The 114,111-nt window shown below is 40.4% G+C and overlaps 1 protein-coding gene across 2 annotated transcripts; it reads left to right on the forward strand.

The window, feature by feature from the left end:
- The first annotated feature begins 16,598 nt into the window (after positions 1-16,598).
- On the forward strand, positions 16,599-105,194 carry sema3b (sema domain, immunoglobulin domain (Ig), short basic domain, secreted, (semaphorin) 3B). 2 transcript variants are annotated; one of them, XM_078254571.1, is made up of 18 exons: positions 16,599-17,110; positions 72,674-73,287; positions 75,414-75,571; positions 77,768-77,830; positions 87,607-87,726; positions 88,389-88,482; positions 88,668-88,787; positions 88,936-89,078; positions 89,804-89,918; positions 92,930-92,999; positions 93,168-93,312; positions 95,004-95,223; positions 95,333-95,424; positions 95,605-95,646; positions 100,681-100,838; positions 100,988-101,043; positions 102,268-102,407; positions 102,924-105,194. In XM_078254571.1, exons 2-18 carry the CDS (start codon positions 73,077-73,079, stop codon positions 103,434-103,436), a joined length of 2,460 nt encoding a protein of 819 aa, XP_078110697.1. In that variant the 5' UTR covers positions 16,599-17,110; positions 72,674-73,076; the 3' UTR covers positions 103,437-105,194. The 2 variants fall into 2 exon arrangements, with proteins under 2 accessions (XP_078110697.1, XP_078110698.1); XM_078254572.1 differs by lacking the exon at positions 16,599-17,110 and adding an exon at positions 64,649-65,362.
- Positions 105,195-114,111: the final 8,917 nt, after the last annotated feature.

Below are 114,111 nucleotides of genomic sequence, written 5' to 3' on the forward strand. Positions count from 1 at the left end.
TACAAAAACAAGAGGAAAATGGTGATAGAATGGAGGAAAGAACTGGAATTTCTGGTGAGCTGTGATATTCGCACTCAGTTGGGGAGTATGTTGCCAGCTACAGCGAACATCTGTACAGGTGGTACATAGGTTGCTTGAGGCAAACTACCACAGACTGGACTCTTGTTCTTAAATATGCAGCTTGACCTACAGCAGCATGGCTAATCCCCTATTACTGAAAAACATTTTTTTTTTAATATTTTTTGGCCTGTTGTTGAATTGCCTATAATTGTGTAGGCATAGCCACACAGCGTGGATAGTTTTTTTTGTGTGTGTGTGTGTGTGTATTAGAGAGAAACACAATTCTATCTCTATACGTCATTACACTGAGAGAACAAGGTCATTTCCCATTAAACAGGTCATAGTGGAAATGCTGGTAGTTATGTTATCTAGAAGGTTACTGTGGTAGACTTCATGTCTCTGGGCAGTGCTACGTAGTAACAAGAAGACTTGTTACTGCTAGTCATTATAGCCTATTACTTAAAAAAACAATGTGTCCTTCAGATAAAAAACAAAGCTTGTAGATCACAAGAGCATTTAGATTGTGGCTGTGATAGTAAACTAATAAAAATGCACAGGGGGGCTTTATACAAAATAAAAACAAACTTCTAGCACATTTTTGTTTACTTCGTACTTTTGTTCCTTGAATGTGACTGAGTAATCCCAAAGTATCAAACTAATATTTGGACGATCCCTTGCTTTACATGGTTAAATTACCAAGGAACTATAAGCTGTTATGGAATATATTTTGTTGTTTCTAGGTCAAGGTGATTGCAGCTGCTGCTGTTGACTGACTGATGGGAGAACTGAGAGCAGTCAGGAGCTGACCTAAGGCTAAAAAGAGGCTTTCCTTTCTTTTACTACTCTCTACCTTTCACCTGTACAACTTTCTTGTTTGTCATCTCACTAAGTGTCTGTTAGAAATGCAGTTTACAATCAGTTAAAGATCAAAAGAAGAGGAGTAAGTCAAGATTACATGAAGAGAGTTGAAAAGGAGTTGTGTCAGATTAGTGTAAACATATGAAGTGACATAATAAGATGATGCAGGTGAAGGAGTGAGATGGACGGAAAATAAAGCTCCTAGGAAAGAGCAGTGGCAGTAAGAGTCCTCCGGATCATGTTGCACCATCAGGTCGATGTCCTACTTCGCACTGATGCCGATTATACTATAATGCAATTTCCTTTGGTCCTCTTATAGTTTAGTAAAGTGCCAAAAAACACAATAATACGTATTTTTTTCTTCATTGAATCTGCTTTGATGAACACAGACATTGTGTGCCTTACAGTAACTGCTCATTACCTGCATGTTTTGTTCATTTATAGTTTCAAAACAAAAGCAGTGTTCAAATGGAAATACTGAGCGTGAAAAGAATGTATTGCCTAACAAATCAAATAAAGATTTCAAAGGAAGGGATTGTAAGGAAGGACTTTTAAAAAAAATTGAAGATAGAACTACACATGCATGCATTTCGATCCACCTGTTTTGATGCACATTCGTAATTTGCATTAAAAAAAAATCGGAAAAAAATGAAAATATTGCGAAGAAGATTTTGCGCTCAGCTGAGGTAAAACAGTTGTAAAAGTGTAAAAGGAACATGCAACAAAGTGCAATGAAAACAGAATTAATGAATGAATCAAGCATGTGAATTAAACGTCCACTGAAGTGGCTGAAATGGAAAAGAAAACAGCAGATGTGTTTGTACTGATAAGGAGGCTGTAACATTCCTGTAACATAATTAATACATGATACAAATACAACAGAAGTGGATGGAAACTGTCATTAATTAGCAATTTCTTTTGCCAATTTTCTGGACAATCTGTTGAACTTTGCAGTACATTTGGATACAAATTTGGCTTCTGACTTAAGGAAATAAGATCATTAACAATTTTTTAAATGGAACTAGGCATTTTCATTGTCTGCCTCCTTGTAATTAGTGTTCTCAAGACTTAAACCGCTTCGACAAGTATATTGTATATTTCTTGTCAAATATACAACCTCCATTTGAAGGCAGCATAAACTTAAAAGGAGAAAGAGACAAATACAGAGAGAGATGGACTGAGGAAGGCAAAGACTGGAGTGGGAGTGGAGGAGATAAAGAGGTGAACAGCGCCGAGCCATCCAGTCTACCAGCTCTGGAAGAACAACAGATAACCAATGTTGTGGAAATCATAAAGGGAGGGGAGACACATGTTGGTCTTGGACTGCTGAGTCAATCTGACACAGTTTTTAAAAATGCATAATCTTAAAAAAAGTTTGTTAGGGACTGTTTGTTATTTATTTAAGGGGCTACCGGAGGAGTTTTGGGACCTTTAGGCTAAAAAGACATGACCCTCCCTTCGCCAATAATACCTTTTCTATGACCCTCCAAAATGATTTGAAAAAGAGGCATGACACTCCCCTTATGTGCTAGTTTGCAATTAGCAAAGCTGTACAGATGCCATTTTTTTTTTTTTTTTTACAGCCATGACATTTATGTGTTAACCTCTGCATTCTCATCTGATGCATCACACTCCTCTGTTATGGTGTGGTGGCCATTTCAGTAGATTTACTCACTAATATTGTTGTGGAAACACAATAAGCATGGAAACTAAATGTACACTTCCTGCATTACTGCATTACTTCAAATACTAAGTTACTCCTCTAGTAAACTAGTATTCACATGAAATAAAACAATAAAACATTGAGGCCATTCAGCAAAGCACACTGGGAAATAACAAATTCAACACTGGTTGCTATGGGCTCGTCACTAGGCTTCCTCAGTCATTGTATATTTTAGCACATAGGTAAAGCTGCTGAACATTATATTCCAAAACATATATGTTTATTTTTAAAGCAGATTTTAAATTACATTGTAACAATTTAACAATTCACCCTTATGAAATCCAATCGTGGCACGGCTGTCTTGGAACGCAATAGACAGACGGTGGCGGAAGGCCCCGACACTTAAATTCAACTAAAATGTAACAGTGAACAATCAATGTTCGACCTACAGTCTGTTGAGATGCCTATCCAAACGCAGAAACGAAGCGTAGTCACACCATAAAACGTTGAGACACATTGAGAAAAAATATTCGTATTTTGCCGTAATCCAATGATTAATGTAATGTAATGTAATCCAATAAAAGTAATCCACAGCGATCAGTAAAGCCACAAAAAGGGTCACAGTGTATCCAGCAAGGCCTATACGAGCATCACATTCACCAGCCAGCTCCGAACAGCTGAACGAGGACTCTCCACTTCGCCGTTTAAACAAAGTGGAATAAACGTACAAAAGTGCAAATCTACATAAAACCCGCAATCAATTAGTAAGCTGACATCACTATTATATACATGGCATTTAGGAAACCTTTATTGCAAGGTTGGCACGGTAAGATGTCCAGACTAGTGCAACAGTAATTTTTGTTTTTTGCGTCCTGCTGCTCCCATCGTCAGCCAGGTAATATTTTACTAATATTATATACTAATATATAATATACAACTTTTTTACTAAAGCAGTTTATGAAATCTGATGTATTACCTACCACCATTTAGTTGTTTTGTGTTATTTAAGATATTTATAAAATATCTGGTCATGTCAGATGTAATTATTCCACTCATTTTTTAAACAATGCTATTACCCGTTTCAGAGGGGCCCCCCAGCAAACCCATGGGTCAGACCCATCTAGTAGCGAAGGAGGGCCGAGACTAAGAGCTACATGAAAAAATATGCACCAAGCCACTTTGAAATCTTGCTGTTTTTATGAATACAAAAGTTGGGTGCCCCCCCCCCACCCTAGACTAAAAATTTTTAGGTGACCCTCCCCTCAACAAAGACAAAAATACATGACCCTCCCCTATTTTCCTCCGGTGGTCCATTCCATAAATACCGAACGGTCACTTATTGAGGTACATTCAAATTTTCACACTGTGATTATGGAAACATTTGTAATGTGGTTTTGTATGTGGTGACACCCAAGCTTTTTTGAAACTACAGTGGATTTGAATTGTATTCATCACTCTTGGGGTTGTTATGGGCTCAACTAAATTTTTTTATCAGTTCGCCGCAGACATACAGTACGAGGATTAGGACATATGATATACACATTGGAGCTAGTGCGTAGTTTCTGTCGCCCCCATGAGGAATTCTAAGTAATGACAACAAAACTGTCAGTGCGTCCACATGTTACAAGCCTTCCGTGATCACGCACGCCACCTTAATTTCGTTGCTTCTTAATATGGCTGTTAGGGGGCTTTGTAATTTGAACCAAAACAGATTGCTCTTTTTCTTCTTCTTGTTGAAATGACTAATGCTGTTCTTGGAAAGACAGTCTTGATGAGAAGGGCATTTTATGGGAGATAAGGGGTTAGAGGACGAGTAGATGATGAATGCGGAGAGAGGAGTTGAGGACAAGGGAAAGGTGAAGTTTAGATTCAGTAGCTGCTGATTTCAGTGTTTGGACAGGAAGTTTATCTACCGTAATTAAAGGGGCCCTGTGCAGTAAACGATGGAGGGAGTGAAGGATGATCAGCCGAGTGTGTTTTCTTTACGCTTCTGGATTCCTGTCCTCCCTTCGAAATGGGAGGTTCGGACACAGATTGAGATTTGGTCAGAAAGAGCCAAACAATACCAAAGCCATTCACCTCTAAACAGTCTCTAAGGTCTGGCTCTTTGGGCCTAATGTGCTCTGCCAGTGTGTGTTTTCCCTTAAGTTTCATTGTCTTTCAGTCCTGTGCTATGGATCACTGGCTCTTGGTTCTGGTTCTGGTTCTGGTTCTTGGTTGACCCCCAATCCTGGGACAATCGCCCAGAACTATGAGATTCATAACAAGGAACACTTTGTCCTTTTCTCTCTCTCGCTCTCTTTCTCTCTCTCTCTTTTTCCTTCTTTTATTCTCATTTCTCTCAGTCTATCAGAGAGATTGCTGTGGGCCGAAATGTCAGAAAGTCAAGGGTTTCCCAGCCAGACAATTATACAGACTGCAGGACAACACACACACACACACACACACACACACACACACACACACACACACACACACACACACACACACACACACACACACACACACACACACACATAAGCACACAAGCACATAATCTAACCAAAAGACCCACACTTTCAAATAAGTCACATTTTCGAGTCTACGCACATGCATATACTTTCCGGTGGCCACCTGTCACTAACACTGAGGGCTACGCACACACACACACACACACACACACACACACACACACACACACACACACACACACACACACACACACACACACACACACACACACACTCACTCACTCACTCACTCACTCAGTTAGGTCAGGTGGTTTTCCAATCAACGCAGCTGTGTGCTCTCCAAAGCAGTAAAATGGTTTTAGGTCCAGTGTTGGCAGGCTTTGATGAGTCTAACACACCACAGAGTTCTGGTTCATTCTATCTGCCTACAAAGGCTCTGACAGATGGCTGCTTGACTGTTATTAGGCACTGCAACTGCACCTGCTTGAAGTGTGTGAGCACACAAACACATACCATACACACGTTCAAATCCATTTTTACAGGCCATGGGAGGGAAGAGTACAAAGAAAAATGGACTGGGTTCCCACTGGCCTTAAACAAATTCCTTTACTGGCCAGAGAAGATATAAAGTAAGGCCTTTAAAGTTTTTAAAAATGCATTGATTGCTTATAAGAAGAAGATAGCAGAGCTGTTTTACATCTATGAGACAGTTCTTGATAATAAAGATGGCCAGCCTCACAGAGTTGCTTTCATGGCTGTAGACTTTCAGTCTTGTTGCCTTTTAATGCATGGTGATCTGTGTCTTTCCTTAAGGCTCTTAAAGATAGCATCTAAATCTATAGTCTGTGTCTCTTACAGTACATCTAAATTTTCACCAATAACCTAAAATAAACCAGCTTTATTTTGGCCCTTAAGTCCCTGAAATAATATATCATGGTCAATCAGAGACTTTTTTTTGTCCACTGTCTGCTGATGTGATGAGTGTTTTTTCAGTGTTGAATCGTTTGGTATAATTATAGGAAAGGCACAGAAGAAAATGATTTTTTCCGGACTGTTGCAACGTGACACTCATTTCCCAGAGTTCTAAATATAATCTGTTTGTTGGGTTCTCTTACTAAGGCCGTAGTCAAATATGAAACAGGTCATTTTAAACAGCTTCCCCAAATCTCTTTTATGCTTTCATTTGGTCAAAACTGGTAGCATTGTTGTTTTTCTATTTCCAATTAAATTTACAAATGCAGTAGAGAGTTCTGTTAAAGGATACTTGCTGGTTAAAGTTTAGGTGATACACTGGCCTGTTTTGATATTTACATAAATATACATAAGACCCTCCGCAGTATCTGTTTTGGTCAAGCAATAAGCTGTAGGAGTATTTTGGAGAGCAGAATCTATCAGCTCCTCTCTTCTCATCCTCATGACATAAATCATTAATGAGGTGTGTGTATCTGCCTGCACCTCTCCCTGGTCAGTCCCGGGCCTGCAGTGCACAGAAGTGTGTGTGTGCAAATGTGTTTTATTTCTTTTATACTGTAAAACTGCTAATGCTTATTTGGTGTGTGTGTGTGTGTGTGTGTGTGTGTGTGTGTGTGTGTGTGTGTGTGTGTGTGCACGCATGTGTGTTTGAGGGAGTGATGCATACACTGGGGTCTTTGAAGTGTAAAGTAACAAGCCTTTTTAAGTTATGGATGTGAAATATTTATATGAACAGGAGTGCTGCTTTGGGAGGGTAAGTCGAGGGAAAGACAGGACAAAGGGATGAACTTGTGTTTGAACAACAAATAAGCAAAGGTCCACGGTGCCTTTTGGAGCCAGTCTATTATTAAATTGCCCTGAAAAGATTGGGTCAGGTCTGATCACATATTGCTATGTCTTTTGTCAGAGTCATTATTATTTTTTTAAGCTTCTGCAGGCTTAAAGGCTTGGCAATTTGAGATGAGATATTTTTTCTTTTATTTGTTCAAATGATGAATTGGTATTTTGTCAGACTTTTTGTTACCAATAAGTACAGCTTTCGGGTTGCATTTTAGCTGTTCTATATCCTCCTACACTAAACTTGCTTTACTTAATTTTTGCATCTTACCTGGGTAAACGTCAACCATTACCCTCTAGAACAAATCGATTCATCCATTCAATTTACTAACATGTATAACTGCACATCTGATGGATTTTTGAATGTGATTGAAAGTCAGTGATGAAGGGTCAATAATTAAGCTATTAATATCGATTCATAATTATGAGAATGACTAAAAAGAATGCAATGTTATCAAGAAATTCAAAGTTGTATCTATTACATGTCTACACTACTGATGACATACTTCCACTTTAAAGACAGTGTTTAAAATAATCACATGTTAAATATGTAAATGGATGAGAATTTAATATTGAAAGGCACAATAACCTAATCTGGTCAAAATTCATGGAGCCGTGTGGCATTTCAAGTGTCACCACCAATGTCATACGCCCTCTAGCACTGCATCCTTGCTGCTACACCACTACCTGCTTTTGCCAAATTTAATTCCCTCCACCTCTCCAGCTACCTCATTTATTGGCATTTATATAAATTTTAATTTTTTGTTGGGCATTTTTAAGCCTTTTCACAGGACAGATGAAGACATGAAAGGGGGGAGAGAGTGGGAATGACATGCAGCAAAGGGCCGCAAGTCGTAGTCGAACCCACGGCCGCTGCGTCGAGGAGCAAACCTCTATATATGTGCGCCTGCTCTACCAACTAAGCTAACCTGGCCACGCATTTATATGAATTTTAAATTGAATGGCTGTGTCAAGCCTTCCCAGATTTGTTACGGAGCATCACATGAACACAGCAACACTGCCAAACTCAAATGAGTATTATGGTTGTGACAAACGTTTAAAACTTTCTCATGATTCACAGTTCATTTTAAGGTGCTTATTTAAATGTACATTTCTTTAGCAGATGTTGGTCATTTTGGGCCAAGTTTCCATTTTTTGCACAGTTGGAATCTTCCACCACTGCAACTTGCAAACCACGTGTTGTTAATGTTGGTCTTTTCTCTGCATTACAATGTGCTGTCAATCTAAATCAATGAATACAAGCCTGAAAAGAGTTCCGTGGTGGAGAGTTAGTGAACTTGGCACTTGTTCTGTACGTGTGTATTGAGGGAGTGAGAAAGGCTAAGCTGAGCGATTAGAGGACAGGACAAATGACAGAAGAGGAGACCTTTACAGAGAGCCATGTGTACTTTCATGTGCACGTTTATGAGTCTGTGGGTTTGTGTGTTCATGCTTACGCATGAGTCTCAGTGTGTGCGTGCGTGCGTGTGTGCATGCATGCATGTGTCTGTGTTTGTGAGGCCAGACGTCAGTATTGACAATAGCCTGTTGAGACTTGGGAGGAGACTGGCTTCGTTAAAAGAGGCCTTGAACAAACAGAGAATAGAGACGGAAGGATAGAGGGAGGGAGGGAGAGAGGGGTGCAGGGGCAATGTTTGGTGGGGAGTAGAAGAAAGAAAGGGAGAACAAATGGAGAGAAAATGAGGGAAAATGGTACTAATGATGAAAATGTGGACAAGACTGGCATGGAGGGGTGCATGAACAGAAAAATGGAGGGAAATAGGGATAGATGGAAGAGAGGATAAAAGAACCGAAGACTAATTGGAAGCAAGGAGGAACAGAGACAGGGATTAGGGAGGTAGTGAATGATTACTGTAAAGATGGAGGGATCAACGGAGAAGAGAGGGAGGAAGGGAGGGGATGAAATAACGGTTGGGTGAAAAAGAAAAGAAGAGTTGGATGAGAATAAATTGGGATGATGGATGGAAGGATTAAAATGGGAGGAGGACATTTTAGATAAAGGTAGAAGGAATAGAAAGGAAAACCACAGGATTCTCTGAGTAAAGGTTAGCTGTGATGGAAGAAAGGGGCAACAGGGGTGTGTGTGTGTGTGTGTGTGTGTGTGTGTGTGAGAACGAGAGAAACAAGAATTTGCATTACACATGCCTCCCTGTTTCTGTGTGAATGAAAATGGGAGCGAAAGGGGTTGTAGATGGCGTTTGTGTGTGTGTGTGTGCTGGTGTAGTAGGCATACCAAATCAATAACTGATAAATAAATTATAAACCACAAAAATTCACAAGGCACCAGCACAAAAAAAGGTTCAAGTACTCACAAGCTACAAGAGGGAAACGATGGACAGCAGATGCGTGTGCGTGTGCACGTGCGCGTGTGCGCGTGTGCGTGTGTGTGTGTTTCTGTTGTTGCAATGGAAATTATGGGCCGGCTCAGTGGTGGAGATGTTGATGTTATCAGCACAGCGTGACATTTGTTCACGCTTATGTCCGGTTTGTGACATTGTGAGAGTGTTTTGCAGGCTTATCAGCCTTTGTGTCTGGTGTCAGGTATCATTTTATGTGAAAAGAAACCTCATTCACACACGCTTGAAGTGCACATGTGCTAAGGAAAGAAAGAGAAGGACGGAAGGAAGGAATTAAACAAACAACAAACCCACCAAGAAGATGGAAACCATGGTGGAGGAGAGGTGGGCAGGTCCTTTGAGGATTCTTCTTATAGGCCAATATTTTATAATTATTTGCATACTTTTTTGTTAAAACATAGTTAATTGTAAGAGATTTATAATTTCCACCTACAAATGAAACCACTGATAAAGAAAGGCTAATTGTTCCATGGAAAATAGAAAAAAATATTTAAATCAAAATGGTAAATGGCCAACAGAAATCCTACATGATTTTATATAAGGTTCACCAAAGCAAATTAGATTTTTAAAATCCAATTTTCACCAGGATCTTGTATCATTAATTTTTTATATCAATTTTTTTAAATAAAAGTGAAAAAGAGCCCTATGAATAAAACATGAATAGCAATGGTGCAGTCTCTTGAATAAAATGATGATGGGAAGGGGTTGATAGAAAAACTAGCAGTTTAATTTGTAGAAAACAATGTAGAAATGAACTGGTCTCCAGGTCACTGCTTGGTGGTCTGAGTGCTACATAATGACCATAATAACTGTTAGACTATAATGCCGCTTAAGTCAGCACAGTTGGATTAAAATTGTTTACAGCAGAAACTGACAACAGCAGCTATCTGTTGATACCACTTTATTACTGTAGTGTTTATTTTCTTTCTGTTTCCTGTAATTTTATTTTATGTCAATGTTTTCTGCTCTATTTCACTGTAAAACCAACACACAACACACACACACACACACACACACACACACACACTCCCAGGGACCTAGCGTGTATGTGTATATGTGTGTAATAATGAAAGCTGCTGACTGGCAGTTGTGATTGGCTTCTGCAGCCTCTAGAGATGGCCGTCTGAATGGTGCCAGCTAGACGCCAGACAGACGGCACACAGTGTGTGTTTGTGTGTGCGTGTGTGTGTGTGTGTGTGTGTGTGTGTGTGTGTGTGTGTGTGTGTGTGTGTTTGCATACATGACAATCCATCAGCAGGTGTTTGTGTGTGTATGTGTGTACCTGCATGAGTGTGGATCTGTGTCTGTCTCTTTTGATTTCAGTCTCTCCCTCTGTCTGTCTCTCTCATTGATTTACTTTCATATACATATTACAGTACTTTGCTCTAGAGTGTCGATGTCTTATAAGTAAATCATTAACAGGTGTGTAAGTAATATACTGTTGACTAAGACACTGCCTCATAAGTGGGCAACTTCCAACTTTGGTGAACTGGGAGACATGCAAATTAACATTGTTGACCAACAGCACATCATCCACAAACTTATTGTCCTGTTAGCGGTCAAGCTAAGGTAACAAGTTTTCCAACTGATCATTAGCGAGATCGTTAACTCTGAGAACGTTATTTTCCTTCTTCAATAACTCTGTTGAACACAAAGGTGTGCTATGGTGAACAAAAGGTTGAAGTTAGCTGTTGTGATTGACTAGCTACTACTCACATTACCGGCGGGCTATATAGATTTAAATTTAATATCACAAGAGGTAACATTAATCTTTTTTTTAAGCTAACATGAAGTTAATTGACTGTCCTAATACTGAATTAAGTTAGTGCTTGCTTGTGTCAGGTGAAGTATATTTTATTTAGGTAATTAGTAATATCTCACTAAGATGCTGAAAATTATGTTTGTAATAAGTGTTATTGAAGCAGCAGCTCTGGGGCTGAACTGCAGTTCCTCGAGTGACCACTTGAGGCAAATCAATCCCCATGGATCCCCATGTTAAAAAATCCATACTTTCCCGCTTTATGACAACTGTACCGGGGGTGAATATTTCTACAACCCACCTATTTAAATTATATTAAGCTGCATACTGTTATTATCTACACAAGATTAGCTATTTTGTCTTGAAAACCCGCATTTTTAATTTTACCAAGTAGCCTGTATCATACATACATACAATCATTTGTAACAAAGCAAACCACTTGAAAATCAGTTGGAAATTCAGCGAGAAATTATGATTTTAATTGTGGATAGACTTCCTGCCTCGCTAGACATACATGCATCAGGAGGCGTGGCATGTCCGTCCCAATGTCCAATGAACAGCAGCAGCCAAAGCAGTATCTATGTCATGATTGTGAGTTTCTGTTATGTTCTGTTTCCTGTTTTATTTTGAAATCTGTTTTCTCCCTTGTCTTGTCTAGTTTACTTCCTGTCTTTAGTTTCCCGCCCTTGTGATTGTCTTATTTGTTTCACCTGTTTGCCCAGCCTAGTGTCACCTGTCCCTTGTTAGTCCTCGTTACCTGGTTTATTTAGTCTCTGTTCTGTCTTTGTCTCTTGTCGGTTCATTGTATTCTGTGAGTTTGTTTGTGTCTGGAGTCTACCTTTCGTCTCTGAGTTCCAGTTTTTGAGATCCTGTTCTGTTGTTCTGGAATTAGTTTTTTGCCTGTTGCTTTCTGGACTTTTTTGGTATGTACTTCATTTTTGTTTAATAAATCACCCTCTAAAACTGCATTTGGGTGCAAGCCTTTCCTGACAAACTGTAACAGAATGAACCGACCATGAGCGGACCCAGCGGAATATTTAGAGGATGAACTTTATGATTTGGCCTACACTCGTGTGTTTTTGGAGAGTGGAAGAGAGCACCTAGTTGGGAGGTTAAACAGGCAGTTCTAAGGTATCCACTCGGCCCTGGCTCAGGAGCTCTTTGCCTGAGTGGATTCAAGACTTCCTAGAGACCCCTGGCTGTGAGCTTTCATCTCAACAGGCTAACAGGTTATCTTCTCTCCAGCCCTCTAGCAGTCAGCTATCTCCTTTACTGAGTTTGCAACAAGCCTGCAACGTGGTCAGTGAGTACCCCCGACCAACATCAGTCCTATGAAGGTACCCACCTGGCTATCTTTTCTGGGAGCCGTGGAGGCCGTAAGAGGGGACGTGGTCGACATGGTCCCCGACGCCGTGTACAACCTCTTACCCCGGATCGCTTCGCTGGTAGGCTGTCCAGAGCCCGTGCTGTGCAGCAAGCCAGCGTTTTTGCTGTCCAGCGGACCGAGCACGTGTCGCTCAGCGGACCGAGCACGTGGTCGTCCAGCTGGACCGAGCACGTGTCGTCCAGCGGACCGAGACACGTGTCGTCCCAGCGGACCGGAGCACGTGCCGTCCAGCGAGCCAGAGCTGATCAGTGTTCCAGAGCTGACCAGTTTAAACCGCGGAGACCGCAAGAGAGGACGTGGTCGTAATGGGTCCCGATACCATTCTCCGCTTCAACCGCTCTTCAGTCCAGAGTCCTCACTGTCCAGCGTGCCAGAGCGGACCAGCGTGCCTGAGCGGACCACTCTCCCAGAGTCTTTGATGACCGTTCTCCCAGAGTCTTGCCTAACCAGCGTCCCAGTGACTTTGTCGGTCTCCGGCGACCCAGTGACTTTGCCGGGTTGCGGCGTCCCTGAGACTGTCCCAGTGACTATGCCCTTCCCCGGTACCCCTGAGACGTCTCCGGCGTCCCAGAGACTTTGCCTTTGTTGTCGGTCCGACCGACTCCTGCCCCCTGTATTTTGCTGGTAGTCTGGCCGACTTCTGCTCCAGTTACCCTGTCGGTGCATTTGCCGACTTCTGATCCTGTTGCCTGTTCCTGATCCTGTTTCCTTGATTCCTGTGACTGTTTCAGTTACCTTGTCGGCGGACCCACCAACTCCTGTTCCTGTTACCTTGTTGGCAGACACTGGCGCAGCTGACCCGTCGCCTGTCTCCAGCGCAGCTGACCCGTCGCCTGTCTCCAGCCCACAGAGGGGTTTAGCCTTCGCTGGCCCGCCAGGTCTCCCGAGGGATTCAGACTGAGCCGTCCTGCTTGTCCGCCTGAGGGATGCTGCCTTCGCCGCTGGCCTCCAGAGGGGGATCTCGCCTGTCGCTGGCCTCCTGAGAGTCCTCGACGACCTGCTCGACCTCCTGAGGGGCTTCACCTTCACCATCCTGCTCAGCCACCTGATGGACTCTGCCTTCGCCCGTCCTGCTCGACTGCCTGAGGATCTGCGATGGCCTGTTTGGCCGCCAGTGGGGATCCGTCTTCGCTGCTGTCAGCAGCCCTGCTCTCCACGGCCTTTGTCCCCAGTTCCTAGCCCAGTTAAACTTTTTTGTTCCTCTGTTCGTCCCTCCTCCGGTCCCCCTCCGCCCTCCTTGGGTTGACTTTTGTTCGGTTTGTTTTTAGGACGTCTGGAATCTGTCCCTTGTGGGGGGGAGGGTTGAGTTTCGGTTCCCGGTTTTATTTTGAAATCTGTTTTCTGTCTTGTCTAGTTTACTTCCTGTCTTTAGTTTCCCGCCCTTGTGCTTGTCTTATTTGTTTCACCTGTTTGCCCAGCCTAGTGTCACCTGTCCCTTGTTAGTCCTCTTTACCTGGTTTATTTAGTCTCTGTTCTGTCTTTGTCTCTTGTCGGTTCATTGTATTCTGTTGCTGTGTTCTGTGAGTTTGTTTGTGTCTGGAGTCTACCTTTCGTCTCTGAGTTCCAGTTTTTGAGATTCTGTTCTGGAATTAGTTTTTTGCCTGTTGCTTTCTGGACTCTTTTGGTATGTACTTCATTTTTGTTTAATAAATCACCTCTAAAATTACATTTTGGTGCAAGACTTTCCTGATAAACCGTGACAATCTACGTATGTGCATCTTTGGGCGGGCTAGAGAACAGTTGGCCTCCCTGGCTATGGCAGTTCACCAACAAGCCCTACGAGGAGTCACGGTCACTTGGTGGTGTGATCGCCACCCCATTTCTTATTTTGAACCTGTCCTCAGTTTAGAGTGATCCCCAAACATTTTTTAATAACTCCACTATGGAATTAGGGGAAACCATTTCTGTCGGGTATAACTAGGATTTACGTCCAGTGCCTCTGAGTGCAAATGCAAGAAGCAGTATGCTCTATATGGAGCATGGCAGAAAGTAAGGGTGAAGAGGTGGTGGATGGGAATGTTGTGGGCCATGGCTTTCATGCTGGAAATCACATGTGTCCCATTACAGACCCACAATTAATGTTTGCCTTCTTAATAACCGTAATCACAATCTTTCCCTTACCCCTTAGCTGCCTAACCTCAACCATACCCTAATCTGATCTAATTTATATTTGCACAAACCTCACCATGCCATAATTTATTTGCTATAACACAATCTTTCCCTGACCTTAACCAATTGCAGAGATTTTAGAAAGGGAGAATTTAAAAGTCAGTATTTGACTTTGAAAAACCTTTTCACTGAGCACATTCCAGTGTGTTGCAGAGTCCTCCAATATCAGCGTTGTTGGCTGGCAATGAGGTTTACCATTTGTGGATTGACCACCGCATCAGGAGTGTTAGCCCCCAATACATTTAACCCCCACTCTCTAGAGTAAACTTTTGAATTGGGAGACCTTTTATGGCTGAAGGGAAGAAAATAGGTTGTACCATCAAACTCACCCAGGTTTTCCCAGACAGTGCAGGATTTAGAGAAGCTATTGAAGTTTCATGCTCAAAGCTCATTATTGTTCCTCTTCATTGAGACAAGAGAAACGCATGCTACAAAAGCGTCCCTGCTCCTTTTTTTCCAATAAGTTGCAAAGCAGAAGTGAAAAGGGCAAATATAATCAAGGTTGAGGGCTTGATTATTAAGGCCCGAGCCTTGAATCAGGCGCGCCGTATAGGGGGAAAAGTTAGGACAACTCCAAGGGCCCATGACTGACAGGGGCTCCAAAAAATAGGTAAAAACTAATATAAAATTATTAAAACAGCATCATTCAGTATATATTTCAAATATAATAAAAATGATCTTTGTTTTTACTTGTTTTTGGCAGTAAAAGTTAAATATCCCCATTGACCAAAAAGTAAACATCCATATTGACCAACCAACCCCCTGTATCTGCATGAAATGGTTTGGTCCTGCCTTAGCGCACTCAGTGACGGTGTTTAGTTAGTAGATGCGCCAGAACTACAGTGACCACAATGTTGCCAAGTAACGTTACATCAAAATATGGTTTTCAAAAAAGGAAAGAGAAAAGAGAGAGGAAAGACAAAGGAAAGGGTGTCAAACTGTAACCCAGTTTTTAACCAAGAAAGGTGGGTAGCCTATAGTCTGAGTGGTATTAACCTGTTGGCTTAATGTCCATAGTGAAATAAGCTAGCTAGCTACAGACTAGTGTTAGCCTACATTTAATCACCATTTAATCAGTGCAGGGAAATGCAAGATATTCATATTAAATCATTGTCCCTGCTCCTTTAGCAGACTTAACAGATGAGTCAGCAGCACCCCAGTCTCCCCCTAACTGTGCCCCTCCCTGTCCCAGTGAAGAAGGTGAGCAACATTGTGTTCAATGACATGCCAGTTAGCATCATTGCAGGGAGTCTATGGGGATTTCTCTCTCTCTTGCTCTTTTTACCGTTGCATAAAATATTTATTAATGACAGAAATTCAAACACATTAATAACAATTATTTTCTCACATAATGATCATTATGAAATAAAAAAATAAATAACCTACTGTCTGTACTGGATGCTGGACAGTTGGAAACAGTGAGTAGCTTACCTGAGCCTGCATGTAAGATACAGACAATATTAACTGTATTGAACTACAAGAAGCAAGACAGTTGCAAGCCTTTAATTAGTTATGTCAAGCTTTTGATGGGACAGTTAGGTTCTAGAGATGTGACAACAGCTGCGCAGAGGGGGCCCAATTTTATTTTGTCATGGGGCCCAAAATTCCTGGCGGCGCCCCTGCCTTGAACTCAACCATTTGTATCAATTTATGTTTTTTCAACTCATGGGAACAGAATAGACGTTTCTTAAAACACCTTCTGTGTTGAACAATAAACTCATGGATGAGTTGACATTTAATAAAATGTGTGAACTTTGTGAAGGAACTTCAAACTGAAACTAAATCCAAGTGTTAAGTACATCCTTATCCCAGTCTCACCCTGATCTTTATCAGGGTTTGCTGGATCCCTAAAAAAACACAGACACATAGACCCACGCAGTACTGAATCTTTGGTGATGAAGCATGTTGAATCATAATAGCAGGAGAAAGACACTGGGGCTGGGTGACACAGCGAGGGAATGACTTTACCTCTGGACTGTGGAAGAGGGCGTGCCGTTGAAAGAAAGAGGAGGGGGTGTGTGTGTGTGTGTGATAGAGAGAGCTTTGCTTTCACGCCTTGCTGAGCAGTGAAACAGTATCTGTCACAGAGAACAAGCCAAAAGAGAACCACTAAAAAGTTAAGAAAAAAGACAGAGAAGCAGAGAGAAGGACAGAGAGGGAGAAAGAAGAGATAGAGAAAGAGTTGGCTGAAAGCAGCTTCTGTCTTCCGTCCCACCCTCTGACTGTCTTCCCCTCCTCTTTGCCTGGCCGGGAGCGAGAGGAAAAAGAAAAGGAGTGCAGAGAGAGAGACACACACAGAGATAGAGCTTAACCACGCTCGCTCTTTAGCGCAGGACTCAGGAATTCCAGGACCTTTGGAGTTGTGCACACACACACACTGACACACACGCATGCTGCTTTTCTCATGGTGATCCAAATCTCAACAGGACACAGAGAGGGAGTATAAGAAAGAGACGTAGGACATTAGAGCCCTTTCCTGTGGACTATTTGACCATGATGGCACCTGCCAAAGGGGGAAGTGACTAGGAGGGGCTGAGGACTGAACCGGGACACAGGCAGAGGAAACTGCTGATGAAGGTGAGGTTTCAATTTTTTGACAGTAGCTCCAATATCTGTCTTTGTCTTTTCTGCCAAGAGGATCTATGGCCAGATTAGTACACATTTATTAGAGGTTTTCATTTAACAGGCAGCAGATGTAGGAAGTAGTTTGTGCGCTGGGGTACAAGTTTAAATGTGAGAGTGATGATCTGTTATATTTATCTATTCAATGGTTCTTGATAACTGAGCCAAAAAAGTGGTATGGTTTCAGTTTCTTGAATTAATACTGAAGCTGGGGAATACCTTGTGTATGTGCTTGTGTTGGACTTACTCTGTATGTGTGTCAACTCTGCTGTATTTGTGGTATCATATCTATGTTGATAATTAGGGTCATTTCCTTAACTAACATAATAGTATGGCTGGACAGAAGGAGTGTAGATTTTGGGAGCACGTGAGAACATTTTGTGGGTTTGTTACCTTTGATTGGATTTGATCAGTGGGTGATTCATCTGAGCATAAATCAGGAAAAGGGAAGGGATGTTGAAAGAGTTTGTGTGCATATGGGGGAATGTGTGTCTTGGATGTTTTATTTCCTGATGGTCCACAGTGGAAGTGGGGGATTTAGAGGGAATTATTATTGCTTTTGCAGAGAATCTGTCTTTTTTAGTTGCCATTGGTTAGTCACACTGAAGTTATGTTTTCAACTTGGGAACATAATGAGGTCTGCGTACATACTATAGCTTTGAAATGTGACCAGTTTTTGCTTTTAAAAGCTGTTGTGCAAGGTTCAGAAGCACAAAGCATTATATGGATTTTACCAGACTATAAATCAGTGGTGAATAAAAAAAACAAAAAAACAAAAACAGTGGACTGAAGAAGATTAGAAGTCTTTGGTCCTTTTACACCTGCGGTTATTGTGTGGCTCATCCCTCCACTCCTCCCTTTACTCTCCATCCTACCACACTCTGCTACTTTTGTTCCCTAATCTCATTTACTGCTGCCTTTTCTGCAGGTTTTTGCTGAAATCCCACAACTAATGACAGAGGCTTATCCCATGCCACTCTGCCTTGCTCTCATCCTTTCTCCCACCCCTCTTTTTTCTCTTCTTCATCCTCTTTATGACAATCCATCTGCCTTTTATAAAGCTTTAAATATCTGTACTCTTTTATGCTATTTGTAGTATCAGCATATTCTTTTTTTAGCTATCACCAGCATGTTTTGTGTGTGAGTGGGTGAATATGTATTTTCAAACTCACAGGTGTGCATTTTGTCTGTCATTTCACCTATTCAGGCTTGTAATCCCAGGTCGTTCTGATCTTTATAACCCCTCCACCCCAGACCCACCCTAACCTACACTAACCCTTCCATTACCATACCATTGAACCACACATTAACCCTTAATTTACCTTTGCAGTAAGGTGTGTTCAGTGTGCAGTGAATGGTCCAACAAGGTGTTACATGATCGTTTTCTTGTGTTGTGTTAATATGTGGTCATACACTGAGGTCTTTCATCTTGGTCGCTACTGAGATGGTGTTTAGTTACAGCTTACTTACATGTCTTGATGGTTATAATGGAAACCTCCACTTGACAGCGATTGTAAGCATCAATTAATGCATTTTCGTGAACAGGTTTTCTTACTGAATGGCTTATTACAGTGAAGATTTGAGAATTTGTTTTGACATAGAGCAATCTTTTTTTACACATCAAAGTCTTACAGGTCAAAGAAAGTTGTATAAAGCCTTTAATGGCTCCAGAGGGAGCTGTGTAGATTCTGATAAATGTCCTCAAGTGATATAATTTAAGTCAGCGTTGGTTGGGTCTAAAGACTACAAGTTCCAAAATGAAAATCTTCTTTGTGGAGTTAGGGAGAAGTGAGTTTACCAGACGTCTGTAGCTGCTCCTCATCTCTGCTTGGGTATCTTTTAAGACTGTTTGTGACATTATCTTTTGATGGCTACTTGTGATGTAGGATAAAAAAGCTAAATGTGCTCACATCCAACAAAATCTGAGAAGTGTTGGACATAGAAGGAGCAACTCAAATCAAGATTAAGATCCTCAACTTGTCATCCATTGATGACATGACAGATTGTACATTGCAGTTAACAATTAGGCTAAATATGTTTAAAATATAAAGTGCAAATTAGTGAAGTAGCAAACTTCAATGAACACAAAATATAAATTTTATGACAAGTATGGCAATGGCATCATGATTTTGAAGAGGTTGCTTACTAACCAAAGCTAACTAGCTTCGATAAATAGCTGCAACATTGAACATGAAATGTGACTCTTATACTTTGTCACCTTATTTCCTGCTTTGCTCCCGTCATAATTACTACATCCAAGAAAAAGCACTGCCACCTTAAATGTAAATGTGCATCGTACCTAATTGCTGCTTGGACAAACAACTTATGTGGGTGTTTTTTAGGGAGAGGACATTCTCCTTTCATCCGGCATGTTCTTGATGTCTGTAGATGTATTGCTGATCATGCTAATTTCCTAGCTCTTATTCCATACACACTACGGCTGATGCAAATTTAAAACACATCACTTCCGGTTCGTCAGAAGATTTTCCCAGGACAGACAGGCAGAGTGTTTAGAACAGCATACGTTTAATAGCTTTCACCACGTGGTCAAAGGTTGCATTCATTCTTCAAGTGTGTTCAATCATTTGACATCAGAGACCAGCAAAGTGAACATTTATTTAACCTAACAACTCCTGTGGGTTCAAGGTGGGTCTGCTGATTGCCTGGTGATGAATTGACCACAAAGGTAACTTTATGGTTACAGTGCTATACACTGATCCACTGCCACACCTTAAAACCCATTAACCCCCATCTCAACCCTTCCTCTGTGGGAAAACCTATTAACCTTCCTGTTAACCCTTTTTGCAGCCTGAAATATCTACCAGTTCAGCAGAAAGTAGAAAACAAATGATTTAGGAGAGTATGGTACATAATAAGTGCATATACATACTGTATAGACAACAGGATAAATATATTCTCTTGGACTGTCAGTGCTGGTCTATTAGCTAGTTGGCTTCTTATTTGTCCTTTTTCTCTTTATTGGTGTATGAAGTCTTGAGTGAAGATAAGCCACATAGAAATGATGAGAGAGAGAGAGAGAGAGAGAGAGAGAGACTGGGCAGCAATGTCAGTTTTCCTTTGTTTGAAATATTTAATGAGTGTCTCTGCTATCTTTAAATATTGACTTTTCCCATATATCCAGAGGGAACAGACGCTAGTGGAGGTTGTTCCCTCATTTAAATAAAAAGCATAATGTTGTTAGCATCAAACTTTGATTAGTTTATTTTAGTTTTTAATTATTGTTTTCTTTTTCAATTCTTCTGATTAAAAAAACAAACATGATACTTGCCCTTTATTTGAAAGTTGCTGTTAAAATATATATACAGTCAGGTCCATAAATATTGGGACATCGACACAATTCTAATCTTTTTGGCTCTATACACCACCACAATGGAGTTGAAATTAAACAAATCCCTGATGGGACAGATGCAGACTTTCAGCTTTAATTTGAGGGTATTTACATCCAAATCAGGTGAACGGTGTAGGAATTACAAAAGTTTGTATATGTGCCTCCCACTTTCTAAGGGACCAAAAGTAATGGGACAATTGGCTGCTCAGCTGTTCCATGGCCAACTGTGGTGGATGACCGAAGAATACTTTCCCTGGTGAAGAAAACACCCTTCACAACAGTTGGCCAGATCAAGAACACTCTCCAGGAGGTAGGTGTATGTGTCAAAGTCAACAATCAAGAGAAGACTTCACCAGAGTGAATATAGAGGGTTCACTACAAGATGTAAACCATTGGTGAGCCTCAAAAACAGGAAGGCCAGATTAGAGTTTGCCAAACAACATATAAAAAAGCCTTCACATTTCTGGAACAACATCCTATGGACAGATGAGACAAAGATCAACTTGTACCAGAGCGATGGGAAGAGAAGAGTATGGAGAAGGAAAGGAACTGCTCATGATCCAAAGCATACCACCTCATCAGTGAAGTGTGGTGGTGGTAGTGTCATGGCGTGGGCATGTATGGCTGCCAATGGAACTGGTTCTCTTGTATTTATTGATGATGTGACTGCTGACAAAAGCAGCAGGATGAATTCTGAAGTGTTTCGGGCAATATTATCTGCTCATATTCAGCCAAATGCTTCAGAACTCATTGGACGGCGCTTCACAGTGCAGATGGACAATGACCAAGCATACTGCGAAAGCAACAAAGAGTTTTTTAAGGGAAAGAAGTGGAATGTTATGCAATGGCCAAGTCAATCACCTGACCTGAATCCGATTGAGCATGCATTTCACTTGCTGAAGACAAAACTGAAGGAAAATGCCCCAAGAACAAGCAGGAACTGAAGACAGTTGCAGTAGAGGCCTGGCAGAGCATCACCAGGGATGAAACCCAGCGTCTGGTGATGTCTATGCGTTCCAGACTTCAGGCTGTAATTGAATGCAAAGGATTTGCAACCAAGTATTAAAAAGTGAAAGTTTGATTTATGATTGTTAATCTGTCTCATTACTTTTGGTCCCTTAAAAAGTGGGAGGCACATATACAAACTGTTGTAATTCCTACACCGTTCACCTGATTTGGATGTAAATACCCTCAAATTAAAGCTGAAAGTCTGCAGTTAAAGCACATCTTGTTCGTTTCATTTCAACTCCATTGTGGTGGTGTATAGAGCCAAAAAGATTAGAATTGTGTTGATGTCCCAATATTTATGGACCTGACTGTATGTCTGCGCTTCTCTCTGATGCTCTGAAACAGACGTTACAGGAAACACAAACCCCGCTGCATGTGACGCTAGTTAACACTATACTCGACAGCAGCTAACATTAGCCTACTGCTAGCTAGTAGCTGGATTAAACACGGTTAAAATGCTGACAGCTAATGCTAAACAGTGTAAATTTTGTTTACACTGTTTACTGTAGAGGATTCAACACCGGGATCTAACAATCTGCAGCTGCCGTCGGAGAAACAACACAGCCGGTGAAAAAACAAACAAAAAACCCCCCAAAAAAAACTCAGCCAGTGCGTTCAATGAAACTGGTAAACTACACCCTCGTGGTGCATTTGTAGTTATTGTAAATGTCCTTTTCCTATCTGGTTGTTGTTTTTGTCGTTCAACAGCAATTTACTAGTGAAATAAGTTATTGTTATACATTATTATTAAATCATTTAATTTTGACCATATGGCCAATAAACAAGCTGTTCTTTAATGTCACCAACTGTTGTTTAGTACCCTTTTTTTTTCTTTTTTTACTTTCTGAAAAAGTATCGGTTCAGGCACCGTTAATTATGGATGCGATTAATTTCGATTAATTAATCACAGAGTATGTAATTAATTAGATTACATTTTTTAATCGATTGACAGCCCATATATATATATATACGGAAAGCAAAATAAACTCAAGCCCATCAAGCAACAACAGATGAGCATTTTTACCTGAATGTAACATTACTTGGTAATACTAACATAATGTAGTGTTCCTCTTTACACTTATAAATAGGGATGTAATGATGCATTGTGAATCAGTTAAAATTGATTTAAATGTGTAAAGATTACAACCGGTTGAGATAAAAAAAAAAGTATCACAATGCAATTTTTAAACAGCCCAGGGTATGACGCTATCTAATATTACTCAGCAGGTAACGTTAGCCTGCAGTTAGCTAGTAACGTTAGCTGACTTAAACACAGTTAAAATGCTGACAGCTAAACGGTGTAAAGTGTAACTGTATTTCACTGAAAAGGATTCCATCTACGGTACATACAACAGTCTGCAGCTAAAGACACAGAAGAGACTCGCTGCACTTGAGACAGCATGGACACAGACAGGACTTAGTGTTGCGTTTGAGTATGGCTCTGTAAGCTTGTGTTAAGTTCAAGGTTTTTGTAAAATACCCTCTGCCATCTAGTGTTGCTTTTTTTGTCGTTCAACAGCAAATGACTGGTAATAAAAGTTGTTGTTAAAAGTTATTGTTATTACATTTTAAATAAATCATTTAATTTAATTTATTTCAGTTAGCCTAATAGCTGGTTTGATTTGCATTGAGAGATGATTTTATGGAAAGTACCCCATGCCAATCTCTACGTATGGTGAAGGGTATGTGATGATGTGGGGCTATTTTAATTCCAAAGGCCAAGGGAACTTTATTAGGATGCATAGTATCCTGGATCCATGAAATAACTGGCCTTTAAAAATAAAAATCTGCCTGCCTCTATGGGAATTTAACATAGGGGTGTACTTACTTATGCCCACTGTATTTTAAGGAAAAACATTTATTTATTTACGATACATTATTCATTCACAAAGAAAATTGGTGTCGTTAAAGATTGTATTTTTCCTCATTTTTTTAATTAAGGCATTAAGATCAATTTCCAAAAGATGATTTTTTATTCCTCTTTTTAGTCAACTTTAGCATGGGTGTCCTAATTTTTTCACATGACTGTAGGTTACCGTATGCAACACTTGAAATGCAACAATGTATCTGTAACGTATTCTCTTATTGTAAATGAATGATTTTCTGTCTGAGGAAAACATTCATTGCAACTATATGACCTCCCGGTAACGCTAACTCAGTACTATACAGTGGGCGAAAAGACCTTTACGACAGCAGATGTGGTAAAATCCCGTTTGCGTTTTACCGCTGAGGATGTCCCCCAGTGATCGCCCGCTGCAGCTGCTGCAGCTGCTCGCTCCGGCCACCGCAGCTGCTGCTGCTCGCTCCGGCCACCGCTGCTGCCCGCTCCGGCTACCGCTGCTGCCCGCTGGTCAAACTAACCTGTACTGCGGGCCACAGCAACCTCTTATTTCCGAACATTCGTCTCTCCCCCGCCCCCCGAGGGCCGGTGGTCTAGCATCACGTTAACTGTACTACTATACTTAGCTCTGTAGGTGGTAGCTCAAGCTTGACATGCTTCAGTGATATTTTAATTCGGCTTTACACAATGTGCATATGGCTTTCGACTTGTCTATGAGCCGTCCGGGAGTTTTGGAAAATAAAAAGCGCCATTCAGGATTTCATTGCTGCTGTCTTTCTCCATCAGTCCTGCAGCCTGCAGCAGCAGGATGTGTTACGAGGAAGTGGCAGCTTGATAAGTAACGGTGCTGCAAAGGGTCAAAATAGTAGCCTGTTAGGCACGACGCAAAGCTGAGTGAAGTGTAAAATAAAAAATAAAAAAATTAATCGCATCGAGTCGGCCCTTAATCACATCGCGATTAACGCGTTAACGCTGACAGCCCTAATATATTAAAAATATATATATATATATATTTATTAACATTGGCGAGATAGGATAATTGGAACATAATAATTGGAAAAATTAGTTCCTGATTCACACTGCAATTGTGAGATTTAGTGCATGCCTTGGCAGAGGTCTGCGCTCTCCGAGTGCCCTTCTAGTTTTATCGGTGATCTATTATCTTCAGTGGAAGATAATAGATCTCAGGTTTTAAAAGTGTCATGTGATATGTGCAGATAACCTTAACACACATGGATGGATGGATGGATAACAAAAGAGTTGAACCTTAGGTCAGTGAAGATCATTTCCCTAATTCATTGTTATGTCGATAACCCCTTAATTGATATTCAAGCTCAACCTTTAAGGGTGAAGAGGTCTTAAAAATAATGGAAAAGAGGAAGCTGCATAAAAAATGTATCATGATGGCAGATTTCAATGAACAATGGAGCCAAAATTGGGTGAGGACACGTGAAAGAATGTTATAGGTCGAATTTTTCTTTACAAGGTTTTGGTAAAGTTTTCTGTAACTTAGACAATGGAATCATTTTCATTGAATCAGGCAAGAAAAGAAATGAAAATAGTACACATGTAGGTAATAGTCATAGTTTATTAACTTACAGGCAGACTAAATAAGTGTGGAGAAATAATATCATATTATAATAGTATTTCTTTTTTCTTCGACACGTGGTAAAAAAAGACAATCAGTCCTGATGTGCTAGAGATAGGGAAACACTGATTTTCTATTGTCACGATAAAAGCAGTAGGAGAGTAGAAAATATTTATAGATGCTAAATGTTAAGGAGCAACACCAAGAATATCCAGTGTATCTTCTTAATGCTGATTTCTAACTCAACTAAGTCTAAAAACACATTAGTAGTGAAACTTACATGATGTTGTACATCATTTAAATATACTACGAGGTAAATATACAGTATGGAATTTTTTTGCAGACAAGGTAGCTAAAAGCAGCTCTGTTCCGCTCCAAAGATTTCTCAAACACTGTCTCTGTGCTTCCCCCTTTCACCTGTCCTTTCCTTCTATCTTACCCTACACTCCCTTCTTACACAAACACACACACACAAACGCACGCACACACACACACACACACACACACACACACACACACACACACACACACACTGCCAGTCCTTCCTAATTTCTTCTTTCTTCCTCGAATGCTCAGGTTTGCCCTGCAGTGTTGCAGAACAGCCTCTCCTTTGGCAGACTGACCTGTAATTGCACTCTTGATTTGTGTGGATCTGTGTGTGTGTGTGTGTGTGTGGACTCTGGGCCTGTCCTGTCCCATCACCTTGAGCGATCATGCAGTGTTGAAGGTGAGGTGGAATTAGGAGGCTTTACACAGGAAGATATGAAAATAACGAGATTCTCACCATCCCTGTCTCACACACACACACACACACACACACACACACACACACACACACACACACACACACACACACACACACACACACACACACATACTCTATGTCCCAGAGGAGTGCTCGAGGGGCTTATGTTCTATGCATTTTGCTGTTCTGCAGTGTGCCTGTCAGATAAGGAAGGAGACGCAGGCATGCCTGGTGACACGCTACTGAGTGCATGCAGTACAGCCTCCTCTCCTTCCCTTTTCCTCTTAAACCTGTCACTCAAGTCACCTGCCACCCGCTGCTGCCATGCGCACACACACACACACACACACACACACACACACACACACACCCTCGTACACACAGTCATTCATTTGTTACTGTTTTCTCCTTTTTTACCTTCTTTTTTTTTACTTTTTTATTTCCTTCACCTCGTTCCTCCACCTTCCTTAACAACCCCCAACTCTGCATTCGCTTTCCCTTTCCTCACCTCCTAACTTCCCCTCGCTGCCTGTACCTCCTCCTTTCCTTCTTCCTACTTCATATACCCCATTATTTCTCCCTCCTGTTCTCCTTCCTCCTGATCTTAATCTTTTCCCACCACCTGTACTCCTGCTTACAGCTGTTCTGCAGCTGCTCTGGATCATAGATATAGAAAAAAAAAGAAATATATAGAAAGCGCACACACAGAGAGCGAGAGAGAGATAATTTTGAGTGAGCATTGATTGAAAGAGTCCGTTTTCCAGCAATGCTGCTGTTTCTTCAAAATTATTTTAATAATTAAAAATTTAGTTTGATGCCAATGGCTGAGGCTAGCATGTATTGCCAGTATTGATCTGGTCCATGGGTAAGCTGCTTGGTGAGTGAATGGCATTTTGCCAGCACTTTCAGCCTTTCTCCATCCAGCAGTACAGCTGCTGTCAGCTGCCCCTACACTAACAGCCCAACAGTGTTCTTGTATCTTTCAGTTCGTCCCAGACTGTACCCAATTTTCATGATGTCCCGGGCTAGAAATCAGAGCCAGGTTATGATGTTTTTAGGAGGACAGTCGTGGTAAAAGTAAGAAAAACATTAAGTTAATATTTTGGTATAATATATATAAAACCAAAATATATACAAGTAATTTACAATGATATACAACTTAGAAAAACAGCAACTTCTCAACATTTGAGAAGCTTGCAGCAAATGTTAAATGGACTGCATTTATATAGCACTTTTATGCAAAATGCTCACACTCACAAACCCATGGTTTTTGAGCTTCCACGCAAGCTGCTGGCCTGACCATCAAGAGCAATTTGGGTTTCAGTAACTTTCCCAAGGACACTTTGACATGTGGAACCGCCAACCCTGTGATGAGTGGACAACTCTACTTGCTGAGCTGCAGACACAAATATTTGACATTTTTGTTTGATGATTAACTGAAAAGATTAATTGATTCAGGATTTCTGGCTAATGCTGGTCTAATAAAAAATAGTCTAATCTCTGCAGCAATAGTCCTTGCATTTTTGATGATGGCCAGGACACAATGCTGCATCTGACTTATGATGGACTGAGAGACCTGGTCAAAGGTTCAAGTTCCCTCTGTCCATGTGGGGTAAAGTGTCCAGCCTGTGATTAAAACAATGAATGAACAAATTGTGTCCAGGAAGAAGATGTGAAGATGTTGAAGAGATGGTTGCTCTTACATCTCCTATCTGCAGGTATTTACCACCTATGGAAATGCTTCAACCGTCACTTTTTCTTCTATTGTATTGTTGCGTATGTAATCTTTTGCACCATGCCCAGCAAGCCCTCATGTTGCAGAGTGTTCAGTCCTTTCTCCCTCCACATCCACCTACCCTTCCATGAAAACCTTCTTGCCTACGCCCTAGGCCTCTCCTGTCCCAACCAGCTACCCCCCACCACCCACTTTACTGACACCATCCCCCAGCCCTTGCCTCTTGGCAGCTCCTCCAGGCAGGCTAATTGACTCAGTCCCAGGAGGGGGGGGGATCATGCCACATTTCTAATTTGGCTTCCCCTCCTGCAGATAAAAGCTACATCCCTCCATCCTTCAACCCCTCCTCCTTCGCTTCAACACCTCAGTCTCTATACTATTCATCCCCTTTTTCCCTTCCATTTACAGTTCAGATTGAGCAACTTACATTTTCAAGTGTTTAAAAAAAAACGTGACTTTTTTGTCTGTTTTTTATGTATCTTTCGTACATCTTTCTTTCTGCATTTCTTTTTCTTTCTTTAGCTGGCTGTCTACATGACTGAAATCTCCAAATACAGACATAATAGACAACTGAATACATGAAAGGACAGATACACACTCACAGAGCACAGCACCTCGCCTTTGCTCACCATGGGGTTCACCTTCAGAGAGCCTCCATCTCCACAAGCTGCACCTGGGGACTACGATGGGCGTGTCAATGCATGTGTGTGTGTGTCTATAAACCAAGCCTCATCCCACTAACAAGCAGACAGACAGAGAACAAAGACATTTTGATTGTCTCACACATCAGAATCAGAAGAAATAATAATAATCTAAAAAGTCTCCAACGTGCCCAATTGGGAATTTCAAATTTTGCACTTGTGTACACGACATGTAAAACAAAAAACAACTATGTATAAAGGGCTGAATAGTGCTTACTGTGTGTGTGTGTGTGTGTGTGTGTGTGTGTGTGTGTGTGTGTGTGTGTGTGTGTGTGTGTGTGTGTGTGTTTTAATATCTCTACAAAAGAGAGGTGGAGGAAACCTCAAGAGCATTCACTCAATAAGGCCTGTTAAGATACAGTGGCTGAAATGAAACAACAAATACCCGCACGCACACACTCACTGTGAGCATACAGACAGTAACACAGCACAAGTCAGGCTTCCTGACAGATTCTGCGTAGGAAGCATGTTTGGTATGTAGCAGTAGCTGCGGCCATTAGTAAAATGGTATTTTCAGATGGACAGATAAGGTATTTTAGCTGGAGGCACGGGGTCGGCTGGTCTTGTGGAAAAGACATTTGACACGTAGAGAGTTGTTACCTACAGTACAGTATGTGGAAAGATTTCAGGTCTGTTCTTTGTATTTGTAGATGAGTGGATAACGCATCCCTATTTTCAAATATCAAGTGAGACCTGGTTGGACTGATAGTTTGTAAGTTAGTATGCAGATTTTATTTCCTACACTCAAACAGATGTACAGGAGATGCCCGTTTTTGCATTAATCTTTTCACAGACGTACATAACAGAAATATAATAGGCCCCAGATGCCTTTACCTTTTGATCCACCATAATGGTAGTAGTTTTGGGATGTTTAAAAAACAAAAAAATCATACCAGTTCAGATTGAGTGGATTCTAAATTCGCCATCAGGTGGTGCAGGGAAATTTACACCCACAGAGACCCAGGGTCAATTCCAGAAGCGATACTTTTAACATAACTAATTGGTGCTGTTCATGTTCACTGGTGAAATGGATGTTCACCAGACTGATGTCCTTGTTTTAACACAACCACTTCTACTGGTTGGTATAGATGGTCCAAGAGGGTGAGTTAGCAGCCACAGCAAATTGAGGCAAAAAAGGAAATATCCGACAAAAAAAGCTGGTTACTGTTTAAAAAAAACTGCCTATGACAAATGATTGCATTTTAGAAGATATAAATGGTATCAGTGTGTCACCCCTCTCATTGAAAGGAGACCATTGAGGTGGTTAGCATCTGATTAGGATTAGGGCTGCACAATGTATTGTTTTTCTATCGTATCAGCTGCCGCATTACACATCCCGAAGGGCTGCGACATATCGTGATAGAAACTTATAGGTTATTTTGTGTTAGTTAAAAGAAAATATCAGCAGAAAACTGCACATTAAAATGTAACATTCATTTTTAGTGGTGCTTTTTATATTCAACGTTCAATCTGTTCAATAAAAGAATGTTAGAAATGATTTCCTTTTATTTGTTTTAAATTCAACGTTCAACAATGTTTGTATTTTATTAGAACTCTAAAAGCAGCAGAAATGCAAAACTGAGTACATTGTAATATGTTCATTTATCGCAAGTAATATTGTTATCGCATATCGTGTGTGTGTGTGTGTGTGTGTGTGTGTGTGTGCGCACATATGTGGGTGGTGATGGTGCAGTGGATATGACACATGCCGTTGGTGTGGGAGACCCAGGTTCGATACAGCAACCAATGTGTACCAGAGAAAGACACTTAACCCCTAGTTGCTCCAGAGTTGTGTTTGATGTATAGCAATTGTAAGTTGCTTTGGATGAAAGTGTCAGATAAATGACATGTAATGTAACATCACACATTTTCCTCATATCGTGCAGCCCTAATTAGGATACATCCTGGATCAAATAGAAGTGGCGGATCCAGAGCATGCTGGAGAGATTGTATGTCTTATTAGTAGCCTTGCGATCCCCAGGGAAGAACTGGAAGTAGTTTAGGGAGTCAACTTTGCTATGCCATCAGTCACTCAGACAGACACAGGTGGTTTGTAATTGATTAAGGATAGATTGATAAAATATACAAATGGATTATACCATAATGCACCTAGGGCACTGCCCCAGTGACAACACCATAATAATTTCAATGTTGTTTCAGAAAGGATTAAGTAACCCTTTTATTGACACTATTGTCCTTTAATTTACAGCTAAACTGAGTTGATGTAAGTTTACGACAACATGATGAGCATTATAGTGTTATAGTGTTATTATAGAACAAAAGCTTATTCAGGACGTGGCTGGTTACTGTCCCATCTGAGACATTTGTCACAAGCCTTCCCTCCCTCTCACACCTTATGAAAAAAAAAAACAAACATTGAAGTTAAATAGAAATTCAAACCTGTTTTTATTGGCAGGAATGAAAAGTTACCATCAAATATAGAGGCGACAATCTTTGATGTGTCCACTGATTATGAACTGGAACTATGAAGAGAATTGGCTGGTGTCTTATGTGTGGGTGAGGGGGCTTCAAACAGCAAAGTCTTTCATGCTTCAGACCCCATATGCTTATATACTGCTCACTGCATCCCTCATTAGCCATGGTTGTGTGTGTGTGTGTGTGTGTGTGTGTGTCTTTTGATGACCACCAAGAATGTGAATTATCATGTTAATTAAAGAGGGATAGTCAGTTCCTGCATACTGCATACATACATTTGATTGTGCACATTTAAACTGCATACATTTTAATGCATGTGTTTGTGGTGTTGGACAAAACATTTGATTGATTACTTACATGTCGCCTGTGACTGCTGACAGCTGTGCAAAGAGCAGGAGGATAGAGGACAGAGAGAAATCTGTAGAAGAGAATGAGGGAGAATAGCGAAATGTCCTGCAGCAGGTTGTTATACTTTTGTAGTCGTTTCTATAAGGTAATGAAGATAGACGTAAGCCTAATCAGAGCTACTGATCTAAGAAAGAGGGAGGCAACAGGTCACTTTACTCCCTGTGTACGACCTTTATCTCTGTCTCTATTTCTTCTCTTCTCTTCTCTCCAATAACTATCTCCCATCCTCTATTTCTTCTCTTTCTTCTTCTTGTCTCTCACTTTCACTCTTCTTCCACTTATCATTCCATTTGCAACCTTTTTCTCATAATGAAAGATGGATGGAAAGATTTACAGGAATGCTTGGGGCAACAGAAGATATGAGGCCAGTACAAACAGTCTGCATTTGTACCTATTTTTTGAGAAAGGTCAGAGTCAGAAGTCAGTAGCTGATCAAGGCACTACCTGAGGTCAACAGAAACACACCCATGCCCCTTATTTTCTCTCCTTCATTTGCTGCTTTATCTAGCTTTTTTGCCCTGATCGTCCTGATCAAATTCTCACAATTATACACATTCACACCTGGAAGCTGCTCAGTACAACAATCAGCTGGCCACTGAGCAGTTGGGGTTGCTCCACTGGAGCAGTTGGGGTTAAGGGTTTTGCTTAAGGGTACCTCAATGGTGGTAATGAGGGAGGAGCAAGCGCTGCATTTCACTTTGCCCACCCAGATTTGAGATTCCGGAGATTGAACCAATGACCTCTCGGTCACAAGTTTGCTTCGCTAACCTTTAGGCCACCACTGCTTTGTGTGCACAATTGCTCTGTCTGTCTTTTGACAGTAATGGTGATAGATGAAAGGCAGAGACAATGAGTGACCAGTATTCTGTAGGGTGTTTAGTTGGAAATATAAGTGGAGGGAAAAAAGAGCATGCTGTAACATGCTGAACAACAGTTGTTTTCACCTACATATTTGGACACACATTCACTCAACACACACACATAATGTATATGTATACCTGGCAGTGCTTATACATTCAGTAAACTCTTATGAATCCATGTCTTTAAATGGGAAAAGGGGGGGGGGGTCACCCAACTTTTGTATTCATGAAACTGCAACATTTCAAAGTTTGGTGCATATTTTTCCATGTAGCTCTTAGTCTCGGCCCTCCTTCGCTGCCAGATGGGTCTGACCCATGAGTTTGCTGGGGGCAGAGGGAGCTGCCCCCTGGTGGCTGAAACAGATAATTGCATTGTTTAAAAAATGAGTGGAATAATTACGTCTGACATGATCAGATATTTTATAAATATCTTAAATAACACAAAACAACTAAATGGTGGTGGGTAATACATCTGATTTCATATACTGCTTTAGTAAAAAAATATTACCTGGCTGACGATGGGAGCAGCAGGTGGGAGATGGGAGCAGCAGGCAGCAAAGTTACTGTTGTACTATGTCTGGACATCTTACCGTGCCAAGGTTGCAATAAAGGTTTCCTAAATGCCACATTTGATGTCAGCTTACTAATTAATTGCGGGTTTTGTGTAGATTTGGACTTTTATACGTTTATTCCACTTTGTTTAAACGGCGAAGTGGATGAAGCCTAGTGACGAGTCCATAGCAACCAGTTTGTGTGTTGAATGTTACCCAGAGTGCCTTGCTGAATGGTCTCAATATTTTATTGTTTTATTTCAAGTGAATACTAGTTTACTAGAGGAGTAACTTAGTATTTGCAGTAATGCAGTAATGCAGGAAGTGTGCATTTAGTTTATATGCTTATTGTGTATCCACAACAATGTTAGTGAGTAAATCTACTGAAATGGCCACCACACCATAACAGAGGAGTGTGATGCGTCAGATGAGAATGCAGAGGTTTAGTCACATATGTCATGGCTGTTAAGAAACAATGTGAATCTGTCTATTTGCCAAGTGCAAACCAGTACAGAAGGTATTGATAAATTGCTGGGGGAGGGTCATGCCTTTTTCCAAATCGTTTTGGAGGGTCATAGAAATTTTTTCACTGGCGAGGGGAGGGTCATGTCTTTTTATGCTAAAGGTCCCAAAACTCCTCCGGTGGCGCCTTAAATAAATAATGAACAGTCCCTAAGATTATTTTTATGGGCATTTTAGGTCTTTATTTACATAGGACAGTTCAGACTTGAAAGGGGAGAGAGAGGGGGAATGACATGCAGTAAAGGGCTGCAGGTCGGAGTCAAACCCACGGCCAGTGTGTTGAGGAGTAAACCTTTATATATTGGCAGCCGCTCTACCAGGTGAGCTAACCAGGCGCCAGTAATGTAATAATAGTTTAAAGCTTTAGTGCGTAGTTTCTGTCTCAACCATGAGGAATTATAAGTAATGATAAACAACAACACTGTCGGCGCGTCCACATGATACAGCCTTCCATTATTGCGCATGCGCCCCCTGTGTGTGCTATGATCCCAAAATCCAAGTATTGAAACCATTGACATTACAGTTTAACTAGTGTGTTAATGTTGACAGTGGAGTTTTAATGCATCCTGTGAATGTACGTGTGTAAATGTGTGAGTATGTTTGTGTATGTCAGGTATGGTTAGAAGTCGCTTTTTAGAGGACCTCTTCACACGCACACACAAAACAGACATTTTATTAACTTAAAATGAATTAGAAGAACGTTCCCCAACACTAACCTTCCAACCTTAAAGCCTCCGAACATCTGCACAGATTATTTCAGTTGTTATGGCTGAGTGGACTCTGCTCAGGTTGAAGCTAGGCGGGAGCTTAGATGGGAATTTATTAGGTCACAAATCTTTTCTACCAATAAGAATGATAAAGCTGTCAATTGTCCTGCCCTAACAGGTCCAACAAAGCTACAAGGAGACTCAGGAAGATGTCAATCAATCAGTCTAAACACACCCACACAGTCCTGGGAGGAGGTCCAATCAGCCAGATCAAATAAAAAAAAACACCTGTGTGTGTGTTCAGAGCCTTTAACACTAAAACCAACAAAAACATAAATGTTTTACCTTGTGGGGACCAAGTTTTGTATCCCAACATGGGAAGTGAGTTCCTTCAGTTGCCACACACACACACACACACACACACACACACACACACACACACACACACACACACACACACACACACACACACACACACACACACACTCTGTTTTCAAACCCTGTCATCAGTGCAGGAGAGGTTTAACAGCAGCAGGGTATAGCTACACACTGACAGGCTGATGCTTCCTGAACAGAGAAAAAAAAAAGTAAGCCAAGAAAAGTAGGTGAGACCTCTCTGAAAGCCAATGAACCGTGGGGTGTAAAAGTAAAACCACTACCATCCCATGCTGTGTGTTATGATCTCACAGTGTGCTTTATGTGAGGTCCTGTCATCCCTCCTCGATATGAACTCTGTAAAGACTGTAAAGTTGTCAGGTCATCTATGCAACACTGTCACTAAGAAACATTGGCCTAGGAATAACACAGCAGTGCTTTATAAAAAAAATTGTTCCCATACTCTTTGGTACAAAACTTTTTTGAAGGCAAACTAAATGTATGTGATTAATGACTTCTACTGACCAACTACAATCAGCAAAATGATCAGTGTGTTTCTGTGATTTGACGGTTAGCAAAATGCCCCAAACATCTGCATGATTATCTTCAAGCACCATATTAATATCCTTTTTTTCACTCTGTTTGGTAACACAAATTATTATTATTAACACCTGGCTTGACTCCAGTACAACGACCTGCAAAGAGTTGATTAATGAGGCAATTTATATTATTAAGTTGGAAAAAAAGTATTTTCCCCTGCATTGCAATTGCAAGATTTTATAGGGAGATGGGGTCCTGTAGATTAACATATCATGTATGTATATATATAATACTCAGTGTAATGCTGTGTATTTAATATTGTTGTTGTCACCTCCCTCCAAAAAAAACCCAATATGGTTTGGAAATAGAATGGTCATGATAATTGAAAACAGCAGTGTTATTGTTGGAGTTGTAAATGCAATATCATGTAAATGTAAAAACTCAGCACATTGACCTCAGGACAATTGATAACTGTCATAGTTTGTGTGAAAATGTTTGATGATGAGTAGAGCCCGACCGATATATCGACGGGCCGATATTATTGGCCGATATTAGGCATTTTCCAAACTATCGTTATCGACATTAATAATGGCCGATAATTTTTTTTGTTTTTATATTCATTAATCAGAATAATTTATAATGACAAATGACAAATTATTCTGATAATTGAATATTAATAAAATAAAATAAAAACGGACGAAACACCCTTCAACCATGTTATGAGTGTTGGCGTTGCATAGTTTGTCCACCACAGGGCCCTCAACAACATCCCTGTTGGCAACACTCTTTTATTTTTTTGTTGTTATTGTCTTTTTGTTCAAAGGACTTTAAGTTTCATATCTTAAGTTTGTATTTTTATTTATCAGAACTTTAATTATGTTGATATTCCTCTGTTCTGTTGAAACAATAAAACAAACTATTATTTTTAAACTGCATTATCATATTATTTTAGTGAGGACTCATAAATAACTACAAATAACTAATGTCAAGGAAATCCGTTTGTTTTGTTACGCATTTCTGGATTTAAAAAAATATATATATCGCCCGATATATCGGAATATCAGATTTTTAAATCATCAAATATTTGTATCGGTATCGGCCTTAAAATCCTTTATCGGTTGGGCTCTAATGATGAGTAAGGTTGAAATTAGATTAGTGTAGATTATATTAGGTAGTGTTGAAATTTAAAAACAAATTAAAAAAAAACAATTCTAGAAGACGGGAGTTCTAAAATATATTGTTGTTATTGAGTTTTAGAACGTTTTAGAAGACAAGAGTTCTAGAAAGTCAATTCCAGTGATTCAATCAGAATCATTCTTAATACACTCTTCAGCCTGAACACATACTGTTCATTTGTGCCTGTTGAATCAACTGTGCTTGAGTACTCTCTACTCTCCAGTCTATTGTTACAAATTGTTGGAACATTTTCATTGTCACTTTGACACTTCAGCCTGTTCTGCATGTTGCTATACAGCAACAACATATCAATGGAGTTCATTGAAGGAAGCAGAGGCATCTACAGAACAGATCAGGGTGTTGTTCGACACACCCATATATGAGCGGGCTTTGCAGCTCTGCAGCTCTGCTGGCATATGAAGTCTTACGTCCAATGATTGCATTGGTGATTCAACTTTTGAGGCTTCAGCAGGAAAATAGGATCCCATTTAAGGTGACTGTTGAAGATATGACAGACCTGCTGGTAGAGCAAAGCGAAGATACAATGAGAGTGCAGCTCTGGGAGTTTGAATTGGAGGACTTTGATGATGAAGACGCTAAGCCTCTTCTCATGAGAGATGAGAAAATGAGAGACATTGAGTTTGAAGCCAGAAGGCTACTCAAGTCACCAGAAGACATCCCTCCTTGTTTTCTTTCTGGAGTTACTGAGAAACTTTCTAATTAAAAATGTATATTTTAATGATGGAGGGTAAGGTACTTAAGGTATTTTCTTTACCGGGGACATTAGTCCTATTAAATGTGCAAAGTTGACTAAACTTGAGATAAATCTGCACTTCAATTATTGGCTAATAATAAAAAGGTGAAAGGGGACAGGATAATTAATGGTCAATTTGACACCACTGAATGATAGACATTTACATTTCACTAATGTGATGTGTCCTCCAAACTTTACTCACTCTAAACAATAAATTGATTTTAGATAATAGGCTACAATGTATTACTATGAGAATTGTAATACGCTATGATCCATGCAAAAAATAATGTCAGTGAGTGACCAGCAATTATTAAGTATTATGATACTTGACCTTATAAGGCATTATAAAATGCTTTTTAATGTGTCATGATTATTGTTATAAAACATTATGGATATTTCTGAGTGCTTATAACTATAATTACACAGTACTACAAGCACATCATGCATTATAAGTATGTTTTTATAATACATTATAGACATGGGCGTCGTAGAAATTGTTACCGATACGGTATATATTTTGTAAAATCTGGGTACACCAAGTATTTCTCATTGTTCTAAATCATGCTCTAAAGCAATTTTGACAGTTTAAAAAAAAACAATATATGTTGCGGTTATAAGGACTAATACTTATAATCTGATTGAATCCAAACAGGAGCTTAAACAACAGCAATATAAACTTAGATTGAAACCAATTTTAGACTTGATTTGGTTTAATCCAGTTCGATATTCTGATTTGGTTAATCCCTGTTAGTTTGTATTTGGCTAAAGCAATTCAAGAATGTCAGTAATAAATGTAACTCCATCCATAGACTGTAAGATCAATTTATTATGACAAGAAACAAAGAAATAAGTAAGATGATTACGACAAGACGTAGGGAGAGTCAGACCTGCTGAATCCAACCCTGTTTAGTTTCTGGCCTCCTGTCCTCTCTGCTCTTCCTCTCATCCTGACATAAAATAGTCATTAGGTGTAGTGGTAATTCAGCCGAGCTGTCTTTCCACATTAGCTAATGTGCATCAGAAATGTCAGGAGTGTCTATGTGTGCATGGTGTCTTCATGAATACAGTATCTGGAACCCCGTGTATGCGGGTCTGTGTGTGTCAGCATTCTGAAGTGTGTGGTTCTGTCAGGACTATCGTTTGTGTGCGTGTGTGTGTGTGTGTGTGTTTGTGTGTGTGTGTGTATGTGTGTGGTTCGCATGACAAGGTTTTCTGTTCTATGGTCGACAGGTGCTAAATAATAAAAGCACCAAGAACAAGTGAGAGAGAGAAAATACAAGACAGAAAGTACACGAATAAGAGAGGAGAGGCAAGAATAGAAGAGGGAGGCGAGTGGTGGAGGAGAATCAAAAACGTGGGAGAAGGACACACAGGAAGAAAGAGGACAAGACTTATGAAGAGAAAAGTGCAGCTTGTTCAACTCTGAAACTAAACATCACTTTCTCCTCTGAAAGTCCTTCCTTTGTTTAGGTTATCTCTCCTTCACTCTTCATACTTCCTCCCTGCTACTGTTGGAGATCAGTGCCAAGCAACAGAGCTCTCCTGATTATGGAAGGGAGCAGAGGTTTGGAGACAGGGAGGGAAAGCAACGTTGTAGGGCATGACTGATGGTTTGTTGGTATTGTGTGTCTTGTGTATGAATAAGGTAATTTCCACCTTTGAAACACGAACTCCTGCAACAAAGGGAGACAGGTAGAGGAGGGGGGTATGGCAGAAAATGGAAAAGAGACAGACACAAAGGAGAGAAAGACATTACAAGGTGACATCTGATGTCAGGTTTTCTGTGACTGTCGCCTCTGTGTCTGTATTTGTGTGTGTGTGTGTGTGTGTGTTTGTATTTGTATATATCAGACCGGTATCTTGACGTGCAGGCAATTGAATATGTTTCCTTTCACTAAATTCCATTTTTTAAATTTATATTTAAACTGTATCTTAAAAACAGTAAATGTTATGTTACACTCAGCATTAAACTGAGCGTATGACAGTGTGTCGACAGAAAGTGTCAGCTATCTGCCAGTGTTTCATTGATTCGAAACATTCATTGATCCAGATCGGAGACAGCTGTACTCAGTGGCCCCTCGGTAACTCTATACATATCACACACACACACACACGCACGCACGCACGCACGCACGCACGCACGCACGCACACACACACGTAGTGCGTTTCACTATCTTTGTGGGGACCCGTCATTGACATAATGCATTCCCTAGCCCCTTACCCTAACCCTAACCATAACCTAATTCTAACCCTAATCCTAAAACCAAGTCTTAACCTTCAAACAGCCCTTTAAAGTTGTGGGGTCCAGCAATTTGGCCCCCACAAAGCTGTCCAAGTATACTGGACTCCCGGTTTTTGGACCCCACGAATATAGTTAAACAAGAACACACACACACACACACACACACACACACACACACACACACTGCCAGTCCTTCCTAATTTCTTCTTTCTTCCTCGAATGCTCAGGTTTGCCCTGCAGTGTTGCAGAACAGCCTCTCCTTTGGCAGACTGACCTGTAATTGCACTCTTGATTTGTGTGTTTGTGTGTGTGTGTGTGTGTGTGTGTGTGTGTGTGTGTGTGTGTGAGTTTGGACTCTGGGCCTGTCCTGTCCCATCACCTTGAGCGGTCATGCAGTGTTGAAGGTGAGGTGGAATTAGGAGGCTTTACACAGGAAGATATGAAAATAACGAGATTCTCACCATCCTTTTCACACACACACACACAAACACACAAACACACTCATTATCACACACATACAAGCATCACTATAGTTTAAAAAACTATCTCTGTCTCAACACACACGCACGCACGCACACACACACACACACACACGCACAGCAAGCTTGCTGTGTAAGGAGAGTTACATAAATCCATTTGACTAGACTTGGACGTGGACATGGAAAAAATATTCCCTGAAGTCATTTTTGTTAATAGTGTCCTGAGCTGAGAGTGCAGGTTGGCCAGGAAAAGCAGCGAGAAGTGGAGTCTTATGGAGGTTGGCAATGGAGCACTGAATGCACAGAATGACTGGTATGTGTCTACACTGTTTGCGTGCGTGTGTGTGTGTGTGTGTGTGTGTGTGTGTGTGGGTCGAGTAGGCTGAGCATCAAGGCAGAGTTTTTACAATTAAAAGAATTCCTGACTGCATTTTTTCTCCCATGAAAAACTCCCATACACACCAAGGTTATTGTCATCCCCCCTCTCTCCGTGGTTTTCCCACTCTCGCAAGTTCACACTCTTCTCTTCTCTTGGCCAATTAAATCAGTCTGTCTCATGATCTGTCTCCCTGTCTCACACTCTCTCTATTTAGTTTGTTTGAGTGTAGAGTAAGAATTTGGACTACCTCTACTCTCTTTGTCAGAGAGAGAGAGAGAAAGATAGTAGACGTGACACCCAATATCCACTAATCCTTTCCTGTGTGTGTGTTTGTGTGTGTGTGTGTGTGTGTGTGTGTGTGTGTGTGTGTGTGAATCCTTTTACTATGACAGCACCACACACAGTGAAGCTCATTACCTTCTTGCTGCGTGTGTAATATTCCTCAGTAAATGTTAGCTCATATGCATCTTTCTTTAGTGTGTGTGTGTGTGTGTGTGTATGTGCGTGCTTGTGCACTGCAGGTATGCAAGAACCAGCAGGGGATTTCAGAGCCCTTCAAAGTAAATGACTAAGGTGACTTTATCTTTAAAACACACGCTCTACACCTCTCAAACGGCTGCATTGCAATATTCACTGCAGTATGAATGAATGAACACTAGCTGATCATCTTTGAGGCATGCAGAGTTCTGTGTATTTGTCTATTTCACAAAACTCCTGCATTAAATTTCCCTTGGCTGTAACGTCTTGTGTCACTACAAGACTTAAAGCGTGTTGACACTTATGGAAATGAATTGAGCTGAGGATAAGGGGATTTGTTACCAATCCCATCTGTCATCTTCCTAAGTGGTCTCAAATCCTGGTTTGCACCGTTGGATTAAATGCTAGTTCCTGTGAGAGGATGATGAACTGCTTTAGGACTGAAGTCGTTTACAGGTACAGGTTTCACTTCAAGGATTTTTTTGGAGAAACCTAAACAGCCATTTCAGAGTTTTGTTGCAATGTATTCCTGTAGATTTGCTGCTCATGGGGAAACTGCAGGGTATATGCATAATAAATGCATGCAGACCATTTCCCTTGGCTAGCATTGTTAGCACCACCATTTATCTAACACAAAATATGCTCAAGTTTTAATCAAATAAATACTCAGAAGAACACAAGCGGAATGTTGCACATTTGCAAAACAGTTGCATCGTTCCTTTACTCCCTGGGAAATTAATTTAGTTTGAGCACAGACAGTTGTGTAATTTCTCCTGATTCATTTCACTCTTGGGTCAGATCTCACATGGTTTAACTTCTCTGAATATGACAATACGTCGAACATGTTGTCACTTAAGGAAATTAAGTGAGCCAAAGCTGCCTTGGGTTTGTAATCAATCCCAGCTGTCATCTTTTAACGCATCTTCAAATCCAAATCTGTTGATCCCCTGTTAAAGCACTTACATTTTTATGCTGTAGTGAATGTAGGACCACGATTTTGTTGTTGATGTCGTTTTGGCAGTTTAGCAGTGGACTTACAGTATGTAGCCACTGTAAATGATGTTTTAAAGGAGAATTCCGGCCAATTTTTTACGTTAATCTTGATCGCTATAGCTACGCGAGTACTTTCAATAGAAAAAACCCCGACCCGAGTCAATGCAGGTAACACGGAGAAGCTAAAGCTACATGTACAAGCGTCCCCTGAGCTAAAACGGCAGTTGTCGGGGCAAGTTTTAGAGTGCCTTGCAACTAATATGTCTGTGCCACATAAACAGGGCCCTTACGACACTGTTTAAATTCACCTACCCTGGTCCCTGTCTCGATCCTGCCGGTAGCTAGCTAGCTCGCCCTCCGGTGAGTGTATTCAGACAGACTTCTGTGATAATCATCCCAATAACAATCCACGGAGCAGCGGTGGTGTGGTTATGTCCTCCAGAGGACAGGTCATATCACGTCTTGAAGTTTATTCCCTCTAAAACAGTAGTGCGGTAGTAGCTGTTAGCTGCTAGCTGCCCTCCGGTGAGTGTGTGCAGTCAGATAGCCGTTAGCCATTAGCTGCTAGCTGCATTCCGGTGAGTGTGTACAGCCAGATAGCTGTTAGCTGCTAGCTGCCGTCTGGTGAGTGTATTCAGCCAGGCTTCTGTGATAATCATCCCAATAACAATCCACAGAGCGGCGATAGTGTTGCTATGTCCTCCAGTTACTGAAGGCTAGCTTTAGCTTGCGCTTGGAGCAGCAAGTTCATCTGCCTGTTGCCCCTCTGTCTGTCTCGTTCTTTCCAACTCTTGTGAGGCTAGATCTTCATCTGTATACTTGGGTTTGAATAAATAAGGACGACCATCAAACTCAAAAGGCTCTTCCGTGTGTTGTATATCTGCTATGTTCTCCATAGTTACGTTACTCCAAGCTTCCTCCCTTGTGAACAATCCACTCTTCACACACTACTCTTTACCTTTTCCTGCTACAACTGAATTCCCAGGAGACAGCGCGATGCTACAGCTAAGCTTCAGTAACGCTATTACTGTGCAAGCCACAGACATCGTTTATCCCGTTTCCATGTAGTTACATAGTCACTGATATGGTCATAACCACTACAGTGCTCAATTACCTATTTTGAGGGGGAAATAATCTAAACTTTTCACTGCGAAGGCATGATCTGTCCTATGCAGGACATCCACCAGACCACCGCCGCTCCGTGGATTATTATTGGGATGATTATCACAGAAGACTGGCCAAATACACTCACCGGACGGCAGCTAGCAGCTAACGGCTATCTGGCTGTACACACTCACCGGAGGGCAGCGAGCAGCTAACGACTAACGGCTATCTGGCTATACACACTCACCGGAGGGCAGCTAGCAGCTAACAGCTACTACTGCACTACTGTTTTTTTTAGGGGGAATAAACTTCAAGACGTGATATAACCTGTTCTCTGTAGGACATAGTCACACCACCGCCGCTCTGTGGATTGTTATTGGGATGATTATCACAGAAGCCTGTCTGAATACACTCACCGGATGGCAGCTAGCAGCTAATGGCTATCAGCTAGCATGGCAAGCTAGCTACCGGCAGGATCGAGACAGGGACCAGGGTAGGTGAATTTAAACACTGTCTGAGGTGAAAATGCATCTTGTTGACACGTAAGGGCCCTGTTCATGTGGCACAGACATATTAATTGTATTTTGTGTCTGGTAAGAGGCACAAAGCCACTCTAAAACTTGCCCTGACCACTGCCGTTTTAGCTCAGGGGACGCTTGTAGTACGTAGCTGCAGCTTCTCCGTGTTACCTGCACTGATTCGGGTCGGGTTTTTTTCTATCGAAAGTACTCGCGTAGCTATAGCGATCAAGATTAACGTAAAAATTGGCCGGAATTCTCCTTTAGTACATGCTTGCTGAGTACCACTGCACTTGCTTGGCTCCATCCCCAAAAGGAATTATTTATTAACAAAAAAAACATTTCTTGAAAGGTGCACAGACACTGAAATATTGATTGACTGCTGAAAATGCAGACAGTGCAGAGACTGCCTTCTTTCATTATGACAGGATTATGATAAAGACTATTTCACAGTACAATGACGAGGCACAATTGTCCACATTTAGTGAAAAGCTTAATTACCATTATGAAAGTGAAATTGTTGTAGTGAGAGTTGGTTTGGGAGAGAGAAACTCTTGAAAATGTCATACTGTGTTTCATGCTCCCCAAAATACCAACTGGTATGTGCTATTTGATTTTGCTATACATGTTGTTCATATAATCATTTTATACTGTATGTTGCACAGATTTGACATTTTAATTCATTTTGTGATATTGTGCTAAAAAATGGACCACAGAAATATGAAGGGCATGGAGTGGAAATATCAGGAGAATTGTCACGAGGGGTGTGTTCAGTGGGAGAGGGATCGCATACATTTCATAATATGTTTCTACATTGTGGCACTTGTAGCCACAACTATCTCCAGTTGACCTTCGGTTTGCCTACAAAGGCTTGCTCTCATTGTTCGCATTCCTCATGGGGACCAAAGGGACAGTTGGGCTACGTTAGCCTCTAGCTGTCCCATTTGGTTTCAGTAAGGAATCTTGATAATGTTGACAGGAAACGTGAGAACAAATGGGAACATTTTGTTGCCCTCACAGAAGTTTGCTGCTGGTGTGAGGATTTAAACTGCTGACCGTAAACTGCTTCTCTAAACTTTTGACTCATTCCTTTTCCTTCATATTACTCTCTCTTTCTCCTATACATTATTAAGACAACTCTGTCATTTAATACAGCATGCTATATAGAAAGTGAATGAAAGGAAAGAAAATTAAGCTGTTTCTCTGTTCCTGGTGTTCCTCTAATCTAGTGACATGAGGGCAACGCATATCAGTCTTTTTTGTCTTTTCTTTTCAGCTTCACTTTGGCAGACAGACAGTGTTGTATTTTCTAATCTTTCCTCACCAATGTCTGATCCACCCAAAATCATTGACATGAGCAGAGCAGAGCGACCGAACTGGCAGACTGAAGTGCTTAATTGGCTAATTAACTCTATGAAGCCCCAATCAAAGAGCCAATTAGCATGGGACACATGCATTTGACGTGGCCAATTAGTGGCAGTGTTCAGGCTGAACTCATTAAGTATGAACTCGTTAAGTGTGTTAATTAATTATGCAGGGTGAATGGTGTACCACTCCCACTGCTCTGTGTGATTATCTGCCTGAGAATCTGAGGCCTCTGTGTTCTTGTATTTCTATACTTATGATAGCCAATTTCAGGGTTAAGTGTCATGTACACACAAGTACATACAGTATACATGGTGGATTAAAAAATATATATAGTTTTTTTGCAGTGAATGTTACTTTTCAAGAGCTTCTGATGCTATTGAACACAAAGTAGGACATGTCATGTGATCGCCATCTTCTGTAATCTGAGCTGAAAGCTAGTTGAATGACAGTAGTGGCATAAAATAAATACTTTCTTCATATTCAGTAAAGGAAATACGTTTTAATACAATTGTATCATTATCTATCAGACAGACAGACAGACAGACAGGTAGGTGCAGGTTTTCAGTTCTCTTTGTGAACTATTCATGTGGAGACCGGAGAGAAATATGTGTGTGATCGCTCTCGGCTGTCGTGTGTGTGTTGTTAGTTCAATAGTTTAAAAATGAGGTGGTCACCAGAGCAGTTCAGCCATACCAGGTCATGTTGGGGTTTCTCCTCTCTGTGCTTGGCACTGCGTGTTTGGGATAAATACTGTACTGGTGTTACTGTCATTCAGGAACAAAAAAGAAAATGGAACATAACACTGGTTAGATTGAAGGCACACATGCACAAGAAATATGTGTGAATCTATGTGCGCCTTTGAGAAACCCTAGTGCTGACATCATTTTTTTAAATGATAAACTGTGGTATGTTGGCAATGTCTTTTATAGGCGCTCAGTGTTGTGATGTTGTGACACTTTCCACGACTCATTTGTCAGGCACCTGTGTAGACAATACTGTCACACCACCAGACCTACTAGACACCAGTGAACAACTGTTGCTGGTATCATTAGGCTATACTACAATAACACGTTTTGTTTTCATTGATAGCATGACAATGTGTGAGATTTTCACTCTCCAGTAAAGACAATAAACTATGAGTCTCACAGGTAAAATGTGAGACTTGAAGGGTAAAAACTGTCATGAACTAGGTATAGATTCAATCACTGTTATATCGTTTATACCAGTTGGTGAAAGAAAGTAGGAATCCAGACATTTACAATATACAGTAAAATGTCACAGATCGTTACTGTAACTGGTGTGATTATGTGACGTTCCAAGTGGGACTGTGGCGTTTGGCAGCCTGAGAGCAGCAGGATGGCAGAGGAGTGAGAAGCAGTGTAGGGAGTAACGGCGTTACTAACGGCGTTATTTTTTTGGTAACGGAGTAATCTAATTAATTACTTTTCCCATCGTTGCAACGCCGTTATCGTTACTGAGAATGTAAAGTGGCGCGTTACTACAATTTGGTTGAATGAAGCGCGAGGTGTCAGGCTTTGGCTACACATCAGAGCAGGGGTGGGGATGATGACACCGTTGCAAATGCGATGATGATTGGCTGGGTGGGCGGATGCCCTGCTCACGCTGTCTCACTGCACGCTCTGACTACCACTAAACACAAGACGGCGACAATGGCGACGAGCCAGGGAAATTCAAAGGTAGCGTTCTTGAACTGGAAGTACCGGCACTACTTCTCGCTCATTGAAATTAAAGGCAAGAATGTTTATGTAACATGCACGCTATGCCCAGGAAAAAATACTTTATCTACGTTTGCCTCAAGCAACTCGAATCTTATGAAGCGCCTCACATCAACACATGCTAACACGACACTTGTTGCTGCTGCTAACCCAACCCCAAGCCCAAATGCAGTTAGCATGAGCTCCAGCGAAGGAGACGGAGCCACTCCGTTAAAACCAACAAGCAACGCTTGATTTTCTGTATATAGTGTTTTTATTCTTCAATCAGTTAATATAAACATCTTTGACGTTAAAGATGTTATAGAACGTAATAGCGTTAGAGAACATAAAAAATAACATCACAGTTACTTTGCTGAGTAACTAATTACTTTTACAATGTAGTAACTGAGTTACTAACTCAATTACTTTTTGGGAGAAGTAATTTGTAACTGTAACTAATTACTTTTTTAAAGTAAGATGACCAACACTGGTGAGAAGGGTTGTGAGGAGGGAAGAAAAAGAAAAAAATGAAATGATTTATGAGCAGGCAGTATTATTCTTGCCTCAGTTATTCTTCTGGGTCTTGCCTTTCTCTTCTCTCTCTTCACTTCTCCTGGTTTTATTATCCATCCCTCTTCTCTTTGTCTCCCTCTCTGTCTACAGTGCGTGTGTTGTTTAACTAACCTCATTAACTGCGTCTGGCCTACAGCTCAGATTCTCATTGAAACACACTCTCTAGTGAGTATTCATAGTAGTTCCATTATATCACCCGTCAGCCACTACAAAACAGGCACGAGTAATCAAATTACAGAGAATACAGAGATTTTCATTACCATAACAAGATTTTGACACATAAATGAAGACCAGATAAATCTTAAATAGATACAATACAATTTTTTTTGAAAACTGTCAACATCAACCAACAACAGAGGTCATCAAACTCACAGAGGTGAAAACCTGTACGGTCAAACATTTTTCCACTTAAGCAAGAGATTGTTTATTCAAAAACAGTGTTCATCGAAAGGCGGCTAGAGGATTTGTTAAATCCCCATTGTTTTGACTAATGTTCTCCATCCTATTGATATGACAGACGCCTGGCTGTGTGAGATTAGACACCAAAAGCAGTAAAGTCAGCTAGCTGTTCTCATAAACAATTTGTTCTTATAGCTATGAAAAGTAATGCACTGTAATTCGTATGTATTCCACGTATTTATTACTGCATGCCCCACATGCTACAGACTGTGTAGATCTGCGTAGGGAGGCGCATGGGGTGGAAACTTTACTTTAACAATCGTAACATAGGTTCTCATACGATATATACAAACCTGTTGTTGAGAATTAGTTGACCGTAGCTACTGGCTGGGCTACAGAAGCTAGATATGGTAGTGGAAAGAACAAACGATACTAGCAGGGAGAGCCTCTGATCTCTGCTACCTCAAATGCTCAAACGATAGTTCCCTTTAGCAGCAGTAAAAACACGGGCACATACTGCATCAGGACAGCCACCTGTATGAATCTCCATCTACTAAACCTACTTGCAGTGACCAGGTGCACATCAGTGTGGGTGAATGCGTTGGGGGGCAACACAATACACACTGTCCTGATTTCCAGTGTCAACATATGCTGAGCACAAACAGCTCAGCATATGTTCCATTCTCCAAATGACTTATTGTCTTAATATGATCTTATTTGTTGCCTTAAAAACACATTGCAGTCTAAGTAAAACCAGTAAGGAAGTCACAAAATTACGGACTTGTTTTAGCTGACTTGCTGTGAGATCTTTTCATCTTGTGTTGATTTTCCAGACAGATCTCTGTTACAGGTGTGGTGTGTTTATCCAGCTTTAGACAGAGTTCAGAATCAACCAGATGTCAGTGTTGAGCAGATCTTGTGGTGTCTGATGAGTTTTCCATCTGAGGGATCGACTGGATGTGCTGGCAGAAGGCTGCAGTAGGGGAAATCCGTGACAATGAGAAAGACAGAAATAATTGACCGCAAAGGGTATGGGCTGCCTTCGCAGTTAGTTTAATTTAGCCATATTTTATTTGGTATTATTTTATTATCTGTTTTAGTGGGAAATAAATGAGGAGGAGATAAAGGTCATGAAGGTTGGAAAGTTGATTAGTCAGGGCAGAGGAGAATTATGGAGGAAGGAAGATGAAGAGGAAAGTGAGAGGAAGGAAAAAATTAGAAAGACATGGAGGAAAGGAATGGGCTAATTCATGAAGAACAGGAAGATGAAATTAATGAGGAGCTTTAATAGGAAAGCAACAGAAAGGAGCAGAAAGAAGAAGGGAGGCAATCCCTTTCAGAGCTCGTCTAAATGGCATCATGCTCTTATGGTTGTGGACTGCTGCCAAACTCTGCATATGTGTGTGTATGGCTTCCCTGACTAGTGAAGTTATTCACAACGTTGCTCCCTCATTGTTTCCTCTAACCAGTGCTCGGTGAAGTCCTGACCACAAATTTACAATGTTGAAAGGCACCACCTATTTTACAATCCTTCCTCAAACACACGGCAAGAGAAGTGGCTGTGTGGCTCCGCTGATCGACATGCTGTCGGGTTAACTATGGTAGCCTTGACAAACATCATCTGTCTTGCATTACGAATCAACACATTGTGTGTTGTTTTTGCTACAGATACACTCATGAGATGGAAGAAGGAATGGGAAAAAAATGTTAACATGCTAACATACTTTTTTCACTGTTTATAGGGTACTCTACCAGCCAAACCACTTGTTTCTGCTGGCATACCAAATGTAAACCATAGATAAAAGTGGAAATAAATATTCAAATCAACTTGATGACAAAAATTTTAATACATTCTGTGTGTGTGTGTATATATATATATATACATATATTTATACTTATATTGTTTGTTCTGTTTAACCTGTTTGTTTAACTTATTTTAGAGAATGTGTGACATGCACCTACAACACTAAAACAAATTCCTTGTATGTGTAAAAAACGTACTTGGCAATAAAGCTTTTCTGATTCTGATTCTGAAAAAAAAGAAGAGAAAAACAAAGACCTGAGCAGGCACAATAAGCACGTAGCACAATGTTGGATTACATGAAACATTTGCTGTGAAAGGAAGAACATCTACACCATGTTGGCACGTTATTTATGTATTCAACATTCACAATTTTTTCTAAAAGTGCTTGCCAAGCTTTGGTAAACCACAGGCAATGTTCTTTCAATATCCTAATACACTCGTATTCCAGCCCATGCTCGGGTTATATGAGGTTGCATGCAACACACACATGCTTACAAGCACACAAATATAGTATGCACACACACCGCTGGTCACTGGAAAATACAGATTGGTCGTGTATGTGATAATAGGAGCTGCTGACACACACACACTCATTTTACGGTAGAATAAGATTTGTGAGAGCAGAGCTGCGACTTGTATGTCATAATATCCTCGGAAAGCCTGCATGGAAATTTTAAAATGACCACCTCCAGGTTTCGCCAATTATTTATCAAGTGAAAAAGCCTGAAACGTGAAATTGAAAAATCATCTTGTGCATCACATTTCCCTCTCTGTGTGCTTACCTACGTCAGGCAGCTTTGAGATGGTATCCCGCCAAAAATTCTTAGAAGCCTGTATTACATGCTTTCTTTGGTGCTGTTTATCCTAATGACCTAAAAATGAATTTATCACAACATATTGAGGTTTGGGACAGAGTAGAGGGAAAGAGATAAATTAAGAAGTAAGAGCAAATGGAGAAAAAAAGAGAAGAGAACATGTTTACAGCCTTGGTAGCTGAGTGGTTACAGCACATGCCAAATAACGGCAACAAATCCGGCCTTGGGACCTTTCTTGCTCCTCTCTCTATCTCTCTCTCTCTCGTGCAAAAATGCCCTCAACAAAAAGTGATTTATATATGATTATTGACAAAGTATAGATGCCAAAAGGGGAACTGAGGATAAAGAGCGAAAAAGCAAACAGCAAGCAGTGAGAGAGAAAGCAGGACAGACAGAAAGTATCAGGGAGAATCCTACTAATGATCAACAGATGTATGATTGTCACACAGGCCTCAGTTCAGTGTTATACTGAACACACACACATACACACACACACACACACACACACACACACACACATACACACACACACACACACACACACACACACACACACACACACACACACACACACACACACACAGGAAACTTAGTTGACAAGTATTACTTCCCTTTGCTACTGACTTGACCTAAAGGGTACTATAGCCTTCCAAGATGTAAACACAGAGAATTATCATTCTTCTCTACAGAGGGTTATGCCTCTTTCAGCTTATTGTTTTGGTTTTCTGGCCCACAACTTTAATGTTTTTGTTCAGTATCACTGCCTTTATCAGCATTGTTTTCAGGCATAGCAGGAAGCTTTTTTCAGCTAAAAAGTTCTAAAAACTGACCATAGGCTATCTGTCTTGCACCAAATGGCAGACAGACTAAGTAAGCAACTAGCTTGTGAACATAGTGGAGCATTTAGCAGCTAAAGAGCCAGATATTTACCCCAGGAGTGGGTAGAGACCAAAAACAGAGCTAAAAGAGAGTGAATATTGAACTTGCATTAATCAGGTGACCAGAAAAGCATGTGCTGGATGTAACAATTGTTTGCCAACAAGTTCAGCATATCATCTTGAAAGTTAACGGCATCTCAGTGTCGTAATTACTCGGCCCCTTATTGGACAAATATATCCATTTTTGCCAGTTTAACGACTCCAGAGAAGGGACTTGAGTACGCTGTTTGGTTTCAAAGCAGTGCAAGTTTCCCAACATTACTCTTTATTCAGTTATTAATAAAAATAAAATAATCCCAAAAGCAAGCATAAACCTAAAAACAAAAACAACAAAAAGCTGGTGTCCACAAGGTTAACCATAACCTAAAATAATAGTTAACCTTGTGGACACCAGCTTTTTGTCCTCTGATGGAGGATCGGTTCCCACAACGTGGTTTATCAAGCACACACACACACACACACACACACACACACACACACACACACACACACACACACACACACACACACACACACACACACACACACACACACACACACACACACACACACACACTTTTGTACTTGCAAGGTCCTTCTTTGAAAAAATCCACTATGTTACCATAACCATAACTTTATCTAACCTTAGAGCTGGGCGATATGGAGAAAATATAGCACGATCATTTTGACCAAATACCTCAATGTCGATATTGCAACGATATTGTAGGGTTGACTATTGGTGCTTCACAAAATATTTACACAATGAGAGTTTTGATAAATAATCATCAGCAATGTGGATACAATGACTAAGTGGGTAAAGGCAAATAAAAGCTAGTAACTCTGGTACCTTCAGGAAATTACATCACTTTAGTGTAATGCAGCCTTTAAAACCACAAAGGAGAACAAGTGCTTCTATATTGCTCATGTTAGTTCAGTGAAATTCTTTTTCTCATTTTTGAGAAGATATAATGTAATTCAGCCAACATGGAAATTCATATTTAAGTAATAACATGTGGAGAAGCACTATACTGTTGTCTTTTTTTATTGAATGTGTTTGGGAGTAGTTACGTTAGCCAACCTGGCTGCAGACTTTTGGCGTAAATGGCCTTGTGGTTTCATTTACCCAGAGAGAGTGTGCCTATTCATCTGCCGTATAAGGCATATCAGCGCTGTTGGAGGGCCTTTTGATTAATCAGTCTGTGGTTGAAACCAGGTGGCCATCCGAGGGAGTGATGGCTGATGCATCCCTGTATTACTGCACAAATAAGGGTTGATTTGGATGAAAGGAAATTAGATTTAAAGGGAAACAAATGTTTAAAGGGTCTTTCAGAACTTCTTTCTACAGAAGAAATAGTTGCTATGAAAACTGTTGACAAGCAGTTCAGTGGATTATTGAGTCAACAAAGGGACACTGGTTCTGGGAAGAGATGTTGCTGCTTTTTGTCTTTTTGCAAAGATTTGTATTTTCAAAAAGCTGAATTTGATTTTTTTCCCCCAATGGTCACAAATTCAGATCCAAATATTTAAGTTTTAGAATAAAAAAAAAAAAAGAAAATAGATTCATTATTCAATGCTGCAGCAAAACTCACTTTATTAAAGAACATAATTTCACTCAAGTTTGGTATTTGATCCTTGATTTTTTCTTCTGACCCCAACATACTCAAAGGGTAGCCTTAATTAGATATATTTCTAATACTTCCCTGGTAACAGTTTGACAGCAGCTGCTGGAAGAAGAAAAATAAAGTTCAGAGAGATGGTATAATACAAAACAGTTGGCTACGAGTTCCAAACTGTAGAGAGAAAACCGAGGCACAACCTTTAAGTCGTAAGGACTAGTCTTATTAATCTTTTTTTAAGAGCTAAAAGCAAAGAGAGAACAGTGTGTGACTTGGCTGATGTTTATAGAGTATTAGCTTAATCTATCCTGTCAATGACAGTGAGTGTGTGTGTGTGTGTGTGTGTGTGTGTGTGTGTGTGTGTGTCTCTCAGGTTCAATATGTCCTGTCCCAGTATGGATGTATTGTACTTGTTGATTATACAGGCTTCTGATCAGTGTCTTAAAGTACTTCTATGTCTCTGTTTGTCTTTCTCTCACCATTTTTTCATTTCCATTTGTTTTTCCTTTGTCATATACATTAATTTTAAGGTCCAAGATGTCACTTTGTGATTTGGATTACTGCTCATATGGTACGATGCAATGGGAGATGCTCTCATGTGGCATGCATCATGTCTAATAATGATCTAACCCACTTACTGAGAGACTCAAGAGAGAAGTGTAAATATTCAAAACAAGATAATTCAGTGGATTTGGCAGGATTTGTTGTTGTCGTCATGTCATGTTTGCGGAAAGTTATGAAGCAATAAGTTCTTTTAAATCATATGATTGACTAACATTTTCTATATAATTGTCTACCAGAATAGACTATAATGATGATAAAAGTTTTTATTATTGTGTCGTAGCACCAGTGACTCTTCATATTTGTCAGGCTGACAACTCCTAGTCGTGTCATTTCAAATCCACTTCTCACATTTGTGAAAAGTAGAGTATGTTCTCTTAAAGGTCCTGTTGTTTGGTGTCATTATGTTCTTAATGTGATATATTTCCTGTGGAAACAGAACGTTAGTTATGGGCTGACAATAAGGGATTTAACTTAAGCAATGCTATTATGAAGAGAAAGGCAGTTTGATTTGATGAACAGGCATAATGACTTGATTGGTTAGATTTTTTTGGTTTCCTACTTTTGCAACATGTTGTCACCAGTAAAGATGCACAGTTTAACAGTTTCTCACAAATTAAACATGTCTGTTTCATGGGATCTCACCAAACACCAATCCTGACAGTACTGGGCTTTCTTTTCATTATGCTTGGACTGTTTTCTACAGTGACAATAATACTGTTGATCACTCAAACTAAGATTTGAGCATTCAAATACAAGTGGCATGTAGGATGTCTCTGTATGTGATTTTGTAGCTCACATGAATGTGGTCTAGAACGTTGATGTTCTTTATTGTTCCTGTATAGATAGACAGCTGCAATTTAAATGTCTCTCTCTCTCATTTTTCCTCTAACTTTTCTTCTCCTTCATCCTTCGTTCTGTACCTTTCACCCTTCCTCCCTCTCTGCAGCTTTTCATGCTGCTCAGAGTTTGAACAGCTTTGTTTTTTCCCCTTGACACGTTGGCTCCAAGAAGAGGGGAGGAGTGGAAGGAGGAAAAGAAAGTAGGGGTGGAAGGAGAATAAGAGCTGAGCCAAAACAGAGGGAAATGACAGTTTGTTTTGGTCAGGACAGCCTATTACTTTGAACACTCTAATCTTCCTCCACTTGGCCGACTACCTGTAACCTCAAACAGGATGGATGGAGGGAGCATGGAGACAGAGGCTGTGGTGTAGAAAGATTTCATTATATTTGTGGACTAACTTGTATATTTGACCTAATTTAGCACCATAAATAGAATAAACTACCAGGTTCTGCTTGAAATAGGTACAGCACAATATTTCCATACATTTTAGTCTTAAAATAGATGGCACAAAGCTAACAATAAAACAGCATTTACAGCCTAAAACACAGCAAATGTTTGACTTTTATATAATCAGGGGAAGACAAAGATTACAGACTAACGCAGAAGCACCACTGCATATTTCAACTTATTAGAGAATCTCCAGATTGCTGTGTAATTCTTTAATAATGTGTCCTGTCTGCCAGATGTGACTGGAAATCTTGAGTTAATGTGCTTGTCTAAAGTAGAACAGGTTTTTCTATCTTCAACTAAGGCTGGCATCAGATTAAAAAAAATGTCTTTGCATATCATGTCAAAAAAATATAGATTCCAGATTTAGTTTTAATGCGCTTGGATGACATTTTATAGTGCGCCTCTGTGTGCTTCTTCTCTGTGATTTTGGGGCTATGTTAATGACAGCTATTGCCTCTATGATAAAGAGGTGATTCCCCAAGTTTCCCTAGCAACCCTAAATCACACCCTGTGTCATCCACTGTTTGTGTGTGCGTGTGCGTGTGTGGTTACTTGTACATGTACGTGTGTGAGACTGGCTGACAGACTTCTTTTTGCCCTGCTTTGTGTTTGGAATGAATGTGGACTTAAATGTCAGGTTGGTTGGAGCACCTACATAGTTGTACTGTAGATGGATCTGAGCTGGATAAAGCCAGGGACAGTCCATGTGTCATGGAGGTAGCACATGTCTCTCTGCAGCATTCCCCAGGACAATGGCAAAGTTAGCAGTGACAAGAGCTGCAGTCCAGAAGGAAGCACAGATTTTAAATTGGAACAAGCAGGGACAAAGGTCTGCAAAAAGGTTAAAGAAAAATTAAAAAGACGGTAAAGGGAGTGTGTGTGGGCTCTTTTTTTTCTCCTGTTTTATCCTGCCCTCTCCTCATCATCTAATCACGTTTTTATGTTTATGAGATTTCCTGTTGCACTCATTTATCATCCTTCCTGTTCTTTGCCTACAGTTTTGGCTATAAAACAACAACAGGTGCCTTATAGGTGGCCTCAGTGGGAAATCAAACTTTTTACCTGGCAGTGTCTTTAACTTATTTTTGCCAGAGATGCATAAGGAGATGAACCCCCAAATGTAGTGGTCTTACAACAACTCTTACATATCCATAAAAGCATCTCACTTTCCACTTACCCATCTCCTTTTTATGCTCCCCTCTAACGGTCTTCAATTACTAGTTGATGGTGGGGATTTCTGGCACGCCAGACACAGACGGCGCTTAGTACACCTGAGAGATATGTTCGCGTGTGTGAGAGAGAGTTAAGTGTTTGTGTGCGAGCAGCTGTTTTGACAGCCTAAATTTAAAAGTGAAATTGCAATAATGGCAAAGCTGAAAATACTTTAACTACTTGTGTAATCTGCTGTAACACTTATGATCACAGGCTGTGTGTTTGATTGATGTGTGTATGAGTGAGTGAGTGTGTGTGTGTGTGTGTGTGTGTGTGTGTGTGTGTGTGTGTGTGTGTGTGTGTTGTTGCTCTGCTTGTCTGGCAGAGAGACGTGAGCGGCTGCATTATTTGCATTCCTCACTTTGGGAAAGTGATTAGTAAAGGTTGACATGGTCTGTGAATGTTTACTTATAAGTTTTTGCTGATAGCGTGTTGTGTTTAAGGAATACACAATAGGTAGTAACTTCTCTTCTTACCATTGTGATACATCTCTGATGCTTTGTTTTGACACATTTTGAAACTGAAAGAACTTCAAATTGAAAAATGTCATTGTGAAACCCAAAGACATCTGTTTTTCAAGCCTGTTCCCAATTTTTTTATGTCTAAACGAAACATTTAAGAACAATGTACAATATACCAGCTGTAGACGTGGTGATTAAAATTATAGAGGAATTTATTAAATGCAGATCAGCTCTAGTTAAAAGAAAAAGAGGGCATAATCTTATTAGTTGAAGAATGTCTACTTTAAACTTGACTTAATAGCTAACTATCTTTGCAATTTTCATCCAAAGCATGGATCCAGAAAACATCTCACCCACTGTTTGACAGGTTTAAACTGAAGTTATCTGAGCAATCTCTGCTCCCAACTTGGTTTTAAGGTCTGACACTGATTGGCTTTAATGTCAAAGACTTCACAAACGTGTGTAAAGCAGAATAATGAACACGTATTCAAAATGTATGGCTAGATATGGATTTGCATTTTTATAGTTGGAAAAAGCACAGAGCTTCATTAAATTAGCTCCTGTACCTCCACGTTGTCACATTGCTATTGCCAGAAAGCTTCACTGCTGACCTCGACCTGCAGTCGGAGCTCCAGCGGGACACGGAGAGCCCCACACCCGGTAGCAGCGGCCCATCCCCCGGCCAGGATCAGAGCTTGCTTTGCTGATGTTGGGCCCACATTGACTGTTAAAAAGTATTTAGATAATAAAAAGGTATTTATTTAGAAGCGGGCTGGCTGGTTAGTTGGCAAATGCTAGTGCAAATTTTAACATACAAGTTCAGATTTTTAGTTTGCACCATATTTACCTTCATACAGACCATGTGTTAAGGAGCGACATTTGGCCTGTGTAGTTACTTAGATCCACGGGGTCTCACTATGCTCCTCACGTGAACAGAAAGATAGACAACGCTCCACGAGTCAACGCCAGGCCATCAAAACGGTAAACCATGGGAATCTGTGCACTGCTGTATCCCTGCCGTAGGTGTAGTCTATCATATATCCCTAATTATATGTCGACTTATAACAAATAGTGGCAACCCTAGTCTTTGCTAACCACAGACTGTTATTGTTGATAGCTAAATGTAGCTAAATTAGCATAGTCGTAATTCTGTAGCCTAATTTAAGTTAGAAATATAGGCCTACGTGACGTTACACGATTAATCCAGTCTTGTGTCGTCTGACAAGCAGGAGCCCCACTTTTAATGTCCTGATAACTGTTTAGAAAACAGTTTTATATTTTAGTGAACTCACAAACAGCAAGAATCAGTCTCTTGTTCATTGATTTGTCATTTGCTCAGGGAAACACAATTCAACTCTTGCAGCGGGCGGGCGTGTGACGAGCACAAACGCCCCCCTACTTGCCCGCTCGCCTCTCATTGAAAATGAATTACGAGGCCGATAATCGCTCCCCTTGTGATAAGAACTTTAGTGTGCGTGTTTCATATGGCGACAAAGTGGAATCACCTGTGTGTGTCAGAACCACTAATGTTCTCTTGAAATCGTCTCATTGCTGAGCTTGTCTCAGATTTCCCGTGGGGTGTATATGTGCAAGCTCACACTAATAACTGCACAATCTAATGTCTCAACAACTCCTTGGGAAGTGTGTGCATGTGTGTGTGTTAATAATCCCCGACGGTGCTGAGAGCAGCCTGTCTGGTTGGATCAGTGCCCATCAGGATCAGGAATCATTTTGTTGGTTCTGCTCGCTTGTGTGTGTGTGTGTGTGTGTGTGTGTGTGTGCGCGTGCGCCATTACATACACCCTGTGCCTTATCTGCCTGCTTTTCAGCAAAAAATGACTTCCAAATCCAAGTGTTTCCAAATCCAAATGACTGTTTGGATTTTTAGATTTAGTCTTTAAAAAGATAAGAATAAGAAAATGTCTGTCAATTGATTTACCCACTTGAGATTTTGTACTCCACTGCACCCACTCTCTCTGTTGTATCCAGTGCATCATTACTCTCATTCGAGAAAATGTGGAGTCATGTGGGGGAACATAGACATTTGTCCGCCATAGCATGTATGGATCAAAAGAAGAGGTGATCCAGGTCATATGGTCTTTTTTTAAGGTGATATATTGGCCTGACATAGCTAGCCTTAGCGGCATAGCTAGCTGCTAAGTAGCCACAATAATAGCCAATGTACATGCAAACGTCAAGCAGTCGTAGTTGTTTCAGAGATTGGCTTGTTATGCTTGATAGTTTGAAATGTTTTTAGGTGATGCTACATGTGCAACATGAGTTCAAAATGTTAATACACGTTCAAACCTTCTGCATAAATAAAAACAAGAACTTGATTTAGTGGCATGCAGCAACTAATGCGTGTGTGGGCTTTTAAAAACAAATTTTTTTGTGTGTGCTGTGCTGTCTGTGTGCGGGCTGAAGTTAAAAGCTTCTGTCTTTTAGTAGGTGATTTCCCCGGATTTTGTCTTTCATCTGTCTTCACTGTGATCTGTCCTGAATTCCCTCAGAAATAGCAGCAGTGTGACAGCCCAGGTTTGATTAAAGTGAAGCAGAATTACAGGGGGCTCAAAACTCTAAATCTTATATTCCATTACAGTATATATAATCCATATTTCATAAAAGTAATATGAAAAGAGAGTGATTGTTTAGTCATACTTTACCAGTCAACTTATTTAGTAAAACTGTATACAAACAAAACAAAAAAGGTAAGAAAAAAGTAAAACATTGTATTCTTAATACATTTGTGATGGGGAATGTAGGTTACTATAATTCATACAGTCAAACCTGATTTATAGACCTTTTATTTGGCCCGCATCTGGTAGATTCAGGCCTTCATTATCTAGTGATCAGCCAGCTAGATATAATGATGGTGGGAACGAGTGGAGCAATGTGCATTCCACCGAGAAATACTGCTTATTGTGTATGTGTGTGTGTGTGTGTGTGTGTGTGTGTGTGTGTGTGTGTGTGTGTGTGTGTGTGAAAGAAACAAAGCCGTGGTAATGCAAGGTGCTGTAATCCACTCAGTGACCTTCAGAACCTGCTCGGAGGTGTGTATGTGTGTGTGAAAATGTGTCACTAAAGCCTATGCCTGAAGGTGGTCTTATCCACCCGGTGACCCTCAGAGCCAGATGGTGTGTGACTGCGTGCCTGTGAGAGTGTGTGTCCCACCTCTGAGCCTCCTGGCACCACAGTCAGTCACCCCACCCATCCACCCACACATACTGCCCTCCTGACACGCCAAACCACCACCCCCCTTAATGCTCCATCCTTTCAGTTGAGTGTGATCACATCAAAGTGAAACAGGGGGGATTACAGGTTTCTGTGCCTCTAGGGTTCCCAAGCAAGACCCCTCTCCCTCGCTCTCTCTCTCTCTCTCCCTTTCTCTCTCTAACTGTAACACTCTCTTTTTCGTTCCTGCCACTCTCCACTGGGGCCCCTATAATCCCTGTTGTGTCAGGAGGTCAGGGCATCATGTCATGGACGACCCCATCAGGACACATAGTACAGCTGGATATGGATAGCTATCTGAGCTTGAATCTAGACTAGACTTTGCCCTTTCCCTTTCTGTCTTTTTAATTTTTCCTTCTTTAATTTATTTCTTTGTTTGGTGCTGCGCTTTTCTTTCTTTTTTCACTTTCTCTCTTTTGTTTGATTTCTGGCCGTGCAGACACAGCATCCGTTAATTGACGACACCCAAACGCTACTTTACCGTGAAGCCCCAAATAACACCAAAATGTCTTTTTGTTCTGCCCCATTTAAACTCAACTCCTGACCCACTACTGTGGATGCTATTAATACACAAATTCACTTCACACGTGTACACACACACACACACACACACACACACACACACACACACACACACACACACACACACACACACACACACACACACACACACACACACACACAGATGAGATTAGCATGTGGTTACAGCTGGCAGCATAGGCTCCATAGTTGCAATAATGCTAATGATCCACTTAGCACTGGTATTTGTTTCATGTTAGGTCAGTGTGTAACACCCACAGACCCCTTAAATCACTCATAGAAAGAAAAAAGTTCTTGGCTGTCTCAGTTTTATTTCATGCTGCTCATTTTACAGGCCTGGAATATAGGCCAGGATATTTCTGCATCTGTTAAGCAAATGTTTGTAATGCAACACTTGTAATGTTGGCAGGTGTCACGCTATCCTAACGTCACACTGATTACACTGCTATTGTTGGCCTGCTGTAAATGCATGCCATTTGAATCCATTGTTCCTCCCTTGCGTTTGACTTCTGCCTGACTCTGCATCTGTCCTGCAGGATTCCTTATCGAGGTGGAGCAACAATGCAATATGTCCCTTTATAGACTTATCTCAGTTATCCAGCTAAATCGAAAAAAGATGTGAGATGAGAGGAGCGCATACGTATACAGCATGTCTAACTGAAGTAATCATTACTTAATAGGAGGGAAGCATGGAAGCATGTATCTAACAAAGCCAGTTTGGCCTTGAAAGAGGGGCATGACCAAAAGAACGCAGTGAATGGCAAAAAGTGCACTATGTTGCCTCCTGAATGGGTTCCTCTACAACGTCCTCATCCATAAGAAGCATATTCAAAGTCTTCAAAAGCCATGTTCAAACACCTATCCCAAAAGTCATTGCATGCTGGCATCTTGACTGTAATAAGCTAAGGGCGGAACATGGGATGACGAACCGCTGAACTCTCTGTAGCCCATCTTCAGCCTACTCGTCTTCCATCTAATGCCAGCCACACATCCCCTGGCCATGTCCTGCCGAAGGAGGCAGCCCCCAAAATTGAACGCAGTAACGATGTGCACTCCTACGCAAGAGAGAGTAAAGAACACAATATGGAGGCTGTTGAACTCCACAGCCACATACCAGAACACATCTTGAGATGTTGGAATGACCATTTCAAGCTAATATTTTGCTCAGAGATTCTCTTCCAACAATAACACTCTGCTTTCACAGCACTGTTAATAGGTGCAGTTTTTAAAGTCAATATGGTTTCATTAACTTCATTGAAGCATGACCTCCTACTTATTTTTTTTAAGGTTGACTTTGAAAAAGATGTATTGCTACATTAATATTAGTATGATATGCCCTCACAGTAGGAATACCTATTTCTAAATACCTGATGAACCTATTCTGGCCCTTTGTGTAAAAATAAAGCTTCTAGTCTGAAAGCACCAGAAGTAGAAGGGAGCAGAGTTTCCCGGCAGCTGCATTGTGCAGCTACACTCAGGTTAGTGTTACTGTAGCTGCTGAGCACATTATAATGTATATCCTCTGGAATATGTAAGCATGTTTATCTAATGAAATAGTGGAAGTGAAGTAGTGTTTTGCAGGACTGATGTAATCCAGCATGAGAATGTGCGTCTTACGTCTTAATGACATTGTACACTATACATTGTGAGCGTTAACACATGTGGTTAAGTTAATCATCTTACAAGACTAACAGTCAGAAAAACAGAAAAAAATATGCACTGAGTTTGGCTGTTATCTAGATTTATTTTTTTAAGAGATTATTTGATTTTCTCTATTCATTAAATTAACATTTAGTCAATTCTAGGTTGAGAAGTCTAGAGTAATTAGCATTTTGGGATTTGTTCTGTAGCTCTCTAGAAATAATAGAATAGATGCCCTTTATGGACCAGTTCAGGTATATAAAAAACAATCTACTCAAGAGAAACTTAATAACTTCATCATTCTGGAAATACTCACATAAATATTATTGGTTAAATAAGTACAGTAATTAGTGTGAGCATTCCTGCTCGTCTGATTACACAGTAAAACGTGTCGAAAAACAATCACAGCAGTGAGCTCTGAGCATAGGAAATCAATCCAACCCAATGTTATTTAACATTGAGAGTTAGGTATTCTGTATAGGTATTATTATACATTACTATTATTCATATGTAATTACACAGTTACAGACTGACACTCCCCCTCTTCATTGATATTACTAAACACACTGCAGAACACCATACAAAATATAGTTATTATTTTGACAATATAAAAATACAATACAATAATACAAAATATTGTTGATGTGGAATCACCTGTTCGACATTACTTTAGTCATAATATAGACCTGCTGTAGGAAACAATGTGAAGATGACTGGAAAATATAATAAGATAAATATCCTTTTTTATTTTCTGTTCTATATATTTTTTGGAATACCTTAATTGAATAATAAACAGACCATAAGACCACATATTTAGATAGGATTAGATAGACTTTATTGATCCTAAATTGGGGAATTTCATTGCAATAGCAGGAACATGTCAGTCATACAGCACACATGCAGAATATACAAGAAATAATAAATCGGATAGAATACAAGAACAAATATTCAAAAAATAAAGATTAAAAAATACAAAGGAAAGAATGTACAAACCTATATACAAGTTGGAAATAAAAATGTACAACTACTTAAATAGTATTTATAAAGATGTAAGTAAAACCTATATTTGTGCAAGTTGCACTTAGTGCAGTATTGTTATGTAAATGAGTCTTATCTAACACTCAGTGATGAAGTGTTAATAAGTTTTATTATCTGTGTAAGGAATGATTTCTTCGGTCAGTGTGACACCGAAGCTGTCGGAGCCTCTTGAAGAAGGTGCTCCGCTGTTGGACCAGTGTGGGATCCTATCCATGATAGATAACAGTGACCTCCTCTCCACCACAGCTTCAAATGTCTCCTGTTTGCAGCCAATAACGGAGCCAGCCTTCCTGATCAGTTTGTTCAGTCTGTTTGCGTCGCTGGCTCCGACGCTGCTTCCCCAGCAGACGACAGAGGAGAACAGAAAGCTGGCCACAACAGACTGATAAGAACAATCCACCAGAATGCAGGAAATTAAGTGTTTAATATGCTCAAAATTTCAATTTTGCTCAAAAGTGGAGGTCCCCCCCAATGTTGAAACAAAACCTACGCCCTTGACAGGGGGAGACCCCAACTTATGAGACACCAGCCTAATTGTGGTCCCACCGCAATCTAAAGATCATTTCGGTTCATTGACTTGCAATAAAAAACAAACAAAGATTAATTTAGACACTATTGGGAAACTGAGTCCTCATCTGCTGCAAAAGAACAAAAGCTTTAGCTGAGACAAAAGCCTTTGTCAGGATCACAGCACTCACTCTGCAGTCTGTAGAGACATCAGACTGGTTTATGACAGACAGGTCAGCAGGGGGCGGGCAGTGGGCTGAAAAAAATACTGCACAAGCACACACACACCAATAGCTTCAATTGTACACATGCCCATGTGCATTAAAGTGTTTAAAGCACTGAAGGCAAGTGTGCATTGTGTGAAGAAATGCACACAATCGTGGAGACAACACACACACATACACACACACACACACACACACATACACACACACACACACACACACACACACACACACACACACACTGCAGTGAACCCCCTAATGTGAGACCCATGACCTCTGTATGGGGACCCTACCCTGATGAGAATGGTTTGTGTGCGTGCGTGCGTGCGTGCGTGTGTGTGTGTGTTGTCTCCAGGGTTGCCAGGCACAGCACCGCACCTGCCATTGGAATGAAGTGGGCAAGTTGGGAAAAAATGGACACACACACACACACACACACACACACACACACACACACACACACACACACACACACACAAAATTTTAATTTGGTGACGCGTGATCATGTGAGTGTAAAGTTGGGCTACAGTACAACTATATAGGTAATTTTGTCTATCCACTGATGTTATACTCCACCCCATCCCAGTGTTAGAACATATTGATCATATCAGTGGACAGTGGATTGTGCTGCATGAGTTGAATGGATGCTTTGATACTTTTTGTCCCTCGTGAAAACTCTTCATCAAAGGAATACATTCTAGCTGACTGTATTGAAGCTAACCACAGCAAAGTTTCTCTGTAAAAACAGAAAACACAAACTTTTATAGCTACCTATCAAGTCTACAGGGGTAAGTGTTTGATATAATCAAAATCATTTGGCTAAAATATCACTTTAAGTCCAACCATATGTGAAATCCTAGAGGTAAAAAGTTCAGCTACACTTTAAGATCTTAAGCACTTATGGCTCAAACTCTGGTATTACATGTAAGAAGTGCTTGTCATACATTCATGTGTTTAGAGGCTGGCTGTCATGAATAGCTGACCTATACCTCAACTTTGATATGTGCAGAGGATGATGTAAACCCTCATATGTTATAAATGTGTGCCAATTACCCTCTTACTGTATTTACAGTAGCTTATATCAGCCACACCAGCATAATGTCATTCTCTTGTGTCTGAATATCTTTCTCTTTGTTTGTGTTTGCAGTGATCTTTATCCAAACTGTTGTTATGGAAACACATCAATATACAGTAGGCTATGTCAACGCTATTTGGAAGTCTTTTGAGGCAACTTGTGTCAGAGTAAGGTTCGAGTCGAGCCTCAAGTCAAGTCACAGCCCAATCTCAAGCCTAATTTTGTGCCTCTACACACTGTGCAAGCATAATGCCTGGTGAATCATAGCATGATGATGTAAATCTAAAAAATGCAAACTGATACTACACTACATAGTATACACTACATTCAGTCAAGTGTCCATCAAAAAGTACAGCCCAAATTCTAATTAAATTTCTAGAAAACTGGCCAAAAAAAACCCATGAGGGCGCAGAAGAAGAAGACACAACAAGAGATGCAAATATGTCTTTTATTTATTTTGAAACTTTTTTGTGCAAATCGCATTATGAGAAATTGGTTCTAAATTTCGTACACATAATTTGGGTCTTTGGTTGATAACACTCTAAATCGTCCAACAGTATCTCAAAGTGTGATCTAGAATGAGTGTTTTGGATTGATAATGAAAGATTACTCCACGTTTCTCTCACGAATATCTTTCAGTCCACAATCACACAGCGAATGGAGGCCTTTAAGACTGACCAGAGTCCAAGTCACAAGTCTGTATAGTGGAGTGAGTCTCTGCTGCTGTAGTTACTATTACTAGACGTTAATCAAAGTCACTGATCTCCCACTGATGGACTGTAAAGAAGAAAATGTTTTATGCAAATATACAGTAGCACACACACATTGAGAACAACACAGTGCATGTCCCTGCCCCTTTCCACTCCCCTCCACTCACCTCCCACCGTCCCCTTCCTCCCTCTCTCCCTCCCTCCCTCCCTTTCTCTCTCTCTTCCCTCTTGAATTAAGTCCATTATTCCTGCCTGCTCTCCCTCAGAGCACTGCTACTCCGCTGAGCTCCTGCGAAAACTGTGTGTGTGTGTGTGTGTGTGAACTCCTCGCGTGTGTGTGTTAAGAGTTTTATGTGTGTGCATAGGGGTTGTGTGTTTTTCTAAGTGGAGCTGGAGTGCAGCCGTTCATCAGTAGAGCTGACTGCAGACAGGGGAATACTCAGATCTCACTGCGCCGCTTTTTAACTCACACCGGCTGCTTTTTGGACTTTTTTTCCAAGACTCACTGGATTTTTCGCACCAAAGCGGGACTCTGCCATTGCTCTCTTTCTGCCCTCCAGACACCATTCCCGTCATGGACTGTTACTGAAGTTTTTTTCCCCCCATTGCTTTCTGAAAATCATTTTCTACCTGCCTCACTTATTATATATCCTCCAAATTTCTGGACTCTCAGATTTTAAGACTCACCGCCACTTTTCTGTGCATCCTCATTAAATTCAGACAAGCTCAAGCCTTAGCTTTGCAAACACATAACAAGAGCTGAGTGAGTGCGTGTAGGTGTGTATACAGCACTTTCTATGTGAGTATATAATCAAGCGGGTTTGTCTCATATGGGAATATTTGTTTTCTTTTTTATTGGAATGGAAAGACTTTGAGAGGCTAAATGGGAATAAGCTGTACAGTAACTATGGAAACGGTCAGTGCTATCAGAGGCATATTGGGCTCAGGTGGACGCTGATCCCGACTCGGAATGTTCTGAACTCTTCTGGAATTTGGTTCCCCTGGAAACGGATGGACAGGTGAGTTCATTTTGACTGTGGTCCAGTAAGGAGCATTTGGGCTCACTGCTTTCATCCCTGACATATTTTCATCATCATTTAAAGTTATAATTAAGATAATGATGTGGCACAAAAATAATTTTAGGGTTTTCTACAATACTATACTACACTTAAAATGACATACTGTATCTGTGTCAATGTGTACTCTAAAAGCATTTAATGACAAAATAACTTCAATACTGAACTGAGAGGAGATCATGATGAAATAGCTACTGTTCAGCATGCTGTTCTTGTGACCTAATCTTGTGCAGCAGTGCCTGATCCTGAGCCATTACAAACTAAAATATCTTTTTAAAAGTCACGCTGATGACACGTGGGCTTCTTCTTCAGAGAATCAGGTTAAAATCTGCTCTGTTTCATTTAGGAGAGCAGAGTGAGTTGTCTTCCTTCATAGAGCTGTTTGGAGCAGCTCCAGGCAGGAGACCAGAGGCAGCTCTGTAAGGTCCTCACTCACTGCTGCTTCTGGGTTTAACATGGCCAAATGGCCGGCTACCAGCTACCAGCAGGCTGCCCTCGCCTTAGCGGCTCCTTCATTGTCTCTTCTTTTTTCTTGAGCTTGTTACACCAGACGAGAGGTTTACAGTTTTTTTTGGGGGGGGTTTTCTCGATTGCTTAAGCACTATTTTTGAAAGCAGGGATCGGTTTTTCAAAACACTACACACAATTAGCACAGCCACACACCCAATTACCAGAACACCTCAGACCCTTTGCAAAATGAAACACTGCAAAAACTGTACACTAATTTATAAAAAACACATTTTGTTACCATATGAAACACACGTTTCATATGATTTAAGTCTGTTTGTTACACACTGCTGTTGCTAACCTAAAACACTTTTAGCAATTCTACTTCTCAGTGATTAGAGTACTGTAAATTAAGTACACAGAGAAAGTAGAAAATAATCAATAAGTTCACCAAACACTACACAAGACCAATGCTGCAAAAATATAATTTATTTCTCTCCATATACCCAAACCAGGGCCAATGTTTTGCTCCTTGAGTGTAAGGTTTTGACACTTGTGTAATTCTTTTGATTTCAGTGTGTAAGCAATTGGCAACTGTAAGCATTCCTGTGACCATAGTGAGGCAGTTCTCCAACAGCATTTTTTGTATATCTCTTCCTTGTTATGTATCAGGCTGTGCAGGCTGAACTGATAACATATTGAAAATATATCAATAATCATGAGTAACACCACTCAGGTTTGGCAGGGTGAACAACTTTTTAATTTTGGACACCAGCCACAGGTTTAGTTGACTCCACTTTGTTTCAATTCAAACTCTGACTAGTAAGTATAATTTAGCCAAACTGAACAAATACTAGCCATGGGTTCGCAGGCTGGGAAACTTTCCATTAATGATGCTGGGCCAGATGGCTCGATACCAGCAACCAGCAGAGCGCTGTAGCCTCCCCGGCTCCTTCATTCTCTCTGTGTCTTTCAGAACAAGTAAGCTCTCGAGCCCCGGATCGACTCGCTTTCTCTCTCTCACTTTGTTTTTTCCATTTAAATCCCATAAAGACTAGTAGTCACTTTTGGTGTGTGTGTGTGTGTGTGTGTGTGTGTGTGTGTGTGTGTGTGTGTGTGTGTGTGTGTAATTTACAGCTTTGTCCCAAGACCCTCCACTGAAAACAAGACTGTACATCTAAGCCACACTACACTTTTCGGAAATGTATTTGTGTAACTGTAATCACTGTAAAGACTTGCATCAACCTAACTTTCACCTTCACTCTTAGCTCTGACTTTCAACATGAATAACATTTATGGATCACTTATATCACAGTTACAACACAGAACAGTATTATCCTGTACTTTTAAGTTTGCAAGTGGTCTGTCTTTATCAACCTTTCTTTTACTAGTTTCAAGAGAAATGAGGCACTGCTCAGCTCTCCATTCCGCAAAAGCAAAATGATCTCATTGCTCAAACCAATAACGTCACAGCTGTAGTCATTGTAAAAGTCCTCGCAACCCTGCATCACCTGCTCTTCCTCTCTTGCTTCTCTCTGCACATTTAAGGCTTTCGGCTTTTCATGTTTTTTTTTTTCTTTTCTGGGAATAAAGCAATCAGACCTGCAAGCCAAGCAGATTTGTATCTGAGCAGAATCAAAACACAACAATGCTTTAAATGGTACAACTGCAGAGGTGGGAAAGAGTTTGGAGGTCCAACTTTTACATTCCTGCTGCACTTGTACTTCGCTTGATGGTGTTTTAAGTCCCCACCGTCGACTTCAAGGCAGCGCTGCGACCCGACTTCAAGGCACCTAACCCTAACCATAACCCTAACCCTTGCCTAACCCTAGTGCCTTCCATGCAGCGCTGCCTGGAAGACGACGTTGGGGGCTTAAAACACCAAACACCTTGTACTTCTCTACAGTATTTGTGAAGACTCACATTCAGTCCCTTAATGCTTTCCCCAACCTTAACCATCACAATTACATGCTGAACACCAACCCTTTCTTTAATTATTTCCAAAGTTAAATCATGTCCCCAGATGGGAGTCTTGACAATGTGATGAATACATAGAATGAATGCACACACCATTACTTCTCTGCATTCTGATATGCTGTATATAAGCAGTTTTTAATGATACACATATCAGACTTATGGCAAATGGATGAACTTGATTCAAATAGCAGTAAAACGCCAGAATAGTAAAAACGTCAGTTAGTAAAACATGTGCATGCAATTCCAATGCATTTCAGATGTGTTTTATTAGCACTGAAATGACTCGCTTCGATAAAATTCTCTTTGTTATATGGAGACTGGTACAAAAAAACAAACACTTTTCACCATTTACTGTACAGGAAATGTTATCGCTTTCAGTGTAGTAGTTCAATGAACCCACCCCGACCAGCTCCCCTCTGACTCACCCATTGACTGACTCACCTTGCATCCATCCTGCCTCTTCAATTCTCTCCCCTCGGCTCCTCTTCATCACTTTCCCTTCCTCTGTTCTCCTTTTCTCCCATCGTACCTCAACTCACTTCTGTTTTAAAAGCTCCGTTATTAGCATGTCAAACACTACATTTCATCTTTTCACATGGATTGTTCTTTGTAAATGTTTTTTTCTCTTTGTTTTACACACATACTGTGTCAGGTGAACTAGATGTGAATTTTGTGTCCTTGTATTCCAAATCCTCTATAATATGCTTAATCTTCAACCTTCTCTACCCCCTATCAGACAGTGTAAAAGCCACCAGTAACCTGCTGTTTTAGTCATTTTGCTGTGAAAAGCTGAGAGCCCTCCCTCCTTCCTCACCCTCTCCACCTCATTCTTCCTCTTCTACACTCGATCCATTCCTCCTTCCTTTCATTTCTACGTCGCAGGGAGGCTTAGACATGTTGGTCACAGGCCAGGGAAACTCTTTTCTCCCTGCAGGCGAAACAATTGGCTCCTTTCTCTTCATCACCTCTCGCCTCCCTCATTTTCTCCTCCATCCCTCCCTCCTTCCAGCCATCGTATTCTTTTTTTCCATGGGACAGGGCTAAAGTGGTGCAAAGTTTGTATATGGTCTGTCCCTTGTCCTTACTGCCTTAACCTCTTGCTTTCCCCTTCTCTTACTGTCCCTCTATCATCTCTCTTTCCCTGCTTTACATTTCTCTCTCTCCTCTTCCTTCCCCTACAGAATGTCCTTTTCAGATTCCTAATAATCCTCCTTTCCTTACTGCTCCATCCACAGTTTGTCATCCAAGTTTTTCCCCATCTCACACTTTTCTGTCTCCATCTCTGTCTCTTCCTTTCCACCTTTTTCTCCCCTCTGCCTCGTTATTTCTTTGCCTTCTCCTCTTCTCCTTTTGTGTTTGTTTTCCTGCTGTCTCCCATCGCAACCTTTATACCTACTCCCTCTTTTTCTCTCTCTCACTATCTCTTTTTACCTTCTTTGCTTCCTTTGCTCCCTAGTGCCCTTCATAGTGCACCCTTTCTATCATACTTTCTTCCTAATAGCTTTACTCTTTATGGTTTTCTCATCCCCATCTTTTCTTTCCTTGTCTACTTTTGCATCTCCCTCTGTCAGTTCCTCTCGATTAGACCCTAAGTGTCTCTTACTCTCTCCAGCTCCTCTTCTCTAACCTGTGGTAGTGGAGGGCTACAGGTTAAACTGCTGATATCTATTTATTCATTATTGTACTGTAGGGTTGCACTCTAACCTCACTCGGAAAAGCCTGTCTCACCCTGGAGGCTGGCTGCTTTGTCTGCGTGTGTCTATTTAGCCCCCCCCCACCCCTCTAAAGAATCTGTCTCTGTCTTTCTCTTTATTTTTAATCCACTCCCTCTTGGCTTGCTGCTGCTCCATGTCTATTGAAGCTGAACTGAATGCAAGTGTCAGCGGCCCCAATGTTTTTTGTTTTTTTATTAAGATGCATTATGGAGCATGCAAGGAGTTTGTGTATTTGTGAGTGTGTGTTTGCAGATTTAAGTGCTAAGAAGAAGAAGTTTATAAATGAGTATAAATGCTCCTGCACGTGTATATACACGTGTGTGTGTATGTGTATGTGTGTGTGTGTGTGTGTGTGTGTGTGTGTGTGTGTGTGCGTGTGTGTGTGCGCGCGCGTGCGTGTGTTTGTGCACGCTCTGGGATGGGACGAGGATGTGCGAGGAACAATAATGCTCTCTTCAACTCATGATGGCAGATTTGGAAGACACACACACATGCTGAGGGGAGACTCAGAGGAACAATGGGACCGGCCGTTCCTTTTATAGCAGCCTGCAGGAGTGTAAGGGCTTCATCGCTGCCCCTGTCACTCCCAGGGACTGTGATGTGAATTGTATATGTGTTTCTGTTTGTGTGTCACGGAGCTGCAGCTGAGGAGGGCGCTGACGTCCTTCTCTTTGAAATACTGCAGCGTCTTTGTAGCTCAGCGTAGAACCTTCAGCACACACACAAACAGTTTCACCGTCTTTCATTCTGCCACACGCACACACACACACACACACACACACACACACACACACAAATTAGATGTTTTCTGCTTCACACCTGAATTTAGCAGATCAAAACTATAAAAGTATTCCAGACGATTCACACATCATTGTGCACTTGTGGACTGCGAGTTTGGCAGAAGATAGCAGGTTGTGTGCGGTTCAAAGCTTGTATGTGCTCTTTTGTCCATTCATGTGTGTGTGTCTGTGTGTGTGTGTGTTTACATACTGCAAGATATGTGGGAGTTTATGTTCCTGCTCAGCTCTGTCCTGTTGTGTTGTGGCCTGAGAGCCCGTGAGCTTATGAGAGTTCTCCTGTCTCCACGCCTCAATAGCTCCATTATTCATCAAACTCTGTGCCAACAGCCTGGACGGGTCTGTCTGTCTGTGTGTGTGTGTGTGTGTGTGTGTGTGTGTGTGTGTGTGTGTGTGTGTGTGTGTGTGTGTGTGTGTGTGTGTGTGTGTGTAGTTTGTGTGTATATTCTCATCTTTCCGTATGCACATGTGTGCTTAAAAGTGACCACCGCAGCTTTCAGCAATATAGTTGTGCCAGAAATTTAGAAATTAATGTAAGGATGTTCCATCTTAAAAACAAATTAGGTGAATTTGGGGGGTTTATTTGAAAATTCAGCATGCTTTACAGATGGTTGAGATGATGATAGTGAGTCAGGCTCAAAACCTCACTTCACCCAGTCATCCTCACTGACAGCAGCACTGGAGGAGTCCATCAAACTTCAATTCTGGTTAAGTCAAGAAATCCTCCATTAATATAGATGAACCACCACTACACATACACCAAATATATATTTTTATTGTGATAAACAAAGCAAATCTGTGGCATCTTAAGGACCCACATTGTAGTTATTCTCGCAAGACAGGTGTTACCTTACATTGCAGTCTTCTAGAGGCCCACCACATCGCCAGCTGAGTTGGGATAAAAGCAGCTGGGTGTTGGCACACTCGCCTGTGTTCTATCACTAGAAGCTGAAATGCTCCTTGGGTCTAGGCCATATATGGCTGCATGATTTGGATAAGTTTGAGGGGTTGGGCCGATTTTGTCCACATGGGCTTCCTTAAGTATTTTAAAGCTTCTTATTGAATAGAAACTGCCACAAAAAGTAAGATAAAATATATGACTCCAGTCTGAAGAACAGAGATAAAGGTAACTGCATGGAGAGGGAAAAGAAGCAAAGATTGAAAGTGAAGAGGGAGAAAAGCAGACTGTCTGCCTGTTACTGACTGAGTGCCAACTGTGAGGTGTAATATAATAAAGGAGACTGTTCCTACTGAAAGGCTTTATTGTTACGGCCGACCACAGGGTCCAAAGTACTGAAAGAGAGGTGTGTGTGAGTGTGTGTCTGTCCCGTGCACACTTTTTACCACACAATATTCATATACATGTAGGCTTACAAACCGGTGACCTCATGCCTGTTCCTGCTGTGGTAGAGTTGTGGTTTACAACAACACACTCACAACTGAGGCACAAAGTTATTGGGGATTTTTCCGAAAACAAAAGCAAATCTGCCACTATATATTTGACTCCAGCTCTCAAATGACTTTATAATTCTTTTTTCTATACTCCCTGACCATGCTCAATTGACAGCAAGTCCCCGTGCACTCCGAAAAACCGAGATGAGATTAAAGAAGCCTTGTGTAAACAAGATTATAAAAAACAACATTTTAAAGCTTTGTATAACTTTTAATGTCATGTATCCACTACAGTATAATTCAATGTTGATTGCAAATCTAATTACAAAAGCAAACAGTTTTTTTGCTTTCTCTTTCTTGACTCACTCACAAGTAACTTTCTGTTGAGCACCAATGCTCTCACCCATTGATACATCCATCCATGTCACTGCCGGCTCATTAGTCCTGAGCATTGAAGAGATCTCATCTGGTGACACCGTCTGCCAGTGTGGAGGCAGCGAGAGAGAAGGGGGGGGGGGCTTGGCTTGGCAGTGGACATGGCATATCTGTATCACACTCATACACAGTCTTCATCATCATGGTCAGTGTGTGTGTGTGTGTGTGTGTGTGTGTGTGTGTTTTGGATACTGTCCCTGTGAAGAGATTATAGTGTTGTTGCCATAATGGAGGCTGGCATTAACACATCCTGGCAGGGGCATCAATTCGACTCTGACTAAATATACCTCAGACGCCAGTGTGTGTGTGTGTGTGTGTGTGTGTGTGTGTGTGTGTGTGTGTGTGTGTGTGTGTGTGTGTGTGTGTGTGTGTGTGTGTGTGTGTGTGTGTGTGTGTGTGTGTGTGCTTGTGCAGGGGCATCCCTGGCACAACGTACTGTGTGTTAGTAGTGTCCATTTCTAAATCCTCTCCCTTTCTGTCTCTATTCTTAGGTCTCCATGTGTGACGTTTTTGTCCCATCTTGGATGTGAGAGGTGAACTTGGTTGACCTTCATGAGAGTAGCTGTGAATCTGCCAACAGAGACTCTTCAGAACCAAGCAGGGCGTTATACAGATTACACCCTATATGAAGAATTGGAAAGGAAGCCTGTAAGAGAGTGAGGTTCTGCCAAAGCAAACAGCAAGAGGGAGAATCTGTTTTGGGGTTGCAAAGCTGAGGTGATTCTGAATCCTTGGCAAACAGGTCCAAGCTCAAACCAGTCCAAAGGCGGGTGGACTGCATCTAATATACAGACAAAAATTGGGCATTCACGCTAAGTGGAATCTAGGCCGAAATCCAGCTGAAAACCACAATAAATTCACTTAACAGTTTGAGTTTGTTCTAAGCGTGCCAAGATGATGACCATGATGATGATGATGGTGGCCATGATGGTCACCTGTAGCTCTCTGTTCCTGCTGGGACTGGCCGCCTCCGCACATGCTTCCTCCGGCACCATGACGCGTACTTCCTCCACATCTTCATCCTCCTCCTCCTCCTCCTCTTCTTCTTCTTCCTCCTCCTCCTCCTCTTCTTCCTCCTCACCACGCATGAAGCTCTCATACAAAGGTAAGAACCAAAGCTGTGTTAAGAATGCAAATTTGGTTTGTGTGCGGTGGAGTCTTTGCCTCTATCACTGCACATAATATATACTTTGTACACACACATACACACACACACACACACACACACACACACACACACACACACACACACACAATTTCTGTTTCATGTGAGATTCTGCCATATCCTTTTCAAAGTAAACAGTACTGAACAGCAGCCAGCTGTAATTTGTGGTTGCTGTGATTTGCACACACGCACGCACGCACGCATGCACACACACACACACACACACACACACACACACACACACACACACACACACAGACACACACCATATCAAGCATTGTAAGTTAGAAGAAGACCGCTCAATGCCCAACAAAACCACATAAACCAGGGACGTGTTCCATCATTGAAAGCAATTACAGCCTGAACTAACTCACCAAGGACCTGAGGTTTGCTGAAGGCCGTCTGCCCAGCTGAGATATGTCCTCCCTTTAATTTAGGCTGAAGGTAGTAACATGTAACACACAGGATGGAAAGACAGCAGAATATTCTAGTTTTAGTTGACACATGAAGGACTAAAATAGATCCTAATGACCTTGTGTTTCACTGAAATGACTTTTGATTTCATTTAGCCTGCAAGTAAGCCAGACATAGCCATCAGCAGTCTGTTTATTAATCTAGATTTCAGTGTCTGGCTGATTAACAGGTTTGCTGTAATGCCTTTTGTAATAGGATATGTAATAAGCAGGAAATAACTCTTTAATGTGGTAATTCAAGTCCCAAAGGGACTCTTTTTAACTACCCTAGCAGTGCAGCTAAAGGGATGACAATGTAAATTGGTCAATTGTCTGTCTGTCTGGGTTGTTAACATAATTACATGCAGATTTTGGCATTTAATATATATATATATATATATTGTCTGTTACTGAATGTTATAGCCTGTTAATATAATAATAAGAATTATTTTAACATGTATTAGAGAACAGGTGTCATCAACAGGTGTCATTTTCAGTATGTGTCTTCTTTGGGCCCAGTGTTATTATCATCACAGCATTGTGGAACAGATTAATAACAAATTTGCTGAAAATGGCACGTTAAAATAAAACGAGCAGTAGACCTACAGTTCCCTGATGTCATGCAGGCGGCTGTTGGGTGGCGTCAGAGTCTTAATAAAAGTCATAAATTCTCATTACAACAATGGCAGACTAATAAAGCCATTTTAAAGTCTAAGTAGGGAGGGCCTTGGTCTTGTTTTGTTTTTTTTAGCTCCGGGTTTAAGTGCAGGCAAGCAGGGGAGGATGCAGTCCCCTTATTTCTTCAGCTTCTCTGGCCAAGATCACAGTTTTTTCCACTGGTTTGGGGTAACTATTATAGCTTAAATTTACAAATACAAGCTGAATTTTCCTGGGCACTGTTCCCCTAGAATTTGTTCTTGCCAGTTTGGAAACAGCATGGCCACTCAATATTTCCATTAAAACCAATACTGTCAGAGGAGTTTGTCCTGCTTGTTCACATCTCACTGGGCTTAGGACACATCCCAGAAATGTTATTGAAATAAAATAAATAATAAAAGTAAGTCTTCTTTATCAACCAGATGACTTGTTGCAGCCCTTTGGCCAACTAACCGATTCGGATCTTAAGACTCTGATGACTTGAGGTTGTTTAAACTTTGAAGACAACTTTATTCAAGACACGAATGGCCATGGAAAATGTATTTATTTCTATTTTGCCTAACTGTTGACAGCACAATGTGAGTTAGCTTGTGAGAGTTTGCACGTGACATACAACAAGATTCACAATGAAAGGTCAAACAGCCCGATCATTACATATTATATCATAAATTATATCATATATTATTATTTATATTATCATTATATCATAAATTGTACAACCCTGTCTGGACTCATCAACGGGGGGTTTCTGGTCTATTCCTGTACATATGGAAGAAGCAGAGGACCATTAACAGTACACATTAACTGGAAGGGGTTGTTTGTAAAGTATGGGATGCCATCAGTATATCACATGTAACAGAAGACAGCTTAGGGGGTGCTGCCCTCTATAATCCTGTAATAATATCTATATTATTATATCTATCTGATATATCTATCATAATATCTGTGCAATTTCAGAGTTGCAGCAGTTTCATGGAGTGCGGCGGTTCGAGCTGGAGCGTTCATGCTGCTTTAGTGCTCTGCTATTGGATGAAGAAAGAGGCCGCCTCTTCGTTGGGGCCAAGAACTTCCTGCTGTCGCTATCATTAGACAACATCGCCAAGCAGGAACACAAGGTTGGTCAGAACCAAAATCTGTAAAACAAAACAAACAAACAAACAAAAACACAAAAAGTCAGGAACTATTTTTGTTGGACAGACAACATGTAAAAATCTTAATTCTAGGGCTGTCAAACAATACATGATTACATACATGGCATTGACTGCCATTCATTTTGGCGTCACTTTGACAGCGAATAACTTTACATCTGAAGCGTTAAAAGACTCTATTTGTCCAATGTTTATTTCTAAAGAAACACGACAATGTATAAAAGGCTGCATTACCTTGTATCTCACGTTATGGCTCTGTAGTATACGTTTTTGTAAAAATAGGCTAACGATTGTGTCATAACCACGCGACTTACTGTCGCATAGTAGACAAATTACTGTATAGTCAGGAGAAGCTCGCAGGCAGTTTTGACTTACAATAGCTGTTTAAGTTTAATTACTAATGTTAACTAGCATTTTAGTTAGCAATAATTAGCCTGTGCCTATTTATATCCTTACATATACCTACGCTCTCCATCTCTACAAGATTCAGAATGATTCAGATTTCTTTTGGCACAGCTACCAGAAGACTTACAACTTTCAGACAGGATGCTCACGTCACATCTACGTCGTCAAGCTCAGTTTGTGGCTGCGCAGTAACGCTCAGCCATCACTGGAACAGTGCTTCTAATAGACTTCACTGGTCTCCGTGGAAGTCTACGGCGTCACCTTGTCCATTAATGTTACTGTCTATGGGTATCTTGACAACAAGTAAAGGTACCTAAAAGGGTCAAAATAGTAGCAGCCAAAGATTCTAGAGCGTAGCAATTCTTTGTAGAATATGTTATTTGGTAACAGCACACGTTAATCGCAGTGCATGCGATTAACGTGATGAACATAATTATAACGCGTTATGCTCTGTCTTTAATCTCATCGCGATTAACGCGTTAATGCTGACAGCCCTACTTAATTAATTAATGTTTTACTGCCACACAGCAGAATAACAGCATAAGAGATGGGGTATGGAATGTTTGTTGATTACTAATGAATAAGTCATTACTTTGCTGAGGTTTCAACACTTTCTACACATTGTTTTAATGAACTGTAATGTGTTTGAAATTCTCATGAGCGCAGGATGTTTTGTCTCTAAAACAAAGCAGTAATTACTGTATTTTTCATGTCTACATTCCTGTAAACCTAATCAAGAGATGTATTTACCTGAACTGTGATCTAATTAGAGACTTTATGTGTCTCTTATCATAAATTGATGTTATTACTTTAGTTGACAAACTAGATAGAGGAGATTAAAGTGGCACGGGGTGGATCATTTAATACTGTTGTCATGCCACATGCACTTTATGAGTTTGTTTTCATGTGGATCTAAAGGCATGGAAGAAAGAGAAATATTCAAAACTGTGGACACATTTTACCAAGATGCTCCTTTGAAAATGACAGAATTGTATTCTTGCCCATATGAGACCACTCAAGTGAGCAAAAATCAAAGATGTGGTCAGAGATGAAGAGAGAGCATTTATCCCAAAAGAACATTGTGATCAATATCTAAATGAGAATCTTTTGATTGAAACATTTGCCTTTGGAGTATGTAATAGTCATAGCCAAGGGATGCTTGCACAGAGTTGAATATGCACAATGGAGCAGACAATACATTTATACATGTATGTAAACACTGGTAAAAACACTAAATGCACTTAAATGCACAGAGACCCACAAATAAAACATAGATATACACACAAAATGCAGCCCACTATAAACATCTGTTCACAGCTGTTTGGAGTAAATGACATGCTTGGTGCCTTAGATGTGAAGCCTCTGTTGGTTTCAGGTATATGGGCAAGCTTGATTTATGACCTGGGTGTGCAGATTCACCATTGCTGAAGTGGTTTATCAATGTGGTGGGGGGATGAGGAGGTGAGGAAAGAGGAGAAAGTAGCCGATGTGAAGGGATGCAAGAGCAATGAAGAGAATACAGAAAGTGAAGTTGGACAAAAGTATGGAGAGGCTGAAGGGAAGTGAGATGAAAACCTTCACTCATCCAAACTTCTAGGGGTCTCATTTGAGCTGAAGGGTATTATTAATTTAGAACAACAAACACTTTTTAATGTTTATAAATGCACATCAAGCATACTTTAAATTAGTAAATTAATCTAGATAACGAATTCAGATTTTAGCGACAGGATCATCTGACCTTTGCCTGCTGTGTTTCAGATCTATTGGCCCGCTCCCGTCGACTGGAGGGAGGAGTGTAACTGGGCTGGCAAGGATATCACTGTAAGTCACTTCACACCACTTCACCTTCAATCAAACCTCAACTGTGCATTACATATTCTCTCATAGGAAATGTAAAGACCACACTTATTATTAACCAAAGTGAAAAGAGTTATCTACACTTTTCACTCCTCATCAGCCCCAGACATCATACTGTACATTACACACATATTTAAACAAGAGGGTGGAGGAGCCAGGGGCGTAGCACAAAATTCTTGGCCCTGTAGAAAGGCATTTTCTATGGGCCCCTCCCCGCATCCACAGCTATTCATTCTAGCATCTTTGTGGGCCCTCCTCACATGAGGGCCCTGGGTACAGAGTCCCCTTTTTCCTCCCAGTCCAACACCCCTGGGAGGAGCTCCTCGTGGAGGACTGTCCACTCCTACCCAGTGCAACACAATGCTACCTTTTAATCCACTGGAGTCATGGGAGTCATCACAAGACACAAACACCGCATCTAAACAGATAACATGTAATAATAGGTGCAACACTCCTACTTTTGGACCTGCCCTGTGGTAAGATCACTTCCTCAAAATCTTTTTGTTTTCAACCTTATCTGACTGGCTTAGCATCAAACTCAGCATATCTCCAAGCCATTTGTTTGTACACGTCATGTACTGTAAATGAGAAACTTCAATTTGGTTAAAGAATTAGATAAACCCAGTTAGCACAGCTAAAAACTGGGTTAAAAGTAGATTCCTGAGAGACCTGATTTCTTGGCTATGCACAGTATAGACATTACAAAGTTTAACTCAGAGTTTTTACAACAGAGCATGTGCATCACAGATACTTCACGGGGGTATGTGTTACAGGCCTCAAGCATGAGTAACCTGTTAACAGATAAATATGCCCTGTTTTGAAAGGAAAAGAAGAGACGGGATAATTTAGTTGTGCTTGTTCAGCAGGCTGTCCTCTGTCTGAGGGACAGAAGCCTCGGCCATTGTTACAACTAACGCTCACCTAACGATACTCCCCCTTGTGGCCTAAGTGTATAATTACACTTGTAAAAGTATAAACTGAGAATACATTAAAACCTCGTCTCTTTCACAGAAAAATACATATAATAAGATTTCAAACATAACAATTGTGATCATACATTTGTGGGAGTCACATATGTATTGCTGGATGCAAGGGGATATAAGGATTGATTGGAAGCGTTGATTTATGAGGACTATGGTTAACTGCTCCTGAGATCTCTGCAGGGTAAATCCAGAAAGCTAGCTAGACTATCTGTGCAATCTGAGTTTTCTGTTGCACGACTAAAACAACCTTTGAATGTACACATGTTCCACCCAAACAAGTTCTTCCCGAGGCTATTTTGCAGAGGCGCGTTACTCTGTGCGGTGCTTAGCGCCAACCATGATGATTGTGATTGGTTTAAAGAAATGCCAATAAACCAGAGCACTCCCATCCCAGAATGCTGTGTGGACTCGCCAGACCCTTAAAGCACAGTAATTGAGCCATGGTTCCAAAATAAGGTCTGAGGTACAGGTGAAATCTATTTATTGACTCACAGCATGTAAACACGTGTTAGGTTCCATTACAGTAGGTTGCAGGGTATGTTATGATTGATTAAAACTGTTCTTTTCAGGACTAACAGACTAACAACATTAAAGGAATGATACGAAATATGTCGCAAGATCATACTTTTTAAATTATAAAATCCTAAATAAAAAGCTGCATGGTTTCCTGTGTGCTTGCAAATGCAGTGAGTGTGCAGCGAGGGACCTCATTGACAGCATATACTGTAGTACATGGTTCCTACATGTTGCCAGGATTGAACTCATGACCTTTTGTAATACTCTAAGGACTGTTTCCTAAAACATAGGCCACCCTGCTCCGTCCCACTTTTTCTTAGCTGCCAAAAAAAGTTTAAAAATCAAGATTTTCTATTTTGATCTACACAAGAGGAACATTTAGTTTCCGAGAATATGTCGAGTAAATACTGAATGTGATGATTATGTGTCTAAATGTGATGTATGTGGATGGAGTCTGGGCAGAGCAAGCTCGGCTTCACTGACCGACAAGTAGAGGCCACCAAGAGCCTATAGACCACCCAGGATTACATCACACACAATTAGCTAACTCATATATATGTGTGTGTGCATCGGTGTGTACATGTGTGTAAAACAGTACCTTCCCATCAATGCGAACTGACACAAATCTGCCTATGTACTGTACTGTATTCATATAGCAGTGTGTGTATACATTTGTTCATGTATGTTTAAGTATCCAATGTGTGTGTGTGTGTGTGTCTTTCTTTGTGTGTGTGTGTGTGTGTGTGTGTGTGTGTGTGTGTGTGTGTGTGTGTGTGTGTAAAACAAACCCTTCATCAGTGTGATTACACAGCTGTAGCAGACAGACAACGAGCTCCATTCATTCAAAACCCCAGGCTCCAGTTTCACCTGACCAGGAGTCTGTCTGTGTGTGTGTGTGTGTGTGTGTGTGTGTGTGTGTGTGTGTGTGTGTGTGTGTGTGTGTGTGTGTGTGTGTGTGTGTGTGTGTGTGCACGCGCAGGTTTCTGTGTATGTGACCTGTGTGTGTATTTAAAAAAAAGAAAGTAACAGTGGAGACAGGGAGTAGTGGAGAGAATTAGTAAAATTGCTCCAGAGGAATTAGGGAAGGGGAGACGGAGTATGAAAGAGATAAGAAAATAAAATAAAGATTTGGGGGAATTTTGAAGACAAATGTTGCATTAAAAGGAGTTTTCCCCTGGTTAGATGTTATTCCTGCCTTTCTTCCTTTGGATTGTTATTTTTATCCTTTGTTAAACACTCACTCCCCTCCTATTCCTTTTAACCCATAGTATCTTTGTGAACACTCACCCACACACTGAGAACTGAGCTGACCTTACACCGTTGACCCTAATTACAGAGAAGTGTGTTTCTCTGTAGGAAGAGGCCAATATCTCTTTCCCCCAATGGATATCTTCTCTCTCCTACTTCTCTCTCTTATTATCTGAGCCCTGCTCTTTTCCCTTGCTCTCTTTGTATCTCTATTAGTTGTTCTCTGGGAACCAAAGGTTTCTCATGTTTTTTACGATCCCATCGTCTTGCGTACTCATTCGTGGAAATCTTTTCTCTTTCTTCTCATGCAGTTACCCTCGTATTAACCTTTTTACTGGTTGTATCTGTCTTTTTACACCTTTTACACTGTAATGTATGCTGCTTATTAGCACATGCGCTGCACATGTACACACATTATAGCATACTGTACATACGTACACAAGACGTATTGGGGGATGCTTAATTGTAAGCTGTTAATTAGCTTAAACATATCTTTTTACACTGCAGTGACTTTATATTACATTATTGCTCTTTATTAGAAGTTTCTTCATGACACAGGGATGGTGCCTTGGAAAACGCCACAGGGATTCTGGCAGGGTTTGCTTCTAGTTTGGCCAGGTACCCCACCGAACACAGTCTTTAGGGTTCTCCGGTGGGAAGCCAGTGAGGGATCTGATCCTCATCACTGGAGTAGAAATGTGGACGGTGATTTAGAGGTCTGGAACCGGGGCAACCATACAGTATGGTGGGGGATAGCGTGAACATTTGTGTGCCCTATGTCTTCCCTATCATCTCAGAACACTTTTGTGTTACCAATTTACTCACTATATGTGCTGCCAATTGTTTTAGACTGTAATGGAAATCATTTACTGTTTTGAAAGCCCATGTCATACACATTTGAGCATAAAAGACCAAGGCTTAGCTAATTGCTTGGTAACCTCACGGTGACGACAAGAAGTGCGTCTGACCAAGAAATAATCCAGCCCTTTACCCTGCATAAAACCACAGCTTGTCAGTAGACAAATCCAGGCTGTAAGAGTGGTATCAATCTTCTCATCTCACTCTCAGCAAGAGAGCAAATAAGCATATTTCCCAAAATGTGAAACTTTTCCTTTAAAAGCAGGAAAGGTTTGCTGGATTGTCTGACATACAGTACAGTATATTGCATTATTTTGTATTACATACATTCAAATAAATGAACTGCAATGCTAGTTACCTCAAAAATGAGTTATCCAGCAGAGTATACACACTCACAGTAGCTCAATAAATACACACTAGGCTTGTGATGGGCTTAAGAAGTATCCCACATAAAGACAAGTAATAGTCCCTTCATCACTCACACACACCCATAGACCACAGGAAAGCCACCTAACATGCACACATACACACTAACACAAACACAGACACATGCACATAAACACAGTCAGACAGTAGCAGTAAACAGTTGACAGTTCACCCAGACACTCAGTCTGACTCAGCACTCTGACTGTAGAGCTGGAGCCATATTTAAACCTATTTATGCTGTCATGTTAACACCAGTTAAAAGAAGATTACCAGTTAAAATCCATTGACCGACTGGGACATTGTGGAAAAAGAGGTTGAGTGAGGTTGACTGAGAATGTCCTCACCACGAAAACACCAGCATTGGTCATTTGTTTGAATGGCTTAAATTAACTAATGTTTACGTTTTCTTGACATGCAAATAGTCTTTTCTTGACCACAGAAGGCCCTGCATATAATGAACCTGTCAGCATTGTTCATTTGTTCAAGCATTTGAAAAGTGTAAAAAGCAAAGTGGACGATAAACGCCTCAGAAAACACGTCAGAAATGTAGTCTACCATCCATTTTACAAAAATTGTGCCTCAGCAGGCAACAATTGTAGCCTTCGGAGTCATAAATTGTCGCTTGCCAAGGCAACGATTGTTGTGTACTGAGGCCTTGCTGAGGTAAAATTGCAGAGGCTACAGTTGTCTCCTGCTGAGGCTGTTTAAAACTGATAACTTTTTGTTGCCTATCTTGAAAACAGGACTAAAGCTCTGTAGTCATGCTAGCGGCTCTGTGATGCTGTATTTAGGCACAGCGGTGCTTAAATGCTAATGTCAGCATGCTAATGCCAGCATGTTCATATGCTCACGGTGACAATTCTAACACACTCATGTTTAGCAGGTATAATGTTTACCATGTCCACCATCTTAGTTTATTATCTTAGCATGCTAACATTTGCTATTTGGCACTTAACACGAAATACAGCTGAGGCTGATGGGAATATACTGTATATCAGGTTTGCAGGTAATTCAGTGATTTAGGGTTAGAGTTAGTAGTATTTGACAAATAAATAAATGTGTGCAGGCTGATAGCACTAAATGAAATGTTGAGGGATCGCCAAACAATTCATTCTGAATAGGACGTGAATGTTCTTACCAAATTCTATGGTAATCTATCCAATAGTTTTTGAGACATTTCCCTCAAAACCAAAATGTTAATCTAATGGTTGCACAGAAAATTGAGGGGATCACAAAAGAGTTTTCCACTGGGGATCACGGCTGTCCATAGAAAATGTCATGGCAATCCATCCAATAGTTGCTGAGATATCAACCAACCAACATTGCCATCTATAGATTTAAGCCTCTAGTATTGAGTCGGATCTGCAAATACTCACATTGGTCGTTTTGGGAGGCACTAACAAAATACCTATATTTAGTCATCTAAGTATTAGGACCTTTAGCAGGTGTCTTGAAGCAGCATGCTCCTGAAAACCACCAAGCATCATTAGACTGTCACTGTTTAAAATTACTGAGTAGATTGGTGTATCATCACTGTGTGGGTATTCACTTCACACACAGTTACTGAAAACACAGGAACTGAAACACATGTTTCCATCCAAGTAATCAAAAAAGGAAATCCTGCTCTGCCTTGATGGGTTCCTTAGTGATGTTATTATAGCTGTACAGTTTGTATGTAGAAGATCAGCATCCAGGAATCATTTTGTCGAAGGAAAAATATGTCAGACAAATGTCAACACTACATTGTCCTGTTCAGCAGAAGCAATCAACGGCATTCCTGGGATATTACACTGTGCTCTGTTGTGTATCTAATGGTCTTCTAGTATACTGTGCACCATCATTCTGTGTTCAGTCAAAGGCTCTCAGCCATTAACTTTATTAAGTTTGCTGGACCACTGGGGCTCTTTGCTCTCAGACTTAAATCAAAACTGAGAAAGAAAGATAAACGGTAGTTCTGTTTCTATATTAATTTTTATAATTATGCAATAAAATAGCTTAAAATGTGAGTTTCAATTGGGTGAAGAATGATTAAAAAAATGCCTTTGATATCCATTTTTTTTAACTTTTAAGTTGCATGAGAAATCATATTAATATTGAGTAAATTGTACTTTCCTTTGGACTTTATTCTTGAATGAAAACCTAGTTAATGTGAGACGGACACAGATGGAGAGAAATAGCAGAAGGACAGATAATAGATAAAATTATAAATAGATAGATCGAGTTAATCATTTCTAGAATGGAAATGATAAAGAGAGAAAAAGAAACAAAGACTTCCATTGAGGAACAATAGAGCTTTATAAGACATGAAGGCAAGACCTAACGCTCAGGCCGCAGTGAGGTCACAGCCTGCGTTTTGCTCACTTTTTCAACTAATGAGTCAGTGGTAGGTCAAAGGTTAGCCAGTTAACACCCCCGCCCACACACACACACACACACACTGAGGAAATGTGATGGCTGGCATAACTCACCTCCCCTGTTCTCCTCCTTCCTTTCTGATCTTTTCAAGGTCTTTCAAGCGTCTTCTGTCTTCTTACCTTTTCTTTTCCTGCTCTCGCTCTCTTTTGTCACATCAAAGAATTGACTTTGTCTTACTACCGGTCCGCTGACTCCTTCACCTTCCTCTGCCCTCACACGCACGCACGCACGCACACACGCACACAAACACACACACACACACACACACACACACACACACACACACACACACATATTGCTTAAAATTCAATGGGAGTTAGATTGAGTAGGATGAGATTTTGCTTCAGATACAAGCACTGGTAATAATGGGAAAAAAAGGTTGATTAAAACTTAGCACGAGTATGTTTTATCGGAAGAATATGGGTGTTCGGAAGTTGGTGAGGTGTGAGTTTAAGTGTGTGTATGTTTATTCATTGTGTAAAATGTGCATGTCAGCCAGAGGGTGGAGGTAAAAGTGGAGTGTGTGTGCCCCTTTCACAGGAAACAGAGGTCTCCTGTTTGTTAACAGCTTAATGGGCCTGTCGATTGGTTGAACACCTTCACATGTACACACACACACACACACACACACACACACACACACACACACACACACACACACACACACACACACACACACACACGGAAGTATGTATATAATCACACAACTCCATCTAACCCCCTAGTGGTTTTCAAAGGTTGAAAAGCAGGCTTTTGTAAACCACTGAGGTGTGTGTGTGTGTGTGTGTGTGTGTGTGTGTGTGTGTGTGTGTGTGTGTGTGTGTGTGTTTATCAGGCCTAATGAGCCACAATTCCGCTTGTTGCTGCTTTCACAACCTGGCCTGTCTGTCACTCTTGGGTTAGGCTGAAAGACAGAACAGACTTATAAAGAAAGACATTTGATCAAAGAAGAGAGTAAAGTTGTATATCATAGAGAGATGGAGAGAGAAATAGAACTATATTATATACCTTCAATCATACATTCATTAATCAATATTTATCTTAAAGGAAATTTGAAACACAAAATGTAGAGAAGCCAAAATAGTTTTACCATCTTGGACACAATTGGAAGATTAATAACAAAGCCATATAGTGTCCTGTACATTTAGGCACAAACATACTTTAAATGAAGTCAAAATAAAAACATGAATATTACCAAATTAAATTAGGAAGAATCTGCAGGCTTTGCACACAGGGCAATTGTTCATTGATGCTCAGATTCATGCCTTTATGAACCTCTTCTCTAGTGGGCCCCTGGGGTCCAACAGTGTCTGTAACTTGATCGACAGACAGATGTTACAGTGGCCTGTCTGGGGAAAAGTAAACAGGAGAGAAACGGAGAGATTTAGATGTGATAGCTGGTGTGTTTGTTTACAGTAGTGTGTAAAGACAGCAAGGTCTTATTTTGTAGACTACGGAAGTAATTGTAATGACAACACAGACATTTGAAAGCACCATATTAGCTCATCATGTATTACGTAGCCCTGGGGTGGAAGATCACTGATAATCATCATGGTAATGTTCGCTTCACTTAAATGGGCCAATCACTTTAAAGCTTGGTGTTAAGATAAGGACTCTGGCCAGAAAAAAAGAATGTGTGCCATCCAGTCTGTTAGTGTACAGTAAATCTTTCCTCCGGCTGTCTCCTGAGATCCAGCTTACTGTAACTTGACTCCGACGTGGACAGATGTGACTGCGGGTCAATAACGTGCTGTCTAATAAGAAGAGGAGGGAACAGACAGAGAGGGATAAGGATACTGAAAATTGATGATGTGAAGGAGGATAAAGGAGGAAGAGAAATAAAAATGGTATAGAAAGTGGTCTGTTGTAAAAAGTGAGGTGATGCTTATAAAGACAAGAAGCAAAGAGTAAATACAAACGTCAAGCAAGTATGCTGTTAAAAGAAAAAAAGTTTTACATTTTTGGGGAATACACTTACGTTTATGTTTGTTTGCATTCTTAGAGTTAGATCTGAAGATCCATACCACTCTCATAACTGCACACTAAATGCTACAGCCACCAGCTGGCTAGCTTAGCTTAGCATAAAGACTGGAAGCAGGAGGAAACGGTTAGCCTGGCTCTTCAACTAACCCAATCTACCCACCAGCACCTCTGAAGCTCATTAACTAACATGTTATATCTCTTTTGTTTAATTCATACAAAAACTTACACATTGTTGTTTTAGCGGGGGGGGGGTTATGTACCGGACTATTATTACTATTATATTATTATTAGCTTATTTCTTATATTAGCTTATATTGTATTTACCATATTGTCTAACTATTCCTTTAAAAGGAAGTTCTTCATAGTGTATTTTGTCTTATGCTCTGTATGGTTCAGTTTTTCTTTCACCTAACTGAGATTTACTGATGTAAATGTTTTAACTAAGCTGGCATAAAACATATGCCAACAAATGTGTCAAACAAATGTCAAGCATGATACACAACTACTCAGAGGTGTGAAATAAAAATTTTCCACTAAACTGAACTGGAAAACTTTAGAAAAAAGTAGAAGATAACTGAAACACAGTGTTTCACACCCACTGCAATGCAGAAAATGTCTGTGTGTTATATGAAATACATACTGTGTAAGTTAGCCAGCAACATATACTGTATATTGAGTAGTTCAAAGTTCCAGGCGCTTATTATTTGTGTGCATTGACATGGCGGTTCATATGACCATTTTACCCTTAGTAGACACACATTGTAGACACAAAGGCTGTCACAACAGGGTGTTGGAGGCGGAGCTGGGGACTCGACAGTGTTGTCACAAGCAGACAGGGTGAGAGGAGCTATGTGAGGAATGTCCAGCACTAAACCAAAAGAGAGAGAGATAGTCCACGTTTTATCCGTCTGTCTTGGATTTACGGGTATTTTTCTCTTGTGTTGTCATATTAACTTGTTTTTACACTTTTATACTGGGCAGCAGCTAACTGAGGTCACATCAATGGTATTTTTTTGGTTTTAGTGACCTGAAGTGACGTTGTACAAGCAAATAAGATTAGTTAAAGCCAAATCACACCAATATCTTTTAGACTATTTGGATGTGACCATTTTAGACCAATAGATGTAAATAAAATCAGTTTTTACCAGAATGTTATCCCTGCAGGTGTATATTGCTTTGAAGCAGCATTCACATCATGGATGTAGGGAAAAAAGAAAGATCCAAATCGATTATTTTTATTTGTAAAGACTATACCCTTCAAATTGCTATTCATAGGTAAACTGAAACTGTGTTTATGTGTGTGTCTTTCAGTCCGACTGTGTGAACTATGTGAAGATTGTGCACCACTATAACCGCACCCACCTGTACGCCTGTGGAACCGGGGCCTTCCACCCTACCTGTGCCTTTGTGGAGGTGGGACACAGGATGGAGGTGAGGAATACACAAAACAACACAAACTGCTAGACTGCAGTATTCCCTTCTTTATTTTTCCTTGTTTAAGTACATCATGATCTAGTACAGAGACACTATCTCAAACACCAGTTGTTTTGCCTGAATCAATTTTATAATTATACTTTATAAGTCAATTGCGATTCATGGTGCAGTTACACTGATATTAAACTTTGTTTTCTCTCACCTGCAAACAGTTATTCAAACTCAGACAAACACACAGACACACCCACATGCGCACACACACACACACACACACACACACACACACACACACACACACACACACACACACACACACAGCAAACCTCAGTCCTCCGCCAACCTGTTCATTATAAGTGAGAACATAATCCGAACAAACTGCAGGAAAGCACATCAAAACACAAGATTTATGTGTATTAAGAGATGAATGTTGACATCCGATATCCAGCAGTTGCTTATGCTTGGAAAGCTTAGCATTTGACTCAAGCAAGCTGGAGTCTGATACAGACGCTGTAGAAAAGGTAAATTATGGCAAAGAGTGCAGACAAATCCATCATGCTTAGCTCAAGTTCCCGGTTTGACTATGGTTTTGACAAAAGAAAACATAGTGTATGTGTGATCACTTTTTAAATCAATTTCTCCCTGTCCTCTTTCTCTATCAGGACCATGTGTTCAGGATTGACCCCTCTCAGGTGGAGGACGGGAAAGGGAAGAGTCCGTATGATCCTCGCCACAATGCTGCATCTGTACTCGTCGGTAACTGAACTTATCCAAATGAATATGAGCTGGTTATCCCTTAACTACAGGATTGTACTTACACTGGTTTGAAATATGTTATTGTCATGCTATATATAAGCTGATTTTGGTGGATGGTATAGACCTTATCATCAGTAAAGGTCACATGTCCAATCAGGGAGTTATTGATTAATTCTGTTTCCTAGGTGATGAGCTATATGCAGGTGTGGCCACAGACTTAATGGGACGGGACTTCACCATCTTTAGAAGCCTGGGGAAACGCCCCTCCATCCGCACCGAACAGCATGACTCGCGCTGGCTAAATGGTCTGTTTGTGTTTGTTTCTGTGTTTATGTGTGAGTTTAGGTATCAATTTGTTTTTAGTTTGGTTCACTTTATAACTAACTAAAATCTGGTTGTGTTAATAAACAACACTCACAACTTGTTTAAGACGACTTTGTTTCTGTCCACCAGAACCAAAGTTTGTTGGTTCCTTTTGGGTCCCAGAAAGTGAAAACCAGGATGATGACAAGGTATTTTTCTTCTTCCGCGAAACGGCGGTTGAGGCTCAGGGGCTGGGAAAGTCCACCTACTCCCGCATCGGACAGCTCTGCAGGGTGAGAGATTTGTTCATCATTTTAATTAAAGTGGGTGTAAGAGCCATGTTGTATTGTTAATATTTTTTGGTATTTTATTTTCACTGCAAAAGTAAATAGTGTTTATGACATATAAAAAATATGTAGTCCAATATACATTAGAATTCAGGGAATGTTGTAGAATGTGCTTTGATGTTTGTGTTTTGCCCTATTAAAACTCACACTCCACTAGTTTGTCCTGCTATTGACAGACTAGTGTCTTTTTTTCTAAGTGAAGTTAGTGTAGGTTAGGCTTCAACAGAGCAGGATGTGGAGCAACAATTGTTCTGACCACTGATTGTAGATCGCTGACTGTAGACTGTATTTTTGCTTATAGGAAAGTCATTTTTTAGCACAAGGTCATTTTTTTGGATATTCCAGCACTTTTTGTTCATCTTCTGTTTTGATCACATCCATGGAATAAACCGTTTTCACTTTCTACAAGCCTCGTTCTTGGGATAGCTTTGCATGTTGAAGTTGGACATGGTGGTCTACATGAGTCAGAACCCTTTACATCCTGCAAATAGCGGCAAAGAATGTTGCCACTACAGTGGGTGTAGTAAAACTAGTCCGGATCAGGCAAACTCAGCCTGGATAGTTACAATTGGTAAAGTGGTGATAAGATGCTGGTGCCCAATGTATAACACTGCTCTTCCTCTCTTTATTCACACTTTTTTAACGTTATATGCTGTTTTGTCTTAAATCAGAATGACATGGGCGGTCAGCGAAGTCTGGTGAACAAGTGGACGACATTCCTCAAGACCCGTCTTATCTGCTCGGTGCCAGGAGCCGACGGCAGCGACACATACTTTGACGAGCTGCGTAAGTTCACTCTGCAGACAGAGATTCTGTACTGTATCAACTGTATCAATTATGCCTAAAATCACATTGAAGAAGCATGATGTGATAGTTATTGGTGTTTGAAATGAAGGGCCTCCATGATACTGAAGTCAATCAACTCCAGTTGCTCAACCGGTCTAGTTTTCTTTTTTATGTCCCCATTTTCGACGTTATTCATCCAACACATGTGCAGTGTGAAGCAGTGTTGTAGTCAAGTCACCAACTGTCGAGTCCGAGTCGAGTCTCGAGTCCCCAGAGTGTTTGAGTCCGAGTCGAGTCGTCAAGGTTGAGTCTGTGTTGAATTCCAAGACTGCCTACATTTCTCCACTCTGGCACCTTTAAAGAGCTGATATACTAATAAAAGAGGGTCTACATTAAACAAAAATGACACCACTGTCACGATTGCAAAGGGCTTTTATTTAATGACTTTTTTCTAAACAACATTTAGCGCTGCTCTTTCCAGCATTGGACGTAAAATCTGTGTAGGCGAACTTCACGATCCGGGGCGCATCTCTCTGCATTTTCCAAATGTGAACATGTAGTAGGGAGCCCGAGAATCATGCACTACAGTTGCATATATCAATATCAATTCCTTTGTTACGAGAGTAGTGAAAGTAAGAGCGAGAATGCAGAGTTAAGTGAGTGACGTCAGTGAGTGTGTTGTCAAGCAAGGAGAGCGAGCTGTAGCGGTGTCCGACTGAGAAGCGTATGTGTGGCTGTGAGGAAAAAGCGAGAGAAAAAAAAGATCCCAAAGATGATGTAAAGTCAGTTAACAGTTAACAATAAACAAGAAGCTTCTCAAGACATAGTGGCTTCATCTTTTGTTAATACGGTTGGTGAAGTAAAGGGTGTTACCCCCAAAAGAACATCAGATGGAATGTCTCCCCAGCTGCTTCCCGGCCAGTCTTGGAGCCCGAAACAGGAAAAGTGTAACATCTTATATCACATTTTTATAACTAAAGTCAGAAACTTCATCCAACGTCCGATTTTATATATCCTCGAGTCCGAGTCGAGTCTCGAGTCCTCAGTCACGAGTCCAGAGAATAGATTCTCGAGTCGGACTCGAGTCCAGAGAATAGAGACTCGAGTCTGAGTCCGAGGCCAGGAGTACTCCATCACTGGTGTACAGTATAATACAATTTTTCAGAGGTTAGAAAAAGCAAAACAAAGAGTTAAAATTTAGGCTGATTTTCCAACCGTGCTTTAACCGTTGAAAGCACACTCTGTAAGTGCAAAGGGAAAGAAAGTCGAGGAAAGCATAATAAATTATCCAGGATTTCTGACCTCAATTGTAGATTACTGTTTAGCCCCACATTCCTGCAGACTTGAAGAATGCATGAGTGAATAATAGATTCTGGCCTGATCGGTTCGGAAGCCAGTGTTGTTGCTGTGGGCTCATACTACGTTGCAGGCTTGTCTCTGTGAGTCTTCATATCACAAAAGGCAATGTTTTCATTAGACAGCATCAGGAAGAGGGGAGGGGGAGCATGGATTGTGGGTAGAGGAAATATTTTCATAATAAAGAAGACATAACTTAACTCTAAACTCACTCGGATTGTTCCACAAACATCTGGTGCCAGTTCACCCGAGCATTGTACTCATACTGTAAATATTCACAACCAAGAGATAAAACCTATCTGTACTTTATGTATTCAGTTCAGTAAAATATGGCTTCATACAGGCCCTTTGCTAAACCCCTCCTCAAGTAATTATCTAATCATAGCTTAGCAACCTTGATAGGCAGGGCAGGCCTGTCAAGCTCAAAATTTGTCCACATGCTGAGTATCATAGAGCAATACTTTAAATATGGTAGTGTCTTGTTTTAGCCTTTTGTTCTTTTTATTTTGTGCTAGGAATGGGTTAGACAGTGTGTTTGTCTTCTTTAACATGAGCTTCCAATTTAAGCATGTCTGAATAACTAGCTTAAGCTAAGGCCAACTACATTTTGTGGGGCTACAGGTTATGTTTAAAAAAAGCCCCATTCATGACTACTACATGCACTGTGTAGTATTTCCCCCACTGTGTGAAATATGCTACTACTGTGTATCAGAGTGCAGGCTAATGTTAGCAGCTCTTCCACGAGCTTTGTCTGAAATCAATTTCGAAGATTGACGGGCTTAGTACACTAATGGTCAACTGCACAAAATATGCACTTTATTTTAACATGTAAAACCATGACAATCAGACCAGAAGAAATCCCATTTAACTTAAATACATTTTCCTTCAAATGCCATGACTTAGGGGAATCATTGAACTAATTAAAAAATGCTCATTTTCTGACTAAAGTAAACAACACAGGACAATGTATCGTCTCACAAAGAGAAACACCAAACCTCCAGTAATGTGGTTTGCACTGCATCTGCAGCAGTTTCAGCTTTGTTTATGATTGATCTCTCTGACCATATCTCTGGGCCATAATATGATCTGTCTTTATGCTTATCTCGTGACGCAGTGAAAGGTGAACTACTAAGTGGAAGAACTTTCCAAATCCTAACCCTACCTTAGGCTAAATCTGTCAATCACATTATCTCATATGAACAATGAGTCTCTTATCTTGACCAAGAGATTTGTGACCATACCTGAGGCCAAATCTTTAGAAAGGACCTCCCTGTAGAAATAATTGTGTTGATCTGAACCTGTTGAAAATATTCTACTGAAATACCTGCACCACATTACTTTTTAATATTAGTTAAGAAATGCATTAGTCAGAAATGCATCTTGTTTGTGGCGGACCACAATCTGACAAGTGTAAAAGAATGTTTTAATCAGACTAAATCTTTCTAAATCTTTGCAAACCACTGCTCAAAGCTGTAGTGGATTGTCTTTTGTGTCATGACTGACTGAGTAATTAGTGAAACGTGTCTTTAAAGTAGACATGGCCATAGGGCTTTGTTTATCTTTCTCTCAACCTTTGACCTGCCACCACCTGAACTGTGTGTGTGTGTGTGTGTGTGTGTGTGTGTGTGTGTGTGTGTGTGTGTGTGTGTTCTCAGGCGATGTGTTCCTGCTGCAGACGAGGGACAGAAAGAACCCTCTGGTCTACACTGTCTTCTCTACTTCCAGGTCAGAGTCCATTCTTATTGTGTGTGTGTGTGTGTGTGTGTGTGTGTGTGTGTGTGTGTGTGTGTGTATGTATGTGTGTGTGTCCAACAGAAAGAGAAAGGAGAGAAGGACAAGTGTGTATGTGTGTGTTTTGATGTCTCTAACCCCACTCCCCCTGTCCCCCAGCAGCAGTGTATTTAAAGGCTCAGCTGTGTGTCTCTACTCCATGAATGACATCCGGAGGGCCTTCCTGGGGCCCTTTGCTCACAAAGAGGGGCCCAACTACCAGTGGGTCCCCTTCCAGGGAAAAGTCCCCTATCCACGCCCAGGAATGGTATGTCAATAACTGTCAAGACTCATCCATAAAGTAACGTCAAGAGTTTCTAACGCCGGTAAAAAAAAAGTACATTTACAGAAGAACTGTACTTATTGTACAATTCTGAGGTACTTTACTGGGTATTTCCATTTTATGCTTCTACATTTCACAAGCAAATGTTGAACTTGTAACTCATTTACATGCTACACTTACTATAGTACACTACATTTATATGACAGCTATAGTTATATTAAATTCAGTTACAGTCTGAATGGAGCCATTCTGCATAATAAGTGCTTTTAGTGAACATTTTCTTTTCACTTAAGTAAACTCTTGAACAATAAATCAAATTATTAATGCAAGAACTTTACTTGTAATGGTATATTACAAGTAATGTACCAGTATTAATAGTATATACAGTACTTATATGTAGGTCTTCAGTAACAGATTTGAATACCTTTGCTGCCTGGTTTCTAATATTTCCATTTGGGGCACTGAACTGTAAAAATACAAAGTCATATCAATGAATACATGTAATATCCTTGTGATATACTGTAAGTCTGTAAGGCACTTCATGTGCTTGCAGTATTAGGCCTCATTTCATCCAGAAGCTCTCCACAGTCCTCCCAATCAATATGTGCTTATTAGGACTCTTACATTCTGCTAAGCACACAAGCGTAGCGTCAGCAGGATTTGTTATGCAGAGCTTCAGCTGTTACAGCAGAACAATCCCTATTGTATGACTGCAGAATAGTAATTGTATTTGGCCTACAGTAAACCCTCTCTCACGCCATCATCACCTCACTGGGTAGTAAAATTAGCGGAACGAATCAAATTGAAAGAAGCCGATCATGCGTACAAGATAATTATGCAAAACTGTATAGAAAGCAGATTCAGAGTTTGAAGTGCATAAACCAGATCAAACGTTTTTTCACTTTATGAGCAAACCGTATCTCATGTACACACACACACACACACACACACACACACACACACACACACACACACACAATAAAAGTGTGAAATCTGCCTAATGCTACAGCATATTGTAGTATAATTAGTATCTTGAATGAAAGTCTTTCTCACCATAATCACCTCACTGACTTTGTCAAGTCAGACATTTTATACCAGTTTACATGCAGAGCAAACACAAAACATATTTGCTCATCAAAAAAAGTGTTAGTCATTGTGGAACATTTGAGTCTCTGTGTACACTCAATCAGTTCTGTTCTGCAGAGCTTTAACAAATCCCTTACAGTAGAATGGATTGGCTGGATTATAAAAGTACTTTAAATTGCTGGGTAGTGGACCCTTGGGTAGAGTAAACCCTTTAATAAATACAAAACGTGCATATTCATACATTGCCAGGACAATATTTTGCATTGAAATGGTTTTGGTTTTGATTATTTTATTAGTATTTACAGTCTGTTTTTAATGTTTCAGATTTACTTGCATTTTGCATAACCATTGAAGTTCAGTAAATTGTATACCACAATGGAATCAAAAATGCAAAATAACTGCAGATTACACTTTCTTTCTTTTTTTTTTTTTTACTTTTTCTTTAAATGTAAGCAACAGCCATATGCAACACTTATTTTGGGCTGTATCTCATTTGTGTGTGTCTGCAAGTTTGTATAAACAAGGACCTTCTGCTGGAATATTAATTAATTAATTAATTAATTAAACATTTCTTTATTTCCCTCCATTAGTGTCCCAGCAAGACATTCGGCAGTTTTGAGTCCACAAAGGGTTTCCCAGATGATGTGATCCAGTTTGCGCGTCACCATCCTCTGATGTATAACCCTGTCTACCCTATGAGCCGACGGCCCGTCTTCGTCAGAACTAACGTGGATTACAGCTTCACACAGATTGCTGTGGACAGAGTCAGCGCCGCAGACGGACAGTATGATGTCATGTTTATAGGCACAGGTGAATGACTTATATTCAATTCTAACTCTTAACTTTATATTCAAACATGAAAATAATGAATTGATGTGTTATCATGTGTGACTTAATTGGACTGCGTTTCTTATTTCAGATAAAGGGACAGTACTGAAGGTGATCAATGTCCCCAAGGAGAGCTGGAACAACATGGAGGAGCTTCTACTGGAAGAGCTGGAGGTCTTTAAAGTAAGACAACTTTAATCAAGCTCATTTCTTGTAGATATACTGTAGCATAAATGTACTGAATGTGTATCGAGTGACAATACATGGCAATTCATGCATCTTAAAATGTCTTTAATAATGCAAATGTTTTTAATACTGTATGTAGCATGGTAATTAATTTGCTGTATCTCCCCTGCTCTTCAGGATGCCTCATCTATCATTGACATGCAGATCTCCTCAAAACGGGTATGTTTGTTTTATACTTAGTTTAGTTTAATTTATTATTTTTTTTCCGCCATTTGTCACTTACAACATTCAATGCACTGGTAATGAACAATAAATAGACATAACATTATTGCTTATACTTCAAAAAAAACAAACATACAAGAAACAAATGGGACCGAAAAGCTGTAGGCTGAAGCCTGAGCTTATTACACCTACCCTTTTAACAAATTATTTTCATTCCTACGAAGAAGAAAGTGACAGAAACTAAGTATCAAGTCAAGTCAAGTCATCTTTGTCAATTTCTTCACATACAGTCAGGTCCATAAATATTGGGACATCGACACAATTCTAATCTTTTTGGCTCTATACACCACCACAATGGAGTTGAAATGAAACGAACAAGATGTGCTTTAACTGCAGACTTTCAGCTTTAATTTGAGGGTATTTACATCCAAATCAGGTGAGCGGTGTAGGAATTACAACAGTTTGTATATGTGCCTCCCACTTTTTAAGGGACCAAAAGTAATGGGACAGATTAACAATCATAAATCAAACTTTCACTTTTTAATACTTGGTTGCAAATCCTTTGCATTCAATTCCAGCCTGAAGTCTGGAACGCATAGACATCACCAGGCGCTGGGTTTCATCCCTGGTGATGCTCTGCCAGGCCTCTACTGCAACTGTCTTCAGTTCCTGCTTGTTCTTGGGGGCATTTTCCCTTCAGTTTTGTCTTCAGCAAGTGAAATGCATGCTCAATCTGATTCGGGTCAGGTGATTGACTTGGCCATTGCATAACATTCCACTTCTTTCCCTTAAAAAACTCTTTGGTTGCTTTCGCAGTATGCTTCGGGTCATTGTCCATCTGCACTGTGAAGCGCCGTCCAATGAGTTCTGAAGCATTTGGCTGAATATGAGCAGATAATATTGCCCAAAACACTTCAGAATTCATCCTGCTGCTTTTGTCAGCAGTCACATCATCAATAAATACAAGAGAAGCAGTTCCATTGGCAGCCATACATGCCCACGCCATGACACTACCACCACCATACTTCACTGATGAGGTGGTATGCTTTGGATCATGAGCAGTTCCTTTCCTTCTCCATACTCTTCTCTTCCCATCACTCTGGTACAAGTTGATCTTTGTCTCATCTGTCCATAGGATGTTGTTCCAGAAATGTGAAGGCTTTTTTAGATGTTGTTTGGCAAACTCTAATCTGGCCTTCCTGTTTTTTGAGGCTCACCAATGGTTTACATCTTGTAGTGAACCCTCTATATTCACTCTGGTGAAGTCTTCTCTTGATTGTTGACTTTGACACATACACCTACCTCCTGGAGAGTGTTCTTGATCTGGCCAACTGTTGTGATGGTGTTTTCTTCACCAGGGAAAGTATTCTTCGGTCATCCACCACAGTTGTTTTCCATGGTCTTCCGGGTCTTTTGGTGTTGCTGAGCTCACCGGTGCGTTCGTTCTTTTTAAGAATGTTCCAAACAGTTGATTTGGCCACACCTAATGTTTTTGCTATCTCTCTGATGGGTTTGTTTAGATTTTTCAGCCTAATGATGGCTTGCTTCACTGATAGTGACAGCTCTTTGGATCTCATATTGAGAGTTGACAGCAACAGATTCCAAATGCAAATAGCACACTTGAAATGAACTCTGGTCTGCTCCTTGTAAATGGGATAATGAGGGAATAACACACACCTGGCCATGGAACAGCTGAGCAGCCAATTGTCCCATTACTTTTGGTCCCTTAGAAAGTGGGAGGCACATATACAAACTGTTGTAATTCCTACACCGTTCACCTGATTTGGATGTAAATACCCTCAAATTAAAGCTGAAAGTCTGCAGTTAAAGCACATCTTGTTCGTTTCATTTCAACTCCATTGTGGTGGTGTATAGAGCCAAAAAGATTAGAATTGTGTCGATGTCCCAATATTTATGGACCTGACTGTATACTAGACATGCAGAGGAATCGAAAGTTCGTTTCTCACCATTCCATGGTGAAGAAGAAAAAATGCAGATTTTCCTAACACTAAACCAAAAACAATAAAACAATAAACGGCAACAATATTACAAAGACAAGATCACAAGACAAAAACACAAGAATGTCACAAGCAGCAAACATTGTTATATGATGTGGTCTGGTAGTGCAGAAAGGTGTGCAAAAATGCAACAGTGCAACAGCAGCAACTTCAGAGTCCAGAGGGTTTTTTTTTGGGCGGGGGGGTAGAGAGGGGAGTAGAGAGGGAGAGAGTTCAGTTTCCTGACAGCCTGGTGGATAAAGCTGTTTGCTAGTCTGGTGGAGCGGGCACTGAGGCTTCTATGTCTCCTCCCAGAGGGTGGGAGGCTGAGAAGACTGTGTGCGGGGTGGCTATCGTTGCTCACAGTCATGGTCGCTTTTCGGGTGAGGCGGGTGTTGTATATGTCTTGCAGGGGGGAGTGGGGCCCCAATGATCTTTCCAGCTGTGTTCACTATGCGCTGCAGGGCTTTTCTGTTGTAGTCAGTGCAGTTCCCAACCCACACAGTGATGCAGCTGGTGACAATGCTCTCAATGGTGGCCCTGTAGAAAGTGCCCATGATGGGTGAGGGGGCTCTTGCTCGCTTGAGTTTGCGGAGGAAATAGAGGCACCACTGTGCTTTCTTCGCCAGTGATGCAGTGTTGATGGTCCAGGAGAGGTCCTCACTGATGTGCACCCCCAGGGATTTGGTGCTGCTCACCATCTCCACAGCAGCACCATTGATGGTCAGTGGTGGTTGTTGGATGTGACCTCACCGGAAGTCAACAACAACAACCTCCTTGGTCTTGCTGACATACAGCAGGAGGTTGTTGTCTCTGCACCATGTAGTCAGAAGGTCGACCTCCTTCCTGTAGTTGGTCTCATTGTTTTTGGTGATGAGACCCACCAGAGTTGTGTCGTCCGCAAACTTCACCATGTGATTTGTGCTGTAGGTTGGTGTGCAGTCGTGTATCAGCAGGGTGAAGAGCAGGGGACTGAGCACACAGCCTTGGGGGGCCCCTGTGCTCAGTGTGATGCTGCTTGAGGTGTTGTTGCTGACTCTTACTGCTTGTGGCCTCTCACTGAGGAAGTCCAGCAGCCAGTTGCATAGTGAGGTGTTGAGCCCCAGCTGTTCTAGTTTGCAGATGAGTTGGATTATGGTGTTGAATGCTGAACTGAAGTCTATGAACAGCATTCTCACATATGAGCCCTTTGTGTCCACGTGAATGAGGGCTGGGTGTAGGGCAGAGCAGATTGTATCCTCTATGGACCGTTTGGCTCGGTATGCAAACTGGAATGGGTCCAGTGTGGGGGGGAGGGTGGATGTGATGTGTGACATGACTAGCTGTTCAAAGCACATAATGATGGGGGTCAGTGCCACAGGGCGGTAGTCATTAAAACAGGATGGAGTAGGTTTCTTTGGTACAGGTATGATGGTGGTGGCCTTGAAGCATGATGGAACAACAGCCTGTCTCAGAGAAGTGTTAAAGATATCCGTGAAGACATCCTTAAGCGTGTTTTACACTAGACGCATCCAAGGTGGCGCGCGCCATCGTGACGTCAAAATTACGTAATATCCTGCCGGCGCGAGGTCGCGCACAGCTCTTTTTTTTTCAGCGGCACGCGACAAAGCGGAAACGGAAGGCCTGAACGGGTTCGCCGACAACCGGATGCCAGGACTCTCACAGTGACTGCAAGTCTCTTTTGTAAACTTACTAGGTTAAGATTAGTTATTTTATGGTGAATGAAAGGCTTGATCCGACGAAGTAGGTCATCGAATCAAATCGAAGCATTGACGGCAATGCTGCTGCCAGTTCTGCCGTTGTTTACCTTTTTCTTCTTCTTCTAGTCTGTAGAAAGAGCAACGTCTGTAGCCTTTGCTCATTAGCGCCACCTCTGTTCAGGAGAAGACTGCAACTAGTGTCGTGAGCACCAGCGCGGGTATAAATAGTCACGGCGATCCCATGACGTCACATTTGCACGCGCCAGCTGGGCTGCGTCTAGTCTATAAGACCCATTAAGCTCCTCTGCACAGTCCTTCAGCACATGACCAGGGATGTTGTCTGGGCCTGCTGCCTTGAGGGTGTTGATAGTGGAGAGTGTCCTCTTCACGCTGGCAGCAGACAGACACAGAGCCTGATCGTGGGGTGGTGTTGGAGTCTTCCGTGGACTTGTTTTGTGCTTCAAACCGTGCAAAGAAGCTGTTGAGGTTGATGTTGCTGTCGCAGATCTGTGGCACGGGTTTATAGTCTGTGATAGTCTGAAAGCCCTGCCACAGGCTCCATGTGTCTTTGCTGTCTTTAAAGTGGCAGGTTAAACACTAAGGTTAAGTATACACTATATAGACCAGTTCCACCCAAAAAATCCCAAACATTTTATGTACCATCTGGTATTCACACTTCAGTTCAATATTTGTTAATCGGCTGATGTTTAAATACTTAAAATCATGGACGAAAAAATGTAACATTTTGGTTCCCTTTTTTTGTTGAGCTTTTTTATATCGCTAAGGTGGGACCTAAGGAAGGCGGTTTTACAGGCTCAGGCAGCACTTAGACATAGGGATGATGTAGGGAAGGTACAGCCTTGGCTTGAGGGGTTTGGGCCAAGTATAGCCAGTTAATATGAGTTTTCTGATATAACAAGTAACTACTTGTAAGATCAGTGGAGCTAGCTAAGTAGGGATGATGGCTGGACTAGTGAGTGGGACATGGCATTAAGGTGATACTGCTTATCAAGCCAGGGGTGCCAGCCACGGTAGTTCAGCCAAAGCAGATACAATGTAGATAAAAGGCCGGGTAAAGCAGCCAATCTGCTGTTTGCTTGGTGAGAGTAGTAGTTAAAGGCAGCGGTCAGGGTTACAGAATGGCGCCTGTGATGGGGCCCAGTAGATTTATTACTATCAATAATGCAATGTCACAAGGAGGCATCTTAAATTGCAAAAAATTGTCACAGACAGAAAAAAGAATTTAGACACATTAAAGTACAAGTACAAACTGATTGTTTTTAAGTCCTGAAACTCTCTTTTAAAACTTGTCCCTCCACTCTGTGTCCTCACAGCAACAGCTGTATCTGGGCTCAGACACAGGCATTGCCCAGGTTCCACTTCACCGCTGCAGTGTGTATGGGAAGGCCTGTGCTGAGTGCTGCCTAGCCAGAGACCCATACTGTGCCTGGGATGGAACATCCTGTACTCGCTACCTGCCAAACACCAAGAGGTCTGTGACACAAATACGAATGACACAAACCAGATGACTATTCATTACGCTGAGCAGGAAACACAATGAAAACTACTGTATCTGCCAGTATAGTAAATACTTTACGAATTCAAAATCTTATAGTAAATTCTAATAAATTCATTTTACAGACGTTTCCGTCGCCAGGATGTGAGGAACGGAGACCCCAACACCCTGTGCTCTGGAGGTATTATTCAAAAACGATTGTTTTGTCTGGTTGTTAAAATGAAAACATGAAAGCTCTGGTAGCTGTGGCCAGTTTTTAGGCTGACTGCTGCAGAGGTGTATTCAATAAATAAGAACAAAGCTTTGCTCTGACTGTTCTGACTCACAGAGACTCTTGGCATCTGACATCTCACTGTCCCTGTGCCTAAAAAGATCCCAAATTCTTCCACCCGGCCTTCGCCCCTGGTGACCTCGGTCACCCAGACCACAATACCAGCATTCTACCGCTGTCTGTCTTTCTGCCACATAACTAAATAAGGCTAATCACTCAAACGTTAGGAGCTCCTGAGTAATACGATTACCACATGTGGCATGCAAGCCGGGTTGTGTAAAACTAATTAAGGTCAGAGTTATTGTCTCTGATGTGGTCGCATTGCCCCTAAGTGCTGATGAGGGGTCATTTTATTGTTTCCCCAATAATTTGTGTAGTGCTGTTGGCTAGAAACAAAATTGATCTTACTGTATATTGATCTTATTCTGACCCAATCATGGTCTTGATGTTCGATATATTTTTGTAAATTTTGGAGAAATGTCAGCACATGTACTGTTAGGATTTGGGGCATAGACACTGATCCTTTGTCATTACTAAACCTCATCACTCATATTGGCAACATGCATGACTAAGCACTCCCAGGACCAGAAGAGCCTTTGTTTGGTGTCACACATCAAATATTTGCTAATGTTCTACATAACAGGACGCTGTCATTACGTGTGATGGTAGTGAACTTTCCCATCAACAGCCAACAGAGGCTTTCATTACTCAGTATTGACTGAGACTCTATTGTAATAACACCTATATTGTGCTAAGAACTAATGTGAATTACATATTTTTCTTGTGATACCAATGTATAAATACATTTACTCAAGACTGAAAAAGACCCAGTAACTATTTTCTTTTTTATAATTGTGTCTTCATAGATCAGGTAAACTGTTTCAAAGTAAGCATTGGTTTACTATTAGCATTAGCATTACCAGATAAATGTTTTCTGTCACATATCATTCTGTCTTTTCCTGTTTATTTTTTTTAGCCATTTCTCTCTTGACCTTTCCGCATTGTCCTGTCCTGTCTTGCCCTCTCCTTTTTTGTTTTGCCTTTTCACTTCTTGGGCCTGGATTGTCAGTGGTGAGCGAATGTCCTTAATTACAGCAGACCCCATAATGTCCTTGTCTCTGCTTCCCCCTGCAGACCACCATAAGCACCGTGTTGCAGAGAGGAAATTGTATGGAGTTGAGGGAAGCAGCACTTTCTTGGAGTGTATCCCCAAATCCCTTCAGGCCAGAGTCACCTGGACCTTCCAGAAACATCCACAAAACCCACGGGAAGAGGTGAGAGGGATGGTAGAGAGTGGAGAGAGGTTATAACTAAAATATCTAACAAGGACTTTGTCCAAAGTCACAAAAAGGTTTTACAGGAGTAGGTATATCAGGAAGTCAGAAAGCCATTCTTTCACAACGTGCAATTAGTATAAACATTTATTAGATTATGGTAAAAATCCAGATGTAATAATTGTTCCCACATTACATTGTTTTTAAGCAAGGTCACTTAAATCAGTATGTTCTGAAAAATTCTGTAAAGAAGTTGTGCCATAGAGTGGACTAAAATTGGTCCTAAATGTCTTGACTGACCAAGTTGATAAATTGTGGGCTTTATTTTATACTTGTGCATTCATTGCAGTGTGTGTGCATGTTTAGTGCTGTTTAGAGCCACTATTAGATCCACAACTTAACAACTTACACATGTACATGGAGCTTTCCTCGATGACACACTTGTACAATGAGACAAAATGGCAACAGTGCTAGTTCCCCTCTAACATTTCAATGAAAATTATTTTTGTTTTCCAGGTGTATTTAGATGACCGCATACTCCAGACAGATAGAGGCCTTCTCATTCGCCGTGTCCTGAAGAGAGATATCGGCATCTACCAGTGCCACGCCATGGAACATGGCTTCACCCAAACCTTACTAGGCATCACCTTAGAAGTTGTACCTTCAACATCCTCCTCGGTCTCCAATCTACCCTCCGACGCCCCTGTCCGATTAGACCCCCGCAGTGGAGGTGGACCCCCAATGACCAATCAAAAGCTTTGGTACCGGGACTTCATGCAGCTTGTGGACCACCCTAACCTGAGCACCGTCGACCAGATTTGTGAGCAAGTTTGGGCACGAAAGAACGCCGGCAGTGACCAAGGGGATAAGACCTTTCCTGCTCCGGGGAAGGACGTCCCGTCTCTGGGCCCTGCAGTTCGCCCAGCTAACAAGAAGTGGAAGCATTTTCAGGAGATAAGGAAGGGGAGAAACCGTCGGACCCACGACGGGAAACCGAACCCTCGGGCGCCTCGCAGCGCAGGGGAGTAACAACGTAAACAAAGAAATGGAGGAAGAATGACTGATACAAGGAGAAAGAAGGGGAATGATGAGAGACTGAGAGACCAAGAACTCCTGGAGGTGTTCACACATACAGATACACCCATACACGCACACACACACACACACACACACACACACACACACACACACACACACACACACACACACACACACACACACACACACACACACACACACACACACACACACACACACACACACACACACACACACACACACACACACACACACACACACACAGCACCTCCTCTATTGTGTATATTTATCTATGGATGCCCCCACTATATGGTACCCCAATCCCTGAGTCCTCGTCCCACTGGCCAGCCCCTGCATGTGCTGCCTTACTGTCCAAATTGATTCTGCACGATCCCTTTACATTGTTCCACTACCATAATCAAGTGTACAAGCAGGTATGTGGGAGTGAACCCACCTTTATCTGTGGGCGATAAACTTATATCAACTGTCATTCCCTTTGCCATTGACTGTATATGGAAGATGGGTTCACCGCACAGGATTACCACATCTTTTGTTGGGTAATTAATGTTTGCCTACTACGTGCCAGCTACACATGTTATATGTGGATAGTGGCTCACAGTATGAACACCTACTCTCTGGACTACACCACTCAGAACAAAAACAGCCCCAAAGTTTTGGATGATCTTTCCTCACTGCTTTTCTTACCTGAAGATTTCATAACAATGTAGAAAAATGATGGACTTAATTGCTGCGCATAATGAGAGGGAATGGAGAAACTGGAATATACTGGAAAGTAATGGTCACCTACCTGTGTCATAACATGCTCCATGCACCCTTCTGCTCAGATGCATTTAAACCTAACAACCCAAGGCTTGTGTAGCACTTTATTTTAATCTCTAAATGGAAGTACATTTAACTCTTTATGTGCGATTGCACAAGCATGCAGACAAATAAACACATTGTTAAAACATTTTTCCTACAGAAACAGATACATTGATCAACTTCCGGTGCACATATTTTCAGTAACCTCACTTTTTACATGGTTGTGCGTTATTATTATTACATAATGCAGTCACAGACGACGTAGAGATTGCCAGCAGAGTGGGGCAGCCTGTGGAGCAGAACTGCATGTTGCAAAACTGGTTATATTATATAGTAGTTTTTGTGGTTAATGGTTTCCGTAGGCACATTGAGACATGTTGCAGCGAAATAAATCACACAATACATATGTAGCGCTATGGTTAGAGAGCAGTCATATCTTGCAAGATATGATTACATTGCTTTACTGGTCCAAACCACTAGAGAATAAGGGGTGGAAAAACTACTGGCATTCCATGATGTGAGAGAAAGATGAGATGTTTACAGTATACAGACATAGAAGTCAAGCTCCAAAAGCAAATACAAGTCCAAATAAGACCAGCATTACAGCTAAACAAGTGTTAGTTATGTGGGATCTTTAACATACACAAATATTATAATAAGCATCGGAACTGCATATAGAAGCTTTTTGACATGATCCAAAACCTCACACTAAAATTAGCTATTTATTGGGTTTTATTTTTGGCTGTGTTTAATGTTTTATGCATTGACATTAAGGAGAATTAATGAACATGGTGGTTTGGGTGGGAAGCATTAGTACGATGAGGATGAAGAGGGAACTGGACCCTAGTATGACAACCCATGTTTCTGGGCTACAGTACAGTATATATATATATATATATATATATATATATATATATATATATATATATATATATATATATATATATATATATATACATACATATTAGCATGATATTTATGAGTGAAGCTATGATTTTGTTTATGTATTCTAAGCGGTAATTCTACTCCTTGCTCTTTTACACTGTTCTTGCATATGTTGTTTGTGATAAATAGATATATGCAAATAATATGAGATGAGCGAGTTGCCGACTCCTCAGTCAGCACGGCAAAATACAGAGAAAGCTGTTCTGTGCTACCCACAATGCATTTCACTATCTGCAAAAAAACAAGTTCCATCTGACTTCATACACTGTTAGAATCACTTCTCAACGTAGTGTTACAGTCGTTAATATCATTGAATTTTGCTGCTTAATGATGTCATTTATTCCTAATGGACAATTAGTACGATAAGGTCTTCCTTCTCTCTGTCTTTAGTCCAATCTATCTCTGTGTATTATCTGTACAGAAACCTTGTTTGTTGATCGTCTGTGCTAACATGGTGTGTGTAGCCTGCCCCCTTAGTGTCAATTGTGTGTAAAGGCTCGGATGTGAAGCCTACCTGTGGTACCATACTTTATAATATCATAGTCTATCCACATGAAAGACAGCAACTGGCCATGTAAGATAAAACATGCATTTATGTTTTGCAATCTGAATATGATCTTTATGATGAATTTATGATCTAATTTGTGTTGCTGCCACAAATTCCGTAGAAATATCCTGTTTTTAAAGCGTTTCAGTATACTGAAATTATTGGGTTTAATTCCCACAGGCCCTGATGAAAGGAGGCAGCACAAACTAGGTCTATGAGTGGTTTTAGATGTATGGAATCCTTGTCCTTATTTATATACCTTCTTTATAGAGATATAAGTAACTCTTAAAACTGAACTGACTGACTCCTGTAAAAGGGACACTGCATTTTGACACCACATCCAGGATTAACTGCAAAAAAATTACATGGAAAAATATTTTTAAAATGAGTTTTAAATGTAGATGCTGCCTGTCTGCAGGCGAGAGAGATCATTTATATTGGTAGTGATGTCAAAGTTGCTCGAGTCTCTCTCTTAAGCCAGCTGTTTTGTGCTCTTTTGAAATTGCATGACCAATGTTAGTGGCTAACGCGTTTGACAATGGTGCGGTGGCGAGACAGAGCGAGAGAAAGAAAGCACAATGTTGAATATTATTATTATTCCTATGTATTTATGTGCAAAGATAAGCTGATATGTTGTGGTGGATTTTTATTTTTCTTATAAATGTAGATTTACATCTGTATTGTTCATGTTCTGCTGAAAAGGACTCATCCTCAACATTTTTGTGGACATTACAACCAATGGTAAACAAAAAAAAAAACTCCTCCTGAACAGTGTCCAATCAGAGTCTTTGTTGTTCACACAGCCCTCCAATCAACACTCCTGTTGTATCCCATGCCATGTGACGCACCCCTGTATGATTGCTCACAAGGAGAGGCTTGTGCGTGTGTGTGTGTGTGTGTGTGTGTGTGTGTGTGTGTGTGTGTGTGTGTGTGTGTGTGTGTGTGTGTGTGTGTGAGTGAGTTTTGGGGGAAAGCAGAGCTCTGTATATAATGGCAAAGGAACAGTGGTGTGTGCGTAGAGCGGTCTGTAGGTGAAAGGTTGAAGGCCAAAGTTAACGTTGTGCACTGTAATACTCCCAGAGGTCTTTGTGAATTGTCATGTCAGATTGTTTTTGATTAACACAATAAAAATATGCAGTTACTTAAAAATCGAAATTCCTGATCTGTTCTGTAATATGATGGAGAAAGGGGAATAATTTAAAACCGCTTTACTGAATGACGTAAATCATGATGATTATAGTAATAGTAATAATACTACTACTAATAATAATAATAATTAATAATAAGTCATATATCATGAAAGGATAAAGATGGTTATGATGAAAGGATGTGCTGCATTTCTGTTTTTAATTTCTGCCAGTATGAGATTTCATGAATGAATGAATTACTGGGGAAACAATTACAAAAAGGGTGATTCACCCAGATCCTTGTTTAATTAAATTTAGTTTAATTTGATTAAACTTTGAATCTACTTTGTCCCAGCGCTGGATTTTAAATGATGTAATCTGTGTTCTGACCACATGGTGGCAGTCACGCTATGATGTAAGGTTATAAGAAATCTCAATAAAGTAGGCTACTTCTATCATTGAACTTTTTCCAATTCCACAATGTTATGTTAAGTGTATGCAAAAAGATGGAGTTTATTCATCTTGATAAAAAAATATCAAACCCCAGGAAGCTATTTACAGCTGAACAAGAAAGCTCAAATACACCCACAACAAGCTGCTGGTTACTATGCGACTATCACAGAGGCCAGTGACTGTCATCTCTGGAACATGCTCAGGTGGTATGTATGCAGGTTCAAAACATTCAAACATAAATTATTACCTCAAAATTTATCTCTGGGCACACTACACGGGTACTAATAACTCTTAGTGTTTTGACTCTGTGTCATGCTTTAATTTAATGCATAACACCTTGTTTGTGTTGCATGGTACAGTGTAGTTTGTTTTATCTCATGTTATATTTTTTTGCTTTTGTATGTCTAGGTCTCATTGTTGAATCTGTCTTTTTTTTTCTTCTGATGATGCAATCATGTCGAATGCAAATGCGCACACATTTGGTGTGGCCAACAGTTTCCACTGGATCATTTGACAGATGACGTAAGTCTGCACAACAGAGGTAAATGAAGTTTCTCTTGTCTCCTCTTAAAGTGCACAAATATTCATACAGAGGTGGGTTTTTAAAGCATGAAAAACACTGTAACATGAATGTAAGACACTAAACGAAAGTTTTAAGAAAAAAGAAAAAAATGAAATGCAAATACGCCCCTCTCTTTCTTTCTCTCTCTCTCTCTCTCTCTCTCTCTCTCTCTCTCTAGCCCCCCATGTTCCATCCATATATCAGTGTCTCTATCTTTGACATCAAGACTCACTTCCTTCATACTAATATCATCATGACCTGCATGACCTGCCTGTCAGCGCTGGAAGTGCAGATAATAAGTGAGGCCACATGCATTCCTTTACACAAGAAAAAATATTCACATATGTTTAAGTATTCAGTGACGCACGCACACACACACACACACACACACACACACACACACAAATGTAGTATGTGGTCACCAGTCATATTAAATTGGATCCATATTACTCAAACTGGCAACCAATTCGTTCCCAGTGTTTTCGATGGCACTCAGTTTTCTGCATATATATATATATATATATATAAATAATAAATAAATATAAATAAATAAATAAATAAATATGGGCTCATCTCTGTATGCTGATTTTACCACTTGCCATTCTGTGTGTGTGTGTGTGTGTGTGTGTGTGTGTGTGTGTGTGTGTGTGTGTTTCATTGGGTTGCATTGCAGGTGTTTCTCTCTCCTGCCCAGTAAAGCGAACATATTTCCATATACAGTTGAATGTATCATAACAGGGTGAATGTAACTTTGGCACACAGTGGCCTCTGTATGAAACATGATATCACTGAGACTCCAACACACGCACACACTAATGCCATTTATATACACCAGCATGTTAACATTCAATTTGTTGCAGCAGTTAATGAGAATAGAAAACGCTTGTTCAAGTCCTTCCAATGCCATCCAATACAATATTAAACATAGACATATTTGGAGCCAGTCAAATGCTACAGTTCTCAGTGAGCTCATAACAGAATTTAGATTATAAAGATGCCATTTTGGCCTAAACATATAATACACAGCTTTATTTTTGATTTTTGTTTTTGTAAACTGGTAGGTACTGTAGTGCACTCAGGTCATGGATCATTTCTGGCACATCATACACTTTTGACGGCCTTATAAAAGTAAAGAACATTTTACTTTGGCTTTCTAAAACATCTGTCATTAGTAGATGTATCAGTAGAATTAGGTTTGCTCTGAAAGCTTTTTCTTTTCTGGTTCTTGGGTTATAGATGACACCTTTCAAAATAGTTCAGATTTAGTATGATTAACCTGGGGAAACACACACTGTAAGATAAAAAAAAAAAAATCTTGCTCTTTAAAAAACCAAATCATTTTGGGAAATCCAAGCCCTCTGAAAACTTGAATATAGCTTGGTCATCATGTCAACTAACATGGTATAACATTTTGAAAATGACCACAATGCCCCAAAATAGTCTAATGTACACATATAACATGATGAAATTATTTTCTTCTTGTGTCAAAATTAAACCTCTCCAATAAAGCTTATGCATGCTATGGCATGTCAGTGTCAGTAAATGGTGTGCAAAAAGATTGGAGAAATAGGAAGGGATAATATCCAACAGAGATACAGAATTCACATTGTGATTATACATCACCCACTGATTGAATAATATGAGAGCATGTTTAGAGTCAAAGCTGTAGGCTTCAACTGCATTTGCTGAATGAATAAACACTTTTCCTCCACTACATGCGGGATTGTTTATGCTGGGTTTAAATGAGAAACAGGAGAATGTGTATCCCTGTGATTGCATCACTGGCTTGTACAATAAACACATTGTATGGTTAATGTTAAGCAGTTTCAATGAACCATTAGAATACATAACTGCTACCATGCCACTGATTCTATTGCTATGAAAGTGTATGTGCATCTTTTCTGAATAAAAACAAGGATTATATTCCTCCAGTGGACGTCTTGTGTTACATGTTGTGGAAATAAAGCAAAGAAACCAAACAGTGAACTAAATTATTTTATTCTACTTCGTTTAATAATGCTTGATTCTGATTGGCTAGGAGGAGGGCATTAACCCGGCAGGTTGCCCGCTGACTGAGCACAGCATCATCAAATAGTAGATCAATACGGCGCTTGTATTTTTTTTCTATCACAGAAATTTCAAACATGAGGTCCATTGTAAAAATAAACATTGTTTAAAGAAGTTTCTAAAATGTGTCGGAAATCTATCGGAGGGTCAGTCGATACATAGTTTCGCAAGCGAGATACAATGTAGCAACTACGTTATTAAACTAACGTTAGTGATCAGATGCAGCCTTGTGTGGTTGCTATAGAAACTATTTAACGTTAGCTACAGTTGAGCTAACATTATTCGCCGTAGTTCTAAACATTACAGTGTTTTAAAAATGGACGAATTCATTGTCAATTTTAATATATTTGGAGTAGGAAATAAGACATTTGAGGACTGGTTAAAGAGTGACGAGGACAACGGAATGACAAAAGAAAAAGACAAGGCCCAGGGTACCCGTTTCCGAGATCCCGTGACAGATGAGGAGCTGCGTACAATTGAAGACGGGGCCCTTGAATCAAACACAAAAAAGGCAACTGCCTTTGCTATCAAGGTTTTCACCGAGTGGAAGAGCCACCAGAAGGATAGACTGACAGTGCGTTTGTTTGACAGTGTGTTTGTTGTCAGTTGTGTGGTTTCTATAGAAACTTATTAGCTACAGCTGAGCTAACGTTATTCACCGTAGTTCTAAAGGGGACTACTTTTTGAGGGAGATGAACTCAAACTGAGTATACATTTAATAAGCATGCAATACGAATAGGAAAAAGCATAATTATTAAAGTATTTTAATTGTTTTATTATGTTGGCAAGCAAGAAGTAGAATAAACAGGATAATCACCTCAAGGCAGGGCAATAAACAGTTTGATATGCCCGGCTTGTGGAAGGTTACTGGTAAGCCGTCCACAAGCGGGCATATCAAACTGTTTATTGCCCTGCCTTGAGGTGATTATCCCTTACTTATTCACTACACTTTGTACAGTTTCACAACTTCACATAGCATTTTAACTTACTCTTCCAGTAACTTAATTACCTAATTTAACTATCACTCTGTGGGCATGTTATGTACGGACAGAACCTGGACCTAAAGAATATACAAATATATCAATAAATACAGGAAATTGATTTTTTTAAATGATCTTATTTGCATATGAATTTGATATTGCTGGATGGTTTGAAACATACATAATCCACCTTCTGGTCTGTCCTAATGTAATGTGCCTCTTTTATGTGAAAATGTTGGATTCCAGGCTTTTTAATTTATTGTACTTTACAGCAATTAAAACATTTTGTTCTCAGAGCAGCTACTGTAAAAAACATGTATTGTTATAAATTCACCCTGCTTCTATATAATTCCAGACACAACAATCTGATATGTGCTGCATTTAAAAATGTATGTGCATAGCCATAGCTACATTTTATTGATAAGTTGATTTTGGTTGCCTGGCATGCTTGTATCTAGTCTTAGTTTTTTTGATTTAGTAACAGTGATGTGGTGGAATGTTATATAAAGTGAGACATGAAAAAAAAATCTTCTTTTACTTTATGTTTTTTGTTTACTCTTTGAAACAAAACTGTGTATTTAAAAAGAAAAGATTAACCCCAATCTTGCCCACCTATACAATATGCACACACAAGTTACCAGGCAAGGAAACAAATTGACAGGTCTAATGATTAATGACCCTAATTAACAATAATTACCTCAGTGATTAGCCTTTGCAAGTCAGAAAGCCTGTTGACACAAAGGAGACAGGGCTCCCATTTACTAACCATAGTCACTCATTCACACACACATACACACACACACACACACACTCAGACTTTTGACCACTGCTTGATTTGATGTAATGTAAGCCTACCACCTTGAAAACGCAAACACTCAAATTGTTTCAATAGAGAAAAAATTAATCGTTTGACAGCCCTAATTTTGACTTTTTCAACGTACCATAATGTGACTTTTCATTACGTTTTTTCGACATACAATACTATGACTTTTTAATCACTTTTTTCAACATGCTATACTATGACTTTACTCACTTTTTTCAACATACTATACAATTACTTTTTTCAATATGCTATACTATGACTTTTTTCGACATACATTCTATGACTTTATCACTTTTTTCGACATACTATACAATGAATCTTTTTGACATGCTATACTATGACTGTTTATGACCTAAATTCTTCAGTGGAGCAGTGGCTCAGTGGTTTGCACTGCTCCAACAACCAAACTGTCACTGCATACTCTGACCCAGGTTTGAGTCCCAGTCTGTATTGTCCTTTTTCATGACTTATTTTCAAAATACAATACTATGAAAATCACTTTTTTCGACATGCCACACTATGAATTGTAATGACTTTTTTGACGTACTATGACTGTTTATAAGATCATTTCTTTAGTGGAGCAGAGGCTCAGTGGTTTGCAAAGCTCAGGTGACCAACAAGTAGTCACTGCAGAGTCTGCCCTAGATTCAATTCCCAGTCCGGTTTGGAAATTTTCATGAGGTTTTGTCGACAAACTATACTATGACTTTTTAATCACTTTTTTCGACATACTAAGATTTTTCATAATTTATTTTTGACTTGCTATACTAAGCAGTGGCTCGCAAAGTGCCAACAGGCAAACAGTAAGTAGTCACTGCAGACTCTCACCCAGGTTCAATTACCAGTCCAGATTGGCCCTTCTCGTGATGTTTTTTTCACATACATTAGTATGACTTTTTTGTCACTTTTTTCAACATGCTATACAATTACTTTTTTATCACTCTTTTCGAAATACTGTAGCATGACTTTTTATTACTTTTTTCGACATGCTATACTGTGACTTCTTTTTTTTTTTTTTTTATTATGTTTTGGGCATTTATTTGACAGGATAGCTGAAGACATGAAAGGGGAGAGAGAGGGAGGAATGACATGCAGCAAAGGGCCACAGGTCAGAGTCAAACACGGGCCAACTGAGCTATCCAGGCGCCCTACTGTGACTTCTTTATCACTTTTCTGACATACTATTACTTTTAAATCCCTTTTTTCACCATACTATACTTTGACTATTGTCGACATACTATACTATGACTTTTTTTTAATCACTTTTTTTCTACATACAATACTATGACTTTTTATCATTTATTTTTTACTTGCTATACTATTACTTTTTAATGACTTTTTTGACATACTATACTATGACTGTTTATATCATAGACACTTCTACAGCTAGTAATCACTGCAGACTCTACCCAGGTTTGAGTCCCAGTCTGGGTTGACCTTTTTCATGACTTTTTTCCAAAATACAATACTATGACTGTTTTGTCATTTTTTTCAACATGCAATACTATGACTTTTTTTTTTTACCACTTTTTTGACCTACTATACTATGACTTTTTTGTCACTTTTTTCGACATGCCATACTATGAATTTTAATGACTTTTTTGACGTACTATGACTGTTTATAAGACTAGTTCTTTAGTGGAGCAGTGGCTCAGTGGTTTGTAAAGCTCTAACAGGTGACCAACAAGTAGTCACTGCAGAGGCTGACCTAGGTTCAATTCCCAATCTGTTTTGGAACTTTTCATGAGGTTTTGTTGACACACAATACTATGACTTTTTTGTCACTTTTTTTTGACATAGCTATACTTTGGCTTTTTTGTCACTTTTTTTCCACATGCTATACTATGATTTTTCTATCACTTTTTTCAACAACCTATACAATTACTTTTTTATCACTTTTTTTTAGATACTATACCATGACTTTTTTTTAATCACTTTTTTCGACATACTAGCTATGACTTTTTTATCACTTTTTTCAACATACTAGCTATGACTATCACTTTTTTCGACATACTAGCTATGACTTTTTTGTCACTTTTTTTTGACAAACTATACTATGACTTTTTCGATATACTATACTATGACTTTTTAATCACTTTTTTGACATACTATACTAAGATTTTTTGTAATTTATTTTTGACTTGTTATACTATGACTGTTTATATCGTAAACTTGCTGGTGGAGCAGTGGCTCAGTGGTTTGCAAAGTGCCAATAGGCACACAGTAAAGTAAACACTGCAGGTTCTCACCCAGGTTCAATTCCCAGTCCAGATTGGCCCTTTTCCACATGCATTACTATGACATTTATGTCACTTTTTTCGACATACTATACTATGAATT

This window comes from Sander vitreus, chromosome 7 (genome assembly GCF_031162955.1).
Source record: "Sander vitreus isolate 19-12246 chromosome 7, sanVit1, whole genome shotgun sequence".
NCBI classification, from domain to species: Eukaryota; Metazoa; Chordata; class Actinopteri; order Perciformes; family Percidae; genus Sander; species Sander vitreus.

What these genes read in the sequence shown, in the direction of transcription:
- sema3b (XM_078254571.1), top strand. Translation starts at nt 73,077, where the DNA reads ATGATGACCATGATGATGATGATGGTGGCCATGATGGTCACCTGTAGC. An exon ending in CATGAAGCTCTCATACAAAG is followed by an intron (nt 73,288 to 75,413) that starts GTAAGAACCAAA and finishes GTGCAATTTCAG; the next exon opens with AGTTGCAGCAGTTTCATGGA. An exon ending in CCTATCCACGCCCAGGAATG is followed by an intron (nt 93,313 to 95,003) that starts GTATGTCAATAA and finishes TCCCTCCATTAG; the next exon opens with TGTCCCAGCAAGACATTCGG.